Consider the following 124,175-nt stretch of genomic DNA (forward strand, 5'->3'; position numbering starts at 1 on the left):
ACAGACTGGTCAGGTTATGAGGATTTCTGCCACAGAAAGCAGGAAAACTTGGTCTTCCAAGTAAGACGAATGTGTGCACCTATACGTGTGTCCAACAATGCTGAGCGAATGCCTCTTCCTTGAATAAAATAAGCTTGAACCAATGTATATGTGTTCAAATTACTATGCCAGTATACTTAACGTGCAGGTACAATTCTTTACCATATGTCGTTATTTACTTTCATATATAGGCATTATGTACTTTAAGTTCAGGTACAAAACCACACTTGTCATACTTCAAGTACATCTACAAAACTGAGTAATATTTTGGTAGCCAATAATACATGATAAACAATTTCCATAGATTAAAGCATGTCCTGAGCACAAAAATATAGTCCACTGTCCTTTTCATGACTTGGGAAAAGACATTCACTAATGCATATGGTTAGTTTGTAATTTAGTTCAACTAAATTTTGACAATATTATGTATTTGACATGAAAGCACAATAAAAATGAAAGTCAGGGAGAGATCAAAAGTGGAAATTGTTTGTTGTTTGGTTAAGGTGAAAAAAAGATGTGTGCTTTCCACTGCCCTCTTCTGGGAATGTATTTTATTCATATACAGTGCAGCTGCCTGCACTTGGAGGAAATGACATGGTGTATTGCTGAATGATGGAAAGTTTTATTTGTGAAGTTGCATTGGCTTTCTAATAACCTTACTAGTTGGTTTGGACTAATACCACTCACCCAAACAAACGCTAATCCTGTGGCCAGCAGCCAAACACTACAGCGATACCTCCCAGGCCAACTTAATCTTCCACAAATAATAACAATGATAATAATGGTATCATTCAAAATATGTCAATATCTCCGCCAAAAAAAAGTGAGCGCCATTCCCTCTGAACATGGATAAAACAAAGCGTTTCTCTTCAGACATTTGGTCTAAAATAAGAGTTGGAACTCTCTCTGCAGGAAATCATTTGCCAAGTCCAGGACAGATCAGATGTAGTATTTTCTTTGGTTACACAATAGTAAGTTAGGTCGTATGGATTGATTTCACGTGGGCCTGCTTGTACATGTCGTCTACTCACTCCGGGCATATCTTGTGTCTGCAAAACACGGACCAGCCACGGATTTCACTGTGTGTCTGCCATTTCTGATGTTTTCTATGTAACGATTTGAGTGAGTGAAACAGAACTTTAGGGTAATGGATAATACTTTATCCCGGCCAAGTGGGTTTCTTGATTGTCGGGCCTGAGGTTTCATATAAATAGCACTGGAAACTTTCCAGCAAGAATGGAAAAAGTGGTCAGGGCTCTAGGCAACTGGTTTCATTGTGTTTTTTTTAACCCTTTGGAGCATGGAGCTTGGACTGATGAAATAAAATACAAGAAATAAGATGAGAGATGTGACCGTGACATATTTTGAAGAAAAAGAATCCACATTTATGTGTCCAAAAGCAATTGTTATCCAATTAAGATAAAGACACTACCTCCTTTTAGCATCACACATGGCAAGAAAACTCTAGTGACAATCCACACACGACAGGAGACCTTTACGCTACCATGAAACCAAGCCTAGGTCTAACTTGCAAACCCAGCTCAGACTGGGCATGGAGTTACCAAACGAGACAAATTCCCTACCTCTCAGAGGCACACAAAAGAAAAGAGAAAAAAAACCCACACACACACACACACACACACAAGGGGAAGGAGAGAAGAGGAAGGAGGAGGAGGGGGGGGCAACAAATTAAATCCAGTTAAATTGTTTTTCCATAGCCAGTGGGCTTGGCAAAGGACTCTCACAAACACACACAAGATGTAAGATAAGTTGTAGAGAAGACAAACCAGAAACAGTGCGGCTTCAGATGTAAGAGAATGCTTGGAATTTAACCCACTTTCCCATGTCAGACTGACACCACGCCCACTCCCACTGCCCTGCCCCGCAGCTCAGGGTGTCCACACACCGACACACAAACAGCCACGATGGTTTGAAATGCACAGGTGACTCCATCGATAGACAAACCTTGAACATTTGTCCTACTCAACACTCCCTGTTCTCGCCCCCGTTACAGCTCTGATCAATTGCAGCCCTGTCAGATGTTTGGTACAGTACATCAATAATCCAAGGCCCCACAGTCTACCTCCTCCTCTCTTACTGTAAAGCCTGGCTGGCATTGGGATCACAATGCAGTCATTGCAGAGGAGCGCTGCAGTTCTAGAAGCAGTATTAAGGCTAGCTAGCTAGCTAGCAGACATATTTGGGTCACATCTTCCCTCTCCGAGAACTCCCAAGTCCGGGCTCCTGCTGCTCTCCACCACAACGTGGAGAAACCTCAGCTCAGCATCATTGGAGGGAGAGAGAGAGAAAGGGGGTGGGGGATATGGTATGGTTGGCCAGGAATAACTTGCTGAACTAAAAAAAAAAAAAAAAAAAAAAGCTAAAGAGATAAAGTTGGGTCAGTATAGACGGGCCAGGTGGGGATGCTGAAAGGAGAAATAAGGACAAGCATCCCTGCTTTTGCGTCACATAAAACAAGCAGAATAAAACAACGGAAAAAGACACACGAAACACAGCAGAGATCACTTTTTTTATTGACATCTTTATAAAATGGCAAAAAAAAAAAAAAAGTACAATCAGATCTGTCAAGTGACAGCAGGACAGCGTAATAATCAAAAACATTAATAAAAAGTGGTCTGCCCAACCACACTGGTTCCAGTGTAAATGAGTAAGTATTCAGTAAGCCGACGCTACTCGAGCCGAGACGTAAAAGTGACTACAGCTGGAGCGAGCAGTATGGCTCCCTCCCTCCCTGCCGTCAAAACAATAATTTCCTCTTCGTGGGTCTGTATTGCTAATATTCTTTTTAACATTGAAAGGGGAAAAAATATTTTAGAGATATATCAGAATGTGCCTTTAGCCTCCTAGCCTTTTAGTGGGAGGGTTGGTGTAGGTGTTGACATTGTCAACCACAGCGAGACAATGTTAACAAACTGAACTGTAGTTTACAAGCTAAGGACATATAGCGTTTTGTTAGCAACTGTATTTAAGAGTAAGGACCACACCATTTAGCATCTAAACCATCCATTGTTGACACTTGCATGTACTTTTATACGCTGTTCAGCTAACTAGCTAATTAGCTATCTAGCCTGACGTTAGCAGGGCACCTTTCCCGTGGTGGATGTTTGTTTATTAGATCATTTAGCAAGCTACGGTGCAACACAAGACACGTGTCCATGCTTGTCGGAGGAAAAGGAGACATTAGCTGGAAAGCTGACATAATTGTTGGGTTTTTGTGTGTGTTTTGTTGCAGTTGCTGCCTAGCTATGCCGAGTTTGCCTATTTGATTTTTTCTCAAAAGAAAGCACAGGGCATGTTATTTACAGAGCAGACCTGTGTACTGTAATACCGTCTATTCATACAGGTACAACAACCTTTTAAAATAGACCTTACACATGTAACTACCTCTATAGCAATCCTGAGGTGTTACTGGTGCAATAAATATGGTAAGGCTGTTACGTTATCACTGTCCTGATGTTCTTGTGCCTGTACTATGAGCCAAGGACTTGGAGAGGAGTTATGCTACAGGGTCGGTGTCATGATTAAGGGGGAACAGCGGGCTGAGAGCGAGACGAGCAGGGAGAATCTGAGAGAGAAACACGGACAGAGCCAGAGCCAGACGGAGGTGGGAACATGGAAAGATGGGCAGTGGGGAAAAGACAGAGTAAGAGAGCACAAACTGCTACTGGGCCACACAGTGTAGTGCTGCTGACGTCTGTTCCATCCCACATCACCCATATTTCCTTTCTGTGCACCCCTGTTCGCACTCCCTTCAACAATCTTAGAAAACTGGGCACTGTCTTGTCCGACTCTGGAGGAGAGAAGCCAAGGACACCAGCAAGGGGACGATGTTCTGCGACGGGCTGAGAGAATCCTGCTGATTTCTAGAACAGGAAGGACAGTCCACGATCAGGTGTAAGAGTCACCAAGAATTAAGGCCTTCCTGAGGAAACTTGGCTGACCGTCATGTCCCCGGTATGACATCTGCACAAGAGAAAACAGAACAAAATCATTTTGGTCTCTGCCTCTTCTCATTTGTATTATTATGAATCGATAACTGCCTAGGTAAAAGTATTAAAAAGTTTAAAGTGGAACTATGCAACTTTTTCTGGACAGCAGTCACTGGGGCCACAAGTGGCAGTTACAGGACAATGCACATTGACTTTACTTCATTCAAACTTTCCCCAATTCGGTTACATAGTAGTCTATATTTAAAGTTTAAAATAGCTAACATTAGCTATTTTAAGTAAGTGGTCAGACCAGACCAAGTAAGGCTCCATTTGGAGCACGTTTTTGGCCACCTTACGAATGCAAGTCCAATATTCACTCTCCTTTCTCCGTTTCTGTGAGCAAAGTTGCAGTTGGTATAACCAAAACAATGGGCTGAACGACACTAAAACAGTCCAAATAGCTGAGGAGAACCGCAGAGTTGATGTGATGATTCTGTCAGTCATTTAAGCCATTGCTAAATATTAAAAACATTGATTAGTGCAGCTTTAAAGACAGAGTGCCCTTATCCAGAGCTATTTTATTTACAACAGATACAAATTCAATGATAAATATACTAAAAAGTGCTCAAACGGGAAATTGGTATTAGTATTTTATTGGCAGAGTTTATTGAATATTTAATATAAAAAAGGCACACCATTGTGAAAGCAGTTACATCGCAGAATATATCAGGTCTGTAAAAGGTGATTTGCAAACAATTAGAACAGCAGTTGTGGGCTGGAGATGGCTCGCAGCAGCCTGACGAGCAGCAGACGCCGCTCTTATAACCAGCTTATATGAAAATCAGAACACTGCAGACACGAAGGAACGATGACCAGAGAAGATAACGCAGGACTGTCGCAAATTACTCATTCGGAGGAGAGCGCACACTGCTCATGTTTAAGTCATGCAAAGCAAACCTCGGGAACACCAATTCCCTCTTTAAAATATGCAGCGACAGAGCCAAGCAAGCAAGCCCCTTGTCTGACATCTCTCTTACATCCAAATTCCCCTCTCCTCTCACCACAGCGCGCACGTTTCCAGAAGTGCTGTGTGTGCACTCCCCTGCTGCACACCCCGAGATGAAAAACCAAATAACTCTCTCGTCTTCTCAGACTTTTTTTTTTTTTTTTATGGCTTCTTCTGCTTTCTCATTTCCCCCCTCTTTCTCCCACCTCCCTCTCTCTGGCTCTCCGTCAGACATAAAGGCCTTATGTAACGACACGCTGAAGCCTCTATGTCTTGGGGCACATATTTACTAAACATGCACTTGGGGACTACAGTATAGTGCCAGTTTGACGGCGCATCCGTTCATGTGCGTGTCTGCCAGAGAGTTCACACAGTGCGAGGAGCTGTGCCACAGGAGCCAGCAGCGGCAGCAGCCTCAGCAGGGAGAGCAGAAGGGACACGGAGGGAGCTGACTCAATGCCTCCCCCGTCTCTACTCTCCCAGAACTCCTCTGTTTTTGCACTAGTAAACAAATACTGAAGGCAAATAAGAGCAACCCCAACCCCCTCGCTCTCTGCCTCCTCCGCAGCCCAGCAATATGGACCGCAGAGCGGGAAACAAACAGGTCTGTCTCACATGAGCGTTGCCGAGTTTCACCACAATGTCAACAATAACAAAAGACAGCAGGCACGGGCAGGGAGAGGAGAAGTGGAAAACAAGAGATGCTGAGGTGAATGTGAACGACACCCCCCCCCCCCCCCCCCTCACTGCACATTTAAAGCTGCCATATTGTACTTGGCACAATACACTAATATAATAAATGGGAGAGGACTATTTTTGGAGGCAACTGTATTTGTTGACAGTGCAAAAGACAAAAAAACCCAAAAACAACAACTGTGCAATCTCGGGCAAAAAGGCACAGCTTCTCAGGTCTATCAGGGTTTCTGAGTTTCATACAGACAACTTTTTCATTGGATGTAACTCTTTACATTTATAGATGAGAGCTATAAGAAGAAGGAGAACAGAAGAGCAGCAGACAGACAAACGTAAGCGACTAGCTGGTGAACATATTGAGGCATTTAGCAGCTTAAGAGCCGGATAGTTTTCTGGGGAGTCGCTGGAGAACAGAGCTAAAAAGGAGAGTGAATATAGGACTTAAATTCATCAGGTGGACACAAACATAATTCAAATGAATGGTAATGTGGTTCTGTGTCTACTAGATGTGTAAATAGGCAACTGTTTGCTAACATGTTGATAAGGTGGCAGATTTATTACAAAATGCTTAAGGGGAAAAAATATGCACATCTCTCATCTCTCTCTGCGTATAAACCTTGTGTGCACTGAAAGCTCTTCATTGAGGGTGAGACATGTAATTAAGACTCTGGCTGCAAGTGAAATGTTACTTGGTCTGACCTACTGAAACTGCTGTTGTTACCTTTATGGAACAGTGACTTTGGCACTTATTCGAAGATGAGGCCGACATTTTAAATTGCCAACAACATATTAAAGGTAATGAAGAGCAGCTGGGGGCCAAAGAGACATAAGCAGAAGTAATGGGGGGGAAAAAAACCTACCTGGTATTTATTTTATTGAACCTAAATATCATCAAATATAATGAATAAAACTAAATTCACAGTTGCAGAAAAATTTATCTAAGAAGATTAGCCTTTGTAACATGAGAAGAAATAAAGAAAATAAAAGGTGTTTGAAGGACCTGCAGACACCTGGTGTGTGTATGAGCATGTACTATATGTGACTGCATGCGTTTTTTTGCGTTTGTATTTTTGTGTCCTCGGTCCCCTCACCCTGCTGACCTAGGGCTCCCTCTCTGACGACACATCCCCCTCGGCTCCACTGCTGGCATTGTGGTCCTGTCGGGAACGTTGGGCGCCTTTCTCCCTGCTCGACTCTGAGGGGCCCTTGGAGCGCGTCTTCTCTTTCCTCTGCTGCTGCTTCTCCTGCTTTGACAGCTGAGGAAACACAAGAAACAGGAAAGCTTGGTTCATAAAAAAAAGACTTTTCTATGGGACACATGCCATGAATTATATTCTGCCTTTTGAGGTGGAGTTCCCCCATTTTAAGTTGGTCTTTCAAAATGAATAGCCGCGAACGTTAGGTACGTGCCGTAACTCCGGATTCTACGAGTATAGGCTTAATCTTCACGGCTATCGCGAGTGGGTTCATCCATCCAGTTGGTGAAAGGTGATGTCACAAACTTCTGTGCAAGCCACACCCACACAGTCCTGCTGAATCAGAGTTTTTGAGTGTTTAATAAATAAGAATAAATAAGCGTTAATGTTTTTCCCAAACGTGAGCTTTAATAGTTGCCTATCTATTCATGAATATTTGATGTTTTTGAAAAATATTTAAGGCTTGAAAGTGCGTGACATTCATGTTTTTAGTGTGCACGCTTTTTCTTTAAGACAGTAAACATATATGAATTAAAAATACATTTTTTGGGCTGAACTTTGGCTGAACTGTAACTGAAAGCTTATCACTCTGGGGTTCCTGGTGGCTCAGTGGGCCGAGGCACACAGCGCGAACGTGCCGCATCGTGACTTGCAGATCATGACCTTTGCAGTATGTTCAGTATTCACCCAAAAGGTCCCAACGCACATGAGAATTAGTATAATTAGTGAAACAAAGACAGAGAAACACGTCAGCGCCACAGACCAGCACTTCGCATCTGACTTGTTTGTGTGGATACACTTCCACTTCTATTCTCTCCTCATTTAGAGCTATTCTGGGTTGTCATATGATCACTTCAATGAGTCTATTGTTGTGACTGCATGCACTGGCTTCTCACACACTCCAAAATAGCCCCTTCCAGTGCCAGTCAGCGCGACTAGTCTCCACTCCAATCAAACCCGCTCCTCCTCCTTTTCTCAATGTATTCTTCACGGTCCATAAAACTCCATAACAGTTAATGATGAAGTAGGTACGTTACCCGTCATCTGAAAAAGGCCTGTAAACACAGATGCTAAAACTTTCATGGCTGCCAGGGAAATATTTATGAACTAAATGTCATCTTAAAAATCCAAAGCATTGCATAACACATTACATTATTCAAAGAGCACGAAAGAAAAATGTCTGTTATTCCCATTTGAACCCATTAACATGCTGCAGTATCAAACCAGGCCTACTGTCTGTACACAAAAACCAGGAGAGACACTTACATTCAACATCTGAATACAAACTGGACAGTGAACCGACACGCGTTTCAAATTCTAATGTTTAATCCAAACCCCAAACTCCGAATCCCAACCTCATGAAAACCTGACCTAACATGATCAAACGTTACATAATTTCTGTGTGTGTTAGGTTTCGGCCCACAGCCCAAAACAAAATGCACAAACAGTCAGGTGAACAAACTCAGGACCCCTCTGCTCTCGACCCCGGCCACTCGGCGTCCCAAAGAGAACATCCCAACAGAATGATTTTCATTGCTCTGGATAACACCATTGTTTGCTGGTCGCTTGACCCTGCAGTGGACTAAATCCCTGATTCATGGAAAGAAAGGGACAGTGTCTGTTGGCCGTTGCTTCATTTCCCCTCCTGTGCCAAGCTTAGCCTATTGGCTGGCCTTTTATCCCTCATGTTCAGCCTTGGCTTTGGCTCCTCGGCCCCCACAGCAAAACATCCCAAACAGACAAGATTAAAATTCTGAGGACTGCTTAATATCCCTCCCTTTGGGCTGGCGAGCCGAGCCCACCGAGGGGAGAGCAGCCAAAGACGGCCCGAAGCCAAAGCATAAGGACCTTGGCCGGGCTCCAGGGAAGTGACTAGAATTGATTCAGGAGGACGAATATATGAACCTCTTTCAAATGGCTGGAGTAAGAGAGAGGTGTATCCCTGTTACTGAGGGGCTAGGAAGTATTTGTCTATTTGTTTCCATGGTTTAATATTATTATTATCATTATTTGGCTTCTGGTTTGTACTGCTTTGTTCAATGCAACAGAAATCTAGCTATTTAGTAAATGGCTGTATACAAATGGAGGTTTACTTAGAAAGATATCTAGAGCTGCAGCTAACCATTATTGTAGTTTGGTTTTATTCATGAAACAATATACACATGACTTATTATTGACAACACAAAATGTCTTGATTAATTAGGGAACGATAAAGATGCTAGGAAGGCTATCAAGAAAGCCAGATGACCGGTGAAGATTGACTGGGAGGGAAAAACAACAGTGATGCTGATCACGCAAACAGCTCAGTCTAAACCTAAAATAGGAAGGAGCCCATCTTACCATGGGGTAACTCCATCTGTTGAGTCTAAATTTATAAAATGTATAAAAAAAAAAAATATGTTGGCACTGATACCAGAACAGTGTTTTAACCAGCAGCGTGGCTCTAAAGATGAAGCAAAGTCAGTCCATCCACCACTTTAGTGAAAACTGAAATATCCCAAAAACTATTCAATTGATTACCGTGAAATCTGATGCAGACGTTCATGATGACCAGATGACGAACCCTACTTACTTTGGTGATCCCCTGACTTTTCCTCAAGCGCCATCATGAGGTTGACATTTGTGGGTTTCGAGTGAAATGTCTCAACAACTATTGGATGGATGGCCATGACATTTCCTACAGATAATCTAGGGTCCACAGAAGATACACTTTACTGGTTTTGGTGATCCCTCAATAAGAAGGTGCCCTCATCAGGACAAAATCCCAATTTGCCCGTTACTTTGGTTTATGACCAAGTACCTGCAAACTAATGACCCTCCCATCATGCTAATAAGCAAACAGTGGCACACTGACACGCTAAACTAAGATGGTAAACATAATAAAATAAAAATTACCTGCTAAACACAAGTTGGCATTGTCACAGTGAGCATGTTAGCATTTCACATCAAAGTACAGAACAAACAAACAAACTTTCAGTCTCGACATTCCTGGCTAGTTGGAGCTCTGGACATATTTTGGTCGGTACTAAAAAAAACATCACAAGACCCCAGAACCTAAGATGACATCAATCAACTCACCTATTAATCGACTATTAATTCCAGCACTACAGACGTCCTTTCCCCCCAAAGAGCAGAGCACAAGACCTGCCTCACAGTATGTACTACAAACAATAAGATATTAACCCTTTCTGATGTCGACGCACAGTTTCAGAATGTAAAAAAAGTGAATTTAAAAAGGAAGACCAGAGAACCGGATGAGCGTGCTGGGAAGCATGCCTGGTTGGTTCCCACAAGGACAGGTACTGCAGAGGGTGAGCATGAAGGCTTGTGCAGCCAATCATCTGAAGCCCACACATAATGTCCGGTCACACACACACACACACACACACAGAAGTACACCTAACCAAACCAAATGAGGGGGGGGGGGGCTTTCAGCTTCGCCATGGGGGTGACTGAGTGAGAACACAGTGAATCAGTCTCACTCCACAAGGCTATGGAAGAGGTGGCAAAGGCAGACGTCGATCTTGGCAAGGACATGATTGTTACTGTCTGGGACGCGCTCTCTTTTTGGTCGAAATTTCCAAAAACAACACGCATTATCTTTTCAGTATTTGGCTTGTAGTATTTCAGTACGTCAATGCTCTCAGGGGCAAGTACACCAAGGGGCAGCTTGCGCTCCTACGAAGGATTACTTCTACAGTATTGAGTCCATAAGTAAATTAATTAATAAACAAGCACGGAACGCCACAACATCGCTCCACCCAAACGCCTTCCCAGTAAACTAATTTCAAATCTCATGCGGCCAAGTAAATCCAGGGAATGTCAGACATGTGCACTCATCAAATGTAGAGCCCGTCCAATAAATCTGCCAGAGAGAAATGATGTGTTGACTTGGGTAACGGTTGGAAAAATGTCTTGCAGCTCGCACCACATAGAGACAAACAACAGAGTACTACCAAATGAAGGAACAATTCCAAACATTTTCAGCTGTCAAGAATGTAATTAAAGCTGCATAACGCAAAACTGAAAGCAAGACTTAAATACATTTCGAATGTATTTGTGTTGTTGTTTATAGTTGTTAATTTCATTTCCAGTTAAGTTTACAGTTTAAAATCTACAGTTGTATTTCAAGTTATATATTAGGCTTATGTTTCAACTGCAAAATGTCCTGCTTAGTACACAACTCAAGCACAACTTCATCTTAAACATCTTTAATAACCTAATTGAAGGAATTCCTATTCAAAATGTATATGTGTTATGTGTTTATGTAGGTTTTTCAGTGTAGGCCTCAAATCTGATGTACAATTTACACCTACATAACAATAACACAGAGATGAGGTCAGTGGTAGGTGAAAATAAACCCTAAAAAGAAACCTGTCTTTGGACAATCCATGTGTCTTACTCAAATCACTAGTCTTTAAAAAAAAAAAAACCTACATGAGAAGCAAGAGCGACTGCACGCAACAGAAGAGTAAATATCCCCACCTAGTGGTTTAAAATGAGAACTACAATGACACTTCAAGTTGGGTAGAGAGCTGCAGCTATTTCCTTTTGGTTGTAGTACAGAGGCAGAGCAAACATTTTACATATTCACTGTCAATATGTAAATAACTTGTTACTCTCAGTCAAAAATGTACCTTAGACAAAGCCATCTTCATTTAGTGTCAATTTACTAGCTTTTCCTCTGAGCCTTTAATTGCATGTGGAAACAAAGCCTGGTTGCCATGGCAACTGTGAAATACAGTTGAACGAGCTGATGAGTTGAGTTAGGCTTTTTTTTTTTGTCCAAACCTTCATGCTCAATGACGTACCTGTTTGGGGTCTGTGGGACCAGTAGGTGACGTCAGTTCGATGGTAACAGGTCCGTCGTTTTGAATGTGGACCTGCATGTAGGCCCCAAACGTCCCGTCTAGAAACACAAGACGAAAGAGGGACACATTTTACAAGCCATAAAAGATGGGACCTGGATGTCAAAAAAAAAAAAAAAAAGAAATCAAAGATAGAAGACAAAGCCAGGTTTCATCTGTTAGCGTCACGGCCACAGTTAGCCTACGGTTTACTAAATCCAAATGACACCACATCCTAATATTTAATTAAGGCAGTAAAGTGGAATTTGTGAGGGGTTGGCAGTCGATGTTTCATGAGAATGTAGGAGAAGGTGGCGCCTTGAGACATTGGGGACAAAAGACAAAGGGGCTGTAGGAGGACAGGAAGTTTCAACTTAAATGTTCTCCTTTCTTCCACTGGGTCCATGAGATTAATGACACCATCTGCACAATGAAACCGTGGGCTGCGGAGGAAAAATGCTGCATCATCATATTCCCCCTCTTGGGGGGGGGGGGGGGGACTAATTAGGAAGCCTTATGCCTCCCTTGCTGGGACAAGGTGTTCTCTGCACCTGCTCCCTGGTGGGCTGACCCAAATCACTGCCACCGTCACAGCACCAATAATCCTCAATCCTCACCCCCCCCCCTCCCTCCCAAAAAAAAGCCATAACCTTACACTGAGATGGGAATACAGGCAGTTAAATAGCAGATGAACAGGGCGTTGATCCAAACTGATGACACACAATGACCCTTTATATTCTTAAAGTTTTTCAACTCTTTCAATAAACGATTGCTGTCATTCAAAATGTTTAGAAATAACTGAGAACATGTGAAAATAATTCAACTGACTTTACAAAATCTGGGGGAAAAAAAAGCAAGAATTTAGTGTTTTATTATCCAACATCAGCAGGACCATGAAGACTGCCCAGTCATCGGTTCACCCACCCTTAATGAGCTCTGGCTTGTATGAACTCCTCATGTTCTCCATGATGCTGTTGTAGAAGGGCTGGGCCAACTCTGCGGGCATGGCCGAGTGGAAGTCTGGCTTGTTGCCTTTCAGTATACACTGCAGTGTGAACTGGCTCACACACAGCACCTCAAAGTCCCTGTCCATGACACTTTTGCTCCACGCTCGCCCGTTCTCGTCCTCGAACAGCCGCAGGTTCAGGATCTTGCGCACTCTGAAAGCACATGAGGAAAAGCAGCGAGGGATCAAGACATCCGCCTGTCAGTCACTCCGATCAGTTTGGTCAATACTGGCCGAGAACCTGTTGGCTGTATTTAAAGGAGCCGCACTGGGCTTTTGCATGTTTTATCTCATTAATGCTGCACAAAATAATAAAACAAAAATACACTCAAATATGTTACATGTATGTATACGCTCAGGACATTTTGACCATAATAAAATGAATTATTATCATTTAGATTTTTTTTTCACATCTTATTTATTCCGTTAACTGTTTACACCTTCTGTAAATCATATTTCCCAGCATGAAGGTCTAAAACTCTAAAACTGTCTCTTTTTAATTGTAGAATGTAAACTGTGTGCACGTAAAGAGCCCAAATTCACAAAAAGCATAATTATTTATTGAATTATTAATTATTCGCTAAAAAATAAAATAAAAATACAAAACCTTAGGGCCTTCCGTGGTTAACCCTAACCCTAACCCCTGAATGTAAAACATACAGTTTAACCCATAAGAACCCAGACCAATTTCCCCTCAAAGGAAAATTATGGGGAGTACACCACAGACCAAGTGGACCACATTGAAGACATTTCTGATGGGGGTTTTTTATACTACCCCTTAATGTCAAAGTTCTGTGATGTTACATATACGTTACATTGGGCATTTATGGTAAATTTACTTGTTTTATTGTTTTATATTAATTTGTTCAAGAAACATGGTCAAAACAGGTTGACTGTATACAGGACACACTATTAAAGCATTAGAATCGTTAAATGGGTTTTAACTTACCTTCAGTATCAAAATACAGGCTTTTTGAAATGAGTTGCTTCCTTCACTTGTGTTTACATGTCACACCACCATTTTGAAAAGGTCCCGACCTGTCACAGTCATGACCACCACACCAGGATGTTACGTATATGTCGCTTAGGGACTTAATGAGTTAAGATCAAGCACAAAGCTGTATAAGGAAGATTCTGGGGCCTTTGAAGTGTGTGTTACACTGGTGTCACCATGGGTTCTTATGGGTTAAAATGTTGGTTTAAAACATGCTAAAACTCCTTACCGTATATGGTGTTATGGCCTTTTAAATGTTAAAACTATAACCCAACCAATACAGGATTTTAAAAAAAATCTGATGACAATAGGTATATCTACCAATTTTCATTTTTCCACATAAATGTAAAAAAAAAAATTGAAGTTAACTCAATTTAAATATGTGCTATAAAGAACTGAGCCCAAGATATGTACTTAATGGGACATTTTAAAGTTGAAGAAGAAAAATAAACCAATAAAAATAATCAGTGTTCTCTGGTGGACAGTCTCTGGGATGGAGACACACTGTTTATGAGTTACCTCAGACACATCTTTAGTATTTCTGTATGGACACATCTTTTCACCTGGCAGGAACACAATTCCAGCACAATTTGGAAAATTGCTGGTAGTTATACCATTTGTCAGCTAATGCAGAGATGATAACGACAGAGATGTTCAAACAGTGATTTCAAATCCAGTCAGGGTTTCTGGTGTTGGAGGGTCCCTCACACACACACACTCACATGTAGTCAGCATCCCTCTGGGTGTCCTCCACTGATATACCCAGCAGTACACACAGTCCTCTTCCTATTGAGCTGATCTGTTCTTCTCCCACTGCAGGAAAAGAGACAAACAGAAAAGGTCGATGAGCGAGCGAGCTGGTGCTGTGGCCGCTCAGTGACGAGCAGCCAAGGCTGACAGGTGACAGGCTGAGTGACATCGCTGGTGCGCGGAGGAAAGGAGCCAGCAGTCAGGACTTGTCATTCAAGCTGTCAGCCGCCGACATCCGGGGGACACGTTCGTCATTCGGCGCGGTTGAAATAACGTAACCTTTGCTGGTTTCCTCCGAGCATGAACACCCGGGCAGCCAGCAAGTGCTCTGTCTGGACTCCCGAGTCAGAGGCACGCCTGGCTGTCTCTGGAGCCTCATTCGGTTTCGCTGGGAGTGCTGATGCTAACCATGCTAGGTTAGCTAACGTTCGTGGCCAGCGACGTTAATAAAGGAAAGCTATGAGCCGCGGCTTAACGTGGTTTATTGACGCTATCAAAGGCGTCAAAGCACGGCAGCTTCGCTCAGTCCACAACAGACGCTTACCTGTCACGGTCGCCTTGGTGACCCTCTGAATGATAGCTTTCATTGTTTTGGTAGTGTTGGGGGAGCACGCTCTCAACTTCCGAGGACTCGCGGCGTGGACGGAACGCTGTCGCCCTCTAGCGGCCGAAACGCGCAGTACACACACCCTCTGCTGTTTCTGCACGGAGGTTTGCTGAGGCAAAAGTATATTTACTGAATTGTTGTAAAATTCGGAGGTACTAATTACTAATATCTTAATTTAATGCTACCTATAGGCTGCTCCACTAGATTTCAGAGGGAAAACTCAGCGATAGTTACTTTACAGATTAAGATTTTAAAAACCTATAATGAGCACCCCACAGTATATAAAATAGCTCAGCTCCACCTCGGGCAACTACAATATAAAAATGCTGCTGTAATAATTAATAGTACAATATGTAATATTAACTTTGACAAAGGAATTTTGCCAACAAAGCATGTACTTTCACTTTTATCCTTTTAAGTACATTTTTCTCACAATACTTGTGTACATGGGGAGGACTTTAACTCGAGTGTTTTTACAGTGTGGCATTTCTTCACTTTGAATGCCGACTCCGAATGCTAAGGTAGTGGCTGTAATAGTAGAATGTTTGTAAATGACATGTACATTAGAGTGCAGGGAATGACCGTGCTCATTTCCCCTGCACAACTAAACGTTTAAATTGATGTAACAACCCAACTGTGTGGCATGTTTCTGCAACAACGCCATAAACAATTTGAATTTGTAAGATGAACACCAACTATATTACAATATAGCGCAGAGTTGAGGTATCAGGTGTTGCAAGAATGGATATTGCTTACACTGGGTCATCAGAAAATCACAATATCTTCATACAATAGCCATGTAATACATACCAGCTTACTTAAAGTGTTCCAAGTTTGCTTTTATTGTTGACTTTATGTAGATTCAATTCTGATGCACATTTTGAAGCTGCACTTTGTGGGAGTGTTGGACAGCATTATATTGAAAGTCTGCTTCTAATATATCTTTCACCTCATAGGCCGTATTTATGGGAGACATTTTGGCATGTCACAGTAGGAAAAAGCACAGACGTAAATAAAAAAAAAATAAAAAAATAATTGTGAAAAGTGAATTCCACTTTCAGTAGCGCTTATTTCAAGACTGTCCTCACTCTGGATAATGACAAAATATAGTTCTATGTTAACACTGGAGGACCTGCTAGCCACAGTATTATGGTATGATACCTGCTCACAGAGTCAGGAAATCTTTAAACTTCATTAGTGGCTGTGGCGTATTTTGGACAGTGGCGTGGGTGAAGCTGACAGGAATATCACTGAACATCGTTGACAGTTTCAAACATTTATATATATATATATATATTTCTTTAGTCCACCAGCGTTCAAACACACTGGCAGCTCCCACAGACCTGAACAGGTGATACCGCCCTGGACTTTACCTTTGCAAATCACACAAAAGCATAAATTCATAGTGCATCATAAAGATCTGCCACAAGTCCACACGAGCAAATCTTTATGTCCATTGTCTTTTGCACCGATGCAGCTACTTCCCACTGTCTCCGCTCCCGGGGTCGCCTCGGAGGGATTTGAAGAAACTGAAGATCCTTGTGGTGTACGGGACAAAGCCCTCCTTGTAGACAATGATGGTTTTGGTGTGAGCAGTCTGGTAGACAACTTTATTTGGATCTGCTGGCTCTTGCACCTCTCCTGTTTGCACTGGGGTGGAGAGGCAGAGTAAAAAAAAAAATTCAGTTATAAGTTACTACTGATATATATATATATATTCCATTACAAGTAAAAGTCCTGCATTCATACTTTTACTTGTATGTATTATCAGCTGATTCTACTTCAGGTATCCAAAGTAAAACCTCTCATTACACAGAAAGGTCCCTCCCAGTTCTACTTCTTCTTATTATTGCTATTGTCAGGTTTTATATATCATTGAGTTATTATTACTGATGCATTAACATGTAAGCATCTTAAGGTTGTAGCTTGCACTGTATGCTATAAGTGTGTACTGTACGACAGTAAACTGTACACAACAGGTCATGACCTTTTATAGGTTCATTGTTTTGAAAATAGTAGCCTCCACAGATGCCTGATAAATGTAGAGTGAACTTAATTTTAAAAAATTGTACAGAAATTGATGTAATTGGTTACTTTACAGCACTGGGCACAACACTATTAGCAGAAAGCGACTACATAATATATAATATAGAGAGTTATACGGGCACACGTATTACACCAAGTTAGCCAACACTAGTTTGCTCTCCTGGCTAGCAGAATAGACACTTGTTTAGACGTCTGTGTGTTGCCATGTCTGCTTGTCCGCCGTGAACGCCACCGTGCGTCAGTTACGGTTACCGTTCACGCTCACTCACCCGCCGCGTAGCGCCCTGTGTATCTGAAGTACGCGTATGAGCCTATCATGGTCCAGATGCCAGCAGCGTACACTGCAGACATTCTCGTGTTCCACTTCATCAGATCTTTAAACTTCATGTTTGCGGTCTGCTCTGCTGAAAGGGCTGCTTTTCTCTCTTGATGCAAAAGGTGTTTTTGATCTGTGGTTACCTAGAGCATCAAGGGTGCCGCCATGACAGTCAACCCTTCTTCTTCTTCTTCTTCTTCTTCTTCTACAAACCAACGTTAAAGGTGCATGTCGCCACCCACTGGACCGGAGTGTTCTTTCTTCTTCTTCTTCTTCTTCTTCTTCTTCTTCTTCGGAGTTTATTGGCGGTTGTTAGCTTAAAGGCGCATTACCGCCACTAACTGGACTGGAGTGTGGAACACGAGATTATGCAGAAAATAAAACAAACAAAAATAAATAAATACATTTAAAAAAAAACCCTCTAAATTCTTTGAACTAAACCAGTTACATTAAGAAACTGAAGGGTGTCATTGTAAATCTTGCCTGCTGTTTTCCCCAAGAGACTTGATGATGAATTCCAGCCCAGTCGAACACAAACGGCAAACAAAAACAAATGCCATATACTGAAAAACAAGAGAGTATTTTTGTATTTTTTGTTTTAAACATAACAGCAAAAAAGAGAAACATCTGGGTCAACAGACTTAGAGTACAAAAGAGCAAGGACAGAGAAATAGGTGGATACGATGAGGGAGTAATGCCTTTATGTATATGATATTTACCCAATATAATCACCAGATTAACAGTATTGAAATGTTGCATGTTGATGTTGAAATTACATCAATATCAATTCTGTTTCTGGTTTATGGCAATATCAAATACTGCCAATCATTGTCAAGAAATGGAAAAATAAGTATTTTTCATTTTTCAATGATATATGTCACATGTAAACGTTTAAAAACCTTTCAACAAAGAAACACAAAACATGACAAAGCACTGACTTCCTCACATGTAAAGATCTGTGAGTAGGTTAATGGGAACATTCCACATATATTAAAACCAACATACTTGCCAAGAAGTATTTGAATATGACACCACAATTAGATACGTGAAAAAAACTATAATATTTTTGTAAATACATATATGCAAAAACAATTGTTTGTTTATGTGTTCTTGATTTTTTTTGTGTTAATACTCACTAGTTATATCCCAGTTTTGTTGTGTTCTGCTATGTTAAATACAAATAAATAAAATAAAACAAATGAAATGAAAGCTACGTGTGAAGGGGAAAGGAGCTGAAGAGATTTCCTTGACTTTGCTGGAGCACCTGCCCATCAGCTGTTTCATGTATTAGATGTGAGTCACAGCACACTTATTTCTCTGATTTATTATGGAGAGCTCACGATACGTGGGATGAAGGTCAAAGCTGTCACCTGACATGCCTTGTGGCTCCTCTGAAATGCTGCACGCACATGTTGCCTCTGAACCACGACATGCAAGAATTGCAGCAGACACCAGACGGTTCCCACATACCAATCCGACGACACAAATCATGGATTTGATTTGTCCTGCAAAGGGGAGAGCTGTAGACTTAGACGTGGACTAAAGTGAAGTTTGACTTACTTAAGACTTGAGAAACAGGGTTATGTTGAAGACACAGAGGTCTTCAATGTTAATATTTCGTTTGTCAGAGAATTTGGGGGACCTGAAGTGCAGTTAACGTTTTATAATGCAAAGGTTTTCTTTTTTAGCTCAGTGCCGATAAATTGCCCCATTTTCAGACAAACAGAAATAAAGAATATACAAATGTTTAAATACAACACTCTTGGTAAACTGCTTCAAGACCGCCATAAAGGGTACTCTGGGACATACAGCTTCAAACAAAAAGTGATGAATGAAGATGAATGAAACAATATCAAATACATTTCCATAGCCACACGGCGTGAATATTTAATTATAAATGCTATGTGCTGAAAAGGACTCTGTAAAAAAACACTAACACAGCAAGGAAGGAAAGGATTTTTGTGGTCAGCAGTCACAAATTCGCAATTGACTCGCAAACTGCTCATGAAGACTTTCGACTTGAGCTGAGCCTCACTTTAACATCGCTTGAAACTCGACTCAGACTTGATAAACTTTGAAAAGGCTGGCAATATTCTGTATTTTTCATTTACACTGAAGTTGAATACATGTTTATGTGGAGAATATAAAATATCTTTCCGTTTTAAAAAAAATGAGTATATCGCTTCCTTTAACAGCTAGGCACTGCAGCTTTTTGCAAGTGTTACTCAAACAGGAGTACACTGTACATTTATTGGGGACTATTTTCAGCCGTGGATTGATACACATTTGATGCTCTAATGAGAATTTCTGGCAGTAGGACTGTGTACGTGGGATTGACTCCAAATAAACTGCAGTGTACGTTCATGGTAATGAAGGAACATGTCACCCAGCGTAACAGCTGGGCTTATTTATGTGTTTTTAACAGTTTTTGGAAAAAAATGGAGCTCCAATGAATCGTTGGTTTTGGCCTTTTCACGGGATTCATTGACAATAAGAAAAATACGGAATACCATCCTTTAAAAACAGCTCTGGAAAAGGTCATTTTTGGGACATTTGTGTGACCCGGGGGATATGACACACCACTGTAACTCATGTGGGGGGATTTATAGCACTGCACAACAGTGAGTCACACCCAATCCTCTCTAAAAACGTTTCGTACAAAATATGTTTCAGCTCCACGGATGCTATGAAACACCTGTGGCTGGCTGGTTGCCTGTCCAAGAGGGTGAAAATATGATTCATACAAAAATGATGTGTGGCTGTTTGTGTAACTTCTCGGGAAGATTTCAGTAACACCAGGACACTGTTGGGACTTGGTTTGTTATGACAACAGCCTAAGTTTAGGCTTTCCTCTTACATTTAAAAAGGGCTTCGTGTTCACAGGTGGGATGTTAAAATGCCTGGAGCAAAGGTTTGTGTCCTTTGCTTTGTTAGTGATGGTGAATGATGCTGTTGATTGCTGATGGCACCATAAGAAAAAGTTTCCTCCATGGGTGTATTTAACTGTTCATCAGTTTCTGAAAACCTGTTGCATGTCCACATTTTTCTTTATAGATACACATATATATATTTGACTAGGTTAGGTTTTATTTGGAACTTGGAGCTATTATTTTTTATCCTCCAACTCCTGCAGGCACTGAAGCATGTTGGTGGAGATCCACACTTGCCAGCACTGTAACATACCTGACTAATAGCGTTTCGCTGTTAGGTGTGGGGGTTTTACATGTCACTCATGTTACATGTTCTCCCCGAACTATGCGTTTTCTTTTTTACAGGAGTCTGAGGATGGAAAACAAGACAAAACAAACCTCAAATACTTCACATCAGGGGTTTTTGCAGTGACATCTTAACTGTCTTATCCTGGACAAAACCAAAACAAAGTCTCTGCCTTGTTAGGCTGAAGGTGAAAGTCAAATGAATGAGTGGATAACACCGGAGAGTTGGCATAAGATACCATGTCATACCATGTTGTTATTTGATTGCTGTTGAATCAACAGACGTTTCTCATATTAGAAGCGTCCATGTCACTAAAGAATTCTCACCGCGTTTCATTCAACATTTTCAAGCAACAGATGTAATTGTGCCAAAAGATCACACATCCATCACAGGATCAGAAGGAGCTCCAGTAGACAGTTTCTGACCTCTGTTTTCTTTCGTCTTTTGTTCACATCATATATAGTTTGCATAGTTTCTTAAAGGTTACAGATTTTTACATGTTTAGTGACATTTGCACAATAATCCAGGATCCAGATTCCGTGTATACCGACATACAATATGTAGGCTATGGGCCCTAAAAGTTAATGTCAGTCTAATCTGCATATCAACACCGTTGCTCATGATCAAATAAAAAGAAAAGTGTAAGAGGAAAATGTGTCAGTACTCTCCTAAAATGTGAATGTAACCAACACATGAATGCCAATCTAGCTACAATAGGTTAAAGCTGCACAAATCGATATTTTCACTCCAGTGGTTCAAATGTGTGTCAAACCCACAGCGAATTATAATCACCTCTGCAGTTCTCCTCAGCTGTATGGATGGTCAAAACATATTTCAGCAGGCTGGTTTTGGTTTTTATGCCAAACGATTTTTGGTTCAGCGCTCTCATCAAGCTCGTTTTCAGCAAAGAAGCTCTAATGAACCGCCTGTACGCTGCCTGCCCAGCACCAAACGGAGCGGCGGGGTGGAGCTCCAACTGTAGCCGTAGCACTGGCTAGTCTATTTGCCACTGTAGGTTGCAAATGATGTGTTGTGTAAATTGGCACTGACATTAGCGCTGTGGTGACGAGACGGTGGTTGAAAGTATATATAAAGAATATAACTTGGCGCGGAGTTCACTGACTCATGCCTCACGCTGTTGAACATTTACGATTCACCCACGAACCGTGATTTAGCTTATCTCAAGCTACGCTACAATAACTAGCGGAAGGCTGTTGCTGTGGCTGTTCTGATTTTTAACTCACTAACCTGGTATGAATTCACATGATTGTGTTGGCTGAACTCCCGAGGTGTACTGATAAAAATATCCCCCTTCACAGCACTACTTCTTTGTTTAATCTCTATGCAAAAAAAAACCAAACTATAATATAAGGGGATTTTTTTCACCCACTTGAAGTTGTGTACCTGTGATGTTGTTGAGAACGCTTTGCTCAGCTCCAAAGAGAATGAATCTAAATCTGACAAAGTGCAGTCATGGTTTGCCGTTGGAGTGGAGTGTCAGGCCTCAGTGCCACTGTAAATGCTCGAGGCATGCAAACAAAGTCATCAAATTCCCAACATGACAACTTCTTTTTTTTGCAAAGGAAGCTTGTGCCACATTATGTCAAAATAAACAGGTAGAAGAAACTGAGCTGTTGTTGTTGTCCATGTTTCAGAGGAAAGGTTTTCACTTTTCGGTCATGTTTCAGTGCTCTTCAGATTCAATGTCACATTCCTTTTATATTTCTGACTCACAAAGCATGTCCACCCAGTATTCATACCTTCAACAAGCGTGTTTATTATAGAAACAAACCAGCGTAATTAGTAATACAGTAGGGCAACACATTGTTCAATCACTTTCACTACCTTTATAGCAATCTTTTACTCAGCCCAGGGCTATTCTTCCTGTACTGTCTACACAGTGAACCTGTCACGGGCTGAACTAACGGCCCCTTCCACTTTGTTGGAACTTGTCGAGTGAAGCTATGAGTCAGACAAAGCTAATACATAAACTCTCCAGGCGCATTCAAGTCCCTGGCACTGCACAGCGTATTCCTTCAGCACCTGGACGTCGTACACGGCGATAGGAAGGACTGATTAAGTTTTTACTGCTGGCTGACATAAGTGGGGGAGGGATTATTTTTGCATAGATGAACTGAAAGGTAAGCAGAACGCTGTGCAATTTGTTATTGAGGATGGAAATGCTTTTTAAAATCACTAGCTATAAAGCAAAAGCTACTAGATGATAAAGAGTGTTTAAAACAAGTTTCTAACTTGGAGGTTTTGTGAGAAAATGGCTGAGTATCTAATCAAGAGCAGATTAGATAAGAACAACTTTATTGATCCCATGCAGGAAAATGTAATTGTCAATATGACTTGAATTGGAAATACAAGGACAGTAAAGATAGGTAACCTTAAAAAACTCAAAATCTGTACAAATACAAATACAAATACGATGCATGAAAAACAAACATGAAGGGTACTATAATTATATGCCTCTTATGTATATATGTATATTATATTAAGACAAATATTGTGAGGAGATAAGGAAGTTGGAATATATGATTAAATGTAAAAAATAGCACTTGAACAAAAACATGCGCTTCAGGTGATGGAGGTGGGTAAAGTGTCTCGAGTCTGTTGCGTTAGCAGCATGAAATACGGATGCTGCGCAACAAAAATACAAGCCGTGTGAAAGATTTAAAAAAAAAAAACAAACACTGTAAAACCTAAAACCTATAATCTTCTCAGTCACTTGCCCGTAACATAGTTGAGAAACAAGTTGTGCATGCATGTGCAGGTTGGCCTGGAGAGCAACACAGTGAGGCCTTTTATGTTAATAACTAATGGCAATATGATTTGGGAGGGAAAACATATAATTTTTACATAAATATGACAGAAACTTGACAAAGTGTCTCCATATTCCATGTTAGCGTCTGTAAAGCAAGACCGTGTAACTTTGTTTCATATAACAGCAGCTACAAGGAGCTATTATTTGAAGGGTGAGATTTATTAATTGATTTATTAATTTACTTTGTGAGAGGAAGGATGTAGCATTGCTTTAATCTTAGTGTGTATTCATGTGTGGGAGTGACACATTACGGTAGTTGTTGGAGAGAGGTAGCCTATTTTACAACAGTGATGATTTTACAGTATTTTGTGGGTTTGTTTTTGTGGTTACAGGATTCATTCCTACAAGGTTAGTATGGAAAATCTATCATACTCTCGATGAAGACAACGATCTGTGCCAAAAAAAAACAAACAATGATGTGACTATGTAAAGCCACTAGAGGGCGAAATACGTGGTGGTCTCATTATCACTTGGGACCCCCTAAAGACGTCAAAATCAAATGACTATTTATCTGTATTGTAAAATGTATTTTCATGGTAAAATATTGAAAGCTGAGGAGCAACACGGAAAATGCGACCAGTTGTAACTCTACATTATGTCCTTATTAATCCAACGGAAGAAGTTTTTATTTAAGTAATATTAAGTAATAAAACACAGGGTTTATGAGATTTGCAGGTGTCCACGCTGTGGTGGCTGTGTGTGTGTGTGTGTGTGCGTGTGTGTGTCTGTGACATAGTTTCCAGCTATAACTGAAACCTCAGACCTGTTTCAGTAGTGATTTGCCTTTATACTGCAGGTCCTTTGTGTTAAAAGGAAAGCCGCATTCATCAAGTAAACAAAGAGCAGCGTCCTTTCTATACAGATTCAGCTGAACCCTTTAAATCAATGGCATGTTGGATTCTAAAGAGGGGTCACACAGGAAAGAAATATGACCGCTCAAAATGAAACCTCTTTGACTTCTTCAAAAGGACTGCCTCGGGGTGCAATAACATTCCCGTCCAATGTCATGAAAATCTACAGCCTTTCATATTTCACACAGTATAATTGTATGGATCCTTTGCAGCAGAAACAAGTATATTCTCTGTTTTTTTTTGCAACAGCGAGCATTGGATGGACAATCTCATCACAGCCAGGACTGTCAGTTCTGGTGGAGGTGTGGGAGGAAGTAGCAGCGGTGAGATCTGAGAGGTGTTGGCCTGTAACTGTGGCTGTTCTGAAATGCAGTGCTTATTCATTTATCTATATATTTTGTATTTTCAACAAATGCATAACTTACTTACAAACAAATTAAAAGAAGCTGTGGTGACGGCAGTACACGGCACTAGCTTGATGACAGAATTTAAAGGGTCGGTTCGTCTAAATTACGAAAAAAAAAAGACAACAATGGCTCACGTTTCGAGGTATCTGTCTCTGAGATTTCTGCTTCCAACTCAATACAGTGGAAGTAGAATAGAATAATTCCCAGCTCACGCTGTAAACTGTTTTTATAAGGACTATTTTCTTCAGTTGAAAATGGGTTTTTTCCAATGTAAACTGCTCTCAGTGGACCAACCCTTTAAAGGCACATGGTAGAAAATAGTACAAGAACATCAGTATGCACGAGTATTTGTATTTAACAATTACATTTTTCTTTGCAGTGGTCACAAAATCAGTAACGACTACCGGACTGACGTCGCAAAGTGAGTTGTGCCATTAGTCACCTGTGCGCCTAGCATGCATAATTCGTTCCATTCGTTCTGCTGCCCCCAAGTGGCCCCCCAAACAACGAATGCACCTTTAAAGTATGTGGCTTTAGGCAAAGAATTATAGTGATATGCTATCGTCATATTTTGCCACTAGAGGGAGCTAGAAGGCTCTCAACCCTCCAGGTGACAGCTTATCATTTTTAGTAGGCAAGAAAAGATCATTACCCTGGGCAGCACCAGCGGCGGCCACTGTATTATATGAGAGTGCCATAAATCAGTGTCGTGTTAATGGTAAAGAGTAATAAGGCATGCTCAGGCACACTACCAGGCGAGCAAGGGCCTGCCTTGGAATGTCATTTGATAACAACAACAAAAAAGTTGAACTGGGTATTCACGTTGTAGGTCAAATATGAACGTTGCCAGTTCAGTCCTGCAGTCGAAGCTGGATTTAGGCGATGAAATTTTAGCCATCCTCAGCCCCAGCGGGCAACGTCATCTGAGTATTTCAAGCGGGCTTTGACAAGATAAAACGTAATGAATCATCGCTCATCATTATGAGGTGGCAAATCCTCTCCTCCTTTCTGTTCCTCTAGGTGATGTTTTTCTGAGTGCGGGAGGGTCTGGTGGGAGAGCTGCGTCAGGAGGCTCCGGCAGCACAAGCAGCTCAGTTCTGATTACATCCAGCAGCTCCCACGCCTCTGGTGGATCCAGAGCCAGCAAGGGCACCGGAGGCATCAGCCTCACTACTCTAGGAGCTTCCTCTGCCGTGTCCTCAGGTGGAGGGAGTTCGGAGGCTTCGGGGGGCTCGGCGGCAGGGTTTAGGGCCGCTGGAGGGGAGTCCTACAGCATGTCCTCTAGTTTTGCGAGTGGGGGCAGAGAAGGAAAAAGGGAAGGCGGTCTAGGTGCTGTGACAGTTTCAACAGTGACCAAGACCAGCTACAGTTCAGGAGGATCTGGGGAAGCGAAGAGAGGATCATCCTCAGCAATCACTTATTCACCGTCTCCAAAAGAGAGGAAGAGCACGAGCACCATGGCAACAGCTTTCTCGGAGGTCTTTGACGGTTAGTCATAGGTCAAAGGTCAATTAATTCATGCTTCTTTACTGAACTGGTCTGGTCTTTTTCCACATTGTCTGTACATATGATCATTACATTATGAATATTTTTGTCGTCATGTTTCAGAAAGTTCAAGCACAAACTCTTCTCCAGAGTACAACAGGAAGGAGTACGGTAAGTTTTTGCCTCCGACAAACCAACCGCATGCTACTCGGCCAGCACCGAGCAAAGGACAGACGAAGCTAGCAGCTGACCTGTGAACATAGTAGATCATTTAGCAGCTAGTCCGACTCACCGGATGTAGGCTGTTGAGATAAGTCTGCCATTGGCCGACTTTTTCAGTCGGAATATTCCTCCCCTTCCTTTGGTTTAAAGAAATACAAACAAGCCAGAGCATTTTTTCCCCCCTGTCCCAGAATGATAATAGGTTAAACTAGTCCCTCTGAAGGGTGGAGGTCTGGCTATGCGAGACTATGTAGCAGCTAAAGAGCCTAATATCTTTCTATGAAGTAAATGGAGCCCCAAACAAAGCTAAAAGGAGAGTGAATATTGAGCTGAGATTTGTAGGTCAATGAATTTGTTGTTTTATTTTTGTCTTTTAGTCACTTCAAGTGCAACTTCAAGCTCTGCCACCAGAGGGAGAACTCAGAGCAGAGGTACACTGGCATCTGGGACACAGTCCACTTAAAGGGATAGTGCACAAACAATACATATAATTACACACCAAGTAGGATTTTGACCTTTACTCATAGGTGAAAGTAACGATATTCAATGAACCATTCTTTCTGTTTTTTTTAGAGAGTGAGATCAGAGCCAGGCTTCAGAGTGCTTCTCCACCAGCAAGCTGTGAGTACGACTCTTCATGGCCGTACATGTCCACATGTCTGATCCCAAAGAATGTATTTACGATGAAATATAGCAAGTTTGGATTTGAGGTGAATGGTGACTGAGCCATCCGTTTGATGCCCGCTGTCGCCGCTGCTGTGCAGGGACGGAGCTGGACGACGTGAAGCGCCTGCTGAGAGGGAACCGCTCAACCAGCACCAGCCCCACCCAGTCCCCCAGCAACACGCTGCCCATCCCCAAGAAGGCCAGCGTGGAGACCAGGACCATGTCTGAGAGCTCCAGCACAGGTTCAACCAATCAGCTGTCATGTCAGCTGCTATCTTAAAGGATGACATCAAGATTTATACTCATGTGGTGATAGTCTACAGGAAATAAGACTTGTTAATACCAGACATCATTGCAAGTTTGACTTTTAGTTTTTGGTCCTTATTTTTGCAAACACTAATTGGGTTGTCTTATACCACAGCAGTGACCATGATGTTATGTTTCTAAATGTCGTTTCCTTCACATCCCAGAATGTGCGATTGTTTACGGTACATTGTTTTATTTTTCACTTGTCTGTCTCCCCTACAAGACCACTATGGCAGCATTTGGTCTGGAGGCGTAGGCAGCAGCTACAGTTACAATACCAACCCCAACAACCTGTCCACGACCTCCACCCTTTACCACTCAGGTCAGTCACACATGACAACCAGTAACGTCAGCAACCTGTTGCCAGAGGAAATAAATGTGCAACTGCTGTATTGCACCATTCTCAATTAACCGTGGAAGGGGCTGTGTGTGTTTCCTTTGGTTTTACAAAAACATTACATTTTGTTTGTGCTGCTCAAAGCACTAAAAATGACATTCAGAAAGCTCAGTGTCAACTTGCCTTTCCAGACACAACGTCCTGTTTACTCCCAGACTGCAGTTTTCTACAGCAGAAAGCCGTTTCAATGAAAACTCCTCATTCTGTGGCCTGTTGGTAATAAACGGGACATCGCTTCTTAAAATAAAAGTTGATATTGAGTTTTTTGAATATAGTTTTTTTTAATGCTTTAAGTGGAGCATATTGAGTTGAATTCGCCTCAATTGTTTTGGGGTTTCCTCTGCACGTAAAATTCATGAAACGATCTGCATGGCTGCATACCACTTGGAGAAAACATGTCTTCGGCAGGGCAGGAATTTCTGAATCTCAAGTTTTTATGTTCTTTGCCAACTGTGATAAATGGACAGATGAGACTCTCTGCTCTGTTCTGTGATGGACAGGAGGAGTTCAGAACAACCTGACACTCAGCTCTCCCTCCGGGAACAGTGGCCTGTCTGCCAGCAGCACTGGTGAGCCTCTTCCTGCATCGCGTCACAGCCCACTGGGGGATTTTCACGACCTTATATATAGTTTGGCACTGACAGTAGATCGCCATGTTGTCCCCCCACCCACCCCTCCTCTGTCTCAGTTCCTGTGTATGGTGTTCAGAATAACCTGGCCAGTACCAGCCCCACCGTCCTCTCTCCCACTGGAACGAACACACAATTTGGTAAAGCAGCGATGTACAGCCAAGATTAAGAACAAAAACAAAAAATACAATATCTTACAGCTATGTTGAACCTGTTAAAATATCATGTTAAAGTTTCACTCCAAAAACAGTTGAAGGTGAATGCCAGGATGTGATAAAGAAACATTTAATTTAATGTGTGTATGTATGAAAAGGTTTTGGAATCACGAATCACTGTCTAAATGTGCGCGTTTGTCTCTTCACAGTTTATGGTGTGCAGAAAAATGTGTCTTCCACTGGAATCAGCACAACCACAGGTGGGGGGGCTGGATATGTGCTTTTGTTAGACAATACAAGCCCAATATAATATGCAATATACATTCATCATAGAGTATAATATAAGATAAGCCTTTATTGATCCCAGAGGGGAAATTCATTAATAAGTACAGTAATAAGTACAGATAAATGAAGATAAGTAAAAAATAAATAATTAAAGGTTAGAAGGGTATAAAATAAAAATAAGAATAGAAATGACACATAGACATATGACAGTGTCATCATTCAAGAAATGAAACTATAAATCAGAAGTTCAAAATGTCTTAATCACGTAAGACATTACAGTTACATCAGTTTTCACTTTGCCGCCGTATCACTGGATGCTTATTATTTTACAGTACACATCAGTAGGTCTTGTTGTCTGCTTCTCGCAGTGAGACCCAGCAGTCCCATCAGCGACGAGGCCTCGGGCAAAGACTTTAAGTTTGTGCTGATAGAGAAGGAGAACGCGCCTGTCAAGAAGGAGACAGAGCGGCTGGTGATGACCAAAGACACAGGGAAGCAGTTCATGTCTGCTGCACCGGCTAGTACTTCTGGTAATACTGAACACGACAAAGTACTGCTGCTCCAATACTGCACCTGCTTTACTGCTGACAGCGCTGCTGTGCTTCCCCACTGCCTCAGCCACTTTTATTGCTACTGCCATTTTAAAATCCCCTCCAAAGATGCATTCTTGTCAACCGTTTCCTATGTGCGATCAGTGATAAATGTTCTGTGTTGTAGTGACCTACTCCGAGGACTCGCTGAAGAGAGAGAAGCAGAAGCTATCGTCCAGCACAATGGAGGAAGGAACAGATGCTACATGTAGATTGATACGCAACACAAATCTTACTGGTTTTTAGATTCATCACGTGCATTATATTGCTTGTTTGGCATGTAATTATTTGCTGTTTCATTTTTTTTAAAAAGCTGGAACCCTGAAAGTTTCCACAAAAGACAAAGCCACCTATGCAGGTACTGTATATAGTCTGTTGTATTTCCAAGTTTACAGTCAAATCCTGCCAGACCCCCACGAAAACCTTGATTTACAACATAATTGCTAAAATAGGTCTTAGACGATTACATAAGAAGTTTAATTTCATTTGTTATCGTTATTTGTAGTTTCATTTTTCACTTTTGGCATGTTAATGTACAATAATATGTACAATAATATATTGTTTGGTATATATTTGAACCTGCTGATAAAGTGGGCAACACCTTTTGCTCTTCATTGCATTGTTTTGTATTGTGCAATAAAATCTGCCTACCAGCTACCACCTCTAAAAGTCAATAATCAATATGTAATTATGGAAGTGTCAAAACAACAACTTGTGGTTTTACGGGAGATTATGGGCCAGACTATTTCTTGGCCCAGTGTGGTGACTTCCTCGAGCCTTAGTGAAGTTGCCAGGTGACCAGGGCTTACTCTGGGAAGTAACTGCAACCAGCCAAGAAATAGTCCGGCACATGACCCCACATAACCCCCCCCACCCTCCCCCCTTTTTAAGAAAAATGTGGCAAGTTAGGAAAAAATGTTAATTCTCAACTCTGAAGTACTAAAGCCTTAGTAAGCTCCTATAATGCATCCAGTCCAGTTGTCTTACTGTCTTGGGAGAAAAAACCTGTGTCTCTCAACACTTTTGTTTCCCAGAGATCCGTGAAGATGAATCAGGCTTTGGCTTCTGCTCCTGCTGCAGCTGGTGGAAGTGGCTGCTCGGCCTCCTGCTCAGCCTGCTCCTCCTCCTCGGCCTCCTCTTTGGACTCATCGCTTTGGGTAAGGCAGTAACCCCACCCATGAATTCTCCAGCAGCATGTTATTTACCTTCACAGGTGTCACTGAAGGTGATCTGAGCATGTCCATCATCTTCTCTCCGGCCTCAAAGGCGAAGAAGTGAAACGCCTCAAGAGCCGCGTTGATGCTCTCGAAGCCATCACCGGCACTGCGGCAGTCAGGTCCAGCCGCCTGTCGGCCTCCTCGGGCATCAACATCATCGACCCCTTGGACTCGCCATACCTCGACAGGAGTTCTTCCGGTTCCATTTTGACCCGCTCTGACAACGGGATCAACCTGGGGGCCGCTGGGCCAGGGGGAGGCGCGGGGAGCGGAGCGAGACAGGACAGCGCTGACCTGCAGAGAGCCGTTCAGCAGCTGGTCAGGGCCGAACTCCGCACGGATGCTGTAAGAGGTACGGAAATGTAACACACTGATCAGTTACCGTGAGTCGACCCATCTGTCGGTGAAACAACCTTTTTTTTTTCTTCTACTTTTAGAAACACTTGCATACTCACTCAAAGGGGAGAGAGGAGATCCCGGACCTAAAGGCATGTTTGCACATATCATAAAATGATTTGGAAATTGATATTTTGTTTGTTGATATCCATCATAAGACTGGCTGTTTCTTGACAGGTGATCCAGGGCAGCTTGGACAAAAAGGTGAGGGATTGTCCTGCATGTCTGTATGTATTCATTTCATATTCAATTGTATGAAACCTCAACAGTGTGTGATATAGTCAAGCTCCATAAACTGCGACCAACGGTTATAAACTGGTCTCTTGCAGGTGACAGCGGCTTTCCTGGCTTGCCAGGTAAGACTGAGAGCAAACGTGTTGTAGCTTTTTCCATCCCGCAGAGGTGACAAACGCACTTCCTCCTCCTTCTCCAATCATATATCTTATTTCTTTAGGTCCTCCTGGGCAGATGGGTCACGCAGGATTGGATGGACCAAGGGGACCAAAGGGAAGTGCAGGTAGTGTTAAGTTCATTTTCATTGTTCTTTGAGGATGAGTAGACACTAGGAAAAAGAAAACAATGGGCTGAGTCTTTCCTCCTTTCTGAACAGGTGAACCAGGTCCTGAGGGGCCACAAGGCCAGAGGGGCCGGGAGGGACCGATGGGCCCCCGCGGAGAGGCTGGACCATCAGGTTTTGGAGCGAAAGGAGACAAAGGTAGAAAATGTTTTTACATCACCCATGTTGAATCAAGAGGAGGTATTTGTTGAGGTGTTCAGACTTTGATAATGAAACCCTGTTTTGACAGGACCTCAAGGCGAACCAGGACGTCCTGGTCCTGCTGGTGCTGCTGGATCTGTGGGGCCAAAAGGTAAGGTCAAAGGTCATGACGGCATTATAGGTCAGATCAGATAACATTTAACATTTGCAAGAGTTTTGCATGTTTAGTATATTCACAGACCACTTCACGAGTGACATAAATACAGATGTTCCTTTTTAAAACATATTGCAAGTGTCTCAAGAAAATACATTTTTGATGAAAACCATTGTCAGGTTGGGAAAACACACTATAATTAGTAATCTATCAATACTGAATCAATGATCAACAGCCACTATGTTTTCTTCCCCGTTTGATTTAGGTGCCATGGGAGAGCACGGTGCCTCGGGAAGCCCTGGTAAAGACTCCATTTCACATGGCTTTCATTTCATTTTGTCTGTTATTTGGTCTTGATTGGCAGTCGTGTATTAAATTAAGTTATATTTGTCTGCAGGTGCTCCGGGTCCAAAGGGTTTCCAGGGTGAAGCAGGAGCTCCAGGAGCTAAAGGTACCTTTTAGGTTTTATCTTATTTTCATTTTCATGACCCACATATACACTAGAATACACCGTCTTGTAGAAATTGGCAAAAAAATAAAAAAGTGCTTAGAGGACATGACAATGTGTAACAAAGAGACCGAAGTCCATAGAACAGATTAGGTTACTATATCTTTGCAGAACACTTATTGATAAGTTAACGACAATGATATAAGTAAGAATAGCTTTTATCATATTTAGACCAACTTTCTGGTCGCTCCGCTGACACCTTTTATCGTTTTAATGCAGGTGATCGAGGAACACCAGGGCTACCAGGAACCAAGGGAGACCAGGGGGAGAGGGGACCACGTGGACCAGCAGGTGCGTCCCAGAATAACTTATGAATAAAATAACACAGTTCCTATCACAGCAGCTATTGAATTTAAAAGTGGTATAGATGCCTCTGGTTAGATGCTGACTGGCATAAACAAAGACTGGTGGCATCAGTATTAAAGCAGGTCTATGTAACTTTCGAAAGAAGAATGAGCACATTCATTCTCTTACAAATGAAGAGTTCAGTTCATAAGCAGAAAAATCCCTCGCTCAATGCAATACTTAATAATAAAGTTTTGCTGCTGCAGTCTCACTTGGTCTGGTATGACCAGTAGCTTTTGGTGGCTAATGTTAGCTAACTTTAGACTGTTTTATGTAATTTTATTCTGTTAAATGTACAATAAGAGTGGGTTAGGGTTACTAAGTTGCATTTAAACATCTGATCTGATTCGATTTTGATGGTTCCTGTTTTCATAATTAAAGGCGAAGCAGGACAACCTGGAACACAAGGCCCTGCTGGACCAAAGGGCTCTAAAGGAATCGCAGGTGAGAAGAGGGCTTCACAATAGCAGTAAAAGAAAATATGACATCCCATTAATAAGATGAGGGGTATGATGAGGACTGACTCAGCAGTCGTCGTCAAAGAGAGACGACAAAAGATTGATCACAGTTGCTGTATAACTTACAGGTGACACGGGTTCAATGGGACTTCCTGGTGTGAGAGGACTACCCGGACTTCCTGGAGATGTTGGTCCCCAAGGTACCACAACACTTTCCAATTATGGCAGAATATATAATCAATTGTGATGTCATCACTTGTGTTCATCAAATATTGCCTGAGGAATTTCAGGTGATTTATGTTTAATTGATCGCATTGAAATGAAATCCATCTTTCCTAAGCCTCACAAAGATTTTTTTTTTCCCCCAGGTCCCCCTGGGCTTCAAGGACCCCCTGGTATGAGAATATATACCAAAATTAATTATTTTACTCTCCATACAGATTAGATTTTGTGTATTTTAATATTTGTCTGATCCATTGCCACAGGTATTGCTGGAAATCCAGGACAGCCTGGTGGTAAAGGTAATGCCTCATTTCCTCTCTAATGAAAGCCAAAAACAAAACAAAACCATGCAGACACACAAAAAGACAAAGAGTACAGCATGCTAGAGATGCTGCAAGTCTGCTTAGGCACAGTGTCACTAAGGTCAGCTAACAAGTTTACCATGAAAATGTTAACACATTTTGCATGTTTGCATGGTAACATCAGCACTGAACACAAAGTACAGCTAAGGCTGATGGGAATGTCATTACTTTTGCAGGTATTTGGTAGTAAACCAAAGTTTTGGAAAAATAGAAATGTCGACCTTTTGATGGCACTAGATGGAAAGTTAGGGAATCACCAGTTATTCTCTCAGGACCATAAATGTACAAAATTTCATGAAAATCTATTTAAGAACGTTGAGACGTTTCAGTCTGGACCAAAGTGGTGGAGCAACTGATTGACCAACTGACATCGCTATCACTTGAGCCATCGCTAGCTTGCACACACGCTTTACCTCTCAACATTTGTGCACGTGAGAGCTACATTAGAATAAATAGCGTTAATGCTACTTCTGTAAACGGGAGTAAATCTTTTTTTGCCAAAGTTCTCCAAAACTAAGAATTGAATGTTTACTGCTACCCTTTAATTAAGGCTTTAAAACAGTACAGTGTTATGATTTGACGCTGAAAAGTCTCCAATAAAGGAAATGCTAAAGAATTTTAGGCCAATATAACAATTGATATACAGTATGTCTATAATGTGTAGTTTCATTATGCAATCTAACATAACATTGTCTTTCAGGTGAACCAGGATTACCTGGGAAAGTCATCGCTCCAAGTAAGAACAGCAACACTTTGTAGTTGTGTACTCTGCATCTGTTTCAAAGCCATAAAACAAGGATCTGTAAAGTGTAATTGGTGTTTGTCTCATTTTGTTTCTAGTTGGCTCCGATACTTTTGCCATCCCCGGACCACCAGGGCCCGCTGGGCCTCCAGGTCCTGCTGGATCCCCCGGTCTGTCTGGCCCCATTGGCCCTGCTGGTATCCCAGGACAACCTGGTAAATCCATCTTGAGCCATATCAAACATCTGAGATGGATTGTTAGGAATGCTAACTGGCTGGACCTCAAAATGCAGACATAAGAACACTGGCGGAGCAGGTAGTTCTGAAACAATGATTTATTGTAAAACGGGGGAGAGAGAAAGTTCCGGGGGGAATCGTGGAGGAGGCTGGAAGCCGTGGTGGTTGGAGCAGGCGAGGGCCGGAGACGAGGAGGAGCAGGCAGGCAGGTTCAGGTGAACCGGGGTCTGGGATACGTGGACAGAACAGGAATAAATCATAGAGTACGAACAGGTTATCTAGAGTTCAAGGAGCCACACAAATTACCACGGAAGATAACGGACGATCTGGCGACGAGTGGAGAGCTGAGCCGGTCTTTTATACTTGAGCGGTGTAGATGGCTCGATTGGATAATCTGAAGCAGGTGTGTGGACAGGGGGAGTAACCTCCTTGTCTCCGCTCGGTGGCAACTCTCCAAGAGAGACAGACAGGGGGAGACAAACACACACGGGAGAGAGAGAGAAAGGAGAAACACAGGGAGACAAAACTGGGGATCCTGACATGGGTCAGCTGTTAGATGGATGTAAGGATTGTTAATACATATTGAACAGATTGTTTTTTCTGTGATGGTACATTGTCGTAATTATTTAGGTTCCAAGGGAGAACGAGGAGAGAGAGGAGAGAATGGAGAAAAGGGTGAGAAGGGAGAGCAAGGAAAACCTGGTGAGCCTGGTATCAGTGTCAAGAGTTCAGAAACTTTCAGTGCCACCCAAACAGACAGTGAGTACCTCTCTATTTTCTTTAATTCATTACTTTGGCACCATCCGGTGGTAATATAAGTAATGGCACTGTAATAAAAACAGTAATACACACTGCTACATCCTCTGTGTTTTAATTTCTAACTGAACTATCTTCAGTTGCTGGACCTCCTGGCCCACCAGGACCTCCAGGGCCTCCTGGAGCACCTGGTCATCAAGGTTCTCCTGGTATGTTCAAAGCTATTTGTAAGATACCAAGGGCATTTCCAAACAATTGGGACAGTGGCTTCGATCAAACTGATGAGTATTCAAATATTGCTGTCACTCTTGTTTAGGTGAGACTAAACAAGGTCCTCCAGGACGCAGAGGTCCTCCTGGAGAGCCAGGTAAACAAGTAACTCGCAATACATAGATAGATAGATAGATAGACCATCATCCGCATACAGGATGATTTTAGGCTGTGTCAGGATAAAAAGTAATATTCTCTCTCTCATTTTAAATCGATCTGTAACTGCATTGCTGTCTTCACAGGTGTTGGTTCACCTGGACCTCCAGGAGAGAAAGGAGAACCTGGCAGCTTTGTGCCTACGTCAGGTTGGTCAAAGTAATCTAATTTCAGATGTAGTGTAGGTCAACAACTGGACACATCATAATCAGCTTGTACTGTATTTGCTGGGAATTTTGATGCATTTTTGCATTTTGACTTAGAAACCTTTTTTGCTGGACCATCAGGACCTCCAGGACCCCCAGGCCCACCGGGTTCAGCAGGTAAGTTTGACAAATTAGATGCCTCTGAAACTGTGTCTCTCTATTTCAAAATCTACGGTACTAATTAGTGAAAGTGGAAGATCTCAGTTCAAGATAAGAATTAGGGTATTTCTTTAAAATTGAATACAACCTCTTGTTCACAGAAATATTTTTCATCTTATCATTCATTCTCCTTAGGTAGCCAAGGACCCCAAGGGTACCAAGGTGACAAAATTGTAAACCATTGCATGCATCATAGTGTTTAGAAACTACAGGCTGTAGTCTAGACACAATCTCTGTTTTAATTTACTGATGATTGTTTCAGGTGAACCAGGTCAACCAGGTCTTCCAGGAAGTCCAGGAGAACCAGGTGTTGGTATGTCAACAAGATGAGATGGATTTTTACAAAATAAAATAAAGAGGATCTGCTATGGAAGTCTTGACCCGTGTAAGAATAGATATTTGTGTGCACTTCCATGCACAACATTTGTTTAGATTTCAGAGGAAATACATGGCAGACTGTTTACCCAAAACCTTTGAGGAAATTCTAACTTAAATGAGCTTCAACTTTTCTATACGTTATCTTTAACAGGTTTGTTGAAAAGAAAGTGAACCAAGTAAAAAGTAAAAAATTGGGAGCAAGACATCAACTTATTTTTTTTTGCGGGTCAATAATGAACCTCCGAGCTCTTTTACCAGATGCTTAATCAGGGTTTTGGTTTTCACGTCAGGTTTCCCAGGTCAGCCTGGACCTAGAGGGCCGGAGGGGCCAGAAGGACCTAAAGGTAAACTCAGTTGACTGTTTTGTGTGAAATTTTCTCTTTCAGTTACAAATCTTCATCTTTTGTCCATGTGTTATTACACAAGATTTAGCCCTATTGAATGGTTACACACAAACCCTTTCTGTCAACGCTATCTCCTTGAATTTATTTTCTTTCATTAAGAAGTCGGAAAACTCAGAGTTTGTGTCTCATACTAATTACGTGTTCCTTGCAGGTGATGCAGGTGTCCCTGGGGTCCCCATTGGTAAGACCATCCTATGTATCATATCAGATAATGTACTAAGACAGTGTCGTAATCTTAATTTCACTAACCCCTTGCTTTTAGAAGCCCTACAAGGTTGTGAGCGAGCTACTATGGCTGACTGTCACGACTGGGCAAGGCAAAAAATGAACCCACACGCACAACTCAAACAAAGTACAAATTAAGTAGTAGAGTATTTATTTATAACAAAATATGATGCTTGACAAGGCAAGAGATATCTACAAAGTAACAAATCAAAATCACTACTAAGGAACGGAGGAAAAACACTAACATGAAAATGCAAGAAAACAAAAAGGAGCTAAATTAACAAAGTTAACAACAGAAAATCACTCCTGAAAAGTGGAGGAACAAAACTGGGAACACCAAGACAGCAAAGGGAACAAAATAACAAGGACACTGAAACAACTCACACAGGGACTAACAGGAAATCTTGACATGGAATTACGGCTGGTTATCACGACACTGAGGCCAAGACAAACTAGCACGACACAAAGGGAGACGCACACTATTTAAACATGAGGTGAGTGAGCACAGGTGGAAACCATCAGGGCGGGGCTGACAATCACAAAGGCGGGAAACACGAGGGCAGGAAGTCGAGTGGTCTGAAACGAGAGGGAACACAGTTACTACAAACTAAAACAGGAAAATGACAAGACAACATGACGAAACGAGGCAAAAACTGTAACTTAACTTAACGTAAATGACGAGACATGACACTGACAAAGACAAGACACCTGTCAATCATGCAAAAACTGGAATGCCGATTCTCAGAGGGACCAGTAATTATTATGCTTACATATTACAATTATTTTAGGGTTAATATCATAAATATTTCGTACTAGAGATTTAATATAATCTCAAAGGGGAACCTTGTAAAAGGGACCATAGTCACTTGGTGAACAAGCTAAGTAAACAATGGGGGCAGCTAGTGGCCATTAGAGGAACTACAACTTAAAGCACTTCTGCACTGGTTTCACCACTCAGCCAAGGTCATTGCTGCTTGGTGAAATCATACTTCCCAAAAATTCCACAGTTGGAATAAAAGTTGTTTTTTAATCTTCGAAAAGAATCTTTAAAATTGCTATTCAAGGCTGCTATGACCTTTTATACACGTACAGTACATGACATTTTATTTATGAATTTGTGTTGTCATACTAGGTGGCTCATTCAGTCCTGGCCCCCCAGGCCCACCTGGACCACCTGGTCCACCTGGAAGAGATGGAAGTGGGTCTGGATCAACTGATGTGGGCCAGTACATTACAGAATACCTTCAGAGTAAGTTATGTACCGGTATTAATCTACTTTGGTTAAGGTAATACTACGATCAAATGAAACAAAGAGCTAAATCAAGTAATCTGGTTGAGATAAAATTGTCTTGACATGCAGGTGGTAGCATCAGACAGTATCTGGCTGGACCTCCTGGGCCTCCTGGTCCTCCAGGGGCCCCAGGGGACGGGCTGGTGGACGATGTGGCCAACCGAGTTATCGCCTACATCCAGAGTATGACCAATTACATAATAATGTTAAATGTATTATTACACAGGATGTCTGTATATGAAAATCTACACTTTTTCTGTGGTGAAAACCCCCTTATAACTTTTACCTATTCAGGTCCAGGTAGAGGATATGATGGGACTCCTGGCCCTCCTGGTCCTCCAGGCCCACCTGGCTCCATCTCTATCAATGACATCATCAACCTATTACAACGTAAGTCTCATCTGAGGGTGATTAAAATCCACAAATTTCTGACACATTGGTGCCAGCAGTGTTTGTATATGAATTGTAAAAGAGAGCATAGCATGTGAGACTCTTTTCCAAAGTGTGTCAATTATTTGTGTCCAGGAGAGGATGTGAGGAGATATGTTGCTGGTGCTCCCGGTCCACCAGGACCTCCTGGGTCTCCAAGCGTCGGCAGTTACAGAATCAACACCCAGGAGGTGGCTGAACGTGTCCTCAGCCTCATGAATGGTGAGTGTTACAGATGGACTGGTCTGGCTCACAGGATATAGGCTGTTGGTATAAGTCTGACATTGGCTGACAATTTCATTTAGAATTCTCCTCCCGCTATCTGCGTGTTACCATTTTGCAAGGGCAATGTCGCTGCATTCTGGGTTTAGAACCGCCCAAGATGATTGTGATTGGTTTAAAGAAATACAAACAAGCCAGACCTTTCTCCAAGGTACGGAGACAGGCCTGGCTATGCAGGTCTACAGATGGACCTACAGGTTACCTATCAAAAAGGTGTTCTGTTGATGATGGTGATTGACTGTGGATCCTTTATGTCACCAGAGAGGGGGGTGGTAGGTGTCCCTGGGCCCCCGGGACCTCCTGGGCCTCCCGGTCTTCCTGGAGACTTGTTGTCAAGTAAGAAATACAATAACAACACAGTGTTAGAGTAAAATCAGGTTTTAGAGCTCATAGTCTTTATGTTCCTGTAGCGTGTGCATTCTAAAGTAATTATATCTAGTAGCATTAAATTTAAACTTACAGATATCAATTTTCATTGTCCAACTAGCTGGGTATCAAGCACTTGTGGGCCCTCAGGGGCCTCCTGGTCCCCCAGGTATCCCTGGTCCACAAGGTCCACCTGGACCACCAGGATTTGGGAACTACATTAGTTCAGACATTCGTGACTACCTGCAAAGTGAGTTTGACTGAAAATGTTAGCTTAATCAGTTCATGAGGAATTCATCTGAGAAAATATACTTACCATTTTCTGTTCCATTGTCTTCCCAAAGGTGTTTCCTTTAGAGGCCCACCAGGCCCCCCTGGTCCCCCTGGACCCGAGGGCCCTCCTGGTCAAATCCATGGACTGGTTTCCTATGCTGAGCATGCCAACAGACAGACGCTCAAAGCAGAACAAACAGAATACATCAAGAGTGAGTTTCAAGGAATACTTCACCAATTTAAAACTGTAGAAAGTTGTATGACTTGTGACTCAACCAGAGCTAATTCCTAGTCCTAGACTTGTTCAAGGGCATGAGTAGGGTTTAACAATGATTGCATGATAGGTTTTGGGGAAACTTTTACTGCATACAAGGTAGACAAAAGGCCTTGACATGCACAAGGTTTACCATTAACAACATTCAAAAATATTACTTTGAGGGTTTAATTAAGGCACAATCCTAACATAGACTCACAAAAATGTCACTTCAATAATCGATCTGCATTATAGTCAAATATGACCCAATGTCAACTAAGCTGTTGCTTCTTCTGAAGTCATGTTATGTTCTATTGTCTCCAGGTGACAGTTCTAGAGGAGCTATGTTCGGACTTCCTGGTCTGCCAGGCCCTCCTGGACCCCCAGGACACAAAGGAGAGCCAGGTGTGCCCAGTGCCAGAGACTGGAACCTGGATACCGGAGACTACTCCAGTATGGCTGTCAAAGTAACTGATTACATCAAATGTAGGTGATCTCCAGAGATTTTGTTAGGAACCATGTCACAAATGTTTTCTCTCTCTGAACCATGCTGTCATTATTATATGGCCTACTACATACCTGACTGTGCTCCACATGCAGCCCATGGTCTGCTCCATGATGTTGTGGGAGACTCTAAACGTGTTGTCCAAGGACCTCCAGGACCTCCTGGACTTCCAGGAATGCCTGGACACAGCCAATGGGTTACCTCCCGTGAAAATGTCGTGGATGTGGTGGAATACATCAAATGTAAGTCGATATGAGCTTTATGAGCTTTTATAATTGAACGTCTGCCATTAAGTTGAAGAGCCCAATGATGACAGGCTGTATCTCTGTCCATGCAAACTGTAATTTTCTGCCCAGGGTCTTTTACGACCATCTGTTACAGATCTGATACATAAGATGTAAGATGTGTATTGAAATTTGTCACAAAGAAGAATCACAGTCATTAATGCTTAATTTGAAACCCTTACTGCTATTAGTTGGGGCAAAGTATAGCTTACCGGACATAGAAAGAAACCAAAAAATTGTGCAACCATGTTGAAAGACAAAGTCATCATGTTGTCTTCTGCTGGTTGTCTTCAAGACATGACTTCTTAGCCTCTTATACTTACTCTTATGCCAAAGGTCTTAACTCGTGATACAGTATAACTTTCTTTTTTGAATTTTGATTTTCTTGGGGTTGAATGCAACCAGTGGTAAAAAAGTGTTCACTTGCATCACAGAGCTGTCTCTCATTTGCAGCCCGTGGTGTGCTGCACAACATTGTGAAGGAATACAACAGTCGTGTCTTCCAAGGACCTCCAGGACCGCCAGGCCCCCCAGGTCCCCCTGGATACAGCCGATGGTTTGGTTCCCATGGAAACGCCACAGATCTGTTGGAATACATCAAATGTGAGCAATTGTACTATGACGTTATAAATCGCAAATCAATAAATCACAGCTGGTTGAGGTACTTGTTGACATTATACCTCTCCTTGGCTCTTATTTTCCAGCTCATGGTCTGCTACGTGACATCGAACGAAACCACAATGAACGCATCATCCAAGGGCCGCCGGGACCATCTGGCCCTCCGGGTCCCCCCGGATACAGCCGATTGTTTGGTTCCCACACAAACGTCACTGATTTAGTGGAATACATCAAAGGTAAATAAGCATTTACCTCAGAAAAGTTACAATTGAACAGAGAAAGGATAAAGAACTGAATTTGTCCTCCACAGCACATGGAGCCATTGTAGGACCACCTGGGAGACCAGGACAGAAAGGGGACATGGGATTCCCAGGGCCAAAAGGAGAGAGAGGTAGATCTTTAAATACTTAAAGATAAAAGTGGAGTTTGGAATGAGAAACCTAGTGGATTGTACTGTTAATAGTTGTTTTCATAGTGGTTACAATACTTCAGATTTAATGATGTTACCATGTTTCTGTCATAAAGGAAACTTTTTTTTGTCCATACAATATTTTAGTGTACTTTTTTTTCCCTGTTAAATCAGACAGCAACAGTTTGAAACAGATGAGAAAATGCGAGGTTCCACGTAAAGAAACCACTCTTTTGAATAATTTTTCATGTCTTCCATGGCTTTTCCTATATTGGCCCCCTCAAATTTTAAACGAATCTACTCTGTCTGTGTGGACACAGGTGACCGAGGCCTTCCTGGCCCAGAAAGACACAAGGGACAAAAAGGTGACAGAGGTCAGTCGTGAGCTTGATTTGACGGCTGATTATTTGACAGGCTTGGGTTTTCCAATTCTTCAAACCGAGCTGAAAATGTAGGGTGGTGACAATACTTCAGATTTAATTATGACGTTATCATGTTTCTTCTGGACCTGGACACTAAACACTTTGCATACTTTTAATAGCATTTTTTATTTCATCTAAGGTAATAGGCTTATCTAGTATCTCTTGAGTCTCACAGTGGGAATTTCTAGACTTTCAAAAAAAAATGTATCCATTAAACGAGATCAGCTGGATGTTCAGACGTATATAATAATAAGTCATGGAATTGTTTGCGTCCGTTAGTAAGCCTGTCTCTGAGTTCATTTGTATTGATTCTGATTCTGATGTCTGCAACGTTTTAATCCAACTCCATGTGTTGTTTTTCAGAATTCACACTGATGACTAAAAGGAGGAGGAGGGATGCTGGTGTTTAACAGCCAGGTTACTGAACATGTGGACCATTAAGTGAAAGCCTGTTTTATGTGTTTGTCTGGTGTGTATAAAGGTGGTGAATGTACTGAAACTCACAATGGATGTTTTTCACAATTTATCTGTGTTTAACGATTTGATTATATTTTTCTATGCCTGAATATCTACTGTGCCGAGTTGTCTTGAAATCAGGGATTGTGTATAGCTTTAATTTAGCTTGTTTGATACACTGTATTAAAGGGGTGTCCTATATTTGATTTTGTGGGATTGAATGAAGAGTTGACTTTCTCTTACATTTTCGTACTTGTGGACATTTTCCAAAAACAATGTTTTGTAACGTTCTTTTATAGCATTATAGAATTAAGCTTTTTTTCCATAGCTTTTCATCACTGCCAGACATTACAAGTGTGTTACTCGATGGAATCCCATCAAAGACAAAACACAACTTTAGTATACAGGAAAATGTTTATTTACAGCAAAAATGAAAATCTACAGTACACATGTATTCTAAAAACTATACATTTAATTTCTAAAAATGCATAATGATTTTTTTGATATGGATTTAATTTTCAGTCAACATTCAGAATTTCCTCAATTTTTTGTAGAATCTCACTGAACAACAGAACAAGAAGGATCGACTTTGTAATTATATTTCTGTATGCTGCACACCTCCGATGAGTGAGTGAGCTACAGCACAGACTGTTGCAGTGTGGGTGGTCACGTTGTCATATAAATAGCTACTGAGAAAGTTTTGTAAAAGGTGCACAGCACTCCTTCATTGCATTTGTTTTTGTACATCACAGTTCAATTATTAAATACCTTTGACAAACCGTAACTCTCAATAGCCAATCATAGAGAAAATGAGATGATAAAATGAACCAATCCGGAAGTCAAGATGGCCTAAACCAGTCAGGTCCATTTTTTGAACACGTTTTTACTCTATTCAACTGCATCAATACATCAACCTAAAAAAAAAAGAAAAAAAAAAGAAACTGCTAAGAGTTCATGTTCTGCCTTTGTAATTCTGAATTTGTGAATATGCTTCATACAGTCGGAACAGAACGTCAAGTTGGCGAGCTGGCATAAAACCTAGAGTTCGACCAAAATCTTTAAAGGCGGTCATATCAGGTACAGTATGTATATATACAGCTTTTCTGAAGTATTAAGGCTATTAGCTATCATGACAATGGAAACAGTATTATCATTTCAATACAAAGAAGAAAGAAAAGCCATGCAGGCCTACCCATGATACACCTGGTGGCAAAATACCTTATGGAGGCATATTGAGAAAACCAAAGCAAATACAAAGGACGCATCATTATCTGTAACAGCAGATTAGGTGTTTTTTGTTTTTGTGTTTAAACTATCTGAACTGAAAGCTTAGTGAGTTTCATGACACTCTGGCCTTGGAAGCTCTTCAAAATGTTATCCAGAATTTATGGACAGCAATGACAAAAATTGCGTCCCTTATTCATCCCTGAATAACGCTCCCGTAGGTACATAACTTTTGCTTGACAAGAATAAAGTGGTATTACCTAAAACATAAAAAACCAGACCAACAAACCGGTGCATAAACGCTTGCTGCAGTCTTTGCTTCTGCCACCACAGTGATGTCCTTAGTGTCCAATTAACAGTGATCCTTTGTCTCTGCATGTAAACACCATCTCCACACCTCTTCTAATGTACGCAACGAAGGAACTAGTGCCTGTTGCTAAAAAGAAATCTCAAGTTGTGCTCGAGACAGGAAGGCATTCTGAAGCAAAACCCTGAAAGAAGGAATCATATCTGCAGGAGAAAAAGTTCCTAAAGCAAGCTTTAGACTGGTTCTTTCAACCTCTAATGTATCACAAGCTAAATTTCTAACAGACATCTGTAATTTAATAAAATATATACTGTATCATCATTCCTTCAACAAGAGTGTGATATTAACAATGTGCTCCGTCTCCTTTATCAGAAATACATTCTATTAGTATGATCAATTATTATAAAATGATAAGATCGCTATTTAATGTTTAACCCAATTGAATCATCAACATTATGTTTAAGTGGTATAAAAAATGCTTTCCTTTCTTTTAGTGCAAAATGTCTAAATGAGAGAAAGACTGAGCAGCAAATAATTATCAGAAACATCTAATTCTACAGGCACTGGATTCTTTATAAAAACAAACAAACAAACAAACAAACAATTCAATCACAGGAAGAAGAAGGTTGGACAGAGAGCTACTTCACTTTAGTGGTTTTGAGGAGAACACGGACTCTGAAAATAATCATTCAAGATGAGTGTAACAGTGTGGAAATGTGACCACATGAGCTGCAGACTGAGGGACAAAGTCCAGAAACAGAAATGCTTCTTACGGCCACCGGCAGCTTTCAGAGGATGGGGGCAAGGCAGCACAGGCTCGGTCTTTGCCGTCGGTGTACGTGCGCTCTCGTCCACGTGCACTGTGCGTGTGTCTGTCGGGTTCTCTTAGAAACCGGTGGAGTGAACGCTGGGGATCGGGTAGAACTTGGAGATGCGGCTCTGGGTGGAGGGGTTAAGGCACTCCGACTCTCCGCTCATCTTGAAGAACACTTCCTGTTCCTGCAGCTTCCGGGCAAACTCTTCCTCCAGGGCCTGTGGGGTTACACACGGAGACATGTCGGTCTGATCATTTATCATAATGTGTGAGGAGCCTTTAAACCGTGGTTTCATCTGGTTCCCTTTATACCTGCTACTAGTATGTGGACCAAACAACAAAAGTGTCTATTAGGCTGCAGGTGGATATTATCCTCCAGGTGCTAACAGATGCTGTACCTTCTTCCGGGGTCGTAGTTTCTCCCTCCACTCCTTCAGCTCCAGGCTGTGCTCCTCGTCTAATTCCTTCAGCTTCTGGGTCTCGTGTTCGATCAGAAGGTGGCACTTCTCGTTCTGCGTTAGAAAACGGAGGGTTATTACATGTTGCTGTATCTAAGATTGCCCTTTTTAGCGTTTTTGACATTAGTGTCCAGAAAACCTGTTTAAAGTTAAGTTTGGTGTTCTCTACCTGCAGCTGCTGAAGCTCTCGGATGTTGGCGTCACACTGCAGCTGCAGGTCTCTCATCTGGTTTTCATGTTTCTGCTGCTGGTGGAGCCTCTCGTTCTTCTGTCTCTTCTCTTCCTGGGCTGCAAACTGGAAGACAGAGGTGGGATTAGGCTTCATAGGCTGTTATTCTTCTCAGAAATCTGGGCTCACTGCGTTCCATATCGCTCGTCACCTGTTTGACCTTCTCCCTCTCCTGCTCGGGGGTGATGGCGGCCCCGGTGATACGGAGGCTCTTCTTGAACATGGCCATGCGGGTCTTGGCCTCGCTGCGCTGAATCTTGGGCAGCCTGGTTCTCTCCTGCGTCTGCTTGTTCTTCATCTCCTCGATCAGACGCTGGTTGTAGCGCTGCATCTGCTCCATCTCCTGCGCAGGGCACACGACACAGACACGGGACATGGAGGGAGCTTCCAGGGCAACTTTCTCAAACTTTTTAATGCTGAGACATTTCAGAAGACATTTCTTGAAGCCAATTCTGGAAGGAAAAAACTAAAGCAACTGAGGGGAATTCTGAGGCTGGAAGAATGATCAAAGAAGATTCAACCATCCGGCCATTACCTTCTCGTGTCTCTTCAGCAGCTGGTGTCTCTGCATGAAGTACTGGTCTTTGAGCTGCTGTTTGAACAGCTGGTGTTTCTCCTGCAGATGGCGCTCTTCCAGCTCCCACATGGCAGCCTCCCGTGCTGTTCGCAGACACACAAGTGAACAAAAGTTGATTTGATTGATGAAATGATTTCACAGGCTTATTGGAGGGGACTTCTCTATCACTAGATGGTCTGCAGTGCAGAGAAACAACACACAACGACAGCTGTGGGCTGAGGTTACCTCATTAGAAGCGAATGGCTGAATGCCTGAATGCCTGAGATACTTGTGTCAACCAACATCGGCTTTACTAGCGAGGTTTCAGCTTTGAACTCTCTCACCGTGTCTACTTCTCCCAGTGGAAGCTCTTCACAAGCTCCTGCAGCACACTTACAACCTCCTGTGACTTGTTTCAGTGAGCTTTTCGAAGTGTTGTTTGTGCAGCTCCTGGCACACCGAGCATGGGATTAGGTCTCGGGCGGTGCTAACTGCTAACAGGCTGCTGCTCAGGGCAGTCACGTCAGAAGGGGCTGCTGACCTGACTCATTGTACGTGATGTGTTGAATGCTGTAACATGCTGAATGAGACGCGACAAGACTGCCATAATAAAACCTTCGATTTGGAAACTCTGTTTGTGTTAGCCTGCCCGGAGAGAGGAATCAGTGGCAGCAAGCAGAAGCTGTTTTTAGGGCAGCAACCAAGGATTATTTTCATTATCAACAAATCTTACTTTTCAATGACTCGATCGCTTGTATTGTCCGAAACCCAAAGAGATTAAGGAATGTCTGACATTTTTGCTTGAAAAACGACTTCACGAAAGATAAATCGACGAATAAAATAGTTAGTTGGCATAAAAAAAAAAAACTTCTGTCGAACTACACTGCGTGCACAATTATTAGGCAAGTTGTATTCCTGAGGATTCATTTTATTTTTGAACAAACAATAAAAAATTCCCATCTCACTTGTTTATTTTCATTTATTAGAGTAAGAATAACAAACAACTCGAAATTTACAAATATTCAGCGACCAGTATAGCCACCCTTCTGTCATGAGCCTTCCATCCATGGAGTCTGTTAGTTTCTTGATCTGTTGATGATCAACTTTTTGTGCAGCAGCAACCACAGCCTCCCAAATGCTGTTCAAAGAGGTGTATTGTCTTCCCTCACTGTAAATCTCACGTCTAAGAAGGGCCCACAAGTTCTCAATCGGGTTTAGGTCAGGTGAGGAAGGGGGCCATGTCATTATTCTGTCATCTTTAAGGCCTTTGCTGGCTAGCCACGCAGTGGAGTACTTGGATTCTTGTGATGGAGCATTGTCCTGCATAAAAATCATGGCCTTCTTGAATGATGTAGACTTTCTCCTGTACCACTGCTTGAAGAAAGTACCTTCTAAAAACTGGCAGTAGGTTTGGGAGTTGATTTTAAGTCCATCTTCAACCCGAAAAGGTCCAACTAGCTCATCCTTAATAATAGCAGCCCATACCAGTACCCCACCTCCACCTTGCTGGCGTCTGACTCAAATCAAAAACGTTTGATTGTTCGGTGATCACGCCTCAATAGCTTAGCTACTTCAATAGTGCTGCATCCCTCTGGAAGGCATTTTACAATTTTTGACTTTTCAGAGTCTCTTAAATCTCTTTTTTGGCCCATTTTGTCTGAGGTAAAGAAGCTGCCTAATAGTTATGCACACCTTGATATAGGGTGTTGATCACTTTAGGCCACACCCTCCCTCATTACACAAATACACATCACCTGATAATGCTTAAATCCAATTAGCATTCAAGTTTATATAGCTTGGAGCTGGAAAATATGCATGAAAATGACGATATGGTCAAGATACTCACTTGCCTAATAATTGTGCACGCAGTGTATTAAGTGACAAGCTGTTCCAGTTGTTTTACTATGATTCCTGATGATTCTAGTCTTATCATCACAGTATCTTCATGTAGTACACCCAGCCACCGAGTACTTCAAGGTTTAAACAAACACTAAGAAATATTTGCAGATGCTGTGGGATCCGGATCTGAGTCTTAACACCGCATATTTCACTATTTTTGTTTAAAATTCAAGTCACAAAATAAGAAAATGATATACAGTGAAAGGTGATAGATACTGTTTTGGGATGTAACCACAAATGCAACACTAAGGAAAATGCTATAAAGCCATTTGGGGTAGTAGGGAGTGGAGAACCCAGGTTCCTGTGTTTCAAACGCTCTTAAATTTATATTGTTCTATTGTGGGCAGAAGAACTCAACACAACATCTGACCTATCACCTATCACCTCATGAAGTTGTTATGGTAAATGTGTTTATAAAACATGTACCCATCAAACAGACACAGGGCAACATTAGTGTTCATGTTGAGTCCTTTTTCCTCACCACCACTTGATGAATGGGACTTTAATATCGTCTTTCCCTTTAGCCCCCTTTTTCTGGTCTCCATCAACTCCAGAGACAAAACACCAGGTTCATCAGCTGCTAAATGTTGCACTGTTTTCACCAGATATTTGATAACTTGATAAATTAATAAAGCTACAGCTGCCATCCCAGTTTTGACAGGGAGAACAGGAACTGCATTAGCATCATTTTGACGCATTTATCAAGCCTTTATGGCCTCTGCAGCATTCATGTCAGTTGTCAATTGTAATTACCCTGATTGACAGCGGGCAGTAAAGGGAGCCAATTATTATTTCTACCTCGGAGAAGCTGCTGCTTGTGGTTGAGGCAGTCTCTCTCGATGGTGGCGAGCTCGTGTTTGTGTTGCTGGATGATCTTCTTCAGAGCGCTGTCCAGGTCCTGCTGCTGCTTCTGAAGAAACTCTTGTTCCTGGACAAAGGGCAACACGAGATCATAAATGACATGAGAGAAAACAGGTCCAGGTGTTAATCTCTGAGGCCGAGACACACAAAGAGCGTGAGAAAGGCACAGTCAGAGAATCCCCGAGCCCCCATCCACAATAATCGATGATAATAGCCTGATTAGTGAGGCAGAAAGCATCATCTAGTGCAGCAAAAACCTGTTTCAATACATGAAGCGGGACAGGCTTTATGAGGCCAGGCGTGGGAGGTTTTGAGTGTGTTTTCTGCTAAGGTTACCTCAGGCTAAGCATGGCTTGAGCTGATGAACCAGACAGGTACACCTGCCAACACAAGACCGTTTCACCTGCTTCAGTCCCATTAATCTGGCCTACTTGGCTCCCCTAACACAGAGGAACCTGACATTTTACACGCTCATGTAGTGCTCAATGATACACAGCACAACGTGTCGCCTTTCATGTAACATTTTCAGGCTTTCTACTATTGCATGTCTCTAAATGTCTAAACATGACCCTACAGACTCTAAACTTAGCATGTTCTTGGGGGAAAGGAAGAACAAGCGGAACATCTAGAAAACCTAAAGTACTAAACTTTAAGTACTAACCACTTCCTAGTACTGTCCTGATCCATTAGAGAACAAGACTTGAGGACATTTTCATTTCATCTTCACCTTTGTGTCACCACATTAGAGATTTGTTGATAGCACAGAACTACTTTAGGCTTGGTGTTGGCCCTTTTGCATGTACCGGTGTACAGAAAAGTGTGTGTAGTCTCAAGAGTAATGAGTCACGCTTTGAAGAGACACAAGAGAGAGGCCAGATTCACGGGTTTCACTTACATCCTGCATGGGAGCGTTGCACAGGGTGCACGAGGACAACTGAAAGGACCTAATGTAACATGGGCCACTCCCTGTGGATCACAGTGCATTAACCTCCTACACAATACACTAAACACTGCACACGCACACGCACACACACACACACACTCTGAACCTGAGGCGGACACTGCAAACTCAGGTAGGCGGAGAGTTTGGAACAGTGAAGGAAGTCATGAAAAACGCAGTTGGATAATGTTGTGCATGCCGCCCTCACACAGCTTGAAGTCTGTTCGGACAAAAGACACGTAGAGGAGAGCTGAGAGGAACAGGTAGTGTGTGTAAAGCTCAGAATTCACGGCAAACCGAGCCCTCATTACCTCCTCTGACGGGGGTTGGATAATATCCTCTCTGATATGTTTCATGATAGCGTTTGGCGCATGCTTTGGAGAAAGTCCCCCTCCCTGTTTGCCCTGTGTCAGGGCGGCCACGAGCAATAGATGGACATGAAAATGAGACAACAGCTGTGAGTAGATTAGCACTACGTGAGAAAATAAATGAGAGGTGGCAGCGCGGACCGATTTAGCCCCTGTGCAGCTAAACGGTGGTTATGTAAACACATTTAAGACAGATCAGAGAGGCGTGTACGTGTCCAAGTATCAAAACAAACTACTATAAATAGGAACTTTACAAGATATCCCATCCTCCTTAGGGACCACATGTGGGCAGGGGAAGTGAAAGGAAATTAAACATGACGTGGTCCACAAGCTAACCTCTTTCTTGCGGTTTTTCAGCATGTTCTGGTACTTGGAGAGCTCTTTGTCCTGCTCGGCCTTGATGCGCTTGGCCTCATCCCTGAGCCGGTTGGTGTGCTCCTGCTCCAGCCTCTCGATGGTCTGCTTCTGCTGCCGCTCCAGGTTCTCCACCTCCTGGTCGTACTGACGCTTCTTGCTCTGGGGAGGACACAGAGGGGTCACGTCAGATCAGTGAAATGAATTGTTTTGCGAAAGGAAAGGAGGAAGCAATTCTGTTCTTCGAGGCATTTTGAAGGAGCTGTAGATGTGAAAGACGTTGAGTAGATGCCAAACAAACAAAGAATAACAATGAATCATTTTTAAAAAATGTTTGAAATTCACAAGTGAGGGAGGAAATATGCATGTTTCCAGAAGCCAGACAAAATGCCACATTCTGAAATAACAAAAATCAATATTAAAGAAGCAGCTACGTGGGAGAGTCATACAAAACTGAGAGGCCATTAGCAGTATGAGTCACTCTTAAAAGAGATCCAGCAATAACCTACATTATGCAAGTTTTCAAAGGAACATGAGGCAGCCAACAGAGTTCAAAAGAGGCCTAATAGGCTTTGCATGAATTGCTGATGAACGCCAGCACTGTCATAAACCCTGCAAGTAGATTTCATGTAATGCAATGGATGGAAAATAGCAACCACGTGTGCAAAAATGCATCAGTAAAGATGGAACAGGTTCACTAACAGGGACGTAAAAATGAAAGAAAATCATCCTTCAGTTACAAACTGCCCGCCTGCACCCAAGGTTAACGCACAAAGAATTTCTAAGAACCACCAGAAAATCTGGATCTCTGTGCAGTGGAAGAAAGTAACACACTCACACTCACTTTTAGCATTTCTTCATCGTGTTCCCAAATCTGAGGGTGACAATGTTCTGTTGCACTATAAGAGCAGTTTTGTGGAGCATTAAGTGAAAAGCACTGACCCACCTCCCAAAAACATTACATAACTGAATGGTCATGAGTGCCACATTTATTCCCATTTTTTTGCCCGCTGAAAAGTCAGCAAGCAATTCAGCGAGGTGTTGCTACAGCCAGGGGCGGTTGTCTTTCTTGTCAGACACCTATTTTCTCCACCAATTGCTCTATTTTTTGTTCAAATCACCTACACCTACTAGACCAGTAGGTCTCAAAGTCTCAAGTGAATTTTGAAAGCTGTTGTTCCCAAAGTGGATGCAGGTCGTCAGGATAAAACAGGCGCAAGGCAGTCAGAAATAGGGACCAATGAAACAATTGATGAAATAGTTATCACAGGTTGGTAGGAGATAGTTACAGTGTCTTTTTTACTTTAAAGGGCATGTGTGTGTCTCCGGGTGTGTGCCCTTGTACTTTCTTTGTGAAGACCTGTTTTAGACCTTAAGAGGTCAGTAGTCAGTTCTTCAAAGGGCTGTTTTGGGGTTTTAAGACTTTAAGGGTTTTAGGTTAGAATTAAGTTTAGGTGAATGTGTGTGTGGGTGTGGGCTGGGGTTACACTTGCAGTTGTGATGGTTAGGGGACACATTATGTTAATGAGGGTCATAAAAACATTTAAGCAGGGGTGCAGAATGCTCAAGGTGCACAGTCATTTTGAAATTGCTGAGTGTTCTATGTTGTCATAGTTGTCTGTTGTCGTTTCTGGGCAGGCTGGGCCCACAAGGTTGTCCGCTGGAGGATACAAAGAACCACAACTGCAATTTTGTTGGATGTATTTGAGCCCATAAATCACAGATTTTAAAAACAGAGTGGACAGTCTGGATCTTGACGTCTCTTGAGTCGAGGGACTCACCGTGGTCTCCTGCTCAAAGCGCCGGTAGATCTGTTCTTTTTGCTGCTGCAGTTTGTTGCTGAGCTGCTGCTGGGCTCTCTGCTCCTCCTTCTGTAGGAGACGCAGCTCCCTCAGCTCCTGGCGCCTGGAGAGGTGGAGGAAGAGACGAGAGATAGAAAAAAAAAAAGAAATCATGTTAATCATGCGTATTTCTTTTTTAGCATAAAGCAGGTCACAGAGGTAAACACACATGACCTCTAATAGAGGTCTGAAATACTGATGTAAAGAGATTAGTCAGGCTGTACACTAAGGCTCCTGGGCAATATATTTACATAATATTTGCATAAAACCGATGCCCAGGGTGTATGCAAATGACGGCAGGTGAATACCTCAGGAATCTCATCTCCTCGTTCTTGGTATCGTTGTCAGTGATGATCTTTGATGTAGTCACGCTAACTTCCACTCCGTCCACAATGAATTTGCGAGTCTTTTTCAGCGTCTTCTTCTGACGCCTGGTGTCCTGGGAGAGCAGAGAAGAAGAGTTTATAGATGTGTCTGTAGCTGTGCAAGTCTGTAACTCAAGTTTCTGATATTTGAGCATGTGGACTGTGCGAGTTACCTGTATGGAAACGGATCCACGCTCTTTTGTTTTGGACAGGAAGCTTGAGATAGACAGATTGAGGTCTACGCTGCTGTTATCTGCGGTCGAGACACTCCCCGAGTCTGAGTCTCTCTCTTTGTCGTCCTTAGCTTTGTCTGGAACCGTCTTCTCGTCTTCTGCACTTATTTGATCCTTTTCTGTGGGTGTCTCGCCACTCTCCTCTTTTGGAGGAACTTTGTCTTGCTCTGGTAGTGTCAATGTCACCTTTAGATGTTTGTACTGGTCCACCTCCTCCTCTGCTGGTGTGTTTGACTCCTCCACAACAGTAATCTTTTCCTCCTGAGGAGCTTCAGTGACCTCTGAACTCTCTGTGCTGGCTGGAACCTCGGCTGTGTCCACTTCCTTTTCATCCTCAACACTAATCTCCAGCTGCTGCATTTCCTTAGCAGGTGCCTCTGGCTCGGTCTCTGGATCTGGGGAGGCTGGAAGCTTTTCCTCCACTGGTTTCTGTTCTACCGCTCCATCCTCAACTGGAGTGTTTGCAGGCCCCTCTGTGTGCTCCCCTGCTGCAGGGGCAGCGGGCTCCTCCACAAAGCTAGTGTCCACCACATGGTTGGCCACAGGGGGCTCAACGGGTGTGGGCACAGGTAGAATTGGCTCAGCCTTCTCAGGGACTGATTCCAAGATGGAGGGCGAGAGGGGGATCTTCTCATCCTCTGAGCTGGCAACGCTGACATCAGAGGGGGCGCGTTTGTGGCCCTGAAAAAGAGGCGGAAGTGAAGAATGTTGGTTTCTCCAAAAGCCACAACACAACAGGCACTGATGTTATGACCAATCACAATAAGCCATTGTCTATAAATCCAATACTACAAAGATTATTTATAAGGCATTTTCCAAGCAAAAATGCAGATTTGCTTTTCTTGGTTTTTAATGTGGTATACTGAATATCTTTGGGGCAACTTGCATTGTGGGTAATTGTAATGCACCCATTGTATAGACCATAATCATCAGAATAGTCAGCAGATTAATCACTAATGAAAATAATTGATAGTTGTAGCCCCAATCACAACATATAAAATCCTAAAATGTTTATTTTGCTGGATGAGGCATGCAGCAGGGCTGCACCTAATTAAATTATTGATTAATCTGACAATCATTTTCTTAATTGATTGATTATTATGACTATAAAATGTCAGAAAATTGCGGAAAATGAAACTCACAATTACCCAGAGCCTAAGGTGACATATTGAAATTGTTTGTTTTATCTGTTAACTTTTAACAGTCCCAAACTAAAACATATTCAATTTATATGATATAAAACACAGCAAATGCTCCCATTTGAAAGGTGGATATAACTAAAACTATTAAACAATCATCAAAGTAGTTTTACGTCAATGAATAAAAGTCGTAAATATGGAGCACAAGCCAATTTGTGGCAGTTAGCAGAGCAGGTGTAGGCATATGATGCATCTGCAACTTCAGCATGCCCTGTTCAATGAAAAGAAAACCAGAAAAAGCTCTCCTGCAAACTGATTTTTAAATGTTTACACACCAGATGTGCTTCTGTCTCTTCCTCCTCTTCTTCCTCTTTGTGCTCTTCGATCTCCTCGGTGACCTCAGCCTTCGCTTCAGCTATGAGCTCCCTCAGTGGCCGGTTGTCTGTCACATTGGACACAAATGAATGCTGTGCAAAAGACAAAAAAAAAAAGTTAAGATCAAGATTTAATTTATATGTTAAAAACCAGTGCACAGCATATGATGTTCATTAAAAGCACTTCAATGTAGTTGGCAACAAAGACTGGACGCCCCACCAACAACTAATCCCAAAGATTTTGAGATATAAATTGCTCACAGTGTAACAGACTGCGACTATATGAGAAACAACAAAGAACGTCAGAAAACACACATTAAACAATAATCAACAATAAATAAACCTTCTGTTATTCTGTCTCCCTGTGAAAGTTTTCTGCAATATATAAATAATAAATAAATTGATCAGTAAACTGCTAAAACACGCCCACCAAGGTAAGACAACCCACACTGCATCAATATCTCTCGACAACCTCACCTTCTTCGGCTTAGAAATATGCTGCACATATTCTATCGCTGGCCTGAGAATATGCAGCTTCTTCGATATCAAAACCTTCATTGGTGGCAGACCGCTGTTTTGTATTTTCAAGCCCATTTGCGTCCTCTGCGCGGAACGATCCTTCAGCTGCAGCGTTGTACAGCGTTTGCTCTGTGTGTGTGTGTGTGTGTGTGTGCGAATGTGTCCTCACTGCCTCTCTGTACGTAAGTGGCTCTGACTTGGCAAGCACCTTAAACCTTATGGAAAAAGAAAAGCCTGCACCGCTGACGTCAGCTCAGGCACAAAGGGATGAGTGCCAAGTCTTGCCAGGACACACGGTTCAGTACCTGACACAGGCCTGACACCGAGCAGGTAAACAGATGTCGTCTGGGACTCTGCTGCTTACGCTCTGAGCAGCAGGTGGTACATGGGTATGGGATGGGGAAGGAGGATTATCACTTGATTGAAGTGGCCAGGTGCGGGTGGGGCTGGGGGAACTGATAGATGGTGAAATAGGGGTTCAGGACTTGAGTGAAAAAGTTGTGTGACTGTTCAAGAGAAAGGTACCTGGAGCAGCTGCGTCAGAGTCCACCTGTTGTCCACATGCTTGTCCAGACACCTCTTCAAGAAATCGCTGAATTCTGGGGACCTTGAGGGCGGAAGTGGTAAAAAATAAAATAAAATAATTGAATATGATTTAAAAAAATATATATTACCTCAAGGATCTTTGTGTGGCAAAAGTGTCATGACAGGACGACAGATCTACGCTGTGACTCACCAGCGTGACGGCTGCATCAGGGTAGGAGGATCCGCCTTGGCTATTTTCAGCAGGACTCTCATGGGGTTCATCTCGTGATTGGGCGGCTCAATCTGTGCCAGCTCAATCAAGGTGATCCCGAGGGACCAGATATCAGCCTTGTAGTCATATGGACGGTCCTTGGACGTCTCGCACATCACCACCTCCGGAGCCATCCTGGAAGGAAAGAACGGGGAGTCATTGAAAGGAGATGTGGAGTTCATTATTGTATTTGGTGCAAGAAAGGCAAAAAGGCGACATTGATGTCATTTTCTTACATTTTTTAAAAAAAGGGTTTTTATTGACTATAAATAAATTTTTTGTTCAATATTCAACTCACCAGTAAGGCGTTCCAATGAAAGAGTCCCTCCTCTGCAGCGTTTTGGTGTTTTTGGCAGATACACCAAAGTCAGCTGAAAGACACATGATTGAGGACTGAGAGAGGCATTAACCCCAGGAACAACACTGTCAGCATTTCTTAAGCACAGAATGAAAAACTGTACCCTTGAGCGACACAATTGCTAATCTCGTCAGTGCATGAAATGAACACAAAATAACACAACCCGGGAAACCATATGCTGTTTTGACAGTGTTCTCATATTTGCATGATGACATCATGCCTTGCTTGCATCGTGTGTGTGAGTCATGGCTCATAAGTGTCCCAGCAGGCAGATGCACAGGCACCTCTGTGTGTGTGTGTTATGTCATTGGACAAAATGCTTGTTGTGTGTTATTTCGCTGAGCCTGTTCTATCCACCAGCAGTGACTCATAGTAAGCTATTAGCGAAGTAAGCTACATTACTGCATCTGCTGTTCACCATTTCATGTTACCATATCTACCATATCTTTTGCGGCTCTTTTTTAAAGGTGTATTCCAATTTCACACATTAAGTTCAGAACACTCGTCACAAAGAAATCTATTTAGCATGTGAAAACTGTTGTACATTGTCTTCCGTGGTTCTGAAAGGAGCTTTTCATAGTCTGAAGATATATAACCCTGATGATGTCATTAGGGATATTTTCTTGGGACACTACACATTTTTAGCAGGAAGCTTGTGTTACAAACGTGGAGTGTGGACACACAAGGCAGGGAGGGTCTAACAGAGGGGTTTTCAGGGGGGAGCTGTGGGGGGCGGTGTTCTCAGAACAACAGGAAGTTAGTTGTTGTTGTTGTTGTTGTTGTTGCTTGGCCCACTGATTTGGCCTGCCCCCTGAGGGGGCGACACAACTCATGGAGGCAATTAAGGTACTTTAAAACTCTAAGCCACCGATTGCTGCAATTTGTGTTAAAAACCTGTACTCCTTCACTGAGTCATAACTCACTCAAATCTGAACACACGTACATCCCCAAAGCCCCCAAATTATGGGGACTGTAGTTCCAAAACTTAGAGCGTGTTTATCCTCTAAATAATAGTAAGACAAAGAACAATAATGGGAGTGACAAAACCAATTAATATTAACTTTTTCATGCTGCATCAGTATTGTTTTGACAGAAATAAGGCTCAGAATGTCAATCCTGATGACTTTTTGAAACATAATTCATTGAATTTTCATTTAATATTTGATTATTTATTATTGCTGACAGGAATAATGGCCAAAACTACAAAAATAAAACCCAATTTTCTGTGTCACTCTGGAAATCTTCTGTAGTAGGCACAAGAGCAGCACAACTCTGGGCAAAGCACACAAAAAGTCACAACATTCTTTCTTATGTTACATGCATAGAGTGTAATGTCATGAGAAGGATCATGTGAACTTGTAAGCATATCGCATTAAAAGAGTAAAGAAATGAGTGTGGTAAACTTCAAAGAGGTTAACACACACTCTTTCTATTACAGAGACCTACTTATACAACTGAACCTAACAATGGATTTGGGCTGCATGTGTGAAAGCGGCTATAAATGGATGGTATCACTATCACCCTACAGTACATTCTTGTGCCTTTTCCAGGAGCTAAATCATGACGAAACATGAGATAAAAACATGGAGACTACGGCTAAGGGCACACAGCCTACATTGCGAGACTGTGAACACATTTATTTTCTCCGAGAAAAGTAGAAATAATTACATAACTGAACCAGGAAAAATGTACTTGTAAGGCAAGACAATTCACCCTAGCTCTTAACTTTCTCCTCTACCCTGTATGTATTACACAGATTACAGTTTTCTCCCCACATCCTATAACAATACACCTCTCTTGCCTCTGTGAAATTAAGAATTGGTTCTCCAAAAATTAAAAATAGAAATAGTTAGAATTTACCCCATTAACAACCTCTCCTCTAGTCTGGGTGTCTTATTTAAGCATGTTAAAAAAAGAGGACCGCAATCTAGATGCTCAGGTGACTAAAACATAAGACACATATGAGACATATAACCCAGATCAGGTCATTCCTTTCCTTAGAAAAGTTCATCCATGCTTTTATCAGGGTAGTCAAGTCTGGAGGAGATACCCTGCTACCCTGATATGCATTCTGAATTAACAGTTGGATTTGACTTTGCCCTTACCCAGCTTCACGTCACCGTTCAGTGAGAGGAGGATGTTACCAGCCTTCAGGTCTCTGTGGATAATGTTGTTGTCGTGGAGGTAGACGAGGGCCTGCAGGGTCTGCTTACAAACCACCCTGATCTGAGGCTCTGTAAGGGGTCTCTCCAGTTCTGCAGAGGGACGAGGGTCACACAAACACATGCTTAGCATTCCTGACAGTGGAACACACTAATCCAACCTAATCACAGATGGCAATAAGGGTTTAGCTACATCCAGTGTATTGATGAGTGGAGCATGTGATATGCGGGTGGTCTGCAGAAGCCTTTTGGTGTCTTGATTTGCCCTTTCCCTTTCCTGTTTGGTGCTGCTTTCCGAACAGTTTCCTTTTTGACGTTACGCAAAGTGGATATGCTGACTCACCTAGCATGACAGCATCCACAGCCCCTCCTGCACAGAACTCAATGAGGATCTGCCAGCGAAGAGAAAAAGGAAAAGGAGTGTATTTCAACATTTGCAACACAGGTATTGGTTAATGTAAAACAGCGTGCATCACATTAAAAAGTTTTCTTTATTCAGTGGTTATCAATGAGCTGTGCTACAAAAATTCATTTCAAACCGAGGTGAGTGCAGGCCAGTCATGAGGCAGTAATGCTCTGGTTGAACCCAGTGACCTCTCAAATCTATTGTGAGGGTCTGGAAGGTTCTAAAGCTCTAAAGAGAAATGCTGGCCTCCGTGTATTTAGTCTGCTGGAATGTAAACACAAAACTCAAAAGGCACTCATCATTATCATCATCATCATCATCATGTACCCTAACTACTCACTTGGCCAGGCAATTTGAGAATGAACCTCCACCCCAGCCTGCGTGAAAGAAACACTCTGCCCTTAAAGGCATTTAGGAGCTCTCAGTATGGCTGTTGACATAAGAGGATTGGCCCAGTTGGGGCCACATTGTGGAAAAGGTTTCACACAGCTGCTAGGTAGGTAGCTAGCTAGCTATATTGCCAGACCTTAGGGCTGTAAATAGGATTAAAGTTTCTATGGACACAGCACCTCAGGCAGGGGTGATTATGGCAGTAGGAAGGTACAGCATCTGGAGCAGAGCGTCTTTATTAAGCTTGGACACATGGCTAGCCTTGTAGCATGATGCTAACTCCCTCCACTACACTGAGATATGGGGAACCTCTCGCTATATATCAAGCTCTAAGGAAGAGGAAGTAAAGTCACAATTCTGCAATTTTGTAACCATAGAGAAAGCAATTGTGGCTGATAGGTTGGTTAAGACCCTAGAGTTACAGAGTCAGCCCGCATTTTAAATGGCAGGAGCCTATTTTCTAAAAGAGACTAACTCTAACTTTTCACCAAGGTTCAATGGCATTCCATTATTCAGCTGAGCTTTTCAAGACTGTTCTACTTACGACAACAAAGCCCTTACAAGACATACAATGCCTCAAGTCTCAGAACAGTCTTGGCTATTCAACACGCACACCATTCTATGTTTCTCTGTAGGCGTGCTGTTGTTTTAGTGGCTCTGCTGTTGTACAATGGGCCCCACAGTGGTTTTTCAGAGTGGCAGCAGGCAGAGAGGAACCACGGGCCAGGGCTGTGGCTTCCTCTCCCACTTGTTTATTTGACACACACACAAATACATGGAGAAGTACGCACCCACATATTTTCTAATCCATTCATGTGGCACAGAGAGGGTGGATGTGAGACTGTATATGATCTCACCTACATGATCTCACCTACATGTTTTAAAGCCTGAAAAGGATGAAAATATCAGCAACATCACAGCCTAAAGCCTAGAAGCTGTTGCTGTGCAACTGAAATTGTTGTGTAACCTGGTAAGAAGGGAAACAAAGGTCAACGGGTGACACAATTTAGTATGCAGTTATAAAGTAAGTCACCTCCCGACCCTCCTGGGATTATGTGGAATAAAGCCTTTCATCTCCAGGAGGAAACGTCCTGGACACTCTCTCCTCTTGGCACTAACACAGGGTTAGGTGCTACACAGGCCAGGATAAAAATCAACAGACTACCTCCATCGGGCTGTGGCCATTGTTCAGAGGACAATGGCGAGGAAAAGGGCAGAGCGCTCAATGAAATGCACTGAAATTAAATACTCAGGTAATCATGGGAGTTTAGAACGACCTGACTGTCTTTTTGCTTCTGTATTGACTCACACCAGTCGAGGCATGATACTTCCTATCATGCACTATGGCTTGACTCATGTGTACATGCCACGTTTCTAAAAATGTCCTTTGACTATGTATTTTATCTGTTTTTGGACGCTTGATTTTTGTTTTAAGACATTTCAGGCTTTTAGGCAGTGGAAAGATGTCTTATTTTCTTAGCATGGTTTGATACTCTATAGAGCATGTGAATGATAGGAAGGAAAAAGCCTCTGAATTAATGGGCTGGACTAACCTGTAATCTACCTCAGTCAGTGGGTTCCTCACACACACTGATTATTTATTCATGAACACTTCCCTCGCGTTCAGACCTTTGGTATAATCCATATCTACTGACACAGGTTTGCTCTAGGGTCAAGGTAAAATGCACTAAGGCCCTATACCTACACAACTAATCAGTATTCACTGGAGCCCAACACTGACGCTCCAATGGTGTGAAATACACCTAAAATACAAACTTTGTGTTGCAAGGAATAGACAAACTTGCTGTAGTCTTCACAGATAAACGATGACCAAATACACGTTTTTGTTGAAAATAAGTAAAAAAAACAAAAAAACAAAGCCATTTAAAAATGAGCTCATATCAAAAGGATAACAAACTGGATTATAAACTGGTATGATGATTAACAGCTCTATAAGCTGCTTGTTTCTGCTGCTCGTGTGAACTTTGGCCTCAAATTTTGATAAGAATACTACAGTAGGAAAGGAACTTGATTGTACTGCAAAAGCCGTGCAATAACACTACTGCAGGTTAAAGGCATGGATACGATTGTGAGGACCCACTCTGAGCCCATATTGCCATTATCATAAAAACTGGAATACAGAGCTTACTAAAAAGACTAAATGAAACAGTATTTCTTCTGTGATTTTATAGAACAGATTTACAGTGGGGGGAAATGTACTTTTATGACCATATTCGCTCTTAATTTTGTATTAGTTTTAGCCGGCACCAGGTGCACTGCTAAAAACATTTATTGGACACTCCATCGTAATTTTAAGATGGGTCTAATTTATGTGTCCGGAGGAAGCTCTGCTAATTCAAACTGCAGCATTAGGTCCATACTTCCCCCTACTTGGGTGGTAATATGGAGGAAACACCGATGACACTGTCACTCCAGAGAGCTCCTCCCTCTACTCACCCACAGTTTGCTCTCATAATAGAAAGCGTCGAGCAGTTTGACAATGTTTTGGTGGTCGCAGGAGGCCAGGATGTCAATCTCCACCATGTAGTCCTCCAGCTCCTCCTCTGTCTTTGTGTCAATAACTTTGGCTGCAGCGAGGATGCCCGTCTGTTTGTTTTGAGCCTGGAGGAGGAGAATGTTATTAAACTGTTGTATTGCCAAAGGACTTGTGCATTTATTCAGTTCACAGTCTAAAGTCTTAGCTTGTCTTGTACTCTGATCTAGTTCAGAACATTTCTGTGATGAATCTTAAAGAGTCACAGAAGGCTTAAATTTGGTTTATGTTGGACTTAAAGTTTTCTTGACCTCAGACGTGCAATAAACACCTCACACGGCCATTAAGAGGCTCTAAAAACAACAAATACACCCTCTCTGCTTTGCTGTAGGTCTGAGTAAGTCAGCAGAAAATGAGACATGTCTTGTTAAAGTGGAAATTTCTGCTGTTTGTTTTGGCTTCTCTGCGGGCAGGATGTGCTCAATGAAGTCCGCCACTGCGATATGGGATGCAGCCACTTCCTCGTGACCTGCCAGTGTTCCGCGGTCAGCCATGCACAGCATTTAAAAAAATATATGCATAAACCCCCATAATCTACTCCAAAGCACTAAAACAGACAGCTTGTGTTTCACTGTGAATCAATAGAGTGTGGACTATTCCACTGATGCATCACTGCAGTGGGGCATCACAACTGGTATGCCACAAAGCCCAGACATATAATATAAAAACATAACACTGCAATTTACTATTTGTAGATCTCCGTCAGCTCGACTCTGGAGGGCCACTGCCAGTAGGACAAACATGAAGTGTTTCCGTAGCATAATGATGATTAAGGATCTGTTTTGGTACTTTTTCCTTTCTTGAACAGTGGGTCTAGTTCACGTGAGCCATGCTGTGGGAATGCTGGGGATCTGGCAACCTGTGACTAAATCATTGTGCAAGAAGATTAAGGCTTAATTTAAGTATGATACAAAGTAACTCCGGCATGAAATCTTGGACAAGTCCAACCGTTTCGACGTGTCCACAAATAGCATTTGGCAACAAGGAACAAAACAGAACATGTAGTGCTCATAAGCCACAGACTTCCTGGTATTAGACTTGGTAGAGCCCTCCTGTGTGATAACATTTACTGTCACTCATGCAAATGAAGCTTCTGGCTCCATCTATGCATGAGGGTCAAACCAAACAATGGCACTATTAAAATGATAACAAGGGGGTCGCTTTGACACTGGGTCAGCTTTCTGGCCGGTCTGTTGGAGCTTCTAGAGACAGATAAACAGCAGACAGGATATAAACATCACCCACCAGCTTCATAAAAGTACAGTTTGCTCCTGCTTAGTCTTTGTTATATCTGTATGTATATGACCAAGATTGGTAAATTCTCCGCTTTGCTTGCCAATGAGACCAGTTGGTGAGGAAGTCAGTTTCCAGCTATGAGTGGATCTGACGACATTTGAATACCTGTCACATGTAAACAAACTTCATAGAGAGAGGGGTAAGACAGGCATGTTGGGTAACTGGAGAGGGACCTTTGGCACAAGTCTTTCTTCTTTTTTTTTTTTTTACATTTCTTTTTAGTTATGCGAGTCATATTTGGCACCAGCTCTGTCTCAGATGGTGGATGGGTCAAAGCAATGCAAGGCTGAGGTGACACTGTTGGCACGTTGAGTCTGACTCCACAAAGAGGATTGTTGGGGATGGAGAGGTTACAAAAGACTCAAGTTCTGGCCCATTTTATGAAAACCCAAGTCTGCCACAACATTGCAAATACAGGAAAGGCTATTCTCCACAAAGAGCAGGAGGAGGCATCACCTACCTTGAACACTTTTCCAAAGGCTCCATCTCCCAATTCACCGATTATGTCCCATATTTCCTCTGGGTTTTCATCTCTGCGGACGTGCTCGTACTGTTTCTTCTTCTTCTCAGCACCCAATTTAAATATTTTACGGAAATTAAAAAACGACATAATGAACCCTGGGTCATTCAACTAGAAAGTTGACAGTGGAATTCAACTTTAAAACCACAAAGAAGTGTCGGTTTTCCTTCTTACAGCTTACTTTAGCATAAGTCTTTGGAGTGACATATGTGTCCCATTAGCTATAAATATCCTCTTGGTCAACACAGTGTGTAGCTTTCATAATAGTTAGGATCAAAACCTAGCTTACTTTAGCCTTTGACACTGTTTTGGCCAGTCCAGGGTCATTGTTAACCCCTAAAATAATGAGTAACGGTTAACCTAGACGTGTCCTAGCATCTGAAATCCGCCTAAACAAGACTTTATTTAAATGTAAAGTAGTACGGGAAGCTCGCCGTTGTTCCAACTCCTGACGACCCACTGGCCCGACAACCCTGTGAGGCTTTTTCTCAACCAAAAGCAAAGAAAAGATGAGTGAGGCGTCCTTCCAAATAGTTGTATTCCACGGAATAATGCATTAGTTTCCTTGAGGGTGAGAATGGGTGCAGCTGGTCCGTACACTAACATTCGTCAAAACGGTAAAAACAGTCATCTTTCTCTTGGTCTGGGACGGGTTTGGTAATCTAGCGGATTTAGTGTCTGTGCGCGTTCCCGACCGCGCGCGCGGCTGCGGTTCTTTCTCTTCTTGCTCCTCGTGTTTGACAGTTGGCGGGGTAATTTCAGTCTTCTGCTGCCCTCGTCTGTACCGGAGACTAAACACAGCTGCTGTGCGGGAATGTTTTAAACTATTCACGACGACACATTGCAGCGCACTTTCATCAAGAAAAATAATTAGTGTGCGGTATACCACTTGTTCTTTGTAGTGTTACTGCCCCCACCTGCCGCCATCGCCTCAGTAAACACCACAGACAGGCTTCTTTGTGTGCCTGAAACTACATGTCCCACAGACCATTGCGAATCACGAACGCGCCGTACAGACAGTAAAATGCTACTATAACGTTTTAAAACATAAAAATAATTGATAGCTATTCTGCAACTGGAACCTCTCCAACACGTTGTATATGACTTCCATATTACCGAGCAAACAAATAAATAAGAAATTAACGTGCGTTAACAACGCGTCACGTGACCAATACTTTGGTTCCTCTCAAGAAGACACTCTACTGGAGCTAGCTAACTGTCTTGCTAAAGACTGCTCGCTTGTCCAAAACCACCAATAAATGGTAAATAATCTGCCTTTGCTTTCAGGATGAAATGCAGGCAGCCGCGATGGATCCAGCAGAAGAGCCCCCATCGATGTTGTGGGGACTGGACCCGGTGTTTTCTGCCTTCGCTAGGCTTTATGTCAGAGACATCCTGCAGATGATAGAGTCCACACAGGTGCCAGGTAATAACACCCAAACTAAGCTGTAGAAACACAACTTGTTTCTTTTACTAACTGTATCCTTGGACTTCACAGTAACATTACAGGTCTGAATATGCCCAACAGCTAGCCAACTGAACAAGTTGATAAAAGTATGACTCAACTAAACTATGTATAAACTGACGCCAGTTACTATGAATTCGATGTTAGCAAGTTAGCTAGCTAATTACTTTGTAAGTTCACAGCCAACTTGATCAGACGGGTTTTTTTTTGTTTTTATACGAACACATAACTAATACATCCTGTTTTTGTTTTCATTTTATGTGACATTTGAAATCAATATCGTCACTGAGTGACTCGTTACGACTATGAACGATTTATGCGTCCATATTGACTCATAATTGACTCCTGTGTTATTATCCACCCACATGTCTCACAGGCATTTACTTCTACAACTCACATCCAATCTACAAGGTCGATGTACTCGGGACAGTGGTTTACAAGAGAGAAAGAAACGACTTCTTCTGTTATGGAGGTAATCTTGTTGTGTCCCTGTGTGAAACAAAACATTTTAGTTTGTTGATATTTCAGTAAACACTAGCAAGGACAGTACATTATGTGTGCATGTATGTATTGATGTAAAAATTGCATTGCGAATGAGTGTGAATGCTGTCTTTGTGAGTCATTTTGGTTTTTTGTTTACATTTCACAAACTGACACACACACACACACACACACACACTTTTCCTGTTGTGTAAAGGCCTAAAAATAATATGTCTTTATCTGGTTTTGAGGCTCTTCCCTTCTGTTCACAGTGGATGATGGTACTGGCGTTATAAACTGTCTATGCTGGAAAAATGACCTGTTGAAAGAGGAGGGGGATCCTACTAAATGTGAGTTTGCGTGTGCAGGAATCTCCTTGTTTGCGTGGTTGTCAGGTATGCTCTGTATTAGTCACCAGAACAAGCAGATGTACATTGAGTGTGCCAAATCACTACACACTGACTTCCAAAAGAAAACTGATTTGTGTACTGATACCAACTAATATAAGTTCTGTCTTTATGCTGACCATCTTGGCTTGCTGCTTAAGCGATATGTTGAAATAGCCTTATAACATCCCGCTGGCTCGATTTGTCATATCAATAACAGACAAACAGTATCACCATATGTAATTTTATTACTGTATATGTTTCTTCTTATGTCTTAAAGTTTCAAGGTACATGTATTTGTCACTCTAAAACACAGGGCTGCACAATGACATTTAAAGTTGAAAATAGCTTTGTTTCCATCCCGTTGTTTACATTGGCTGCCTTACCTGGTTTTTGCTTGGATATTGTTACATTTCTTTGCATGTTACGATCATTGGAACTGTGTGCTCTATTGGCCCTTGGACTCTGGAATGTCCTGTCATAGTCTGGTACAATGAGCCGGAAGTCAGCAGTTAGATTTCATTCATCTTGGGATTTAGCATACTTGAGCTTGAAGAAAGATGTTGGAGTGAGTCACAATGCGGGGAGGGGATGTTCAGAAATGCTTTGCATATAATCTGAAACAGGTTTCAGCCACCACAATGCAGACATTGTGTCTTAGGAGGAGAAGGAAACAGGGGTAAACATGCACCGTCAGTTGCCATTTGGATCTTTAAGACTTGTAAAATCTTTTTCTTTTTTTTTACATGATCAGATTAGCACTATTTAAAAATCATTTATTTTGCTAGTGGGAACATTTTTTCTGAGGGCGTACCAGAACACAGAGATTCCTTGTATTAAACATTGTGGGATTATTCCCACTGACATTGGCTATTTTCTTACCCTACATATACATTTATTTATTTTTGCCAGTCAGCGTAACAAGCTGAAAACACAACATCTGACAAGTCCAACATTCACTCTCCTCCAACAAAGTGGTGGTAATTTTCTATTAGTTCATCACTACAAGCAACTCATTTCACATTACACATAGTCATTTGTTCCACTGTTTATGTGAAAATATTGATCAGTGCACCTTTAAAGTCGAGCATCTTTATGGATTCTTTTAACTATTTCCGAAGGTGCTCCACAAATCACAGTGTAATATCCAATGTTGATTTGTCATCTCCAGCAGGGGGAAAACACAGTGATGGGGCTCATGAAGGCTTCAACCCTGTCGCTGAGCTGAAGAAGCTGAGACAGGCCCAGCAGAGCCGCTGCTGCCTGGAGATTGGAGAGCTGCTCCGGGTCAGAGGACCGGTGAAGACGTCGAGGCAGCAGAGAGAAATCATGGCCTCCACCTACTGTGAGTGCAGACGGCTGTCCTCTGCAGGCCACGGTGGCACTTTGATGTCGGAATTCACCATCCACTTTTACTAATTTACCAACCAGCTACATGTCTTACATATTAGATTAAGGCAACAAATGTGCAAAGAATATCAACATTTAAGTGATGGTTCATTAGCAACATGCATCAGCTCACACAATCCCCTACCTGCACACGCTCAAAGTGCCTAGCAAGGACACTGCAGTCTCGTTTTGTGACATGTGTCTCGCTTTCTCACACACACATACACAACCACACACAGCGCCTTTTTTTTTTTTTTTTTTTTCCCACTTGAGAGTACACGCCATCTATATCCTCTGCCCATTCATCATGTTTGTGTCTGTGTGTGCTCTCAGATAAAGTGAACGACCCAGTGATGGCGGTCCAGATAGCGCGGATGATGGAGGTCCCTCAGCTCTACAGACAGTGCTATGACAAACCATTCCAGCTGAAGCCCAATGCAACGGGGTACAAACATCCATCCCCTCAACGCACCGTCACTATAGATAACAACACTATAGCCAGGTTTCCATCCAGATTCAGCACAAATTTTAACTGAATTTCCAGAAAAATCTACAAAAGAAAATGCGAATGATTCCGTTTCCATCCCCCACTGTTATGCTAATGTTAGGAGTTGAGCACATCGAGATAAACAGTTGGTGGCACTAATTCTCAGGTCGGGTGCCATTAAATCATTGCAGAAGTTTAATGAGTTTATGTAATTAAAAGGGTGCAAGTTGAACCTCCAAACAGCGGAAAACAATGTAGAAAACGTGACATTTAGTTTTAGTCATTTTAAGTCGCATGTTATATGTGTGTCATGATTTATTCGCTAAGTCTGTTTCCATTGCACTTCCATTTGCTTTTAGTGAACTTTTCCACCTCAGCCAAGCATAAACACTATTTAATTTTTTTTTGTAAATTTCTGGTGTTTCCACTCAGGTGTTTTATTTTATGCACAAATTCGAAATTTTTTGTGTTTGTTTATACTACAAGATGTAGTAAAACATGCACAGTTAATAGGAGCTGAAAAATATCATAAAAATGCAGTAAAGCACACAGTTTTTATTTTAACATGGAACAACAATGAAAGCGGACTCTCATTTTCACATACTGTCACTGTCGAGCCTGACTCGGCGATAATTACATAATTACAGCATTTCTGAACATATCAGTACAAATTGTATTGAGTCCCGATCTTTGTCTGTTTTCCAGCGACCCAGGCATCAGTTCACTCAGCAAGGCTACGAACATCATCAAGGATTTCTTTAAGCAGAAGTCGGTGACCAGGTTCAGACCCTATGATGTTCAGGACCTCTTGCAGCCTCTGATCTCCAGCCAGCCTCAAACAGCATCTGCAGACCAGGTATGCCAGAATAATGACACGGGCAGCATTTCCTTTTGAAGATATGCGGCGGTGGAGATGAAGTGAAAAATGAAACGACAGACTTTATTTGAAGTGCCGCTCTTTAGGTGAGAATGACGAATGGAATGAAGAAAGCCACAGCCAGGATGTGATTTCTGGCATAGAAGCTAATTTGCATTGTTTAGATGTGTGTTGAACTGTTACAGCTGCTGACAATGCAACTTGCACATTTTAGTTTCCCTTATTCCCACAAAACTCATCACGCTGAGATATTTCCACGCCACAGTGCAATAGAATGACAGAGAATGATTAAGAAACGGAAATAAAAGGCAACAAAATCAGTAATAGCTGCCGAACGTAGTTTTTCTCTGCTTCTGATTAATGCTGTATCCCGTGCCCACATGCTTATCCACATATTCACCGGGTGAGTTGTCGTATTATTATGCTTCTCTGTTGCGGTCAAGGAGCCCGTGGCGGGTCCGTCTGCGTGCCAGCGGCTCCGCCAGCTTCTGAAGGAGGCCTTGCAAATTTTACAGGACGAGGGTATTGTGTACCGCAAGGTCAAATCCCAAGATGAAGTCTACCATGTAAGAAACAGCAGAGAAATCTTGAATGAATTCGTCCCACGTCAGCAGGTTATTGATATCGTTTTCTGTTTGATGCCCTCACCAGGTGACTGCACATGACACGGACCTACTCATCGCTGTCAAAGACATTATCCGGGAGGACTCAAAGAGAGAGAAGTGTGAGTAGACTTAATATTTGCTCTTATTTAAGCATCAAACGTAATTTTGATCTACTGTAGTTTTTGTTTGACTTATCCCCTCTGTGTTGAGTGTAGCAGTAATTATCCTTCAGTTGGAGTAATTAAAAAAGTAATTCTTTTTTTTTTTTTTTTTTTTTTTACCTGCTTGTCAAATTAGCACAACAATCTCACCTACTGTATGTTACTTGCTAATCCCCTCTACAATTAGGGGCTTCATTTTCACTTTTTGTTCGACAGCTTGTAAAATGGAAAAATAAATAACAAAAATAAAATAATTGAAAAATGAAACTTTAGAAAACCCTCTTTTCAAGTGGTTTGTGCTGTGCTGTTGACAGTCGCTTCCTCCCCTGCGCCTGTAGATGCAGAGAAGGGCTGCCACATCCTGCACATTCTGTCCGCAGTCAGGCAGCGCTACAGCCTCAACGTGAGCAAAACAGCACTGGAGCTGGTCCTCAAATCACTGGAGTGCAACAGTGACATCGTCAGCACCAGCGACAGCCATTACACTGTGTTCTAAGTTGATCTCAGTGGGGGTCGGGAACCGAGTATTACTGCATATACTGTGTGTAGTGTGGCTTATTGCTCCAAAATGTGAGCGTCCAGTACGTAAATCATGCCATTTGTATTCCTTTGTTCATCATGACTTCTGTCGAGCGTGGTACTTGCCAACATTAGTTTGGTAAATGTGAGAGCCATGCTTAAGAAAATGGACATCAGGGGAGCTGATGCACTCCTCTGTTGTAAATATTTGTGATAGTTAAATAGTATTTTAATTGTATATTTTTGAAAAAAAAACAATGAATATCAGACCAGGCAGCAAAAGATAAGATGGGACAAAACTGAGCTCCTGGGTCCCCATTATGCCCCTTTTCTCTCACTCTTTTTCCACTGTGTACAGCTTTTCTTTGCACTGCCAAGAAGCAGCGGTCTACATGACATACACATGTAACCACATGAGGTACAATCACAGTGAAATGTAATGCCAGTTACTTCGATTTGTACATTAAAAAATGTTTTAAAAGAATAAGAATAGTAAGAAGTGTTTATGATTGGGGGAGCAGTGTGACTCATTTAGGACCCTAGTGGCCTGAGGGTAGAAGCTCTTCCTGAGCCTCTCAGCGCTGGCTTGGTGTATCCGGTACCTTCTTCCCGACCGTAGCAGTGGAGAACAGGCTGTTACCCGGGTAGTTGGGATCCTTAATGATTCTTGCAGCGTGGTATCATGCATCCCCGGCAGAGGCTGAGATCCTGACTTGACCTCATCATGGTTGTTTTCTCAGACAACTCAGAGAAAGCTCCCTGCAGAGCTACAGAATACAAATATACAGCTGTTTGTACAGGTTGAGTAGCACTCCCTGTGAGAGTAAACTAAACTTCATGGTTCTATCAATAGCCACAAATGAATTACCTCACAATGAACCAGGGGCCTTTGAGGCTCCTGAGGATCTGTAGCCCTGGGGCAGTTGCCCAGCTTTGCATATTCCCATATGCATATTCAGCTACATTACCACAAAGCAACTGACACACAGTAAGCCTGGAGCTTTCAGGGCCCCTGGAGTCCTGGGGCTGTTGCCCAGTTGGAATTCCAAGCCTTGGGCTCATGGTTATAGTAAAGTCATTAGAATAAAAGGAGGTTTTCACAAAAGAGTCAAAAGATGATGCTGATCTGGTCTAATGCAAACCTTAATGCATCTTAAGCCGCTCCATTTTATGAACTAAGTTAAAAAAAAAAAAAAGAAAAGAAAAGAGAAAAAGGCAAGCCAAGAAGTGGGCTTCTTCGCCGTCTTGCAATATGTTGCATGTGTGTGCACAGGGGGGCAGTGTTTGGTCGTTAATTGGCTCTCTCGTGTCGAGCAGGCTGCCGCTGATTGGTCGCCTGTGAAACATCTGTATCCATAGTTCCAGTTGCTCGTGTCTCCGGCCAGAAAGCTGCCCACGGCTCAGGGGCCGGAGACCGTTAACAAACTGATCACAGCGCCGTTACCACGCTGCCCTCCGCCGCACAGAGCGGCACTAAAGACACATTACGATCAATACCACACAGCCGGTGTCGAATCCAGGCCTGACACGTCGCGCCAGGCGTCTTCGCTCGTGTTATTTCACGTTCTCCTAAGCGGGGAGGAAAAGTTCCGACGAACGGGCGAGTGAAGCGATGAGACCGCGCTGCCCGCCGGCTGCTTACGAACGCAGCTTCATAATTGTGTCACGCAGCAGCACGCTTCTTGTCGAGGAGGGCAGAGCCATATGTGTGTGTGTTTTTTTTCTTGAGCGCTTCATTCCAAGTGGCCCCGAGGACGTGCGTGAAGCCCATCCCACTCCGTCCCCTAAATTCACTGCGCCTGCTGTAAACGCAGGAGCCGTTCGGGCGCTGGATTTGCCGGCTCCCTTGCGTTCCGCCAGCCCCCGTGCCCCTCCAGGTACGCGGATGCCCCCTTTTGACGGCATCGCGGCAGACACAAAGGAACCCGCTTCACTTTTCTTCTTCTTCTGTTTTTAAGGTGACAGACTGCGTCCGTCCGCCGCTGGCCAGTCTTCGTGCGGCCGCCGCCGGCGACGAACTGATACTCGGCTGTGTGTGTGTGTGTGTGTGTCTCGCCGAGAGCGGCCAGCGCGGGCTCAGATGGACTATTGATAAGTTTCTAATCAGATTGACGGCCGTTGCGTCGACGGAGGGGGAGGAGAAGGGGGGTGGGGGGGGGAGAGAGTCCGAGCTGCCAAATTGGCCGCGAGCGAGCCGATCTCTTAATGGACAGCTGAATCGGTTAAATGACACCGAGATGAGTGCTGTGATTCCTCTCCCGTGATACAAGGTAGCTTATCTGGAGCCGCAGCAGCTGCCTGCCTGACGCTTTTATGCATAGCCTTTGCAGGGTCAAGATGCAGTTTCGGACTGTGCTGGACGTGAAAGTCGTGGACGTGGAGAAGAGGCGCAATCCGTCGAAACACTACGTGAGTTGCCCGCCTTTGCCTCATCTTCAACCCGCTGTCACCTTAGTCCCACCTTGTCCCATTCAGATGTGTCAGCGGTGTGTGTGTGTGTGTGTGTGTGTGTGTGTGTGTCTCTCTCTCTCTCTGTCTCCCTCTCCCTGGCCTGTTCACAGTCACAGCATGGCACCTAAACGCAACACTTAAGTCCACTAAATGTAGCCTAGCCGCCGCGCGAAGACCGCGGCTAAGCTAAGCCGCGCGGTGGGCGCTCGTTCAGCCGAGGCACCTGGTTATAAATAATGAACCAGCCCCAAACCATCGGCAGCTAACTCCCCGCGGTGTTTCGGCAGCCACGGTTCACCCTCGCGAGTCAGCTGTCATAACTGTGCGCTGTCAAATGAGCAGCCATCGGCACTGTAACCTGATTATCTCCCAACACTGACATGCTATCGGTTCTCTTCATCAGTGGCGTTTGGGAGTCGGAAGTTTTGGTGTGGCCTTAGTCTCTCGCCAAAACGACCGAGTTCAGGCAATGCCAGCTCACCTGCGATTTTTCGCCGAGTTGTGAGGTGGAAGCACAAACTTCCACGGCCAGGCGGACTTCCAAACCACCACGTTTTATTGTGGAACGTTTCATTTAATATCCTCTGAAAGTTCACAGACGACAAATCATAAGCCGAACGTGTTGTGTCAGAGCGCTCCCTGCACACACTGCTTCAAAACATGTCTTGAGATGGACAGACAGTAATATATGCTGATTTTATTTATCATTCTTTTTGTAATCTCACTACAAGGTCCATATAATTGCTGTTCTGGACCTTTTGATCATGCCACATGATCTTCATCTGCAGATGAGGAGAGAGAGAGAGGAGGTTGTCAGCACTCTCAGGACTCCTCGCTTGCGTTGGCTTCAGAACTGAGATTGAAAGTTCTGTCCCTGACCTTGGAAACAGCAGTTGACAAAATAATCTAAACCACAAGGTCTGTTTAGTGGCCATTCTGGAGCTTTGAAAGGTGTCAAACTTCATCTGACAGCCTCTCAAATGTACCTTTTCTTTGCTTTTCATCTTGTGTCGTCAGTCGTTTTGTCAGAATGTAGGTCACTTTATTCCCCACTGAACAAACCTCACAACGGGCTTCAGTGGTTTATTTTTACCTTCCCCATCCTTGCCTTCTGTGGCCGTCTTCATCAATGCCACACTTGTTTTATGTGAGAGCCTGTGTAGGGGCTGTGCACTTCATGGCCCCAGTTCAGATCCTGCTTTGAGCTCATAAACAAGTCGTAATAAATGAGCAATTACAGTCCTGCTGATCCTTGGGCCCAGTGCTATGTGGACACAATTAGAGCACCTTTGAAAGGAGGCCATGTGTGCCCCTTTATCAGACATACTGTACCCGTTTTACAAGACATGGGAATATGAAATGAATATTAGACATGTAATAGATTTCCTCACCCAGATCAAAACTGCACCTGTGAACCTGACGTCATAGATAATACCATCCTAAATACTGTGCTGTGCTATGAGTGTATATATTTATAACATGGGGTGGCCGCGGTGAAACTGATAAGCTAAATTCTGACACTGTTGGAGCATCACAGTACAGAGCCTCGGGGCAAAAATTTGCTGTGGGGCCCCGGTTGACAACCCCAACACCTTTCCTCCCATTCTATGGGTATTGTGTATGTACTCTGTTGCCTTCAAGTGCCCATCAAGTACAGTGTACACAGCAGACTCCACATGAAAGCTTAATTATAGTTTGCCTGGAGCTCTTAAAACAAACCAGTACATACTGGAGTACTACCTGTCTCCAGGTTTGCTGTGTGCCAATTAGTTTGTGTCTATTTGGTTAATCACAAACGTAATTGCACCCCATGTAAGCATGATATAAACTGAAATGATAATAGTCTTAAAACTAGACATTGACATGGCTTCAAGATAAGGTAATGATGCAAAACGTGCCTCTAGGCACTTCAGTTCATGCTGTGCCGCGGTGGAGCATATTCCCAAACTAATTTGTGTATTCAAATTACAACAGACTAAACATATAGTTTTGTACAAGAGCCCCGGATTGGCTTTGGCCCTCTGGTAGATGTTCACCTCGCCTGGTTGGTGATTCAACCTCGTAGATGACCTAGAATAAAGCCTATTCAGATGCATGCTTTCGTTGCAAAAGTGCGCAAAGGGTTGGCTAGTCAAGCTTTATTAATTCAGGAGGTCTCATGATCAAGATGAAGAACCACTTTCTACCGAAGAAATAGTCCCTGTGAGAACTGCTAAAAGCGCGTTCAGTGGATTATCCAGAGGAGGCAGGACATTGTTTCAGGAGTGCTGACACCTGTCTTTGCATAATGATTAAAGGAATAATTTGACATTTTGGGAAATACAATTCTCTTTCATGTGGAGATAAGAAGATTGATACCGCTCTCGTGTGGAAAGTATGAAGGCGTTTAGCTTACTTAACATTAAAAATGGAAGCAGGGGCGAACGGCGAGCCTGGTTTGGTCCAGTGCACCTGCAAAGCTCAGTATTTAACATGGTCTGTCTCGTTTGTTTCATTTGTACACAATCAGCAAAGTAAAAAAACGTCAAATTATGGTTTTACACCTTTGCCATTCGGACAGAGCCAGGCTAGCTGTTTCCCCCTTTGCCTCCAGTTTTTTGATGGGAGCTAGCATCAAAATGAAGCTGATCGCCTCCTGCCTGTAGCTCCGCACGCAACACAGACGCACAAATGGTGTCGATGTCCTCATCTCACTCTCAGCAAAATGTTAAACTATTCCTTAAAAACACACACACACATACACACAGATGTAATGAATAGATAAATAAATAATTGTGCTTAGCAGGCTAATGTGACAAATTACACTCACAGGCAGAGCTCTCCAGTGCTCAGAGGCAGTGAATCAATGATCCACTATTATGATATCTACAGTAATATGTTTTTAATGCAACTTGGTGCACAGTGATTGCTTCCGCAGAGTCGTTTAGTAGTGAAACGCGAGCTTCCCAAATCAGCCCAGCTCTATAGGTAGCCTTGGTGAGTAGTAGCCGGCCTACTATATGTACAGTAGAGTGTGTAACAGGAGCTTCTCAGCGCTGAGCTTAGCTGCACTGTGTTTTGGGCTCCTCTGTCTCAGTGGGCCAGTCTGTGGCCTAGTTTCTCTAGCTCCCCTGTCTCATGAGACAAGGCTATTCACTGTGAGAAGAAGAAGAAGGAGAAAAAAAAAAGAGGGAAGAGGAAGGGAGAGAGAGGGAGGGAGAGAGGAGGAGAGAAAAGACACAATCTGTGGCACCCATTGAATCTCATTTGTAATGTTTGTGAAACCAGCTGGAAATGCTTATCTTGCGAGCGGAGGGGGTGGAGGTGGGGGATGAGACTCAGGGCTCTCTCAAAGGGGAAGTGCTTGTCAGACCGTGGGGAAAGCTGGGCCGCTGTGTTGCAAACACGCGTCACACACACACACACACACACTCGGAACAGTTTGCGCGTTTGCAGGAGGAGGTGATAAAAGAGAGAGCAAGGTTGGGCACGGCCATGTTTACTTAAAGCTTCTGTTGCCCCCTACAAGTCCCAGTCCCATAACATTTCATTTTCTAGAGACTCCTGCGCCGTGCAAAGGCCCAGACTGGGAGACGGTGTTGTTATTTGGCACCATAAAACATCTCTTCAGAGAGCTGTTCCCCACTCAAATATTTATTGGCCTATCAAACACAGAGTGATATCTCGGTAAAAAGGGCCCCTGTTTTCAGATGCTCACCCCCTAACCGGGAGGTGCATGGGGTTTATGAGGCTGGCTTTTTTGGTTTTTTTTCGGCCATTGTTTGGGAGAGTTTGACGCCTAGCTGGAAGTGCCCAAGGGCTGTGTGTGTGTGTGTGTGTGTGTGTGTGTGTGTGTGTGTGTGTGTGTGTGTGTGTGTGTGAGAAAGAGAAAGAGGGTGAGTCAGGGGCTCGCTGACGTCTGTTAGTAAAGTCCACGTTCTTGATGCTCAGCTTGCAGAGCCCTAACTCTGACTCTGATACTGACAAGAGTGTGTGTCTGTGATGCATGCACCAACACGAGCGCTTGACAAAACAGTCGGATGTTGTTGTTAACCGGGACCTCACACGCACACGCACACACACACACACACACGCTGGGGGTTGTTTTCATGTGTTCAATGCCAGATGTTGCTTGTGATTGTGGAATGTTTCATTTGTCGTCTCCACAAGTCTTAAATGCACGACAACAGCCTCACACCGGCTCTTCCGTCTGCGCTCAGGGTAAAAGCACACGTCGTGGTGCTCCAACATGGCCTCCAGTTTTCCTGACATTCTTCGGCAACAGCTTGACTTATGATTACGTCATCCAGAAATGGCGATTCCCCGTGGTCGGACAGAGCATGTGGCTTTGTTTTTATGGGAAAATAATCGCGAACCGATTGCTCTGAACATCACTGGATGTGTTGTCGTGCCATTTGAGGGGGAAGAGAGAAATGGGAGGAAAGAAGAGATGGAGTTGACTCGCTCGCAGCTCTCTTTAAGAGATTACCAGATAGTCAGGGAAATTGGCTAAAACATTATTAGAATCAGACTGGCTTGATTAGCATGGCTAGATATTCTCTCTCAGCTAAAGCACTCACAAATGAGTTTTTAGAAATATTTGATCTGGTTAATAATATATCCACCAGAAAGTACAGTAATAGTTAAAGAGACTCTGACTCAGACTGTGCAGTTCCCCTCTGCTCTGTGGAGCATTTTAGCGTCTTTTAGCTCACTTTTTTGGCTCACTCGCCGACTTTGTTTCCAGCAGCAGCATGCAGTTGTTTTCAGCAACCAGCTCTAATAAACCCACTATGTGCTACTTGCCCAGCACCGAATTGGACAGAACTATGACTCCAAATGAATGTTGCTGGATGTTTTAACACATTCCCCATATCAACTTTAAAGGGTGATAACACGTCAATGTTGTGTCAACAAATGTGGCCCAAAAGAAAAATGAATACAGGTTTAATCCACAACGAGGACTTGACTTCCTGAAGATTTACAGGCCCCATATTGTAGAAAGTGAGATGTCCATGTCTTGTTTGATTATAAAGCAGGTCTAGGTGCTGTATACTAATACTGGGAAAGTATCAAAGCGCTCAGTCCACGGAGAAATGAAACACAACCCGTATTCAGACACTGTGCCTTTAAATGAGCCGTCAGGACTTCCGTAAGGTTGTGATGTCACAACTATACAGCCACCACCATCAGCCACGCCCCCCAGCAGGTCATCTGCTCCAGGTACAGCACGCCCGCCAAGTACAGGGACGCTCATCCACCCGCTCAGTCTGTCTTTAGTTATTGGAGCGCTCTGCTCAGGACGACTCCCCAGGTTTTTGGAGGTTGTTCAGTTTGTCTAAAACGGCTTGTTTCAGACGGGGGGGGACTGAGGGGCTGCATGAAGGGCCAGAAGGAGATACATAACTGTGAATTATGCAAAGCTACTCTAGTGGAGTCCCAGAATAAGTATATAGAGCTGAAATGAGCATAAAATGGGACCTTTAGAAATCTTAGAACAATAAAAAACAACTGAGCAGCCAGGCCTACTATATGAAGACTTGCATCTTGACTTGCAGTTTGTTTATGAAGACTCGTGACTTGGACTCGCCCTCGAGAAATTGAGACTTGCCCCGAGACTTTCATTGACAGACTTGACTTGCCACTTGAATTCGACTTGTCTTGAGTTACTGGAGACTTGACTTGGACTTGGGCCATAAGATTTCAAAACAGCTCTGATATATATATACCATGCTACATGTCTGTAATATCCCAGTCATTTAGGTTCAACCTGCTACCACTGTTCATCTGCCGTTGCAGTTTATCATCGGGTGCCATAGGTTATTATGGAATATTATTTGGGCACAGCTTGGACCTCTTTGGTGGTCTGTTAGTTTTCTTTGAAACATGTCAAAGTGCTTATAGTCAGACTTTCACTTGTAAAATGCAGTGGAATAGAAGGCATCCTCTGGAGACCGACCTTTGAAGCAGTCTTTGTAGTAGTTGAAGTTGTTTACATGAGCACATGGCCTTGTCTGTCTTTTAACTTCGTCGGGGTCCGATATAACATCACTTCAGGACTGTTCTGTCGTGAACAAGTTGAAATGGTACCAAGGGGGCACAGGATGCGCCTGCTGAATAGACTCCCCCCACAACCCCTGACCTCCTGCGGCACAGAAGGCATGACTGGCCCATTTCAAAGTGGAAGTGACCACATTTAAAGGAAAGTCGAGGCGTCGGCCTGGTGTGTGGTTAATAAAGGGCGCTGTTTTGGCAGCAGATACAAAAACTTGGTCTTTCGGGGGGTTCACAAGGACCCCCTGCCAAAGCCTATGAATGGAATTGTCCTGCAGTTTATTTCACTCTTGTGACATTTTTGTTGGCTTTGCTGTGAAACGGCTTAGAAGAATTTGTGGCTGGCTTTATTGTCATTTGTTAACCTCTCTGGCCGAACAGAGAGAATAACTGAGTGTATTAGACAAGCGAGTATATTTAGGCCAGTTGTGGTTCCATGTGGAAAGACTTCACTCCCAGGCAAAGGGAATTTTTCCGACATGACTCTTTGTAGCCAGATCTTTTGCGCTTTCATAGTCTGAAACTATGATGTGCGTCTGTTTTATAGGTTAGTTTAAATATAGTCGTTTAGGCGGGGTTCACTGCATTTAGTGGCTAGGCCCACATTCTCTGCCCCACCAAGCACTCTGCTCTCTTGCCTTTTTCACTTGACAACTGTGAGACTGGGTCCTGGCTTACCTCCGAAACTGTAAGTTATTTCTCTCTATTCATATACTATCTACGCGATCGCATATAGTCACTGAATTGTGCTCATATGTTCACGTCATTAGAGAAATTATTCCGTCAGAGGGTGGGGGGGGGGGGGGGGGGTAAGCTGTAAACTTGATATGAATATTCATAACCGTTTCAGATAAACATGATGAAATAATCAGAGGTCCAATTTGTTCTGCGGTAAGAATTCATGTTTCTCTCTTTGCTTCTGAGCATGAATAAAACGTTTGTTTTCAAGTCCTGTATCCTCCGTGGGAAAAACAGATGTACAAAGTCTTTTCTTGCTATCTGGGACATTCAAGCCCCCAAAGCTTCTTTGAGTTGTTTAGCCCCCCCACGTTTATGAATCAATTTTTAGACTCCTTTGAAAAGAAAGTTGACATGTCAGAAATGGAGTATTGACACGTGACTGCTGTGGAATGTAAAGAAAATCCAGACTAATTTGTGATCAAGTAAAGGCTCTTGCTTTTTCACTGAATTATAGAAAGTCTCCTGAATGATATATAGTGTTCATTAAAGGAATTGCTTTTCATTTCAGCAGCAGCTGTGCACTACAACAGTAGTACATCTGGTCCGCCTTACACATGTTAGGCCCTTTACAGTCATCTACAGTGAGTTATGCTTCCGACCTCCTCATTGTTCCTAATCCCTCGATACCCATTTTAGTTTCCAGCACCTTCCTGTTTCCAAATGTAGGCGTGGTTATTGACAGCCGAGTGTTAGAAAATAAAGGGGATCATGCAAATCCTGCCTCTCCATGGGAGCTTTCATGTTGCTTCCTCGTCCTCCAAATTTCAGCCTTCATTTTGGAATTGCAGCAATGCCTTATTGGTCCAGACATGCCCTGCTGTGCAAAAATGTCTTGCAGCAATCACAAGATAATGTTTGACTTTTTGTCTCGATTTTTTTTTGTGGTTCTAAAATCCCCACGAGAACATGGAAGATAGAATGGGGCTTTGTGTTAATGTTGTTATGCTTGGAAATATCTGAATTTGTCTCTAAAGTACAGTAGAACAAAAGGGTAACACTTTAAGTCCTCCTATGTAGTGTTCATAGGAAGTATATACACATTTAATACATGGGTTGTAACACTGTAATGAAGGTGTGAGCAGATATAAGTGTTTATTCATGTATTTGACAACAACTAAAACTTCTCATGTGGGCACACAAAAGTGGATGCTGGTGTATAAACAGATAATGAATGGCAATATAGTAAAATAATAGTAATGTCTTCATAGGAGAAGTAATAATTGTTGACAAATACTGTTCATCAATAAACACTTAAAAATGTCCTTATAGCTGCGTAGAACTACATTATAGTGTGTTATAATCCATTTATTGGATGCTTATATAGTGCTAATAAATGCTAAATAGGGGGATTTGAAGTAAAGTACAAATCCTTGATTGAGGGTTTTTTGGCTGAACTTGTGCCTGCGTGTGCTTGAGCTCCTGAGTCAGCCCATGTGTTTTTATTTTTGTTTAGTTGTTGCACGAGTGTGTCCCATTCCTCATGAAAAGGTGGAGAAAAAGCAGCTACCATGTAATAATAATAATCAGATATCACAATTTGTTTACTGCAAGATGTTTCTTCATTTAACTTGAGAGGCAGCAGCTCAGACTGTTGTGATTTACTGGCTGTGTTGAGTGAATAGAGTCTATTTTGGGGACTGGGGATGGGGGGGGGGCATTGGGTTTAAGCTTGATATTTTGGGCATGGGCAGACCATGGATGGTTGTTGGTTGTGTTTTCCACTGTGGTTGCCATCACATACCCATCTGCTTCTGAGGTTTGGATCTTTTCACTAAGTCCACATCTTCCAGCCTGGCTCCTATCTTATACCTCAGCTCAGCACAGATTTGCTTCTGAGTCGAATTAAGTGGCCTAGAGGCATGATGGGCGGACGACACTCTGGCATACCGTCGAGGTCAGAGGAGTTTATAGAGCACACAGCCACATAGTAGAGTTGGAGTAAATTCCACACAGATTTTTTGACTGATGTGCTGCATACACACTGGAGCCTGACCGATAACTCGACCAGGCCGATATATATATATATAGCTGATATTGGTTCATCACAGGTGTATCTGTATGAGCGTATATCTTGGCTGATAAGTGAGAAGAAATTGCAGTACAGAAATACCAAAGACATGTTCGAACAAGAGTTTACTGCCATGCTAATGGCTCCGTGAGGCTGTACTTAGGCACAGCAGGGCATTGAGCTAAATGCTAACATCAGCATGCTAACATGCCAATGTTTAGCAGGTATAATGCGTACCATGTTGGTAATCGTAGTTTAGCATGTTAACATTTGCTAATTAGCATTAAACACAAAGTACAACTGAGGCTGATGGAAAGTCAGTAGTTTTGTCATAAACAAATGGAAAAAAAAAATGACTAGGATTCCTCCTCTGGGCACCATGGATACAAGTACCACATTTCATGGCAATCCATCCAGTAGCTGTTGAGACAATTAACAAAAAACCTCATGGTGGCACTACAGGAAAAGTCAGGGGATCACCAAAATCCAAAGGATTCATCCACTGGGGACCATGAATGTGTGTCCCAAAGTTCATGACAATGTTGTCACGACTGGGCAAGGAAAAAATGAACCCTAAAAAAATCACTCCTAAGGAACGGAGGAAAAACACTAACATGAAAATGCAAGAAAACAAAAGGAGCTAAACTAACAAAGTTAACAACAGAAAATCACTCCTGAAAAGTGGAGGAACTGGGAAAAAAAACGGTAACTTAACGTAAATGACGAGACATGACAAATGTATTCAATTATTGTTGGGATGTTGTTGATAGTGTGGATGAACATGAATATTAACTAATATATCGTCATGTTTTTGGCACATTGGCATTACTACCACATACACAAACTAGCTCTGACAAGTGCTGGGGCAGCCCCTCATTTCACTCCGAGGCATATCTTGTCATTTAGATAAGTCGCTATCAGTGTGGACTGGTATGCGCTAACAACATAAAGATATTTTGGGTATTCGTGCCAGTGAAGTCAAGTCTGGCCTTTACACAAGGCTTTGGAAGCTAGGAGGAAGCCCCACGTGACTTGAGGACACCTCAGTCACCAGTTAACTCACTTTTCCATGTGGGCCTTTTCAGTTTTCTGAAATGAATCTCTTGTCTTTAAGAGATGCTTTGTTAATGAGCAGTAAAAAGAGCTATTTGCTAAACTCCCTGTTATGCAAAAGTCACAGTCACTTGGAAACATTGCTGATTGAGGACTATAAGCCATTATTATTTTTTTTTTTACTTTTTTGATTTAGTACCCCAGGGAGCACATTTTCATAGCAATGAATGCCAAAGCTAATCACGTTTGTGACACCGTAACATGTAAAGAACAAGTTTGTCAGTGTAGTGTGACAGTCGCAGCGTCTGGATGCCAGTAGCTGTGTTTGCATGGGAGACAACATGCTGCGGTGGCTCCTTGCCAGCAGCAGCTGAGCCCCTTCCAGCAGCAACGAGGCCTTTTAACACCCGGCTTTGTTGTGGAACCTCTTTTGTTTCAAGCTGCTGCCCTTCATACGTCAACGTCAGGGTCTTTCACTCGACCTCATTCATCTGGGCTCTGCACTGGAGGCTCTTGGCAGGTACAGAGAGGTTGGAGTGACAGTGTAAGATCAGTCAGAAAGATGGAGCCTGCTGGAATAAGGAGCAGGAATGGCTCACCAGGGAAACACGCTGCCTTTATTCAGTCTGAATGCTATATGGGGCAAAGTCAATCGTTTCTGTGTTCACGGCGGCTTGATGCTAAGTGGATTTCTATTTGCGTTGTGTCTGGGCCACTTAGCTGGAATGCCTTGGCTGAGTGACAACATCTTGTTGTATTGCAAATCACTTGATAATGGCTATTTTAGCTGTATGTTGAGACGTGTACAGCTTAGAAGTGCCGGGTACAAAATATATACGGAAACACCATAAACTCTTTTTGTACAGGTTGTTGTGATCTGCCAACCACAATGTATTCTAAATAAAAGTCTTGAGTACACAAGATGAAGGCAAAGATGGAACCCCAGTCAAGATTTACATATTCAATACATAGCGTCACAAGGTGATTTAGTACACAAAAAAGTGAAGCTCTTAATGGTTAGTATTTGTTGACACTCACCCACCCATATTCATTCATCTCTATGGCAATTTGAGTCTGTCCTCACAACAAAGACAACAGCATCTGTTCATCCACGAGGGAAACAAAGTTAGAATTAGAACAATATAAGCTTTAAAAATGTACCCCATACATAATATCTATAAGAATATCAAAACAAAGTTTACACATAACACATAAAACATGACATAGAAACACATAAAAACACTGCAACAAAAGAATAAAAGTACTTAACGAACCACATAAACAATTCGAAATGGCAAAACCCATAAACAGAATAAAAACTAGAACCAGATGAAATCAGGGGAAGGCACTGCGATTAAAGTATGAGCAGGTAACTCGGTGTAATTTCCCCCCACAAATGCTTGTAGCCTAACATAATAAAATAACTTATCCACTTGAGTAATTTCCCACCTGCTCTTAACGTCTCTGATGGAATATTCCTGGCCTCTGGTTACCTTGGTTATCTATGTTCCATTAGATGAGAGATGATGGCGGCATCACTTGCCTCCTCTTGACGGATAAATGGACTCCATCTCAATCTTATCAGGCCTCTCAGGGCTGCAGCAGTGCTTCAGCCAAGGTGAAAGGCCAGTGGGTCAGTGTGCTGACAGAGGAGGGATGATGTCACCATCTACCGTACTAGTGTCAGCCACTGACAGATTATTTATGAGTGCGTGTCATCGAATGTTCATTTTGGGTTGGCACTAGAAGCACATGTGTATGCCATCGCAATGAATTTATTGGCATCTGTTGTTTCAATCAGTTGTCACCGCTTAGTCGATTGGCAGCAAATTGTTGACGATGTAATCGATTAATCGTCATTTGTCAAGAAAGAATGGCAAACATTCGCTAGTTGCATCTTCCTGAATGTGAGGATTTGTTGATTTATGTGGTTGTAGGTGAATATCTTTGGGCTTTGCACTGTTGGTTGGACAAAAAAAAATAGTTGTGGCCCAAGTTTTAACTTTGCCTTCCTTCTCTTCACAGGTTTATCTCATCAATGTCACCTACTCTGACAACAGCTCCCACATCATCTACAGGAGATACAGCAAATTCTTTGACCTACAGGTAATCCTCCTCAGTCACTCATGCGCTCCCCCCACATGCTCGGTGCGGGGCGTGTTTGTGTCGCAAACCCTAATTCCATTGCTGCTGATGCATTTTGAACACGTCAACCCTGTGAACTTGCAGCATTGTTTTGTATAGATTAATGTGTAAGCCTCGCGACTGTTTACTGCCGCCGTGTCCGCGCCCGTGTTCTCCACACCTCGTCGCCTCGATGAATCAATGTGTGTCTTAGTAATTGGTCGGGGAGCAGGGGAGACATGGTTTGTATCCCTTAGCCTTGTAGAGATGCAGCGATGCACTGCATCTCTCTCTCTCTCGGCTCTCTTTATATCTCTACCCTCCCCCCCCCCTTCTTTCATCCCCTCTTCTTCCTCTCTCTCTCATCTCATCTCTGCCTTACCCTCAAAACGTCAGGGAGCTGACAGGCCTTTTTTATAATACAAGCAAGAAATCCACAGGGAAGTCAATTTAATGTACCATGCTGTACAGTGGGTCGCCGTTTCTCCAGTGCAGGCTGCTCTGATTGGTGGGTTCTTTAGATATAGCGGGGTAGGTCTTTTTCTGTTGTCTTGACTTGGCTACTCTCATGTTTATAGTGTCAGGTTCTCTCTTGTGGACTCTTCTGAATTTATTTTGGAACGGAGCAGGAGTTGCAGTGAAAACCCTGCCCTGTGTCTCGCAGATTTACTATTCCATGCTGACAGAATTCTTGTGTGCATTTATGCCCCCCATGCCCTCGGCCCGCTGCAAGCTGATACTATATGTATATTGCACCAGAGGTCTCCGGGTCACTAGTAAATATGAAGGGGCCATAGTGAGAAAGTTACAGGGGGCGCATCTCAATAGCCCCAGTGTGCTGGAGTCCAGAAGAAAAAAGCCTCAATCAGTGGAGGAAAGGTCCTTTCTGAAAGGTCCCATTGATAACCAGTGGGCCAGTGCGAGGTGGAAAATAGAACCCCCCCCCCCTTGCAACTGATTACTGCCAATGTGGAATAAAAGACAGAGGTAGAATAATAATAACAGAAAAGCAAGCGGAGTATGCCTGAACGTTCCTCCGCTCTGGAAAAGTCATGGGTAGGTGGAGTGGATATGTGTCTTCCTCCTGATATTCAGCCCCTCGTGTGGTCTGCAAATTGCTTGGGAGGAAACTAATGAACCTTAATGGTTCATGGATGGCCTGGCACAAAAATCACTCCCTGTCAACTGCGGCAGGATTGATTTTGTTTGCTTTGTCAGACGGCACTGGGGGCCAAAGTTTGTCAGAGTCCTGACGGCCCGGCTGCCGTGAAGTGAGATCCATCGTGGAAATCCCTTGCTACATATTTCTAGGATTTACCAGATGCCCCTTTTGAAACGCGCTGCAATATATCACCACCAGCGCTTCACGTCTTACTTTGCCTGGCTCTTTGATGTTTTCATTTGCACTGTGACACTCATGAATAAAACTACCACTGGCAATACTGACAGACCAGCTTTCTAATACTCAGTAATCCTCTATCTCTGCCAGTATATGGGCCGAAAGTGAAGTTCTCTCTGCTAGCCTCTGATCTTGCTAGATTCCTTTGATGGTCCTGTTTGATCCCATTGTTTTTCCGAGCAACCCGGAGCCTCTCCTGTCCAAACATTTCTCCCGTGCTGCTCTCAGCGGCCCCGCTAACCCGGCGGGAGAGAAACATGGACGGTCGCTCTGAAACTGTCGGAGGGCGCTTTAACCAAAGCTTTGGCAAAGGCCACTGGGGGATTTCAAGAGTATTTCCTAGTAATATCCAGAACAGGCTGTCTTCCTGGAAACATGCTGGCCCTGGTTCTGGGCTGGCGCGAAGAAATGAGAGGGGCCACAGATGTTGCTTTGACTGACTTTGCCTAGGTTTTGTCCCGAAAAGCCAACTCTTTATGTTTCTACGTTTGATGTACTGGATGTAGCAGTGACCATCCAAATTCCATCTGTCTCTCTCTGTATTACCCTTAAAAAGCTTTACACGTGCTACACCTCCTGGAAAATGATGAATTTGAATGGATCCAATCACTTGTCCCTCAGTTCCAAAGTGCCTCTGCCAGCGTGAAGCCAGTGATGTCGAGAATGTGTTAAGGTAAAAATAATAGGAGCCATGTTAGTGATATTTAGTGGCCCTCTGTGAAAAAGAAGTCATTTACGGCTAATAGTATGAATATATTAATGCAAAATGTTGCCGGAATTGCCCTGTGGGGAGCCATTTTGTCTGTGCACTTTTACTCTGTTAAGAGTGGGTTGGATCTCACACTGTCCACTTCTTTGGGGAGAGAGTAGCACCTTTCTCTCTGCCGTCTTTCCATTAGTCTTTTATTTGACGGTTGTTTGGGGGGTGGAAGGTTGGACTTTTTCTGTTACTGGCTAACAGTCTACATACTTCAATTACAGGCAGGGAGCGAGGAAGACAAAAGCAGACCAAGACAGACACATACACATCATCACATATATATGTCACCGAAATACTCAGAACACCTCATTCATTCGCTATTATCCATCTCCACACCCGTAGATATTTTCTGCCTCCCACACCCACCTGTTCTCTTTTAGTTTGTCCACTAAAGAACAGCTCATCTTCCTTGTCAGGATGTGACCGGCTCTTCCTGGCTGCTCTGCTGAGCACTGATGTGGTTTTGTCTCAGCCAGACCTGACCTAGTGAGTCAAACCGTGTGTCCCTCTGTCAGAAGTTACTCACCAGAAGGGAGGAAATCAGGACAGGGAGGGGAACAACAGGTCAGCCGGAGGACCAGTGGAGCAATGGGGAGTTGGATGATGAGGATGATGATGATTGTGGCGGTGATAATGAGGCAGAGGAGGACAGTGATGAAAGATACGAAAGGGATTATGGTAATGAGGATGACAGCAATACTAGAGGCGTTGATGATTAAGATTCAGGCTGCTGATGCTGACGACACTGATGATGCGGATGGAAGAAATGGAAGATACTGTGGGTTTCTTCAGGGTCGCTTGGTACAAAGAAGCCTTCATGCGCATGTTTCAGGAACCTCTGAGGAGTGGGTGATTGTGCCCCGGGTGTCCTTGGGCCCCGAGCAAAGTTGGTATATTTAAAGCTGCGGCATGGCGCACCATCTGAAAGAAGGACACACTCTGACTCACGCTTTTTTTATTTTTTTTACGAGGGCCTTTGGTTTGTATTCCGCCCGCATGCACACACAAACACACACAAACCCTCTCTTTTCTTTTTCCAAGTCTGCCCTCGTATGAGCTCCCCTACAGCAACTGAATATTCAGTTCGGGGAGATTTTAACGTTGCATCTCTGCGACGTTCCTTAGCTCAGTGTGCCTTTAACGAACCAACAGATGATATTAGTCTGGTTTGCTCAGAGAGTCAGTCTCAAGGTCGATATGCAGTCCTTTTTGGAAATAGCTTCACGGACACTAGCAGCGGGCTCTCGGCAAACAGCATGTTATGTTCGGCACAGAAAATTATACAGAAGCTGTGGTCAAAGCGCTTAAAAGGAAGGTCACTGAATTGGGAATCTCTAACCTCTAAGTGGGCTGTTTGATGGAAACATATGTCTAGACCACAAGGCATTATCGGTATGCCATGCTCGAGGATAAATTGCTGAATAGCCAGGCCACTAGCTCAGCCTGTTTGCCCTTGAGGTGTCCTGTGGATGTACTGTAACTCAACTGGATGAGGGAGCCCATTGTTTCAGGTCGAGGATAAAGAGCTGTTTTCTTTGATTTATGGGTGTGTGTGTGTGTGTGTGTGTGTGTGTGTGTGCGCGAGAGAGAAGAGCAGGAAACATACTTTTCAGCCCCTGACGAGAGGCAGAGGAAGGACACCTACACGCCAAACACAGGACCTGTTCTTGTGAGTTACAATCGGGCACTTGACAGGATGGCCCAGGCCAGGTCCTCACTGGAGTTGGGAGCAAGGGGGTTGGCGGGGGGGTGTATGCAGTGTTTCCCACAGCCACGGCGAAGGGATCAGGAGAGTGGGCTAATTTTAGGATGAATGAGCACAGTTCAGCCGTTTGTGGGACATTTCCATGGCTCAGAAACCGCACCAGTGTGACTGGGACGTATTCAGGGAATCAGACAGACAGAAAGAGGAATAGAGAAGCGTGGACAGTTGACAGAGGAAACATGTAGAATGAATGTAGGATAGTAGCCACAAGAAAAAGAGATATCATTTGATGAAAACGTTCACAGGAAAATGTGAATAGAAAAACCCAAAAAAACATATTCTAGAGAACTTGAAAACCATCTATGCTGAATGCAGCGCTGCAGGCGACTTCATCTAAAAGCAAGATAAAGGGGGCTTGTAAAACCGAACTGGTTGCCAAAATAAACATTATCAACTAGAAAGCAGAGAGAGAGCATATGCCTCTGACTAGGCTGCGCGGTTTGTTAATTTAATGGTACGAAAGGTTTTGAATTTTGTGTTCAGCAGGCTGTCTAGTTCTGAATGCAGTGGTTCTTGACTAAATGGCAAAAACGTGGAGAAATGTTAGAAATCCTTTCCACACCAAAAAGCAGTGAAGTAGTCCATGACCTGTGGCCTGACTTTGCAAACAGACGTTTGCTAGCTAGGCGAAGAAACGTATATTAACAATGGATCAGATGACGTGGGCAATATGGTACGGGCTGCTAGTAGTGACGAACCCACAGCGAATTCCCTGCCGAGGTTCTCCTCCAGCAGCGAATCAGCCGACTGATTAGCGACCAGCTAGTAAACACAGCGGGGCATTTAGCAGCTAAAGAACCAAATACGCCCCTCAAGACTTGGTGGAGACCAAAATACACACATGAATGCTAATGTTGCCCTGTGTCTGCTGGACGTGTCAATAGGCGATTGCTTGCAAATGGTACAATAACTTGAGGTGATTATATGTCAGGGTTGTTTTCAGCTTGTTCCGCTGCCCCCAGGTGGCCAAATATACAATGCGGATTTTTAAAAATCTCTTTGCGTTTGCAGGTTAGTCATTTAGCAGACATTTTCAGATTCCAGTTCAACATTGCTATGCAGAAAACAATGGATGTTCTGCCATGGATTTATTCCACTTAACCCCCCCCTCTCCATGGCTGGAGTGCGGGGCTTATTTCAACGCTACGCAGTACACCAAGAAAAGGCTGAGACTATGAGATTTGACCGCCAGATCCCAGCCGGATCTGGCGGTCAAATCTCATAAGCCGGGCACATTTGAATCACCCGAAGAAGATGCTGGTCTGACATTGGCTCAATTCCAATTTGTCTGCTATTTCGCCACACAGCGAATACCAAACCTTCTATTCAGAATGATTTACACGGAGTGAAGAAGTCGTTTTTAGATCACCGACATGAAACACAGTCAACAGTAAGAAAAGCATGAGTCACGGCCACAGTGCGTTGTAGTAGATCGATGCAGCGATCGCTCTTAAGTTAGAGGCTCTTGCCTTTGCTACATTGATCCCATGTGTGCGTATGGAGTGCTGAGGTTGGCCTCCTCAAGTGTGTGCAGGAGAGGGGAGGTGCTGTTCCTCTGTGTGGAAGGGCATGAAGGCGGAGGATGGGGGTTCATGTTGAAGTGCATGTCAGGTATTCTCAATTTTCACGTCTTTCTTTGTGACCCCCTCCTCTGCTGACTTCTGCTGTTGGCGATTACCATGTTATTTGATGAAGTATATTCCCCCTGTTTGCTTCCGCTGCCTGTTATCTGGAGATGTATGTGGCGGCTGACAGACTTCCGCTATTGCTCTCTATCCATCTCTGTCTTGCCCCCCCCCCCCCCCCGCACTCGGCCTGGCCGGCCCTCGTGTTTCTGCTCAGCTCAAGGTCTCCTCCACCCGAATGGGATGGCGAGGAGAGTGGATGAAAACTTCGGAGCGCTTTGTGCTCCCAGTGATCTGCGGCAGCTGTGCCTCACACTGAGCTTTGAGAGGCTGCTCAAGGTTTTTTGCTTTTTCATTACATTTCGAGCCGAGCCTCCGCCGCCTTTGCTCACCATGTGATAAATCACACGGTATTCATTTTAGACTCCTAATGTTATTCAGAGAGGGCAGGGTTGTGTTTTCTGTGTATCTGGAATGACTGAAGGACAGATGTTATCAGCGGATAAAAAACGAGTATGAAACTGCATGAAGTGCATTCATGGATGAACAATAATAACGTGTTCATATGTCAGTTGTAGCTCTTACATACATTTGAACATCAACATGTCCTAAATAGTCACTTTTTAACGTGTAGCTTCTGAAAATGCCCACTAATGTTAGTATCAAAACCTTCTGCCATCCCCCGTAAAACATTTACAAAGTTAAAATATTTGAAATTGTGGTTTGCTAGCTTTAGAAGGCCAGAAACATTTTTTCTTGCTTGGAAACAAAACAATTGTCCATAAAGGATTTATATCAAGTGCTGCTCTTTTGTTCCGTTTCTGACCGCTTGATAGCTACAGTGTGTTACAACTTAACACAATAAATGTCCAAAAGGCAATGCCAGTATGTTTAGTAACCTACCTGGCACTATCTGTGTTCTCCCGATGCCTGCAACCCCACCCACCTGGCATTCCCAACATGTTGAAGAATAAAATAGACTGCCTCTGCTTATCTACAGTATCGGCGGTAATGGCCAGTCCCGGTCCGGCCAATGCCCTGCCTCACCTCTCTGTCTGTAGGTTAATGAACAGCGATTGGGTAAACAGCAGGCTGGACAGGACACACGGGACGCAGGCCCTTTGTGCCACCTAGTCCGGCCGAAAAAAGAGCGAGAGAGAGAGACTCGAAACCGAGATAGAGACACGCAGAGATAAGAGGTGAGAGCTCCCACTGGAATTCAAAGTGAAACTCAGGTGCCTATCTCCTCTCATTCTGCTGTCCCTGTTTGTCTTCGCCTCCCTCCACACATCTGACTCATCACGCCCCCCCCCTCCCCCTCCCCCTCCCCCACCCCGCCTCACACACTTTGTCACATTCATATCTCATTCCTACAATTTCTCACCCTGTCTCTCTCCCCCGACTGCTCGCATATCTCTCTCCTCTGCTCCATCTGTCTCCTCATAACCCCCCCCCCCCCCGCGCTCCAACCCCCCCGCGCTCTCTTCTGAGCTCGTTTTCCCTGGCTAATCTGCCACGACCTGCACGTTCCTGGGGTCAGGTGCATTAGCTTACAGAGCTACAGGGGTTTCTGTTTTGCATGAATGTGTTTTATTTGTTTGTGTGTGTGTGTGTGTTTGTGCGTGGGTGTGTGTGTGTGTGTGTGTGTGTGTGTGTGTGTGTGTGTGTGTGTGTGTGTGTGTGTGTGATGCATTACTGGGGTTTTCTCCTTATTACCCAGGCAGTCTTTCTATTACATGGTCATCCAATTTCACCCCACTGGGGCCCCTCCATCTCAGTCGGATCACATTTCATCCTATAGATGATGAAGGAGCTTTAAAGGAAATAAAAGACCTTCAAATTAAAACCCTTTAACTGAGCACAGCGCCATTTATAGATAGAAAGTCAGCCTGTAGAGGGTGGCCCCCGGTGGAATTAATTAAACAAATAAAGAAACGCAAATGGTAATAGCAATTTATTATCACTACAAAATATGACAAAGAGCTAGAATGTGGAATGTGCCTCCAAAGTCACAGCCTCAGCCGGACAGTGTTGCTGGTTCGTTGGTTGGACGTTCCTGTGTTTTAGTCGGCGTTTCTAGTTTGTTCTTTGCATTCATTGAACAAGTGCTTCTAGCAGTGGGGATTCTGCCCTTGTATGGGTCAGATAAGCTGTCAGTCACACTCTACAGCAGACTTCTGATACCAGGCCTCTCTGAGCCGGTCTTTTATACTGGAGCGGTGTAAGATGGCTTGATTGGATGATGTGAAGCAGGTGTCTGATCGGCGCAGGTGTGTGGACAGGTGAACTGGAGTAACCTCCTTGTCTCCGCTCGGTGGCAACTCTCCAAGAGAGACAGACAGGGGGAGACAAACACACACACACACACACACACACAAGGGAGAGAGAGAGAGAGAAGACAGGGAGACAAACTGGGGATACTGACAGGTTGGGACAGAGACCTTTTACAACAAAAAAGAAATGCTAGTGTGGAGACACGTTGTCCCAATCTTGCAAACTGCAAAACTGAGCCATTAGCATACAACAGTCAATGAGTGTTTGAATCAATACAACACCCTCTCAACTTTGCCCTAGTTTCCTTGTCAATTAATAACTTGACATGACATGGAAAACAGCAAATTTATATTCCCATTTTTCTTCTTTCTGGTTTCCCCCCATTTTGTTCTCTGTTTTTTCTGTCTTTCTCTTTCATGCTTTCTTTCCTTCTCTCAGCCCACTCATATCGTTATATTCCAAACCTCACTTCTCATTTCCCTTCCACGCCCTTATAAGTGTGGGCCGTGGAGTGCACTGGGCACCAACTCTCTCTCACACACACACACACACACACACACACACACACACACACACACACACACAGGGAGGGCTTTGCCATCCGATTTACCCCTTCTGGGAGAGACTGTGGTTTGGCCACACTGCCCAAGGTCCGTCCTGGCTGTCAGCATGGAAACTCTTGAGATCGTCAGCATGGCTAAATTAGGTCCTATGCTACTCCGTTAGCACTGAACCCTGGCACAGGTGAGAGTCCTTCCTCTCTGCCTTTGCCTGTAGTGAGCTTGAAAGTTGGCTGGCCCGCTAACTCGAGCAGCCTGTGCGTAAGCCGACACTGTTCTTTTCCCCCAGATTGAGGTTGCGGGCACTCTGGAAAGCGAAGCTGTCGTACGGTTGCTCAGGCAGAACTCAGGCGAGCAGAGATGGTAAATGGCCCGAAAATGCCACTCAGAATGTATCTGGTGCTTCTATTAAATATGAAGGGAAGTTAAAAACTTTGGGCACAATTGAATCGCAAAGCTGGTAGGATAAAACGAATCTTCTTTGTGCAAATGTAGTCGTGGTTGGCCCTGTTTCTCATCCCTTCAAAACGTTATATTTACAAAATGTATAATGAACTAAATATAGAAAGCCATCTCTGCCCTGATGCTTGTAAATGACAGTATGTGTGGTGGAGAGCAAACGCCTGCATTGTTTTTCTTCCTCTTCTACCGTTGTTTGCCCACTGGACCTGCTCTTTCTTCAAGGTTTTCTCGCAGCTTATGCTGTTTTATCTCTTTGATTAATGCGTTTTTAATGACTGTGTTTGTAAGTAAAGCATCCAGTTGACTGAGGGGGTGGAGAGAGAGAGAGAGAGAGAGAGAGAGACATATGGATTGTTCCAGTGGTTTGAAACCTCTGCATTTCCCTGCCAAAGTTCTCCTCCAGCAGGCGATGTTTTGCTCCGGCGCAGTGTTAACACAATTGACACAATTGGCAAACTGGCTCACAAGTCTTTAATTTGTTTCAGTGTGAGCGCTCGGATGAAATTAAATGATGCCGTTTCACCAAAAGCATTCATCAGCACCTTCCACTGCTATTTTTTCACCCTTAACCTGAAGTTTGAAGCTGGAGGAATACCAAATTGGCAATTATAAATAGTGTGCTTAATTGATCAATTAGTCCGTCGACAGAATAAAGAAATGAACCACAATTGACACCTAATCACTACAACATTGAAAGGAGGTGTTTGTATTAATACGGAACCAAACCAACAGTCATATGGCTACAGATGGCACCAGGTTTTAAGATGAACTGGAATTCCATTTCAACCCCAGGAGAAAATGGGATCCCATTCCATGAAGGGTGTGTCCCAGTCGAAGCCCATCCCCAGAGCCTTGTTCCAAAGGCCACAGCAGGCTCTGTAGCCTCAGATTAGGGAGTGAAGAATGAGCGACGGTGGACAGACAGAAGCTACCACATCCCTGCACCTGTTGTTGTATTGAAACTGAGGGGAGGAGAGCCTGAATCGCCACAGTGTTGACGCCTCAGGGAACAGACCTCAAATTTTAGACACATCCAACCCCAATGCTGCCCCCACACATGGGCATTCACTGCATAGAAGCATGCAGGATATCATGTTCCATCCAAATATAATGTGCCAACCATGGGCAGTGATTTGTCCAGATCTTGTACCAGGGTGCCAGTTTATATTTAGAGGCACAACTGTGAGTGATTGTGGCTGGAAAGGAACGCCTCCCCCCACCCTCGAGCTCATCTCAGACATCTGTCTCTCTGAAACTGAATACTTCCAGGCGCTAATGCATTTTGAGACTTGATTCCTGTGCTCCATTAGTTTCCAGTTGGGTTTAGGATTTGATCCGTGCTAGGAAAGAGAGAGAAAGTAAAAGTTGGTCCAAAGATGCACTCCTCGCGTGTCAAAGATTTGTGGTAAATTGTGTCTTCCTGAGCTTGTGTTCCGCAAGAAGAAAAGGGGGTCAGAGGGACAAGGGGGAAATTTGACGGATCCCGGGGGTAAAAGTGAGAGGAAACAACATGCTTACATCACAGAGGCAGGATATGGGGTTGGCTTTATCATTAACCGTATGCTCGCTTGCAGAGCAGTGAGAGCAATGACCTTATCATGTCTTGCCCTGACACCCGTGAGAACGGGCCTGCCGAGTTCGTGGCCTTGCTTGCTATCGCCGTGTTGCCGTGGAAATGGCGCGAAGATCACACGGCTGCCCTTGCCGTGCGGGTCACGAGTCGTTCCAATGCATGCATGTGTGCTTATTTCCATTCCATTCTGTCCCACCACTGCGAAGCCCGGGGTAAACCCTCACAGTCACATGACCACCAACAGGAAGTGAGGCATCAATCCACTGCACAATAACAGTGTGGCATCCCCCAAGTTTATGCCAACTGACTCTCGCAGTTCCTTATATGGAGGCTCTATTCTTAGCACATGTGCATGATATGAAGAGGGAGCTGCTGCTCCTGGCCCTGTTGCCAGTTGTTCCTCTGTCCTCTGTCTCCCTGTTGCCAGTTGTTCCTCTGTCTCCACACCTTTCAAGTTTCTGTAACTGAAACTAGGATAGATAAAAGGTTCTCTATGGATTATACTGTATATTGCAGTTTGAAGAGAGTATTGTTTTTGAGGTGGATGTCATGCTAATTAGTTGCAAAGCTCTCGTGGGAAACTTTACATTTTCAGTCTGTCTTGGTGGCTTGGTCTACTAGGAATAGGTACCCAAAACGAGTGCCCGAAAGTTTTGGCAATGAATCAGTTGTCAATTATAAAGCAACAGTGCTAAATATTCTCTGGTACCAGCTACTCAAATGTGAAAATAAAATAAAAAAAGTAGTTATCAGTGTAATTTGGATAGAGCGTTGATTGGACAAAACAAGCAATTTAAGATATCTCTATGTCTATATCTATGTGAGACATTGTAATGACTAAATATGTATGACTAAACAATTAATTGATTTATCTGAAGAAATTACTCAACAGATTAGTCGTTATTTAAAATATTTACTCGTTAGTTGCAGCCCTACCCAAGACTAGAGGTCTTCAACGGGTCCACTCAGTTCCTAGCAAACGAGACCCAACCGGGAATCGGGGCCGAACGGATCATGCTATCAGCCCTGATTGTGTGGTGCGTCATAATCATGGCTTTCGGAGGCGAGATGGAGAGATTCAACCGTGAAGTGCGGAGAAAATTGACACGTCTCGCTGCTATTTTTGACTGGTGATTGGTGGTGCATCATGCTGCTGCAAATGTTGGTGTTCCCTCTCTCATTCGAGTCGGTTCAGGTCCACTGCATTTTGGATCCTCTGGTCGGTTCGGATTGTGTTTGACTTTCCTCGGGTCACTTTTGGATCTCCTTTTAAGAAAGAAATATTTATGCTTGCCAGCTTTAGGTTGGATTTTAAATGGTCCAAAACTTCTTGAACCCTTAAAGACCTGTACCCCAAGCTATCGAGTGGGATCAGGGTAAGGAATCTTAGAATCAAACACTAACTGATGAGATCTTAGAAATGCCCACCCTGTCATGTTTTGGTATCAGTTATGATATTTGTCTTCCTTTTGTTCTTTTTATGTGACCCTTGCTATATTGCATTTCCTTTTTGTTTTTTTAAGCTAAATAATGCTCTTATCCAGAGCAATGTAGTCCAGCATTTTAAAAAACCAAGAACCAACACCAAAACCCTGATCTCCCTGAAGGTATAGTTGTATGAACTGGACCTGGACACATTACGTCATAGTAATCTGTGCTCACTCTGACAAGAGATAAAAGAACCTCATGCACTTGCCTTTTTTTTTTTTTTTTACCTGACTCCCAACATTTACACCAGTGGTCCAGAGCTGCACAGCATCATCCAATCACGTCCCTTCACAACTCTTCTTCACACTCTCTCTGTGCTGGTTACCAAGGAGACAGTGAAGTGAAGTCTGGGAAGTGGAGCAATGGTTTGGCATGAGTGTTTTTCATTTATTTATTTATTTTCTTTCTCTTTCGACATCCTGTGAATGGAATATTACCACCTGGGCTGACGATTGTGTGCTTGCCAGATTACAAGCTAAGGAAGCACGAGACAAGTGTTTCCCGTGCAGTGTGCGGCGCGTATGCATGCATGTAAAAGAGCAGTCGTGTCACAGGCTCTGTCACCTTACCCCCCCCCCCCCCGGCCGTCCCACCTGCTCTCACCATTTTCTCTCCCTGTGATCTCACAATACCCGGGGGGTGGGGGCAAACTTCCTCCAGGAATCAGTCAGCGGCGACAGGAAAGTGCGCGCTTTAGGGCAAGCTTAAACCACCCGGAGACCGTTTTTAAATAATGAGTTGACCTTGATCAAAGTGGGCCGGACCGGTATTCTAAGCAGGAGTATGACTCACCCAGTGTGTTGACCCCCCCCCCCCCACATCATCACATCCCACCTCATCATTCACTTTTGTTAAGAAAGCAGAAAAAAAAAAACGGGTGCAGTCACATTTTAAATCTACGCTGCAAATTCAGCATCTGCTTCTCTGCTAAGTGTTCGGTTGCTGGTCCATCATCCGTCCGTCCCCTTCAGAGTGGGTTGTAAATTCAGCAGGTTTTTTTTTTTTTTGGTTTGTTTGTTTTTGTCCCAAGCAGCATGGGTGTGGGGGGGTCTAAACAGCTGGGTCTGCCGCAAGTTTTGTGCTCTTGCAGCAGTCGAAGTCATGGCACGGATGGAGAAAAGTCTTCCTAGGAGGACTGGGGGCTGATCTGGATGGTGACCTGGGTGGCATTGACTCTCTCCCCTGGTGTCCTCTAACTCTCCAGCCAAGTGGAACAAGGGTAAAAAAGACGACATGAGTTCAATAGAGAGGTGGATGCAGATTGACAGGGGGGACTGGATCTGGGGACGAATGTGTCAGGAGGGGGGCACTGGGGATTGGAGTGTGTGTGTGTGTGTGTGTCTAGATGTCTCCATACTAGATGTCTTGAAGCCCCCCACCAGGCTGTTTGCTCACTTAGTTCCCCAGGGTCTTTCACAGCCCTCTGCCATCAGATACAGACACAACCGATGTCTCTTGGCTTTCCTTTAATGATATTCCTCTCTGGGTTTGTGGTATGCATGCAAACACACATTCTTCCTCACCTCCTCCCCATTGCTGATTACTGTAGGAAACAGTCTGCTGCAGTGCTGTACATCAGGTCTGCTAGCCCTCTGCATCCCTCCTGTGCTTTGCTTTTACTTTCTCTCTAATCCCTCTTTTGAATGATTTATTTGAAGGGTGAAACTGGGTAAACACAATAGGGCCGACACACTCAATCTACACCCCCTAACCTCTGCTGCATCTCTTCTCTTCTCTTCCCCTGCTTTGTCTCTATCTTCTCTCTGCCTTCCATTCATCCTCCCTTTTTTTTTTTTTTTTTTTTTTTTAATTTCTTCTCCCTGCCTGCACCTTCAGCTCCGGGTGTCAGCGCTTCTCTTCTCGCCGGGCCTTATAAACAAATCGGCGCTCGTTTGACTCCCCGCGAACCCTGCAGCTCACTGCGCCGCGCCAAAGAAGTGTTGACAGGCTTTTGATTTTCTGAATATGTGCGATGCGCTCATGTGGGTTTAGGATTAAGTGCATATAAAGGACGTCATCCCCAAAATGCTGCTCATTCACTTTGGATCCACTTGATGTTTCCTCGTCAAAATAAAAAGTAAAGAGTTTCTTATTGTCCACGGGGACCTTTCTTTCCATATACAGTAATAAACCAACTGAAAGGAGCTGACATCAAATGAAAGACGAAGCTTATTGCTTTCTTTCTGAGAGCGCAATAAAAACGATCAGATCAAGATCAATTTCATGTCTATGCCTTACGTATGGAGCTTGTGTCAAGACGTGGTTAGCCTAGCTTAGCACAAAAACTGGAAGCAGGGGGCAATAGCTAGGCAGTGAAACGTTACTTACAGTAACACGAGAAGTGTAAGGTAGTCTATTGTTGCGATTTGAAATACTGATATACATGTAAATTACAGTCAATATCCCACTCCCAATCCCACTGGTCCAGGAGCTAACTGCGTTATGAGAAGAAATGCCAGCCGTTGATGCTGCAGGCTGCCTGCTTGTTCGACCACAATGTTTTGTTTTCTATTTCTATGTTCCTGACCGGCCCTGGTTCGCCAGTAAATAGTTACAGGACGTGACTGAAAACCACAAATTGTCGTTTTTGCGTTTCCCTTTTGTGTACAGATTAAACAAACGAGATACAGCGTATCAGTTAGTAAGCTGTAAAGCTTCTGGTTGGTGTATGAACTTTGGAAATAGCCGAGCTAGCTGTGTTTAAGTTGATTTTGATGCTCTTATCTCACTCTTGGAAAGAAAGCAGATAAGATTTCTCCCGAAATGTTCAACTTTATAAAACTCCATAAAACTGAAACCGTTTTTTTTTTCTCTCTCCTCTTCTTTCCATAGATGCAGATACTTGACAAGTTCCCAATTGAGGGAGGGCAGAAAGACCCAAAGAAGAGGATCATCCCATTTCTCCCAGGTAATAGCCCACTCCAGAGCTCCAGTTATCTGAACAGGCTCCCAAATTAATAATTTATGGCTGGCACTAGCGCAGCATCAATATGAGCTGGTTACCGATGCCTGCCTGTGCTGCACGCGTGTGTGTGTGTGTGTGTGTGTGTGTGTCTGTATGTATGGATGTGTGCGTTACCGTGTTACCGCTGACAAGGCACTAACCCGGACTTTAAAATCTCAGCTGGCTCTGCATGCCTGTGTGATTTTTGGATCCATTTGAATTGTGTGTGTTTCTAACTGAGGTTATGATTATGCATGCATTGATCATTTGATTACGTGGATATACGTGTGTCTATGTGTGTGTGTGTGTGTGTCCTAGTATCGATTGGCGCCGTGCCACACATGCTCGTCTCTCCTGCTGTAAGTCATCGCCTGACATTCAGGCTCATGGCGACCTGCAGTACAGTGTGGCAGTGATCAATGACGGTGTTTGTGGCAGTTCAGAGTCCGGGGCCGAAGGGCTGACAGTGATTCTGCTAATCACACTGTCTTGTGAGTGAGTGAGTGAGTGAGTGAGTGAGTGTGTGTGTGTGTGTGTGTGTGTGTGTACACCTGTATATCTTGTCATGCAGATTTTGTATTTTGTGCATGGGTAGTGAAATGCTCCGGCCTGTTTAGTGCAGTTTGTTTTGGTAAACGCTCTGTTTAAGCCTTGTGGCCAACACGCCGTCCCAGCTTTTATGAAAAGCTTTATGGCTCAGAAATAGACCCAAATACATCTGAATTGAATTATTTTTTGGACAATATTCACATTCCTAGGATATCAGAAGCAATCAAAGAAGAATTAGAGAAAGATATAACTTTAGGGGAATTATCGGTAGCCATTGATAGTATCAAAGGAGGGAAAACCCCTGGGCCTGATGGGATACCCATTGAGGTTTATAAAATGTTCAAACATAGACTGATGCTACCACTATTAGAAATGTTTGGGGAATCTTTTCATAATGGAATCCTTCCAACATCCTTAAGAGGAGCACTAATCACTTTGCTACCAAAACCGGGCAAACCAAACAACAAATGTGAAAATCTTAGGCCAATCAGTCTCTTAAATGTAGACTTAAACATTTTGAGTAAAATACTAGCCAGGAGGCTTGAGAAAATAATTCCAAACATTATAGACAAAGATCAGAACGGCTTTGTCCAAGGTAGGCAAGGCTTCCATAATGTTAGGAGACTTCTAAATATACTGTATGAGGGAAAAGGGACAGCAGATACAGCATTGCTGTCATTGGAGTTGAATGGCCCTATTTTTTTGAGATCCTTACACGTTTTGGTTTCGGAGAAAACTTTAATAAATGGATAAAATTACTTTATACAGAACCATATGCTGAAATTATGACTAACCGTAATATCTCCAAAACCATTAAGATACAAAGAGGATGTAGACAAGGAGATCCCTTATCTCCCCTGCTGTTTATTATGGCTATAGAACCACTGGCAAAAGCTGTAAGAACACATCAAAACATAACAGGTATATCAATTGGACAACAGGAACATCGCCTGGCCCTATTTGCGGATGATGTAATAATATTTCTTAAAAATATGGAAAAATCTATTATTCCTGAATTATTAGGACTCATTAACATATTTGGGAGAATCTCAGGCTATAAGTTGAACAAATCTAAATCATCAATAATGTTCCTAAATCAATTAGAAAGTAAAAGTCCTCCTGAAATAGTCACTCAATTGAAAATAGTAGATTGCTTCACATATCTGGGCATTCAAATTGTCCCACGACTTAAAGATATGGTAGCCAGTAATTACGAACCACTAATGGAAGAAATCTTAAAACTACTGGATAGGTGGACACCCATACCAATGTCACCAATAGGGAAAATAAATATCCTTAAGATGAATATACTGCCTAAACTATTGTATTTGTTTCAAAATCTTCCACTTCCTCCTCCAAGTAACCTGTTCACCCAACTAAAAAGACTGTTTGTTAGATTTTTGTGGAATAATAGACGTTCCCGAACACGACTGTCACTATTGTACTTGCCTTATGACAGAGGGGGGCTTAAATGTCCCACTCCACTTTGGTATTATTGGGCAGCACAGTTAAGAACATTGTTGTTCTACTTCACAGACAGAGATGCTCCTCTCTGGAAGGAGATGGAGGAACTCCAGCTAAGTCTACCCCTCCCTATTTATTTGTACTCAGCAAATGTCAAAAATCTTAAAAAGAATACAAAAAACCCTATAGTGAGAAACATGATTGCAGTGTGGCACCAAGTTAAAAAATATCTGAAAGAGACGTCCTCTCTTTCTGTCTTCAGTCCAATATGGAGAAATGACTCCTTCTCTCCAGGAAAAGCAGATGAGGGATTTAAATCTTGGGCTACAAAGGGGCTGGGAAAAATAGGAGATCTTTACAACCCGCAAAAGGTGCTGATGACATTTGAAGAAATAGTTGATAAATTTAACATACCCCGTAAACACTTCTTTAAATACCTGCAGCTGAGAAGCTTCATTAGAACACAACAAAATCAAACTTTATGCATCCCCTCACTGTCTATCATAGAAAAATTAATGACCATGAATTGTTTAGGGAAGGGCTTAATTTCCAAAATATATCAGTACCTGGTAGATGGATGTACAGAGTCATCCGTGGAGAGGCTGGAGGCATGGAGAGAGGACTTTACATGAAGACATCTCAATGGAAGAGTGGGAGGAGGCATGTACCAAAGCACAATCGAGAACTACTAATACTCGTCTGAAGTTACTGCAATATAACTGGTTGATGCGAACGTATATAACCCCGGAAAAACTCAACAGATATAATAGAGCCATACCCGATATCTGTACCAAATGTGAGAAGGGAAAGGGTACACTTTTCCACTATATTTGGCAGTGTACTGAAATACAAAAATTCTGGCAAGAAGTGAAACAATGCATCCAAGATATTTTACAGATTCAAGTACCCTTAGTCCCACAGCTGTTTTATATTAGGTTTATACCCAAATAATTTGAAAATTAAAAAGAATCAACGAATATTTGTAGATTTAAGCATATTATTGGCAAAAAGAGTAATAGCCCTCTCATGGAAAAACATCAGAAGACCAAGAGTAAGCAGATGGTTGTCCGAGCTATCTACAACTCTCCCTTTAGAGAAAATTACTTATACAATAAAACATCAACAACATAATTTCCATCAGACTTGACGCATATGATGGAAGTGCCTGGGGTCGGGTAGATAGTGGCCCTCCGCAGTGACCAATACAACAGAAATGTATTTTGATGTGTTTTTTCTATAAAACGGACTAGAATAGAGTATAACTCACTGAACTGATACCCAACCAAGAACTGGAATAATATGGGGGGTGGGGGGAAATTGGTTTGTTTTGTTTAATATGTAATTGTTTTTTTTGTTAAGTTGTAAAAATCAATAAAAAGAATGTTGGTAAAAAAAAAGAAAGGCATTGTCAAATGAATCAGTGATGAAAATCAATGTTAGCTGCAGCCCTAATTTTAAACCTCCCTTTGGTTATTTATGACAGCTGTCCTCCCAATAAAACTACATCACTCACCAACATAAAATTATGTCTTGCATCCCCGTAAAGCTATGTCTTCTTCAGTAATGCTAATGTGCTAATAGCATATACTATATACTGTATACTTGAAATGATCAGGTTTCAGCAGGTCATATGAGGCACACTTGTACTTGTCAGAAACTTTTTTTTTGTATGTATTGTCAATTATTAACCAGGGTGAATATGTGAAATCATCATTATGTTTATTTTGGGTCATATCGCATGTAAGTACAGCTCCTTAAACAGAACGTCCAAATGAGCTTATTACGCAAGAATCACTATACATCACTTTACACTCCTGAAACAGGAAGCAGCGCATACATTGTGATTGTAGGGGGGTTGGGGGTCCTTGGTGGTCTGCCTTTAATGTTCCCCCTGGGTGGGATGAGAGGAGGGCCTACAATGTGTGTATGAATCCTGTTTGTTATTTAGAAAGCCGTGTCACAGGCAGAGGTCATGGAATCCACAAGGGGACATCTGGGGCCTTGAGTGTGGGACTGAGATTGCTTTTGGCCATGAAGGATCACCCACCGGGATTTACTGACATCTCCTGGTCGGCGGGGGTATTACACGAAGCAGTCAGCACTGCAAAAATCTGCTTAAAATTGTTGTATAGTTCGGGAGGACTGCATGCATGTGTCAAATATTTACTTCTCTTCTCTGTCTGTTATCGCCTCTTCCTTTCCGTCTGTCATCACACGTTCCCTGCGTTATCCTTCAACTTCTCCCTCCTCCCGCATTTTGATTCTTTTGTTTTCTTTCTCCTTTCCCTCCCCCCCTTCAGGCAAAATCCTGTTCCGGAGGAGCCATGTGCGAGACGTGGCCATGAAGCGGCTGCGTTTCATCGACGACTACTGCAGGGTAAAGAGGCCTTACTGTCAACATCCTTCAATTCCCCGTCTGACTCTGGGGGGCGTCCCCCAGCCTGTGAGGGGTCAAATGTCACGGCCCTCATGGTCCTTTCACATGCTTTAAACATGGGACGGGAGACGTAGAAACAGTTGCCACATGAAAAGCTTGCGTATCTCAGCTATTGGGAGACGTCTGAAGAGTCTGTAATGCGCTCCGACGATTCACTTTTCTGAGGCTATGAAGGACTCGGCTTGGTGGGGGAGAGTTATGATCTTTTCCTGCTGCAGCTGAAGGGTTGTTTATTTTCATGCCACAGTCAGAAAAGCGAGGCGACCCAGTTGTGCATCAAACCTCTCAGTCACTGCACTGTCATGAAACAGACTTTTCCATTATTTCAAAGCGCCGCTCACTCAACGACCTCATCCCCGCACTTGATACACTCGGGGGGGGGGGGGGGGGGTTCTCCAAATTAGCGTCCCCTTCCCGAAAAAGAAGAAAGGAACCTTGAAAGTGACGGCCTCTCGTCTTCCTCTAGTTCAAGGGAGACTGGCCTTATCACTTCCTGTTCTCCCTCTCTTATTAGTTTCTTTTGTTTATGCCAGATTCAGGTCCTTTCCTCCGCCATGCCCTCCCCACTTCCTTCCTCTTGGAACAAAGCCACACTAGCAGCAAAGAGAGGGTGCGCTGAATCAAATTTGGGCTCTTATGTTTGGTCTCTATATGCACAATTGGGGAGCAGTATCGTTGGCCCGCATTAGGAAAGGTTAGCCACAGTATCAGCTCAGTAATTGGGACCACAACAAGTTTAAAAACCAAAAGCAATTACACACATCTGAAATAAACCTGATCCTTAGCTCAGCTTCCTCATTACCCAAATAACCTGAAGCGCTCTGATGTTTACAGTTGCTATAGCGAGCCAGTTTTTTTTTTTTTTTTTTTGCCCAGAACTGGAGTGTGCCGCACTGTTTACTTCCTACATCCTGTTTATGAGGCACACAACAGAAAAGGAAGAGTAATTACCCAGTGTTCTCAAAGGATCTGCTCTCTGAAGATTGCAGGATGCGGGGTCCAGCCAGCGGTGGGTGCACAGCGAGATATGGCCTCTTCAATCACTACCAGGCTCTTTCAATAATAACGGGATCTGAATGAAATATGAAGGTAGCTCAGACTGTGCCGATTTAAACCAAAAGCCCACGCTGTACATATGTTGTGGCCTATCTTCCCGGTACTGTACATGATCCTCTCTTTGTCAACGAGCACACAGAGAGCAGAACGGTGCAGGACGGATTGTTGTTGTTACCTTTTTGGTGGACGTATAACCGAGTAATCATGCACACTGAGACCCAATTATTTTCCAAAAAGCAGCCAAACGTCTGCGTGATCCGTCTTAATTATATTGAGGCGAATCATACGGACTTCTGCTGCGCTGCCTTTAAACAGAACTTGTGAGCTTGTGGTTACAGCGTGGGAGGTCGTGTGCGCGATTTGCTTTGGCGTTCAAGTGGTAGGTCGTGACAACGCGGCTGCTAGGTAACGGCAACGTGGGCGTCAAGCGTCTCCTTGTCCGCCGAGGCTAACAATGTAGCAAGCCAGCGAGGGGATAGCGTAATGCAGGAAATGCAAAGACCTCATTTTCCTCAGACATATAAAAAAAAAAGTGACCCAAAAGTGAGCTTCCATGGCCTCCTTCATTTCTGAAAACACCAGCAAACGCGCCACAACTCGTGAACTTTCCGTAAATTTCGACTTATGAGGTAGTGAATGCCACAAGAGGGGGGCGTTCATATGGACTCTACACTCTAAACACAGTAAACTCAACCCCGTTTGAGGGCACCCCTGTAATGTAAGTGCTCCGAAAAACCTAAACATTTAAAGAATTGAAAGAAATAAAACATCTTTTTCAAAGCTTTTTTTAATTTGGGAGTCATGTTTCTGGTTATCTGATAAATGTAAATCCAGTAGTCGCTTTCCTTTCAGCTCTATTTTAACCAACCTCTGAGACGTTATGAACTTTGTCTGCCTTTTGGTGCTAATGCAGGTAGCATGCAGCGGGTTTATCAGAGCTTTCTCTCTAAAAAACAGCTGTCAAAAATGAGGTGGTTGAGAGTTGCTTAGCTTAAAGAGGCTAAATAGCCCTGTGAAGCTGAAGGGGAACTGCAGAGTTGGGTGATCGCTTTTAGTGACCCATTTCAAATGACACACATTCATTTGATCCGTTGTTGATATTGAAAAATATTGATTAGTGCACGTTTAAGGTACTTGAAAATGAAACAAGTAAAGGACATGACTAATGTCAGTTGTAGGCTGTCGTCTCTTTAACCTCCCATTCTCTCTCGGCCTCTTTCTCTTTAGGCGCTGGTGCGACTCCCCCCTCAGATTTCTCAGAGCGAGGAGGTGCTGCGCTTCTTTGAGACCAAAGCCGAGGACACCAACCCCCCAGTGGAGTGAGTGTCCCACACACATGCTGCGCACACACACAAAGAAACGGCAAACACATGTACACGCACCACATTATGGTATATTATATTCACCATGCTCCAGTGACACCACCGTTACTGCGGGGGTGCAGTGCAGTATGACCAGTAGCTCCGTGGCTAATGTTAGCCACCTGTGCCGCTGTTACACTATGTTTTAGCATTTCATCGACAAACATTGCCACTCACTCACTTAGTCAGGTCACCTCATGATGATGGCTTTAAAACAACCGACTCGAGACAATCAGGGAAATTCAGTGTGCCACCATTCCGTTAGTCGCGACCAGGGGGCGCTGTTCAACAAAAGTCTCACTTTAAACCCTAGTCGACACAACTTTTCAGAGTTTGCTAGCTTGTGATCACAAACAAACACACTTACAATCCATTATTTCTTGCGTCCTATGTCGAATGAAATACATCATGTAACAAACCTCTGAAATATGCAATTGTGAAAGAGGAATTGTCTTTATTTTTGCAACTGTATCAGTACGCAGGAGTGTTTGAGATGACAGCACCATAAGCTCACTTTGGTAATTTGCAGATGAAAAGGTATCATCTAGTTGTCAATGAAATACTGGACTGCATTCGGGTGCAAAGTTAAGGCCTTTTTAGATGCTGACATATAATAAAAAACATATAGTTCCGACGGCATTAAGCCATGCAGGCTCATATGAATGCACATGCATGCGCACAGTTTGTAAAATTGCGTGCACAATAGCTCAGATGCACCGTGTGCTGGAACACCTGTGGGTGCCGTGTCGGGAATGTCAGCGTCTTTGGCACGTCGTTGTTTCACACGTGGCCCTCAAAAATGCAGCATGATTGTGCGGCGGCTAAGCTCATTACCTCTCTGTGTGCTCTCACTTTCTAGTCGATTCCCAAATCAGCCCTTTCTCTCTGAGTTCGTTAAAGCCTCCTACCAGGCCAGACAAGACGGGTGGTGGTGGTGGTGGGGTGTTACAGAGAGGTGATGGATGTGAGAGTGGGTGGAGGGGAGAATGAGTTGCTTCATAGCAGGAGATAGCCCCTTTGGGTAGTTTTTAATTAGAGAACACACTCTCCTCTCCGAACCTCAAATGCCAGTATCGCACTATTCATTTGTAATGTGTTCCTGTGTGCACCGAGACAGCTGCACCCAAGTACTCTTGTTAGGTCTTTTCTGCTATGTTAATTACTTCTCTCAGCATTTTCTCCTCTCCTCTCCTCTCCTCTCCTCTCCTCTCCTCTCCTGTCCTCTCCTGTCTTCTCCTGTCCTCTCCTCTCCTCTCCTCTCCTGTCCTCTCCTGTCTTCTCCTGTCCTCTCCTCTCCTCTCCTCTTCTCTCCTGTCTTCTCCTGTCCTCTCCTCTCCTCTCCTGTCTTCTCCTCTCCTGTCTTCTCCTGTCCTCTCCTCTCCTGTCTTCTCCTCTCCTGTCTTCTCCTCTCCTGTCCTCTCTTCTCCTGTCTTCTCCTCTCCTGTCTTCTCCTGTCCTCTCCTCTCCTCTCCTCTTCTCTCCTGTCTTCTCCTGTCCTCTCCTCTCCTGTCTTCTCCTGTCCTCTCCTCTCCTCTCCTGTCTTCTCCTGTCCTCTCCTCTCCTGTCTTCTCCTCTCCTGTCTTCTCCTCTCCTGTCCTCTCCTCTCCTGTCTTCTCCTGTCCTCTCCTCTCCTCTCCTCTCCTGTCCTCTCCTGTCCTCTCCTGTCCTCTCCTGTCCTCTCCTCTCCTCTCCTCTCCTGTCTTCTCCTCTCCTCTCCTGTCCTCTCCTCTCCTGTCCTCTCCTGTCCTCTCCTCTCCTCTCCTGTCCTCTCCTGTCCTCTCCTGTCCTCTCCTCTCCTGTCCTCTCCTCTCCTCTCCTCTGCTGTCAGTCTGTAGTTTAGAGGTTTGTCCTCACCTTTCTCTCTTGGATGAGAGGAACGAAGTGAAGCAGGCAGGATTTATTGACCTCTGCCTGCCAGAGTTTTTCAGCACAGCATGATGGGGTATCTCTCCCTACGTCCCTCCCTCCTCTAACTCTTTGTATTATTACTCGGCCTCATAAATTATAAGACCCATTTCTTAAAACCCTCCACCCTTTTTCTCGAAACTGTACACACAAAACCTCTGATTCTTCTGGCAAAATCAATCAGTCAGTGTATAAGAACTACTGAGCAGTCATTACATGGGAAACACCGTGTCCAGGGCATGTAGCTACAAGAAGAAATTGTCTGTCGTGTATACTGTAATGCATTTTGCATTTTCAACAAAAATAATGTATATTCACAGTGAACATATTATATGCTGTAAGTACTGCAAGTAGTACAGTATTGAATGTTTGCAGTATTCAGTACTGCAAAACGCCAAAGGACAAAGAAAAAGATCTACATGGAAAGCACGGGCTTACAGCACACTGTAAAAAGTTTTTGAGCTGGGTCAGGACACAGGGCTTCTGACCTGGCTCATATTCGAGCCATCCAATTAGTTTCTGAGTGGTTGTGTGTAAACAGCGACAACTGTGTTGTGGTTACGTCCAACTTCTGCCGCCCATGTTTACCATTTTGCATCACATTGCAAAATGTGTTTTAGTGAGTGTGAGTGTGTTCAGAGTTTAGCTAAGAGTGATTGATTCGATAAACGTGGTAAGATTCTGCAGAATGTGAACTTTACTTTTGATACTTAAATACAGTTTTCTGATAATACTTAGGTAGTACTAGATTAGATAGTACTTAGGAACATCTGGTTTAAAAAGTAACACATTTAACATGTCAAGAAGAGCAATCTGAAAAATCACAACAGCTCTGCCAAAGACAGACAGTCATAAGTTGAAGCTAAACAACAGGTAATGTATATATAAAGCATAACGGGTTTGAGAATACTGTTAAACTGATCGTGGTCATGGCCGAGAGACATGTCAGACCATGCAGTTAATCCTGACCAATCGTAGCTTGTGGTCCTGGGCAGGAGGTACTAGAGACAAACTGGAGCAGGAGGAAGTATGTCAACGTTGTCAAACTAGGTGAGAGAAGGCATTTGTTTGTCTTCCACTATGACACACATCACAGGATAACACAAACGTTCATCCCTGGCGGCCATTTTTTATTCTATTTTTGTCGGCGACCATGGGATTTAGAGAAGAAGAATTGCAAAAACTGCACATATTTCTTGCCCTGTTGTGACCATTCCAAATTCAAAGACGATGAATGCATTTAAAAATGTGAAAGAAGTAGAACAAAAAACAACTACCGTCGCGTGGGATACTGTGGCACACACTTTGGTCAATTACATGAGGAGCGCAAACAATAAAACGTAAGAAAATATAGTTTAAAGTTCAAAACTCTAAATTGTTTACTAAAGTAAAAGGTTTCTCCTAACCTTCAAAATGTCTAAAGATACATTTGTGATATTGGGCTATGCAAATAAAATTGTCTTGACTAAATAAAAAGGGGTGGACCAAAAAGGGACACAAAACAAAGAGAGAAGAAAGAAAAAAAGGAGGCCATTTTTGGACTGATGTCATAAAGCCTGATCCTGGCTTTAACGGGAGCACAGCTTAAAACTGCCACAGTGTTTGGATTAGTTCGTTTAAAGGTTAAGTCGTAGTATCGTATTGTCTTCCTGAGGTGCTGTTGTGCTCACTTTAGATGCAGGTCACTTGCATGAACAAACATGCGGATAGAAACAAGTTTGTGGACAAACCAACACAAGTGCGTTTAGATAGAAACACAGAAAAAATACACATGCTGAAGTGAGATTCATCTTTTCGGCCCACAAAAAAAAAAAAAGAATGCCGTCATGGATACGGCTGTCGAAAGATGCAGCACAGAGAATGCACTTAAGCTGTTGTACACATTGTGAAGTGGAGGTAGTAGCTTGAGACGGTGTAGCTGTGGAAACCTCTGCCTGAGGAAGGGCTGTACTCAGGTCAGCTTCAGATCAAACGGAGCCAGAACCTCGTCTGGCGTCTCTGTAAACCTGCAGACTTTCACTCTGTCTTCATAAAAGCAGAAAATTCTCCTGCCTGCTCTCTGTTTAAAAAAGACTGCTAAGTTAATGGTTAGTAAGACGTCACAATCCAAACGACTCGACTTGTGTCAGGGCTAAATTGGATGGGTTCCTCCCACTCACTACCCATAATGCATTTGCTAAATGAAAATGAATCACGGGGGAGTGTGTTCATGAATGAGATTGGCCATTGATTTAAAGTCGTCATTTGAGAGTGTGTGTTAGTAGTGTGCAGTTTTTTTTTTTTATTGTTTGTGTGCAAATACGCGTGTGTGTCCTGCAGTAAGTGCTCCGGAGGAAGAAAAGTGATTTGAAAGCCTGAGATGGATGGACTGCAGGAGAATGATAGGCATCCATCATGGTTTGTGTGTGTTTGAGTGTGTGTCATCTGTTGTATCCTAGTGATCTGGTATTGACTTCTTACCATACATCTCATACCATACCATCTCCTCGTCTTTGCTCTTTGTGTCTTTAGGTGCGTGACTTTGTGTGTCGTTGCTGTTGAATGTCTTGGTCAACCTCGAAACCTGATTCAAGTCATTTAATATTGATCATCTGTCAATACTGAGTCCTGGTCAGAGTTGAGGGTTTGATGGCATTTTATCAAATCTGAATCCAGAATCAAACCCCCTTTTTAAACGTGAACGTTTCTAATCCTTCATCGAATCAACAACTTGACGACTTGCAGCTACAACCTAAAAAGGAGATGAGCAGCAAAATGTGCAAACTGTTGCTTAAATATGTACCCGACACATTGAAATAACTAGAATAGCTTACTTACTTTTGCATACCTAGTTTTTTATGAGCCACTTGATCCGAATACTGAAGGTCCTGATTTAAAACTATCAAGTTAAACAAAGTTTGACTAGAGAAGACTCGTCACTCTGTTGGCCTTGTTGAACTACAAAAACACAGTCGACTCGCGATCACAGTGAGTGATGCTTCTGTTACCTCACAAACGATCTTATCTTCGAGTGCACACTTTAACCAGACAACGTCCAAGTTTCACTTTGGCCTTTTGGCAAGTAACTTATGGAATATCCGCTAATTAGCTATTTGTCATTTAAAGCGGCGAAATCAATGGTCAGCACTGACTATAAACGAGATGCCTGCTACCTGAATGTTTTGGGCATTGTTGATAAAAAAAAAAAAAAAAGAGCAAAGGGAGATGAAAGATTTGATAAAAGACTTGTTAGTCTCTGAGATAATGACCAGCAAATTGGAACACAGCCCGTCTGTTCAACCTCGTTTTCCCACACAATACAGCATTAAGTACAGTTAAATAAATACAGTTTACCAATTGAATGTATCTGAGATATATTTTACGATTGAGTAAACTGCGTCAGAGGTATCCTGTGGAGTTTTTGAACACGGGGGGGGGGGGGGGGGGGGGGGGGGGGGCATGGACGAGAAGCCCTGAAAGTGCTATGGATGAAATCATGAGATCCATCTCCATGACAACTTAGCAAGCTCCACCCCCTGATGAAGGCTGTGTTTGAAAGCTTCATAAACAGCAAAAAGCTAGGAAAGAGTGAAAATCTGCGTAAACAGTCCAGCTGTGGTTACGTATTGTGATCTTGTTGACCGCCTACTTTCCCGGATCTCTAAACTGAGACTTGAATGGACTTTTTTGGACTTGATATTTTTTGGACTTGATGCAGGGTGATGCAGCAGAATGTTGTTTTGGTGCTGTTGGATCTCAGTGCAACCTTTGACACTGTAGACCACAGTATCCTAATCAACTGTTGTGGTGTGCCCCAAAGTCATGCCTATTTTGTTTGCCTTGTATATGTTTCCCCTTCAGCACAAGTCACTTTAAAAGGTATCTCACTGCTATGCAGATGATATTCAATTATACATCTTGTTTCATTTTCAAAATGTAGCAAAAGTGTCTGTTTTACATAACTGCCTAAAAAAATTAGATGGCAGATTTCAATTTCCTACAGCTTAACGCTGACAAAGAGAAGTTCTTATATCTGGAGATGACTATTCGTGCTTTTATTTCATCCCGTCCTGACTCCCTCTCCGCCTGTCTCAGCAAAAACATCCCTGAATTTCTCATGAAAATTCTAAATGCTGCTGCAAAGCTTCTGACCAGGTCACCAAAAAGGTCTCATGTGACACCAATCTTGATTTGATCAGATTCGATTGGATCACCGGCCTATATTAGAGATCTACTGCAGCCCCATGCCACCAACAGGTCTCCAAGGTCCTCTGATCAGGGTTTGTTGGTTGTTGTCTTGGACCTAAGATATGCAGACATTGTGGACAACTTTAAAAAAACTATAGACTTGCCTTTGTATAATGTTTTATTTTTTATGGTGATTTTTACTCCTCTTAAGTCCAGTTTTCAAGAGCAGTTTCCTGCTATATAAATAAACATACTTACTATACTTCCTCTCCTACGCCATTATCTCCTTCCTCTTTCCCCACTTATTTCCCTCCTCTACCTATCTCGTAGTCATCCTCTCCTCTCCATTGTCCAGGAAGCATCCCACCCCTCTCGCCTCCTCCTCCTCCTCCTCCCTGTCTGTTCCATTCCGTCTGCTGCGAGCAGGAGACAGCGACAGACTCACTCAGCCTTAATGGATAAGCTGCTCCGCTCCCCTCACTACTAGGATCAATAGCACTCACTGGAGACTGCACAGCACAACGCGAGCAGCGTACACCACCGGCGTCCACGGGGTTAAACACTTTTATGTGTGTCAGAGTGGTGAGGAGTGGTCAGCCGAGCGTGCGGCCTGTGGGAGGCCTTGTGTGTGTGTGTGTGTACATACATGTGCTCTCATGTGTGAGAATTTTGTTTTCCGATCTGTCTCAAATGGAGCAGTTATACGCTTCATGCGATTATGTTTCAAAATGTTTGTGTTCATATACACCCCCCCCCCCAAAAAAAACAACAACAAAAAAAAGGACTCCAGGACTAAATTGGTCGTGCTTGTTGTGTGCAGCGTGTTTGTTGTCGCCAGGTTATTTCAGTGCACCCACTTGTCTGTCTGCGTTCTACAGTATCTACTGCACTCAACCCCACCCCCCCCCACCCCCACCCCCCCGATGCGGTGTCTGACTCACTTGTGTCCTCACACACTTACTCACTGGGTGTTGTCAAGGTGGAATTTGGCTTGCTACAGTAATAGCTGTGGGGAGGGCCAGACTGTACATGAGTGTGATGAATAGAGCGGGCCAGGGCAGCTGTAGCTACCAGGGTGATGAAATTTGTCCACTGCATCACTTCCTGGGGAAGAAAAAAAAAAGAGGAAGGAGATTAAGAGGATGGAGGGGGATCCCTGGGGAGGTGAGGAGGAGGTCAGAAACAGGGGAGTGCAAGGCCAACGGTGCACCGGCCGCCCCCCCCGATATCTCTGACAAGCTACAGAGGACTTAAAGATGATCAATATACGAGGCAGCGGATGCAACGCGTTGCCGTTTAGAGCGCGTGTCCAGTCTGACCTCAGCGCCATTTTTATGACCGGATCAAACTGCGACGTCTCGTGTTTTTTATGCTCCCTCCAAAAAAAATCCCATTTGAGCTTTGACAATAGCGCCTCACCTACTCGGCCATGTAAGATTGAATTTTCTGCCTATGATCTGATTAGAAAAAGGAGCCACGCGAGCCTGGCAGCGCAGCACAGGAATCAATCCCATCAATCAAAGCTCAGAAAGCACACCAGAGCCTGAGCGGACCCCCGGCCATCAGCCACAGTTTCCTCTCCCCTCTCCTGCCTGCGTTTGAGGGATGCCGACTCCTGTCTGCGGAGCTCAGTACTGCAGCTCAGTGGGGAAGTAAGACTCCAAGGCTGATGTCACTCTTGTGCAATCAGTTGCTCCTTTTTGAAGCCGCGCGCCCTTGATGTTTAATGTATTTTGGACGAACCCTTCAGCTGGATCTCTGGTCTCTGTGTTTGCTTTTTGATGCGTTGAAATGTCCCGCAGAATAAAAACTACAAAAGCACAGATATTTCTCTCCTTGTGATGCAGAAGACTGACATCAGAAGGACAGACTCTATCATAACAGCGTCATGACATGTTTATGTGTCAACACGGCTGTACACATTTTAGGCACTTTCATGCACATGGGATCTGCCTCGTGTAAAGCCTCTACAGAGCAGCATCTTTTTTGGGGTTATGTCCCTCGAGGTCAGTGGTTCCCAACATGTGGAACCCTGCAAGGAGTCGCGAGGTGAATTGGAAGGGGTCACGAGATGATTACCAGAAAAGGGCTTATTTTTCAGACTTTTTTCTAATGTTCTTTGGAAATACTGTGTAGTTGTATCTCTTCATGTCTCATTATTAAAATAGAACAGCCTTTTGTGTTGCTGTCTTTCCACTGCCGCCCAGTAAAGAGTTTAGGGCTGTGCAATATCACCTATAACAACTTTTTTTTGTCTGCCATCACTTTCTCATCTGCGCCGGCCCCCGGCAACACAAATTAATTGAACATATCGATGTGACTTAACTTGATTTGTCTAACTCAGACGTCTGAAGCCGCACCTTAGCTGTGGCTGAACTTTGGAATGCTCTTCTGCTCAGGCCAGCATAGGCAGGAGGGACAATTACAGAAACCACGTGTACATATGGGCATGTGAGCGTTAAAGATGAAAGGCTTAAAAAACTTGAATCTATCCTTCACAAGCAGAGACGTTTGGGAAGCACTACTCTTGGTAATGCACTGCGTTTGCATCAAACTACCAAGAGAAAAGGAAGAAATCACAGCTTTCCACCAAGTTACATTATCTCTGTTTCTATTCTCAAGTAACTCTCCACACGGTGGCGTACCTCACAACACAAACAGCCACAAATGGCGTTTTCTCCACCCTCAGCTGCTGAGCCAGGTCAGCCTCTGGTCCACTATCTTGTCCACTCACAAACCTCCCCATGGCTCCCCTTCTTCCACAAATGCAGAGGATGTTCTTTTCTGTCTTTCTGTCTGTATTCATGTCCACTTTGGTCCCCCACTCTCTTGAGATCTATTTCCACCGTATGGAATTTCTCGCCTGTCCAAAACAGCCCCCCCCCCCCCAGTTTTGTGAGACTTTTTTCTTCTCTTACTTAGCATCTTTTCACACCATCTTGCATTTTTATCGAGTCAATTTGCATTAGACGTGGGCTGTGATTTGTTTTATCTGTCTGGGCCTGTGGTATAGCAATCATATAACTATCAGCCTAAATGGCATTATCTGTCCTCTGCAGACCGTAACGTTGACAAATTTCTCTATTAATATGCGCATAGCGCATTTCAGCCATGTTGAAAATATTGGCCGCCGCCCCCCATAGGCTACCGTAGTGTGAGACACGGGTGATGTTATCATCATTCATCATGCCCCCTCACAGCCCTCCCCATGAATAACAATAGGGATCGACCTTGGCTTGTGCCTCGAGGAGAGAGATGCTGCTAGATTATCAGATTATTACAGGGATAAGTCGTGAACTCGTGTGATTGGTCAGCTTTTGGGCCTCTCGACAGGGTAGCGGGGTCGACGGGGGTGAAGGCAGATTTGGTGTTTTTGGGTAATTAGGAATAAGTGGGTGATAATGTGTTTGTGTTACTAGGTGAGGGTGGGGTATTGGGGCTGTTTCCAGCTCTGTCACTGATATTAACAGGAAGCTTACATTTAAAGGGAGACTATGTACCTTCTTTTGAAAGAAAAAATAACATTATTCCTCTTACAAATGACAGGTTGAATTCATAGCTACTAAAACACACCCTTGCTCTACTAGATACACTCAAGGGTTTATCTGCTACAGCCTTATTTGGTCTGGTATGACTAGTAGCATATGGTGGCTAATGTTAGCAAACTTTTGATAGATATTGCATAACTGTTACCATTTGCTACATTTTAGCATTTACTATGATACTATAATGGTCACTTATAGTCTTGCTTTAACCTTTAAGAAAGTGTAGAGCAGAGGGTTAGTATGGTTTAGGTAACTAGATTATATTATTATATTACTATTTAAAGCGCCCGTTTCTGTTTAGATTAACATTATAATCCAAAAGTAATGTGTAGGTTTCCATTTCATCGCTGCCATGTGGAACCGATGCATTATATTGTGTTTGTACTCCATATTAGTATGGTCCTTATTTTCTTTAAATAATAAAATAATTGCTAATTTTGGAAAGGATTAGGTCAGGATATGTTTTATGTATGCATGTAGTGGAGAGAGTTAGGGGAAATGGTATGAATGTAGTAACTGAAGCTCAGATTATACTAACGCATCCACATAGTCCCCATGTGTCCACGAAACGTGCATTTCGTCATCTGCCCATGTCTGGCATGGGTAGTGATTTCGTATCGAGAACATGGTCCTCACAAGGGTTGGAAACTTTGCTTAAAATGTCCTCAGCTGGCAGTTTTTTTTGTATATGCACAACCTACATGTGTGTCCAATACGTGTGTCTGCACTTGTGTGTACCGGAGAGTGTTGAGGTTAATTGATTCCTTGAACCCCATCTGGAGTGTTAATGCCCACAGTGGGCTTTAGCCTTGTCATAGCCGTGAGGGCTAAAAGATGTGGGACGGCTGAGGGTAATTTGGGGCTCTTGAGGGGGCTTAGAGTAGGTGGGCCCGTGGGTGGGAGGGTTAGAGCCGAGTTCCGGATTTGGTGATGCTTTGGGATGAACTGGGGTGTGGAGTTCAGGGACAAGGCGAGGCAGAGAGAGAGAGAGAGAGAGAGAGGCTAAGGAGATAATCTCAGGAAGTGTTTATTTACTGGTCGTGAAGGCTATCCTTGCAGGGGGCCATTAACTTGCAGCCCTTATGCTAATGCTTGTAAACACATTGATTCGCCCTTTATCTGCCAACCCTCTCATATACTTTTAATGTATGAATACATTGTCTTCATGGACCAGGTTTTAAGTTTCTTTCACATTTTGAAGCTACTGAAACTAGTCGTACTTTATAATAATAGTCCACAAACAAATCTAAGAGTAATAATACTTCTAGACTTGCAAGGAAGCAGAACAGGGTCCAAGTACCCAGCGCAACTCGGAACCAAAACCTCACTCGCCCGGAGCGATTGTGAAGAATTAGTGTAATTATTTTTATCATAATGTCCTGTTGTTAAATATTTATATTTATACTTTTTGCAACATAATTCGAATGAATAAATAATGAGTTTCCCCACCTTTCCAAGCAGATCGCAGCAATATTAGTATGCAAGAGGGACGGAGTCGTACGGTATGTGTAAAAACAAATGGCAAGCTCAAGCACTAAATGCCTCCGTCCGTGGATAGAAACAAGAGCAATAGTATCTACTATTTAATCAGAGGTAATGATTTTCTTTAAGAGGCTTAATACAGCTAACAACCTTATTTCTTTCACCCTTAAAAACCAGCATAACCCAGGTTCAGCAGCGCTCCCATGTCCTGTAGATACCAGTCGAGGACTAGATGGTCAGACCCTCATTTTCATGTGTGTACTTCCTAAGTTTGCTGTATGCATACATACTGCATACTTCATGAGCAAACAGTTGGAAATACCTTGACTAACACTGCTGCAGTCAGCTGACCACCGAGCTGACCTGCCTGACCCTCACGCCACACGGCCTGCCTCACGATACTCGCTCGCATTTCTTGGCTTGAAAATCAATGTCGAAGAGCTCGAAGCGCTGGAACTGACGAGACGCGCGTGGAGGTGCTCCTGTTTCATGGATCTGTAGTCAGTGAACACAACTGTGACAAAATGTCAGTACGTGAGGCAAAGTGGGACGAAATGTGTGTGCTGGTATGTATGCAACTGGCCCATCTGCTAATGTTTTTCTTCAGGATATACATGCCTTTCTTTACTACGTCTGACAGATTTCTGCACACACTAACAGATAGATGCCATTTGGTAGCTTAAGGCATACTTTACTAGAACAATTTTAATTGCACATATTTGTGCATGAATAGTCAACATCAACATCTGTGCATTTAATAATCTGTCACCATAAATTGCTTTTTTACTTTCACAGTGTGTGAATGTTAGTGGCATCACTATAAATAATATCATTGTAGTTAAACAGAGCTAATTTGGATGGTATTGGATCGCTTCACCAACCGCACACAACTTCAAGACTGTGGAATTCTGTATGTTCTTCATACTGGAAGTATACTTAAAAGTCGTAAAATCTTGGTAACTCCTCTGCTGAAACAAACTGTCACCAGGACCAGTGCAGCGTTTCTGTCATGGCTGCAGAGACGGCCTTGAGATTCCAGCCACATAAAACACCCTTTTTCTCCACCGCTGTAGCATGTAGTCTTCGCGTCACCTTTCACCCCTCGCTTCCTCCTCTCCATACCTCTAGGAGACGTAGGAAAAGAGCTTGTTGCTCAGCCCCGGAGGGAAGAGTTTGATTTCAGCCTCAGGGCTTCGGGTCACCGGATAGAGTCTGGGCCCTGTGTTTCTGCTCTCCCTCCTCATCCTCTTACTCTCTCTCCACGTTTTGCCCTCACCTGCCCCTCTTTCGTGCCTTAATGTTTGGCAGATGCCACCAAAACCACGCCTCTAAAAGCTCAAATAAAGCCAAAAAAGCCACCTGCACCCCCACTGGCATGTCATAATGCAATGTTAAATGTTAGCTGCTTAGCTAACAAGCTAAACATATTTCTTTCTTTTTACTTTGTTGCAGAAATAATGTCTCCTCCTGCTCTAGATGCTTAGATGTCATGCAGGCATTTTGCTCTAAAGCCCTTTGTGGTTGCTTAATGCTAACAACCGCCCACGTGTGATACAAGCTAACCTTTACTTTGACCTGCTTTTCATGACAACAGTAAAAGCACATGCTATTGATCCAATCAGCAGTCACTCATGTGTTGGGATTAACACAGGGCTTCTGCATCTGATCATTTATCAAGAACTATTAACCTCAGAGAATCGAATGCAGATCAGCTTCGGTTTAGGCCTTTGCGTGAAGGCTGAGTGATTTGTGCACACATCTACAGTTGGACCAGAAACTGCTTACGCCCCTGCCTCTCTCTTGATTGGGACTTGTTTATAGAGCTTCGAGGTCGTGTTTGCCTTTCAAACCATGCACAGCAAGAATAGCTTAACAGGCTCCCTGGGAGTTTGCTACAGCAAAGTACTTTTCATGCTGCTGCCGTTTTCCACCAAACAAAACTCAGTCATTGGCCCCTGTCCTCACCTCCTTGAGAAGTTAAAGCCGGCCATTTCCAGGTCCCACATTTACACCTATTGTTTTGTCACTCTGCGTTGATCATTTTACCGTTAGCTTGTTCAATTAACCCGGCAGGCATCCAGCTTGCATATAAAAACTATGTTTGCATTGCTGATGGAGGGGCAGTCCTTTACACAGTAGGTCACTTGTACTTTGGTTAACTGTCATGTATATATATATATATACACACACACACACACACACACACACACACACACACACACACACCTTAAGCAGGTTTTTCCCTTCATTCATACCAGACGTGTACCATTTCTGTACCCCAGAAAAAGCAAATACAAAGTAAATAGAGTGAAAAATCAACAAAATGTTCAATTATTTCATCACTGTTTGTCCTTCTGTCCATGTATTAATATTGGTGAACCAGACAGACCTCCATGTTAATAAAGGGTCAAATAGTACTAGCTTCTGAGCCTACTAGTTGCTGTAAAGGCTGCTACCAGAGGCCTCTTGCCTACATGACCTGAGTCCCTGCTGCCCTGTTAAGTCCTACAAGGGAGGACCAGAACAAAAACCCAACTGAAGGCTATAGGTTCAGTGCACAGTAGTATTTTAAGTTGGTAAATGAAATGAATAGAGAAAATGAGAGTTTTCCTGTTAATGTAAGCTTCTGATGACTGAGAAACCAATTGTGTCATCCAAATTAGCCTCTAAAATGTTCGAAAATAACCGCTTGTTTTGTGAAATGAAAGTAAGACTTGCTTCGGAACTTAACTGAAGGTGGTACCCAATTTTAGACCTCAGCTTCCCTCGTTTTTGACAATGCGTTTGAGCTGGCAAACAAAATGAGAATGGGTAAGAGAAGAGCACTGGGCAAATGTGAACAAAACAGTTAACATTCCCTGGAAATTCAAAATATTCTGTTCTGCCTGAACGGAGGACTTCAGCATCTTTAATGGCACTGTTGCAAACCTAGAGCGAAAAGGGCAAACATCCTGGCAAATATCCTGCCGACTCAGAGACTCGGTCTGTCCACAGCATACTTTCCACTGAGACACATCCAGACACTCCGCAGGACAACTCACTGAAAGTCGTCGGTTGTTGACTTGAATATTATCCATTCACCATGTATTAGAGGTCGTGTGTACAGCGTGGCTCAAGACGGGACGGGATGAGGCGAGGGGTCAAGTCCTACTCTCTCTGTGGCCCCCCCACCCCCTTTGGTGACAATGAGGCATATTCTGGCTGCTAGCACACAGTGATCTTGGTGGAGAGGTTGGCATAAAGGCTTTATTCATCTGCTGTAGCCAGTCACAAAGAGACAAATACATCAGATCACAGGGGGAAAGGATGAAGGGATAGAGGAAAAAGAGAGCTAGGACAAGCATGGTGACACTAAAGAATGTGGAGCCGTTGTATCTGAAATGAGACATGGCTTTTGCCTGTGCATGCGCGCCGTCTTGTCTGTCTGCTCTTACACTGTCTTCTTGTAGAGCACACGGCCGGCGTACGTGTTGCCGTGTCTCTTTATTAGCCTCACAGCAAGAGCGAAGAGGAGGTTTTCATTAACCTCACGCAGTGAGAGGGCACTACCTTGACTGCCGGCTGCGCTGCCCTGAGCCGCTTCTGCTCTCCTGACACTGCGGCATAATCTTGCGGGCCGCTTTGCTCCTCTGTATCATGCCTGCCAGGACGAGAGGTCCCTCATTAATGAAATGGGCTGTTTCACGAGGGCCAGCCAGGTCGACTGTCCCAATCAAGGACGCTCTCGCAGCTGGGTAGTTGATCCTGAATCTTAGGGGAACATCCACGATCCATGACACCATCCATGATCCTTAATATCCACACCAATGTGCCCGCATACGCCTGCTCACCTCACAGACATCCCTCCCTCTGTTATCCCGAGATGCACCGACAGTCGTCAGCTGCAATCTGGTACTCCTCTTGAAAGGAGAGTTGTGTTACTCACAGTCATCCACAAACCACTTCACCTTCTGGTCTCTATATCCCTTGTTGTTGTCTGGGGGTTGATATTACTGCCTATATGCTGGTTATTTTTAAATCATCGAGGGTATTTCACATGGGGGAGAAGCTTCTTGCAGGATTCAACTCCTCACTACAGCACCGTGCTTTAGTTTTATTGCTCTGTCTGTGTCTGCTTTTTTTTTTTTAAGCTGTACTGCAGCAGGATGACATGGCTAAATTTGAGGTTAGATGAGGGTTTTGATTAGGCCTTGGGGGAAACTGGAAGGATTCTGGGTAGCACAAGAGAAAAAGAATGAGATTAGGAAGGAAGTATGGGAGGGAAAAAGATGTCTTCACCTGATCGCTCCCTTCGCCTGTCTTTTTTTAACCCAATCGCCGCCCTGCCTGAATCCAAAAGTCACTATTGACAAGGGCAGCACACCAAACCACGCACACTCACAACTCAGTGTCACCCCCCCCCCCCCCCATATAGCTTAGCCTTGTGACATAATCCCATTAGAATCCATCTTAAACTGATCCTTCTTCTTTCAAATGTGGGGAGAGGTCGCCTTCTCTGACGGGATGAAGACGAGAGGGAGGGAGTGTAGGAAGAGGATGGTGGTGCCGCTTTAGAGTCACATGACTAATTTGTGTCTGTTGCGGGGAGTACGGGCAGTTGGCCAATGTCATCCCTCCTTCTCTCTCCATCCTTCAGTCTCTCTCTCTCTCTCTCTCTCTCTCTCTCTCTGTCTCCCCCTCGGACACATGGATTTGTTGCTGTGCTAAAGCCGATTGCATTCATGTGTTTTTTGCTTGAGTGCACTTGCCAGTTCTTGCCGTTTAGCAGTGTCAAAATCCATATGCGGTGACTGCATGCTTTGTTCTTGGCCGAGCGACACTAACCATGTCCCTCTTGTGTTGCTTCTCCCTCAGGGACTATGGCTCCAAGCGCAAGTCGGGTAAGTCACCTGTTTTCCTTCACTATCCTTGCCTAAAGCTAACTTCAACCCTCCCTTCTCTTTGAACTTGTTGCTCTTAATAGAACCGCTCCTTAAGACTGGGGGGTGGGCATTATGCTGCATAGCATATGACGCTTAAACTCTCTCTGTGACTTGTCTGTTATCTATGTGATGTCAATGTGTGGTTTGTCTACTTGCCCTGCTGAGGGATGCTGACTTACTGTCGACCGGGGCGAGTTCAAAAAGCTGTCAAGCCCTCTACTTCTGGCCGCAGATTTGCCTCGCATTTTAGGGTGGGGTTTCAGAATTGCCTGTTAGTTCTTTGGGATGTCAAAATAGAGTCATTAACGTGTGTCCTGTTAAGTGAAATTTCTCTGATGTGGCAGTCAGGACGTTTAAAAGATTGTTTGCCTCTGAGTCTTCAGCCGAAAGAATGATTTTTCTTTAACAGGGATGCCTTTGAAGGTATGAGCTTGGAAGAGGCTTTGGTTTTATGTGTGGTCTAATTTCCTGGGACTTAAGAGGTAAACAAATGCTGTAATATTTCCATTGGATGCCACATATGCAATTCAGTAGAATATAGAGTAAAAAAACATTCAACCATAGACTGTTCCTGGACCTGTTCCACTGTATCCAACATGTCAATCCAGGCCAACAAGCCAACAACTGGCTTGTTTGACTATAACACTATTCATCCAATCCTTATTGTCAAGGAATTTTAGCCTCATTAGCCATCTTAGCAAATGTATGGCTCTTAGAGGGTATTAGCTACAGTATAGCTGCTTAAGAAAAGTACATGCATTGGTACATGTGAGTCATAATATATGCATCTTGGAAGCCTGTTTGAGGCTAGGTAGACTGAGGAAATTTAGGGAAATATCAGTCATACCTCTTATGAATTATTGAAGAGAAAATGCAGGAAATGGCTTGTGGTTAATGGAGAATATGATTCTCTTGCTACAGATGCCATGAAAGACTACTTTGTCTTGATATTTAAGTAGTTTAAAGGTTGTGTTTGGGAATCAAAATATCTTGAAATAGCTTTTGGTAACGAGTAGGGGTACAGCAATGCAAAAAGCAGTTCATATGTTGCTTTTATGTTGTTTTTACCTCATCCATAAACCTTTTAGATTAGGTCAAGGCTAGGTCAAGACTTCCTTCAAGTAAATAACTCTTGAAATTGATTCGAGTTTATTTTTGGACTAAAAACACAGGAACTCTATGACCCTCTTGCAAGGAATCGGTTTTGTGGTAGCCCCAGAGGGAACTAACTACCAATTCAATTACATCCACATTCCTCGAAGTGGAAGCTGATTGCTGCTGCAGATAAGCCAGCTTGTGTGTGTTCTCTACTTCCCCTCAGTGTAGCACATTAAGCTTTGAAACAGGTGGCTTTCATACCCTTTGTGTCAGCCAACCTAAATCTTTGGGATGTTGCCCAGTTGGATGCCACACCACTGACCCAGTGATCCCTGCTATGACCTCATGCAAGTCAGTCAGGGGGTGTCAGGGTTAGACACATTTCTTGAAATGATGCTCCATTTCCCTGCATAACTGCACGCTCGTCTTCACAAACTTCAATGTCAAAACCAAAGTCTCCACGCAAAACCATGTCATCTTACATCTAAACCAAATGTTGCCTTCAGGTGTCACACAAAATCCATCAAATACACATACACTACAATACTGCAATGAATAATGGTGCTTATGGTTGTTCCCCCAGAACAACCTCTTCACATGATAACCAC

General features: G+C 43.3%; 5 protein-coding genes across 8 annotated transcripts; 2 read left to right on the plus strand and 3 right to left on the minus strand.

Moving 5' to 3' along the window:
- Positions 1 to 2,555: 2,555 nt before the first annotated feature.
- Positions 2,556 to 15,103, minus strand: dtd1 (D-aminoacyl-tRNA deacylase 1). 2 transcript variants are annotated; one of them, XM_070913422.1, is made up of 6 exons: positions 15,026 to 15,103; positions 14,454 to 14,544; positions 12,656 to 12,891; positions 11,696 to 11,793; positions 6,789 to 6,944; positions 2,556 to 4,023 (listed from the first exon to the last, which is right to left on the minus strand). In XM_070913422.1, exons 1-5 carry the CDS (start codon positions 15,066 to 15,068, stop codon positions 6,789 to 6,791), a joined length of 624 nt encoding a protein of 207 aa, XP_070769523.1. In that variant the 5' UTR covers positions 15,069 to 15,103; the 3' UTR covers positions 2,556 to 4,023. The 2 variants fall into 2 exon arrangements, with proteins under 2 accessions (XP_070769523.1, XP_070769515.1); XM_070913414.1 differs by having other exon boundaries at positions 6,780 to 6,944.
- Positions 15,104 to 15,906: 803 nt separating this feature from the next.
- LOC139301833 (small integral membrane protein 26-like) lies at positions 15,907 to 17,575 on the minus strand. The gene is made up of 2 exons (XM_070925307.1): positions 17,404 to 17,575; positions 15,907 to 16,738 (listed from the first exon to the last, which is right to left on the minus strand). Exons 1-2 carry the CDS (start codon positions 17,519 to 17,521, stop codon positions 16,566 to 16,568), a joined length of 291 nt encoding a protein of 96 aa, XP_070781408.1. The 5' UTR covers positions 17,522 to 17,575; the 3' UTR covers positions 15,907 to 16,565.
- Positions 17,576 to 22,780: 5,205 nt separating this feature from the next.
- LOC139294280 (collagen alpha-1(XVII) chain-like) lies at positions 22,781 to 43,762 on the plus strand. Its single transcript, XM_070916136.1, has 56 exons — positions 22,781 to 22,807; positions 24,597 to 24,670; positions 25,134 to 25,175; positions 25,775 to 26,242; positions 26,363 to 26,410; positions 26,839 to 26,892; positions 27,035 to 27,082; positions 27,226 to 27,369; positions 27,657 to 27,755; positions 28,331 to 28,399; positions 28,519 to 28,599; positions 28,824 to 28,874; positions 29,268 to 29,429; positions 29,617 to 29,697; positions 29,803 to 29,847; positions 30,524 to 30,646; positions 30,756 to 30,821; positions 30,918 to 31,058; positions 31,144 to 31,194; positions 31,280 to 31,306; positions 31,432 to 31,458; positions 31,557 to 31,619; positions 31,713 to 31,817; positions 31,909 to 31,971; positions 32,240 to 32,275; positions 32,372 to 32,425; positions 32,702 to 32,773; positions 33,209 to 33,271; positions 33,414 to 33,485; positions 33,654 to 33,680; positions 33,771 to 33,806; positions 34,570 to 34,605; positions 34,710 to 34,826; positions 35,496 to 35,558; positions 35,744 to 35,812; positions 35,920 to 35,970; positions 36,116 to 36,178; positions 36,293 to 36,343; positions 36,530 to 36,556; positions 36,657 to 36,707; positions 37,063 to 37,116; positions 37,328 to 37,357; positions 38,534 to 38,650; positions 38,762 to 38,875; positions 38,993 to 39,082; positions 39,218 to 39,343; positions 39,665 to 39,739; positions 39,891 to 40,019; positions 40,114 to 40,254; positions 40,620 to 40,781; positions 40,896 to 41,042; positions 41,538 to 41,687; positions 41,789 to 41,938; positions 42,013 to 42,093; positions 42,432 to 42,485; positions 42,897 to 43,762. Exons 2-56 carry the CDS (start codon positions 24,607 to 24,609, stop codon positions 42,941 to 42,943), a joined length of 4,677 nt encoding a protein of 1,558 aa, XP_070772237.1. The 5' UTR covers positions 22,781 to 22,807; positions 24,597 to 24,606; the 3' UTR covers positions 42,944 to 43,762.
- A 1,395-nt stretch (positions 43,763 to 45,157) lies between these two features.
- Positions 45,158 to 64,042, minus strand: LOC139294531 (STE20-like serine/threonine-protein kinase). Of its 3 annotated transcripts, XM_070916462.1 has the most exons (19): positions 63,893 to 64,042; positions 62,040 to 62,204; positions 59,130 to 59,178; positions 58,730 to 58,879; positions 56,565 to 56,637; positions 56,207 to 56,401; positions 55,996 to 56,077; positions 54,909 to 55,044; positions 54,175 to 54,179; positions 53,379 to 54,119; positions 53,149 to 53,279; positions 52,781 to 52,904; positions 50,982 to 51,161; positions 49,275 to 49,404; positions 46,557 to 46,681; positions 46,173 to 46,364; positions 45,962 to 46,087; positions 45,733 to 45,846; positions 45,158 to 45,552 (listed from the first exon to the last, which is right to left on the minus strand). In XM_070916462.1, the coding sequence occupies exons 1-19, from the start codon at positions 64,040 to 64,042 to the stop codon at positions 45,406 to 45,408; spliced, it is 3,015 nt and encodes a 1,004-aa protein (XP_070772563.1). In that variant the 3' UTR covers positions 45,158 to 45,405. The 3 variants fall into 3 exon arrangements, with proteins under 3 accessions (XP_070772563.1, XP_070772556.1, XP_070772548.1); XM_070916455.1 differs by lacking the exon at positions 54,175 to 54,179 and having other exon boundaries at positions 53,379 to 54,132; positions 54,917 to 55,044; XM_070916447.1 differs by lacking the exon at positions 54,175 to 54,179 and having other exon boundaries at positions 54,913 to 55,044.
- A 1,158-nt stretch (positions 64,043 to 65,200) lies between these two features.
- On the plus strand, positions 65,201 to 70,776 carry stn1 (STN1 subunit of CST complex). The gene is made up of 9 exons (XM_070923670.1): positions 65,201 to 65,378; positions 65,794 to 65,889; positions 66,170 to 66,247; positions 67,455 to 67,628; positions 68,006 to 68,117; positions 68,865 to 69,015; positions 69,480 to 69,602; positions 69,688 to 69,760; positions 70,141 to 70,776. Exons 1-9 carry the CDS (start codon positions 65,246 to 65,248, stop codon positions 70,296 to 70,298), a joined length of 1,098 nt encoding a protein of 365 aa, XP_070779771.1. The 5' UTR covers positions 65,201 to 65,245; the 3' UTR covers positions 70,299 to 70,776.
- Positions 70,777 to 124,175: the final 53,399 nt, after the last annotated feature.

This window comes from Enoplosus armatus, chromosome 2 (assembly GCF_043641665.1).
Source record: "Enoplosus armatus isolate fEnoArm2 chromosome 2, fEnoArm2.hap1, whole genome shotgun sequence".
Lineage (NCBI taxonomy): Eukaryota > Metazoa > Chordata > Actinopteri > Centrarchiformes > Enoplosidae > Enoplosus > Enoplosus armatus.

What these genes read in the sequence shown, in the direction of transcription:
- LOC139294280 (XM_070916136.1), top strand. Translation starts at nt 24,607, where the DNA reads ATGGACAATCTCATCACAGCCAGGACTGTCAGTTCTGGTGGAGGTGTG. An exon ending in GTCTGAGAGCTCCAGCACAG is followed by an intron (nt 27,370 to 27,656) that starts GTTCAACCAATC and finishes CTCCCCTACAAG; the next exon opens with ACCACTATGGCAGCATTTGG. An exon ending in GGGACCACGTGGACCAGCAG is followed by an intron (nt 32,774 to 33,208) that starts GTGCGTCCCAGA and finishes TCATAATTAAAG; the next exon opens with GCGAAGCAGGACAACCTGGA.
- dtd1 (XM_070913422.1), bottom strand. Translation starts at nt 15,068, where the DNA reads ATGAAAGCTATCATTCAGAGGGTCACCAAGGCGACCGTGACAG. An exon ending in CAGAGGGATGCTGACTACAT is followed by an intron (nt 12,892 to 14,453) that starts GTGAGTGTGTGT and finishes ATGTGCTTTCAG; the next exon opens with AGTGCGCAAGATCCTGAACC. An exon ending in CAAGCCAGAGCTCATTAAGG is followed by an intron (nt 11,794 to 12,655) that starts GTGGGTGAACCG and finishes TTGTGTTTCTAG; the next exon opens with ACGGGACGTTTGGGGCCTAC.
- stn1 (XM_070923670.1), top strand. Translation starts at nt 65,246, where the DNA reads ATGCAGGCAGCCGCGATGGATCCAGCAGAAGAGCCCCCATCGATGTTG. An exon ending in GGAGGGGGATCCTACTAAAT is followed by an intron (nt 66,248 to 67,454) that starts GTGAGTTTGCGT and finishes TGTCATCTCCAG; the next exon opens with CAGGGGGAAAACACAGTGAT. An exon ending in CCCAAGATGAAGTCTACCAT is followed by an intron (nt 69,603 to 69,687) that starts GTAAGAAACAGC and finishes TGCCCTCACCAG; the next exon opens with GTGACTGCACATGACACGGA.
- LOC139301833 (XM_070925307.1), bottom strand. Translation starts at nt 17,521, where the DNA reads ATGAAGTTTAAAGATCTGATGAAGTGGAACACGAGAATGTCTGCAGTG. An exon ending in CACAGGGCGCTACGCGGCGG is followed by an intron (nt 16,739 to 17,403) that starts GTGAGTGAGCGT and finishes TCTCCACCCCAG; the next exon opens with TGCAAACAGGAGAGGTGCAA.
- LOC139294531 (XM_070916455.1), bottom strand. Translation starts at nt 64,042, where the DNA reads ATGTCGTTTTTTAATTTCCGTAAAATATTTAAATTGGGTGCTGAGAAG. An exon ending in CCTTTGGAAAAGTGTTCAAG is followed by an intron (nt 62,205 to 63,892) that starts GTAGGTGATGCC and finishes CTCCTCCTCCAG; the next exon opens with GCTCAAAACAAACAGACGGG. An exon ending in TGTGGATGCTGTCATGCTAG is followed by an intron (nt 58,880 to 59,129) that starts GTGAGTCAGCAT and finishes GTCCCTCTGCAG; the next exon opens with AACTGGAGAGACCCCTTACA.